This window comes from Amborella trichopoda, chromosome 13 (genome assembly GCF_054954075.1).
Source record: "Amborella trichopoda isolate Santa Cruz 75 chromosome 13, AtrichopodaSantaCruz75HAP2 v2.0, whole genome shotgun sequence".
Lineage (NCBI taxonomy): Eukaryota > Viridiplantae > Streptophyta > Magnoliopsida > Amborellales > Amborellaceae > Amborella > Amborella trichopoda.
In genome coordinates, this window is record NC_142348.1 from 13405929 (window position 1) to 13541892 (window position 135964).

At 37.0% G+C, this 135964-nt stretch overlaps 1 protein-coding gene across 19 annotated transcripts; it reads right to left on the bottom strand.

The window, feature by feature from the left end:
* Positions 1 to 7908: 7908 nt before the first annotated feature.
* Positions 7909 to 101868, bottom strand: LOC18435176 (AAR2 protein family). Of its 19 annotated transcripts, XM_020667671.2 has the most exons (16): positions 101569 to 101660; positions 97842 to 97957; positions 95577 to 95659; positions 85854 to 85911; positions 81830 to 81889; positions 59346 to 59475; positions 50577 to 50800; positions 48653 to 48745; positions 48471 to 48542; positions 29860 to 29892; positions 26494 to 26542; positions 26283 to 26401; positions 21945 to 22085; positions 21802 to 21858; positions 8292 to 8381; positions 7909 to 8206 (listed from the first exon to the last, which is right to left on the bottom strand). In XM_020667671.2, exons 3-16 carry the CDS (start codon positions 95621 to 95623, stop codon positions 8147 to 8149), a joined length of 1233 nt encoding a protein of 410 aa, XP_020523330.1. In that variant the 5' UTR covers positions 95624 to 95659; positions 97842 to 97957; positions 101569 to 101660; the 3' UTR covers positions 7909 to 8146. The 19 variants fall into 19 exon arrangements, 17 of the variants coding, with proteins under 17 accessions (XP_020523330.1, XP_020523327.1, XP_088711165.1 ...); XM_020667668.2 differs by lacking the exon at positions 97842 to 97957 and having other exon boundaries at positions 101569 to 101862; XM_088855039.1 differs by lacking the exon at positions 95577 to 95659 and having other exon boundaries at positions 101569 to 101810.
* Positions 101869 to 135964: the final 34096 nt, after the last annotated feature.

Genomic DNA, 135964 nt, shown 5'->3' on the forward strand with positions numbered 1-135964 from the left:
CAATTTTAATAATTTTTTAAAATTATATTAAAAAAAACCATATAAAATCATTCTTCTATAGAATCATTCTTCTTTAATGTATGTCTGAAAAGTGTCAATATTACAGTAAGATCTCCTATCAATCGGCCAAGGATGTGCGATTGACCATAACATTACGTGCATATTGTAGTAATATTTGACATATAAATGCACTCATGGATTGTTTAATTTACGAATTTAGGAAAAAGTTTATATAAGGTTGCATGCGCCTCAAAAATCTAATGAAAAAATATTGCCTTATATATAAAAAAAGTTTATATAAGGGTATTGAAAGACCTTTTAATTGATCATCTCGATATATATATATATATATATATATATATATATATATATATATATATATATATATATATATATATATATATATATATATATATATATATATCAAAGAAAATGATTTTGAGTCTCGAAAATAGTACATCTTACAATACATTATCTAGATTGTCCATTTTTGAGATTTTCATATGTTTATAGATATACTTGATTTTAACTATTTTTGGAGTTTAAAATAGATTTTGAGATAATCCTAAGAATTTTTTACACCAACATTACATGTTATGATAAAATTTAAAGGCGCATCTTATTTGGATTGTTTAAGGTTGCAACCCTATAAAAACCATCCCTTTTTATTTATGGTGCATTTTCTTATGGACAAGGTTTCTATGAGTTGGCGAACTCATTTATTTAAAGGAAAAAGTTTATATAAGGATGCTACCTTATAATGTAGAACTACAGATGCCCCTCAAAAATCCATCGGAAAAGGTAGTTTAATGTTGAAAAACCCTTTGATTTTGAGATATATGACTATGAAAATTTAAAAGAATTTAAGTCTAAAAAATCTTGTATTTTACAACAAATTATCTACACTGTCAATTTTCAAGATTTTCATATGTTTATAGATCTACTTGATTTTAACCATTTTGAAATTTAAAATTTTATAATTAGATATAAAAGTAGATTTTGAGATAATCGTAAGAACGTTTTACATCAAAATTATATACCATGATAAAATTTGAAGGTGCACCTTACCTTTACACCGATGGATACATCCGTATGCAAACTGCACCCTAATTTAAATGACTCTTCTCTCCTAAATCTATTTAGAGATGGATTTTAAATTCAAAATATTTAAGAAATAAAAATTTCAACCATCAAGAACATAAACCTTTGAAAAAAAAATATATTAAAATATAAATCAAAACTTTTGACATAATTTGTACACCATCGATTTAAAAATATCCATCATTTTCTAAAAATATAAATAAAAACTTTTAACATAACTTGTACACCGTCGATTTTAAAATACCCATCATTTTCTATCATCCATCTTACATACGTTAGGGGATGCTATTTTAGAAGTGTGTCTCCTAACACATACTACTTTTCTTTTTCTAATTTTTGAATGTTAACTAGGACTTGGCGAAATGAGGATTATAAATGCAATATGCAATCCTCGTTTCTAACCACGTCTAATTGAGCCAATTTTCTATTTACAGTGTAATAACTGCATCTTGGTGTGGTACTTATTATACTAAAATTTTCACAAATATTTGGAAGGCTTATATTTACTCCTTAATTTTTGGATGCATTTTTTAATGGAAAAAGCTCATGTAGGCCCACTAGCCTATAACTATATATGAGCTCATTGATTCAGATTCAATCTGAGCCGATTTGACGGATACGACCTCATTTCGTATTTTAATTTTTAATTATTTCTACATATCTAAATCACGTGAAATTTTTGACGTCTATTCTTCTTATCAAAACACACCTGATAAAAACATTTAAAAAGTAATTCGTAAAATATAAATTAATCAAAATATCCTAAAAATTTTCGGGGGTATTTTGATCAATTTATTTTTTATGAAATAGTTTTTTGATATTTTTATTAAATTATTTTATTTTTAAAGGACACACGTCCAAAATTTCAAGTGATTTGGATTATAAAAAAAAATTAAAATTCAAATGCGAAATGCAATCGTGATTATTGCATCGGCTCAGATTGGATCTCGACCGTTAGGCTCATATGTAACTGTTGGCTAGTGAGCCTAATCCAACTTTTTCCTTTTTAAATATGAACATAAAAGCTTTGCATTACTTAATGCTTTTTGTACATGTCTTTCATTGTGAGAGACCTATGGGCCTAATAAGAAAAAAAAGAAGACAAAGATCTTATGAAAATGTTTTACCAATCGAACTTGGTGAATATCAAATATGAATGGATGGTTCCATGTAGCAATGATTGATTTGGATATCTCCTTCCACGAAACTGTCTCTTATCTCATCTATTGTCGAAGATAATTTACAAGGGAAATTAGCTTCTTCTTTGCACCAACTGATTACAGTTTTTTATACCCATTTTGTTCCCTCTGGTGCGGGAAACATCAACCCTTTTCCGGCGGTCAACTTTAAACCCACATCCCGGTGATTGGCTTGCTAATTGGCCTGTTTTGGTCACAAAGAAGCTGAAGGCAGCAAGCTTTCATTTCATAAGATCAGTCCTTTTCATTGTTGTGAGTCCATATGGGACTAACACGGTGTTGCCCACGAAAAATTAAACGTGCAAAGCCATGGAGGACACTTTGACTACCTGTGTGAATAACCCAAGGGACTGAACGTCAAGTTAAAGAAAGAGAGTTGTGAAGCCCAAAACAAGAAAGAGAATATGGTCTATCTTCTTGGACTTTACCCAAGATGAAGGGTAAATTCCATTCTAATGGAGTCGCTTGTCTGCTCCAAACTTGTGTGCAAAATATATTATCATGCAGTAACTAGAGAACTAACAGATAGAGGGAGAAATTCGCCATTAAATTTCGTATAATGGATAAATTCGGGTTGGTGTAGAGTTCTAGGGACTTTCAACCCTACATTTTACATCATACCTTTATATGGGGTCCGACCAACCTTGATTTGATTTAGGCCTTGAAATATGTAAAAATCTACAAAGAAAAAAAAGAAAATTACAAATAACCCCCAAGCATAGACTTCCTATGCAACTTAACCCAAATTTGTTTTTTTCATTTTTTACCTCCAAAATATATTTTTCTTAGAAAATACCCCCAAGTAAAGAAAAGAATATTTTTTTGACGAAAATATCATTTTTTGTACATAAAAAAAAAATATTTCCCCGACATTCATGTGGGCTTACGTACAGTACCAAAAGCTACATAGGCTGTCGGACCATCATGTACCAATTGCCGAACCCAATTAAACTAAAAAAATGTGCCAGACCACTCTTTGATATTGCCAGACCGCACTTTGGACCTGTTGCTGGACCGCATGGGCCTGTTGCCAGACCGCATGGGTCTATTGCCGGACTGCTCTTTGGCAATGCTGAACTGCAGGGGCCTATTGCCGGGCCGTTCTTTGTCAGTGCCAGACTGCTTTGGGATATTGCCAGACTGCTTGTGTATACTAGTGGACCACCTTTTTGTATGTTATGGGGAAAGTTAAGTAGTATGTGTTAGAAAACAGTGAGGGTATTTTAGTCTTCAAAATTATAACTTTTTGATTAAGGGGTATTTGTTAGAAAAGTTTGTTTTGGGGTAAATGTTGTAATAAAAAAATTAATTGGGGGTAAGTTATAACGAAAGTTGAATCTTATAAAAATGATCAGTACCAAGAGGTGTGTAAATGCCTGCCTGGAAATATACAAGGGCATTGCCTACACTCTGCTTCTCAAGACCTGGGCTTCAAATAAGTCTCGAATATCATGGTTCCCTCTTTGTATTTGTTTTTACATGCAGGAGGTCGGCACTACTAGGGGCTTGTCTCCTTACTGAGGCGTGATAGAACTAGCAAAATGTCACTCTGATTCTCTCTCAATCACGTGAGGGTATCTTCGTATAACACAATATTAATTTAATCAGTCCCCCTTCCTTCTACATTAATCGAGTTTTATAGAGTTTTGCAAATCATAAGCATGGAGCACCATCACGTTTATCCTGATGCTTGCAACCAACTCTCTCACAATTGGTTGGATGAGAGAACCTTCCATTTTGAATGTAAATCGAAAATACCTCAAGGAATTTATAGTGATCATATTTAATCCCATTTGAATTTTAAGCATTCGTCTGTCATCGGTCGAACCGGTGTGCAGCTCTGCCATTTCTCAATCCAACTGGGGCTGCTCTCTGATGGTCAAATCTTTTCGCTTGAAAATCTTCATAGTCAAATCTTTTCGCTTGAAAATCTTCATAGTGTAACATGACTCAAAGGAAAATGCAAAGGTCCAAGTCTCACTTCCAAGTCTCACTTCAAATATAGATAAGTAGCAAGGGAGATATGACCCATTTTCTGCTGTAGATTTTGATGGCAGAGTTGCTCATTGTGGGTTCAACCACTTTCATCTCAGGGGCTCATTATAATCTTATAGAGGGATCATTGTGGGTCCTAAGAATTTGATAATCATATAGAGGGGTTATTGTGGGTACTAAGAATTTGATAATCTCATATTTTGTGCCAAAACTTTCCATTCTTGGGAGATATTTAGATCTGGTGGTTAAGCTTTTGCACATTTTTATGGCTTATGTTCCAGCTTCAAATGCTTTCATATATGAGATCCATAGAGTGCCACCCTCTTATGCTAGTAAGATATTGAGTCAAATTCTAATAGTCTAAGTTTCATCAGAAAATTTCTTATAGATTGGGAGATACATTAATTTTAGAGACCATAGGTCATCTTGGCTGTTGAGTATGTGCCTGGAAGACGATAGACATGAGCCTTGACTGCTGATGCATATAAATAAGGTGTCAAATAATTTCCAAAAGATCTAAAACTTTAGGAAGATGGTTATTATGCCTCACCTATAATTTTCAAAAAGTTTTGGATCAATCACCAAATATTACTAAGGGACTGGTTAGGGCATATCCTGGCAACCGACGAACTTGAATGATGAGCCAAATAATTTTTGTTTTGTAGGATTCTTTGATTAGAGGCAAATGAAATCTCGCTAAGAATATCTGTAAGGTTTCACCTTATTTTGATATAATATAATGAGGTTTTATAGAGTCCAGGCATCAAACCCCTCTTTGACGAATGATGGATCTAAAGACATCAAATTGTACCCAAACTCCTCCAATATCATGTGGAGAGGCATATAGAGGCCATGGGGACAAAACTCCTCAAGTTTGATCTCATATTAAACTTAGTTGGCATTCTTCTATGATTCATCGGTGGGTAAAGCATATCGAGGCCTTGTATGAAAAGCCTTTGAAGCGTACTTTGCAGATATATTTTGAGAGTATATCCATTGCTCTTGTATCATGGCCCATTGTCTTTCAGCGTATATAGGCTTGAGGGCTGCTCGGCTGTTATATTTTAAGATTATCCCTAATCTTGGCTTGTAGATCTTCTGGTGTGTTTGGACTTGTATTATACCTCTAAAAGCACACTCAACCGTCAAAGATCTTGTTCTCTAACTTTACCGAAAACATAAAAATAAGGAAAACATAGATAAATCTGAGAATCTAGTAAACCTCATTTATCAACATGCAGTTCTAAAATTTTATTTATTCATATCCCTTATTTCAAACTGGAAATTATTTCAAACAACTAAAATCAAATTAATACATAAAAGTCTAGAAAGAATGATATTTTGAGTTTTAAAAAATGTAAATAAAATATAAAAGTTGAAAATGTCCTATACTTTGTACATAAACCTTATGTGAACTCTACAAGGTGAGACAAACTTTTCTACACAACTAAAATATCATGAAAAATTAAGGTGTCATATTTACTTTTTTTTTTGTCAAATAAAAAATAAATAAGTAAAAAAAATTAAAATTTATAAAAACCTCATGTTCTAGAACTCAACCACTTGTCCTTTGACAAACAAATATATAGTCCAAATCTTTATATTTTATTCGTTAGGATTCTAAAATAGCGATAAATCGATTGGCATTAATTTGTCTCTAAAAAGTGACAAAATATTCTTTCTTTTTTCCTTCAGGGGGCTGTGATCCTGTCAATTGAAATAAACGGCTATGGTTGCATGAGTCGTCTCAAATTCGATGTGCAATTCAGGTAGATAGTTATATTGATGTGATCATCAATTTTCATGTGAGGAAACACGGATCGAGTGAGGCATTCGCGCGTCAAATGTTTCAAAAACACTTTGATGTACAGGTAAAATTCAAGGGATTGTTTATAAAGAGACCATCTATCTTTTGTACAAAAAGGTCATAACTCTTCCCATTCAATAGATGTTAAATTGGATGGTTTAGGATGAATCATCAAGTTTGAGAATTTGTTTTTGAAATTTTGTATCTATTCGATGACCCTTACAACCACCCATTTTGAAATGTAATGGACAAGAGTACAAAAGATAAATAGCCTCTTCCTAGAAAATATATAAATTTAAATGATGAGCATGTATATTATGTTCCCTCAAGAGCATAGTTTACTTTTAACTCCCTCGGCTAGAAGATCTACTTGGGGGGATTTTTTCTACCTGCAAATTTTGGGAACTACTTGAGAATTACTAGATGATTATTCTTTAAAAAAAAAAATTTGAAATTTGAGTTTCCTAATACGTAGATTGCATCATCTAAAAATTGAATGGTCTCTATTCAATCTCGATACATCATCCTTTTCATGTGCATAGAGGGTACACTTATGTTTAGGTTTTATTTACTTATATATTTATTGAGCTAAATCTATAATTTGAAGAGGTCACATCTCCAAAATTTGTAGTTCTAACAACTTGTAAAAGCATGTCACTGTTAGCGGTTTATTTCAGAATTTCAGTACTATACACTGAACTCTTAATTGACCAAGTGATGCTTAAACAACTTCGATTTTCTCTTTGATTAAAGGATATACATATCCATATCAAGTTGATAATTGAAATTGAGTTGAAATCCCTCAAGAATTGGATGCTATGCCTCATTTCGCATATGCTTATTACCGATGGGAATGATAATGAATCCCAAATTGTTATGCAAACTATGCACACGTTATTCACTAATATTTTTTAATATAGCTTGATTTCTTTATAAGGAGATTGAAATTATCTGTCATAATTTACTAAAAATACATGCTTATGCTACTATGAATAACCCTGAACCCTTGAAAATAGCAAAGCATGAGCACATGAATGCTTAGGCATGCATGTACATAGTGCAATTAAATGTGACATGACCACTACGCAATGGGTCCTCTATTGGTAGTTGGATATTGTGATCCTGTTATCTATATGTGATACTAACCACTACGCAATGGATCCTCTATTGATAATTGGATAGATTGTGCCTCGACTTCAGCAATAGGAATGAAGTCGGAAGGTGACTGTAAATAATGAGGGTTGCGCCCCCCATATTGTTATGGACAATACGCATTGAGTCCTCCAATGGTAATGTAACGGCTTCTCGCCTGAAAGCATAAGGAGAGAGTCGTATCTTGTAAAGCCACCGCCTATCAAAAAACCCGAAGCGCACTGGAGATTGTATGTGTGAGTGAAGACATTACGAAATGAAGTATCCATTTGTCATTGTCCTTCCTCCTGAATGAGGGTAGAAATCCCAAGTTACAGGATTGACTCAATCTAATTGATGTGACTTCTACTTCGAGAGTACGCAGATCTAGTTTTTACTTGTGTGAATTGTGTGTTCTGATTGAGTGTCTGACTGTGGTTGTAATAAGTATCTATGTAATTGCTAGCTCAGGGAATATCTGATGCCCTGATATCTGAATTTTATCCTTACATTGGCAGTGTATCATGATGCACGACTTTACTATGTGATACCAGTTTAACCTATGATGAACTGTGAGCCATATTACCATGTATATCTACATGAAAGCAGGAATGCAAGGGTAATGATCTACTTACTGGGCCTTTAGCTCATTCCTCCATTTTTCCCCTCTGTGTAGAGTGAAACCGACAACTCTTGAGTGGGCATGTTTTTTAGAAAGTTTTCATGTTTTCTACAAACCTCTTGTTACGTTTTCTACAAATCAAAACTAACCAATAGAAATTCAAAATGGCTCATCACGTATAAATATTGAAAATCTGAAATGCCCAATGACTTTAAATCTTTTCGTCATTGCAAAACACGATGGTTAGCTTTGATGTTAGTTTACTAAATGGAGCAATGATAGCCGGTGTATCTAAGAAGCCATCTCCTCACAACCTCTTGTTTCCTCAGGCATAACAACGACAGGAGCAAACTGCAGATATAGAAAAACTTTCAGTAGCACCAATGGCATAATGTCACTATACAAAGACTAAACTGAAATTACTTTCTATACACACCTCATCATCCTCTCCGAAGATGCCATCCTCCGGACTCCTGTCAAAGTTCCACCCGAGAGAGGTCTCAAGAAGTTCCTTAAGTTTCTTCACCTGAACCAGAAAGTAAGTAGAATATGAGTTCAAAACCACAACAAAACTTGCACGATTTCTGCATGTTTTGCTTTACCAGTCTCTTTGGAATAAAAATTTGGTATTGTCTAAGCCATTAGAAAAGCAAAGAGAGGCTCTAAATGCAGGGATCCAAGACTATTAAATAACAGTAATCCGTGAAGCATGATTTACGTTAAACTCAATCACAGGACTGAAACAAGGTCATAAAACCTGGTTTGAAAGGCATGCATTATGCAACAACATTTAAATGTATAGAAAGACAAGCAACGTAAGCATATACACGTTCTTCATAAACAAGCATCTTTCTACATTAACTGGTTCTCTACAAGCCAAGTGGAGATCCTGTATGTGGTGATGATGTTTGTACATGGCTACCATACACCATAACAATTATCAATATTGCTCTCCAGCCGTCATTGACATTTAGGATAAAAAGCTGCCCTCATTACTTCTATGCTGATGAAGGTGATGGATGAATTTTAAGCAATATGTATACAAATCATCAGTAAGCAGACACAATGGGGAAACGTGTGGAATCTTGATTAGAAACATCTGCAGTAATGCATCTTCCAGTTCCCAAACTTCTCTGTCTTGCGTACTGAAATTGAAGGTGTTCTCCCTAGGTTTCTTTGGGAGATAAGTGGATGACCCAGGTGTTCATGGCAATTTGCAACTCTTCCAGGCTGAGAGTTAATTCAGTCTCTTTAGAAAGGGCAACACATTCTCCTGAAAATGATTGCTATTTGCAATCTTCTCGGATATAAATACAGAGAAGAATGGCAGAATTTCCACTGGATAAATTAGTGATGGGTTAAGAATAGGAATTAAAGAAGCAGCTTTGTGGATTTAAAGACAGACCCAATTTGGTGGAAGATTCAATCCAAAGATTCAATCCATAAGTACTATCACGAACCACCAGAAGAGAGTTTGAAGAACTTTGGCAACTCATTGTTTCCTTCCTTAATGTCCCTAGGGATGCCAAAGATGTCATTGATTAACTGGCCAGACATACAACGATAAGGACATCTTCTCAATGCTTTGTTACATGGCTCTGATATATGGCTCTATTTATACGACAAATGCATGTGAGACAGGTGTTTACTCCCAATTCTTAGCATTGCTCTCTCCACCACTCTCTATTCAAGAAACAGCAACCATGCTTGCATCCCTATGGATATTAAGGGTACAACCATTAAATAACTAATATCACATGTTTTCTACAATAAATCAGCTATCAACCATGAGTATGTTGTCTCTCATCTTACCACCTGATCATGCTTAGTAAGTAGCCAACTTCTACCCAATGTTCCAATAAGTTCTGGGGGAAAAAGTCCGATGAGTAGATCGCTGGTTTTCAAGTGGCTTCAGAAGTATTTGAAACCAGTTCTTCTCCATCCCAAAACAATACCCCACTTTTGAAGTTCTAGGGTCCTAAGGGAAGTCCTATAACTTTGAGCTTCACGGTTCCCATGAACAGTTTACACTGCCTAAATAAAACACAATATCCCCCACTCTTGAATAAGGTTCTGCATAAATACTTCCCAAAACTTTGGGATGGTTGGATCCCAAATACATTATGGAAGCCCTTATCTGTACTTAGTATTGTTGAAACCAGTCCTTTACCATCCCCAAACAATACCCCTCTCTTGAAGTTCTAGGGTCCTAAGGGAAGTTCCTTAACTTTGAGCTTCAAGGTTCGGATGGATAGTAAAACACTATCCTCCACCCTTGAATAAGGTTCTCCAAAAATGCTTCCCAAAACTTTGGGATGATTGGGCCCAAAATAAATGATGAAAGCCCTTATCTGCTCTTAGTTTACATCATTGACAGTTGTATACCTCCAAGGATTATCGTTTTCTTATCCTCTCTCAATAGTCTCCAAAAAGAAATGAGCAAGGGAAATATACACTTTTGGATGCTAAACCATCAAGGCATCCCATAAATGCTTACTTTCCAAACAAACAATGATTAGAACCCAAGCCCGATAAATCCTGCCCTCTAAAACCCAAAACAAAGGACTTGATGATTTCTCCCACATCATACCATACAACAAATATGCTATAGTCTAATCCAGTATTCAGCACATGGACTACATAAATTAAAATAAAAGATCCTTTACTGTCCTTTTCTTGTTAGGAAAATAAATTATGATTTTATCCCTGAAAGGATTTTAGAATAGGAGTGGAAGTACTAGTTTATTTTCTTAGAAGAGTAATTAAGACCATATTTGCTTGGAGCGGGAGCAATGGATCACCATATGAAGGAAGCCCTCCAAGTCGGGAGCAAATTCGTTACAATTCTTTAATTAATAAATCAATACTTAGAAAATGAAAATTTTTCTTAAAAACAAAATCCAATAATCTCACAATATACAATAAAAATGTTCACACAAAAGAAGGGGTAATAAAAATGTAACTGTATATTAATTAAATTTTATTTAATTAATATTTATATTCCTTATATGTGTCATTTATGTAACAATAATATATATATATATATATATATATATATATATATATATATATATATATATATATATATATATATATATATATATATATATATATATATATATATGGGATTTTCTATGCTTAACAAACCCCAAAAAACAAGAGTTCAAGTTAGAAACACATGTGAATCATCTTTTTACCTCTATTGCCCGTATATTATTAGAACCTAAAGCCTATATACAAGGGCATTTTGGACTTTTGTTTTAAAATTTAAAAGCATGATAGTAAAGAAGAGGGTAGTTTGAATTTTCAGGGTCATTCCCTCCCCATCGTCTCTCTCTCCTCTCTCTCACCTACCCTTCTCTCTCTTTCTCTGTTGTACAGATCACTGCTCCAAAGCAACGGTCTTCTTCTACATATCTATCAACAGTAGTCCTTCATCCACTATTTCCCCCATTGCAACCGTGGCTCTTATCAACCCTGAGATCCCTTCCATTGTAACACTTACTACCTACCACCTACGAATTTTGCATACACCTCTGCAACCTAAAAGACTACTCTTGTAAAACCCTTAAACCATTGCCATGATTCCATGGTCATCAAGCTTTGATAGTTTCCAATTTTAGTAAATTTGGAGCATATGTACTCCCCAAAAACTAATCTTTTATAATAACCCCAAATTATGTAAAAATATAACAGGATACAAAACTTGAAACTTAACCCTAGGATCTTTGAGAGCTCCTAGCTGGTTTGCAAATGAGCTATTGAGAGGTTTTCCAACTGATTTTTGGGCGATTTTGTTGGAGATGTTCTCTTTGAAAGCAGTTTCAATCACTCGGTTTCAGCGGTTTTGAGCATCAAATTGAAGGAGCAGGAAGAACCCGCCATTACTTTTCCACCATTGCCTCCTCTCTCTTTGACCCTCTAAATAGAAGTCATTTTGTAGAATTACGATTGTTTTGAAAAACCAGTCTTTTAGATCCGAGAGATACAAAAAAATTGGGCTTGTTCTTTGTAAGGGTTTGGAAAAAGGGGTAAGGCTATGAGGCAGGGAAGTGAACAGAGAGAGAGAGGGAGGGCAAGATGTTGAGAGAGAGGGGGGAGAGAGGATGGGAGGGAAAGACCTTGAAAATTGAAATTCCCTCTTTTTGAGTATTGTTTTTCAATTTTTGAGGCAAATGTCTAAAATGCCCTTGTACAGAGGCTTTGAGTTCTAATAATATGTGGGCAATAGAAGTAAAAAAGTGGTTCACAAGTGATTCTAACTTGAACTCATGCTTTTTAGAGGGTTGTTAAGCATAGAAAATCCCTATATATATATATAAATATATAGGCGAAGGATCATATCAGCCCACAGGCTGACAGCTACAGTGTCAGCCAACGGCCCATGTTAAATCTGGGCTCGATCCAATGGTCACAACCTCATTTCGTATTCGAAAAAACATAAATTGACTAAAATACCCTCAAAAAGTTTCATGGGGTACTTTGTTAATTTATTTTTTATGAAGTATTTTATTTTATATTTTTATTACGTGCACCTAAAATTTCAAGTGATTTGGATTTGTAGAAAAAAAATGAAAATTCAAATACAAAATGAGGTTGTGGCCATTAGATTGATCCAGATTCAATCTGGGCCGTTGGCTGACACTGTAGCAGTTAGCCCATGGGCTGACAAGATCCTTTTCCATATATATATATATATATATATATACATATATATATATATATATCGCGAGAGAGAGAGAGAGAGAGAGAGAGAGAGAGAGAGAGAGAGAGAGAGAGACTAAGATGAAATGTATCTTCTGGCCTCTTGTTGCCCCTTCGAATCACTAGGAGTGATACCTAAAATGTGGGGTTTGAGATCCCATGGAGATCCCTATTTAAGAGAGCTGGAGCGAGATCATGGAGCTGGGTCAATATCTAGGTTCGGTGATCTTGGAAATTATGGTCAAGACATTGACATCCTAACTATAGGACTTTCAAGGATCATATAATCTTCTGGTAAGTTGAGCGAGGATCATATGATATTTTGGTATGTTGAACAATTATTATATACTACTAAAAACAAGGAGCCCCAAGATCACCCAAACAAGTTTAGCCCTGCAAGCAGGGCTCACACCTCGACCATATTCGAAGTAGCATTGCCAACTGCCCCAAAGAAGACAATAGCATAGTTGCAGTGATATCCCTAAATACACCGCCAATGCCTACCAGAAGATCCCTATTTAAGAGAGCTGGAGCGAGATCATGGAGCAGGGTCAATATCTAGGTTCGGTGATCTTGGAAATTATGGTCAAGACATTGACATCCTAACTATAGGACTTTCAAGGATCATATAATCTTCTGGTAAGTTGAGCGAGGATCATATGATATTTTGGTATGTTGAACAATTATTATATACTACTAAAAACAAGGAGCCCCAAGATCACCCAAACAAGTTTAGCCCTGCAAGTAGGGCTCACACCTCGACCATATTCGAAGTAGCATTGCCAACTGCCCCAAAGAAGACAATAGCATAGTTGCAGTGATATCCCTAAATACACCGCCAATGCCTACCAGCCATGGGTTGCCGTATGAACAGCAACCAAAGTGCAGTTCGATGTTGCTGGGTTTGGAGAAATCAGCACCTTGTTGTTTGAAGCTGGGTTGCTAACTCAACGGTAAGTACTTGGCTTTTAAGTGCGACTATGATCTTTTACACATTTGGATGAAGCAATGGATTCATCCATACCATTGGTACGGTTTGTAAGACCACAACTGATCCTGAAAGGGAATGAATGAAAAAAAGAGCATGTCATATCCATGGATAACTCTACGAATATTCAGTCTCATTTATTCATACCGGATCCGTACAAAATCTTGTTTTCATTCTTTTAACAAAACCAAGGGGGGGTGGGGTAGATCTTCCAATAGACATAGGAGTGGATGTAGAGATAGCAACCGGTTTGGAAGAAAATATGAGGTTTAAGTAGTCCTGAAATTCTTTTCGAACTCAAGTCCCCTCTATCGTGCCAATTTTATTTGTCCTTCAGTGCTTGAGAACTAGACACCCTTCCATCAAAGATTGTGCACTGTATTCCAGTCACACTGACCACAGCAAGGCCAGAGTGGAGGTTTGTCACAAGAATAGCCCCATGACTGGGAAGGGGAGAGAGTTGCAGGCCAAGAACAACTGCTGTTCAGTACAGGGGAACACTAACACTTCCTCTAAACAAGTTTGTAAGAAAGCATCAGATTTTGGTAGCAACTTTGCAATGGACGAATAAATGGCCGATCAATTCCTCACAAGCTTTGCACATTATCCATCTACTTGTGCAATGAATGTGAGATGCTATAACCAGATGCTAGGGTGTAATATTTAAAACTTTTCCAGCAGACAGCATTGAGCACCTTTAATAAAACTCCTTAACTCCCTGGTCTTTTACACATGTGTCTAGTAAAAGTTACAAATGAAACTAGATTAAAAAAAGCACCAAAAACAAGGTTTTCCCAACGAAAAGTTGCTGCCACATTGCTACCTTGGTATTCTGAAAATCAGGAAAAACCAGCAAAGATCATGTAGCTGCAAAATTGACCGAGAGTAACCTTCTAAGGCCCCATACACTCCATACAAACTCTGAATCGCTGGCACAGTTTGTAGGAGACTAATTCACCTCTTTTCTTCTCAGTTTAGGGTAGGTTTGAGAGAATTGGAGGTTTTGGTTGCAGGGTTTTCCTCACAAGAATTTAAAAAACCCAGCCCAAACCTATTCTTTTTTGTTTTGATGTATTCTTGCCACATTTCTTTTCTCTTACAAAACCTTAAAACCCTCCTTTTTGGCACACCCCTCTCTCCCTGATCTCTCTCTAGCTCCCACGTGGTGCCTTAAAACTCAAGGCAAGATAAGTTCTTATTCGAATAACGGGGTGGGGTATCTTAATATAGAGGTCTAGAGGGATGGAATTGAAATTTGGTGAATCGATCTCCACTAGAATTAGGAGATCCATGGTGTGAGAGGTTGCTCTCATCCATTCCTCCCTTGACCAGCCATCATGGATCAAGGGTGGATCTACCAACCAGTATCCCTTAAGGTTTGTAGATTCCAACTCTTTTCCAATTTTCTTGTCCAATTGGATCTCCTCAGTCCTTCCAGATTCCCTGTGATTGATCCAATATTCTCCTAACCAACTTGAACTTGACTTTTCATAAAACAAGTCTCATCCAAAATAACCACCCATAATGTTCTTGGTGTCTTCAATTTACATGGGAGACCTGCGTGTTTCATGCACCTCCTAGGGAAATAGTGGGCACCAAGCCAAACCTCATTTGATTATTTGACCTTCGCATGGCACCCATGGCCAGAGGACTCCACGTGGGTCAAAAGGTCAAACATGCATAGGCACATATAGATGCTACACATGTCCTTCAATGGGCCCCCACAAAAGCCACTAAATCTCACATATGTGTGTCCCATAATAAAGTAAATATACCAAAAGTGCCCCTGATTTAAAAGAATCATTTTATTCCAAAAACAACCTTCTTTTTGATACAAGAAAAACTACACAATATTTGGGGGGTTAAATGGAGAAAAATAAAACAATTTCCTTTCCTTGAAAGAGCATTTGGAAAGTCACTTTAAAAAAATTGGAAGAGAATGCTAGAAATAGAACTAGAATACCAAACTCAGCATTTCTTAACTACCCTTACACCTTATCTATACCTCAAACAAACCCACTAAACATATGCACTACAAGTTTCCTATGCACTCATGATTAGTTAATCAAAGTCAAGACGTAGAAGAATCAGAACGTAACAACATATTCCAAGTACTTCCCTAAGGACAAGTGCATAAGCCATGTAGATCTAGCAAAAAACTGGAGCATCTAAGTTTCCGCCTTCAATGCAAGTGGAGTTTTCTCTCAATCACATGCATGCTATCGATCCATTACCGGACAAAAGATCACGACTAACAACAAACATGCCGAGTAGGATGCCATGTTGAGGCTTCTAGACACTCGTCCTCACAATCTCCCACCCTGACACATAAGAGCCTGTTTTATCTCTTGGCAAATATTTACCACCGCGCTAATACCGATCTCTAGAGAGTTCCCATAATCCCTCTTCAGTGATGCACATCTTAGGGGTCTATCCAGCCTAGGGAGAGGTTCAACTCTTCCAGCCAAGGCCTAGTTCACCAAGGCAAGAGTGTCAGAGCCTACCATATCCCAGATAGAGACAACTCCAACTAGCTCTAGTGGCCTGTTTCATCCAAATAGAGCCAGCCATCTATTTGACTCTAACATTCCCACTCAAAACTAGAAATGTTCTCAAATATCAAAGCATGAGAACAAAGACATGGTGAACACAAAAACAGCTTTATCAAAAGAACCAAGTTTCAAGACCTTTGAAGGCCACAAAACCCCAACTACAAATTCACTTTCATTTAATTAGTCCTATTGCGCTACAGCCGAGCACAGGCTAAATTAATTTAAGACTATCAGGTTAGGAATAGGTTATGGATTTGCAAGATGATCAAGCGAGTTGGGAGGAAAATGAGTCAATGATTATTTTAACAAATATGACAAGCCTTTAGGGTCTAGGAGGTTGACTTCTTATAGAACTAAGGGCTGCGGCCACTAGGTGTAAGTTATTGTCATGAATGGCAGGGCTTATTGATGGGCTCGATTGCCAGGGTTTATTTGAAAAATAGAAATAAAAACAATTCCCTAGGATCTGGTTACTATCACGTTCCCACGAACAACTTTGAAAAACAAGACAATATAGAAAAATACATGTACCAATTGCTGGAATGACCGTGGGGACGTGGTTCAACCTACACTGGCTCTAATGTCTTCCATTCAAGCTCAACATCAGCCCAAGAACCTTCGGGGATGCGGTTTATAGGATATCTCATCCTCCATATAGTTTCTCTTCATCTCTAGGGTTTTTCTTTCCTTGTACACAAACAGCTCATCCAAGAACTCAATTACCTCCAACATGTGCATCTCTAGGAACTTTGGACCTTCCTCCAAAAAAGCAGCAGCCATAAACGATCTTCTTTTGTTAATCTCGGAGTCATAGAGGATGCCTTCTTCTATTGCACATGCGCAACAACCTGTTAAGAATCTCTCTCTTCACGTTACTCAAACAGCCCATAAAGAATGCCTTTCTTTACTCTGTTTCTGCAGCGACCAATGTTTAAAAAGTCGGCTAGTCGAACCGGACTCGCCCGGTTTGACTCTGGAATCGGCACATCCGTGCCGGTTCTAGCGAAACACGGGGAATCGCCCGTGTCCAGAGAGAACCAGGCGATTCCCAACAGTAAATCGCCCGAGTCACTGTTCAAACACGGGTGAACAGTGTTTTGAGATGGGAGTCATCAAATTTTGGCATTTTTTTGATAATTGTCGTGCTTTTTCAACATGTGAATTGAATATTTCAGCTTTTTTATCTAGCTTTTCAGCCTTATCATTCGATAAATTGGAGTTGAAATCTTCAATTTCGATCACAAATTGTGGATTTGTGAAGAACAACGCATTTATTTTAGGTTTCCGCCATTTATTTGATTTCAAGCAAAAGAGGGTATCATTTTTTGTAAAATCTGAGGGTTATTGATCTTAAGAGTGTTATTTAGAAGAAATTAATCATACCTTGCAAGTATTTTGGTCCATTACAACTCAGATTTGGATTTGAAGCCACAGTTGCAGAAAAACAAGTAAGAAGTTTAGTTTTCCGCCATTCAATCGATTGTATTCAAGTTTTTGCAAATAATTTGTTAATATTATAGGGTTTTGATTCCTTATAATGTTATTTATCATAAAATGTATTCAATTAGATCTAATTTGTTCGATTTGAGGTGGATTATAGACTTCAAATGACTAATGTCTACGTTTTTTCTGCATTTTTTTTTCTTCTGCCATTCTTTGAATTACAGATGAAATACATCACTATTTTATATGAAATAAGAGCGAAATTAGTCGTGAATGTGTTATTCATTAGAAATTGTACACATTTTGTGTTGATTTTGGTGGATTTGTAGTGGATTTTCGATTTTGAGTCACAGTTTTGTGAAGAACAGTTAGGGTTTTTTTTTTTCCCCTACCAAACTACAATATTAGACGAATTAAAGTACTATTGTGAATTATTTTAAAGGGTTTTTGAAGGTAATATTGTTATTCAATTAATTTTGGGCATAATTTGTTGAATTAAGCAATTTTTATTGCTTGATTTCGGATGAAGAGGAGTTGTGGTTGCGTTTTTTGAATTGTGTTTCTTTGATGATCTATTTTTTTGAAAAACCGTGATTTTTTTAAAAATTGTGAAAGTCGTGACCAGGTTTTGATTATAATGAGGAATTAAACTTTAATTTTAAATTTTATTGTTAAATTTTTAGTGCAAAAAATTGCATGTTGATAGATTATTAATGCAAAAAAATACATGTTGTTAAATTTTTAATGCAAAACTGTATTTTTTAATTTGAATGCATAAAATGTACGTATATGATTGATAAATATTTTATCCTTATATTATCTTGAATGACTATATCATTGTAAATATTATTTGTGGCACGTACGCATATTCTTGGTATTAACTGTATGAATATCATTGTAAAAAAATCGTGGCATGTATGATAATTATATTATCCTGTATTTTTCAATTTTATTATTAAATTTTTAATGCAAAAAAATGTATGTTGATACATTAATTGTATATATATTCTTGATAATTGAGTTGTAGGCATGTTTGGAGCTTGCATTTTTTATTATATTATCTTGCATTTTTGTAATTGAGATGTACCACTATTTGTGATCATTTTAATTGAGTTGGGATTGTGCCCACTATATCATTGTAAATATTATTTGTGGCATTGTGAATATCATTGTAAATATTTTTTGCGCCAAATGTACGTGTAGTGGCATTATGGATGACTATATTATTGTAAATTTTTTGTTGAATTGTATGCTTTATTGTGCTCCATGTATGATGATGTACTTAATCCATGATAATTCTATGCTTATCATTTTGTGATGTAAATTAGATGCTAAACAGTAGTTCATGCAGGGAAAGAGCATATCAATATTCGCATATTCATGCAAAAAAATGAAAATTCTTAATGGAGTACCCCCATTTCTTATTGGATTCCTAAAAGACAACATTAATAATGAATTTTAATAACTTTTTCGGATTTCTTTTAGGGCTTAATCCGACCGATTCGGCCGATTCCTGATCCGGATCGGCGATTCACCGATCCAGATGGGTTTTTGAGGTGCTCGATTCAGGGCACCGATCCGTTTTTTAAACCATTGGCAGCGACATAAGGGGAACCTTTCCCCCTTCTTGAACGTGGAAAGACCTTTGAGAAGGACTGCTATGCCTTCTCAAATTGGGATTGAGTGAAGAATACATTACCTTGGCTACTGAATCCCAAGGTGACCCGTTTGGGGTGCCACGAGCAAACCTCATAGACAACATATCTTCCTCTCATGCTCCAACCTATTTGGCATGGCTGTTCTTCATCATTTTGGTAAGACTTGCCGCAACTATGACAGACCCTTTTTGCCACGTGGTTGCTTTGGATCTGTCTTTAGACTGCTTCCAATGTGGTAGTCCTGGAGGTTGACTTTTACCATGGAATTTCAGGCATGAAAAATCTTGTCCTTCTTCTTCCTTCCATGCTTTATGATCACCATCCTTTGAGCCCTCCACCATGTGCTCCCTGTTACTGCTAATGAATCAGAACTTCACATGATTTTGTAATGGCCTTGGATGTGTCAACTTGTGGCTTCAACATTCAGCCCATGGAGGATTGTTTCTTCCTCATTTCTTTCCATCACTCACCAGCCATGGAGAAATCTCTTCTCCCTCTGCTTACCACAACAAACCCCCTTAATTTCTCACAAACAGAAACATATAAGGTGTTACATGGGAGAATATGGGTTACCCCTTACATGGCCTTTATAGAGTCATAGTTTGAGTTGAGTGTGGAGATAAACCCCTAAAAGGATATTTGTGGGGTGAGAGGCTTATAATCTCAGCCCTGCACCGATTTGTCAGCAATCATAAACCAATGGTAAATATTTAATTTCTTTTAAGAATAAATTTATTCCTAAATAGAATTCTATCCACCACATGAACTTTTTTGAGAATCTTGAGTTAAGAAAATAAAATAAATCCAAGTGAATCTAGAAGTACATGATCACATCCTAACTAGAATTAGGATATCATTGTGCCTAATGACATGGAGGCCCCACGGCCAGTGGGCCAGACCACATAAAAGCCCTTGTGTGTCAATATTGAGTTCAAGGTCAGTGGGCCCATGTGATGCACTTGGTTGTGTGGACACATGTATGGCAAATATGTGGTCCATGTGTCTAAATTTCCCAAGATCATATGGTTTAGTCCTTGGAGTAAACCAAAACATAATTCCGAAATACCCTACATCCATTTAATAAAATAAAATCACATTTGGGTTGCTCTTTCAAGAAAATAAAAACCAATTTATTATTCTTAAACAAAGGCACTTCAAAACATTGGAAGATCTCTGGAAAGAGTGGGCATACAGTTGGATATGGCATAAAAACTTATAAGTGGGAGACCGCAATCACTCTATATTGCTCAAACTAAACCAACAAAAAAATGAGTCATATGTCTCTTTGCAAGGGGCTCATGATGGGCCTATAAAAGGTAGCCAGGTGTAGATGGACGACATAGTAGGATGTGGATTGAAGGTGTTCCCCCATAAGACAAGTTAGGTCCATCCCAAACATGTGCACCAGCCTAGTGTGAAGGTTCTCTCATAGCAATGCACAGGCAGACATATCCTGGGTCCCCACCAGCCCCATATTAAAGCAGCTATCATGTTTGCATAACATGAAGAATGATGTATTGAGGATTCATCCCCTGCCCCAAAAACCCTACATCCTTCACACAGGAGACCCATCCTTGGTCCTTCTAAGCTCCGCTGGCTCACGGTCAAGCCCACCTGTACTACCAACCCTACCACTTGACTTCCTATATCGATCTTGACAACGATTAACCCAAAATCTCCACAGTTGATGCATTCAGCATTAAGCCAAAGTCGAGTGAAGCGTTGCGGTTTTTCAACTCATTCGAGCCAAGGCCAAGATGGCACACCTAGGGGGAGAGTGATAGAACTCCCTCTATCTCCCATTAAGCCTGCTCACAATCGCACTCATGCCACACCATTCTAAATCACATTGATCTACTCATAGAACCTTCTCTTATGACATATTTTATCCACATAGCTTGTCCATAGCGCCCAACGCCTCCATGTGATTAGGAGTGTTCATTATCTTAGAACTCAAAATGAGTGCTCGACATGGGGAAAGACAGAAGCCAAGGCCTTTAAAGACGAAAATATGGAATAGATGTAAAGGGGGAGAGTAACAGGGGTATGATGGAAAAGGTAGAGAGGGAGTTGTCATGGGTGCTTCTTGATACATTAAAGAAAAAAGTGGCGGATAAAGTGCTTTGACATTATCTCGCATTGCACTTATCATAGAGGTAGAACCTTTTTCTGGTCCACAAACAATAGATTCTGTGCTGCTTCCTCAAAATTATGGAATGCAACCAAAGAATTCAGGTGATGGTGATGGTGATGGTGTGATGCCCTTTCAAGTGGAAATCAAAATGTCAATGTTAATTTGTGTTATGACTAAAACTTGAAACACATAATCAGATTAAAAGATAATTTTCTGCCAAACAACACAAATGAATGTTTTTGCAATCTTAATTACCTTCCGCATCGATCAATTATTAACAATTCATATTCAATTTCTTTTATTCGTGTGGTCAAGGTGGAATTGAAACTAGCATTATTATCCCAATGTGTTGACTCTCATTTACCAACACCCCCCCCCACCCCAAAAACACCCCCAAAAAAAAAAGAAGGAAGAAGAATGAGAAGAAAGGAAGAACTATAACAAAAGGGCAAGGTAGTTCTACAAACCCATAAAAGAAGGTTCCCATCAATAGTGGTAGCTTCTTGTGTTAAGGAAAAGAATTCCTGCAGCCACATCTTTAACATTAGAGACTAAAGATCCTTTAGATTCAAAGTAGTACACAATTGAATGCCTGCCTTAAATGGAGTACCTTGCAAAGATGATGCAAAAAGTTGTCCCCATTGAGCCAAGAATCTTCCATGAAAATAAATACTCCTTTGTCTCGATTACTTGTGTTCCCATGGGTTTGTTGCAAACCATGATTTAGTTGGAAGTAGATCACCTTAATGAACTACAAGAGATACATCCATAATTAGCCACTAGAGAATAAATATGCAACCAGGAAAATAAACTTAGGAAAAGTTAAAATAGTGATACTACATATGCAAGTCAGAACTTCCAATGGTTTCCCAATGCAGAAAAGAATTGCACAATAATGAGATCCATTTATTTGTAAGAATAAATAATTAGAAAACTTCGCAGCCTATATAAACTGTGTGGATCACCTGGATCACACTTTCTAGGCATATTGCTTTGTTTCAAACAATATTGTTTTAAAAGGCGAGGGCAGTCCAACAACTTGTTGTAATAGACAGACTTGATTCTAAATGGCTTTTAGAAGATGAGGTTGGTCCGGCACTCCATGAACAGGATAGACCTCAATTGTAAAACTAAATCCTGTTTGGCATTAAGTGCTAGATCGGCTTCTAATGCAAAACTTAAGTCGTTCCTGGCAAATGGAGTGCTGGACCCGCTTCAATTATAAACTAAAAGTTCGTCTGGCACTCCATGTACCTGACCGGCTTCTGATGTAATGCCTCGTTTGACTAACAGGGGCATCTTAGTCCCAAATGAGTTAAAAACTCCAATCAGCGGGGTATAAGGTAAAAAACAGTATTAACGAAGTTGGTGCAAAGAAAAAACTGTCCTGCATGGTGGGGGAGGGGGGGGGTGGGGGCAAGGGGGCTATGCATAGAATCTTATTTGGGTGGGAGGGTTTATATAATTTTCCATAAAAAAATAACTTAATTGTTCGTAGTGAATAAGCTGAACATGAGATATTAGCTAATGATATGGTCCAACTGATGGTTATCTTCTCTTGAGGCTTAATTCTGGCACCATTTCAATGGTGTTCAGGAAATTGTGGCCTTCAAGGAATTTGTCTGTCTTTTTCTCATACTCGGTACTTTTGGCTTCTGGCATTAGTTGCATCGCTTTCATGGTTCTTCATGTGATTTTATGCATATGTAGTTAGATCATGTCTCTTGGCACTCTGTCTTAGGTGAGCCAAGCAATTCAATGCTAAACTTCAATTACACAAGTACCAATACTAACGTGCTTCTCACATGTACTGAGTGTAACCGATTCCAACAGTATGCCACAAGAAATTGAAGCGACCCATGCAATGGGTGTTGATCAGGAACAGTGAACCACTGGATTTGATTCAATGCGCAATGTGTCACCAAAGCAGTAACCACTTTGGTGGTGGGGAGCCAGGCAATGATGCATGCTAGGTTTTGATTGGAGGAACTCATGAGGACACCTTCTTAAAGAAAAGAATGGGTGTGTTCTGCTGCAGGCCAGTAAAATTACTATAAATATGCATATATACATCATTTCGTTGGGTCCTATTTCTGAGAACAGTTCTGCACTAATTGTAATCCATTTATTTATTAGAAAGCATAAGATTATTTTATACATATATATTTCTCACTTGTGGCACTTTGATAATGTCATGCCAAGTTACAATGTTGATAGCCTTAGTAAAATAATTTTGGAAATCCTATCATGATTTTTGATAAGTTATGTTAGGACATTGTCATTCTCTATGACTGAGGGTGCTAGAAATGTTGGACATAAGGGTTAGATGCAGATTTTTCAGTTTGCTTGCTGAACTTGCAATTGGCTTCTTTTTCCAAAATAATTTCCGGGAAAGTATTTCACAGCAATAAGCCGAGTACCGCGTTTCGCACCTTTTCTAAATCATACATGTCTGGTGCAAAATCTAGGAAAAAGGGTGTGTTGCTTGCAGGGTTTAATAGGTAGCAGGTTTCACCATGACTGGCTGCCAGGATGTTGCTTTTCAAATCACAAAGCTCTGAGGATGATGACCAGTCCTGGGAATAGTGCAATCTAATGCTTAAGGACATAATTATTTGCACCAGACTGTTGTTTCTTTTCATATCTAGTGAGGAGCACTTTTATCCTTAACTCTCACTCGAAACTCTTTATGTAACTCTCCTTCTTTGGGAGACTGAGCTATTGGAGAGAGGGAAAGGGCTAAGGAATAGATGAATCTCTAGAGTCGAGAGTCCACCAAGCTGAGCGGGATCATGTTTTCCTGTTGATCAAACTTGTACGAGCTAACAAAGGAGTGTGCAACTAAAGAATACATCTCTCTAAATTTATTTATAATATTAAGTTTCACATATCCCTTGGACTGAATTTGAAAATCAAAACCATGGGTTTGATCTTGAAAAAGATGCGTGAGTCAGTTTAAAAGGGCCACATGAGCAGATGGGGTCTATGTTGCCCTGCCCTAGCATGATGACTCTTTGGGAGTATGGCCTTGTACAGTGATCTTTATGGGGACCACGGGATAAGTTGTAAAACCTATGAGGTTGTAAAACCTATGCAACCATGACACCTAGCACCTAAGATTGTAATGTCATAGGTGGCCGCATCCAGGGCCATAAGCCCCAGCAAACCCAGGTCTAGTGTTGACAGCCATATGTGGCTTACAGCTAACGTTTTGTGGCTTTTTGGTGGCCCACTTCCTATGGTACCATGGCCGAGATCATGAGACCTATGATGCACTTCCACACCGTGCAGTGAAGACCCACATCCCCCTATTCTGTTATATTCCGTTTCCATGACTTATTCATATACAACTCATAGATGCTAATAAAGGGTAATCTATTAAGAATACAATTCCTAGGGTGGGATACATAAGGGCTAATTTGAACAATTCTCAATAGAATAAAATTCAACTCTAGGGAGAAGAATGGGTAAGTAGCAATCATAGAAATGATGTGAAGCCATGAAGGATATGATTCTTTTTTTTTTGGGTAAGTCAGTGGGGGAGAAGGCCCCTACCCGTTTTTTATTAATAAAAGAGCAAAGAAAAATAATTAAGATACAACCCTATGGTAGGGCAATTGTGCCAGATCCTGTAATAAACGAGAGGAAAGAAAATCTTGTGGTCTATGGCGCCACACAGTAGCACCGAAGCCAGCAGCTGCCCTCTTAGCTAGGGTATCAGCAACCACGTTTGCCTCACGAAAGACATGTGTAATGGACCATCGATGAGAAGACAGTCTGGTGCAACAATTGCCTACAATCATCTTTAGCCTCTATGGAGCATTGCATCAATTCTGAATGACATTCACAAGCAAGGCCGAGTCACTTTCAATTTGAATTGAAAAGCAATTACTTTGAATGACCAATTGAACTCCTTCCTCAAATGTCAAGAATTCTGTATGGTTCAATGTTTCAAAAAGCACTAGGCGGGTCCTGGGTTGCCTGGGGGGTCCAGACTGCCCAGTGCCTAGGCGAGAGCCCAAAACCTGGACGGCCCAGTTGAATCCAAATAAGGATTCTGGCATTCTGCAGTTCTGCAGTTATGGCATTCTGACATAATTCAAATTATACAACATATTATTTAGCATTTAGCACACACTCCATAAGCATAACCATAATCCATAAGTTGGTTCATACTCCATATCCAATTAAAACTTAAAATTTTCCGACCAACCAAATTATCAAAGCAAGTTATCAAATAGTATCACACCAGTACTGCAGTACACCACCTGACCACCATGAGGAAGAAAACAAAATTGAATTACGAAAATGAAACTATCAAACTATGAAAGTAATACTTGAAGACTCAAATGAATCTTCAATAGTTCAATAATCAATACACAATACTTCAATCAAAGTTCAAACTTCAAAGTTTAATAATTAATCAACAATCAACATTCATCAATCATCATTCATTCATCATCAGAAAATCTTGGGTCAGCTGCATTGGCATCATATTCATCGGAGTCGAAAGCGTCGTCACTCTCCTCGACATATTGGTCGTCCCTGTCCTCCTCCGTCTCTTCTGAATCAACCTCTTCTTCCTCCTCTTCCTCCATCCTCGTTCTCTGTGCAGAAGATCTAGTGGCCCTAGGAGAGTCAGCTGATGTCCCTGAAGCACCCATGACCATGTCCCATGTCAATCCTTCATGCCCCTCGACCTCATCATCATCAACTAACCATAGTACATATTTTTTGATCTGATGGGGTCTATCTTATCTCTCTTAGCAAACCTATCCTTCAAGAATTCATTGTACTTGACATAGACTAGGTCATTGAGCCTCTTTGATTCAAGCCTGTTCCTTTTTTTTGTATGAATCTAACAAAATCAAATGAAACTAATTAAAATCTAATATTTATGGTTCGTATATTATTTATAAAATTATACAAGTTACCCTTACAGCCTTACCCCTTCAAAAGTACTCCAATTGCGCTCACAACCAGAGGAAGAATTGGTTAGGTTTAACATCTGAATGGCCAACTTTTGTAAATTTGGAAAACTACACCCATGTTGGCTCCACCAATGGACTGCAAAGATATAGAAAAAAATCATAAATAAATAATAGAATTATTTGATTACTTGAACTTGATAAAGATGAACTTAAGAATATTATGAATACCTGGTCCAATTTTGGTTGTTTGCCTCATCGCCATTGGAGCCCCAAAAGACTTTAATGAACACTTGTAATTTATCAACTCATCAGCGCATATAATATCCTAGATTTCAAGATAAGGGACTAACATCTCTACACACTCATTAAATCCATTCATAATTGTGTCATTTGTTTGTATATCCTTGTCAAAATAAAACAAAGTTGAATTTAAAAAATAACCAACTGCATGCAATGCCCGATATAGCTGCCTATCCCACTTCTCATCAATAATATCCCAAACAGGCTTGTAGTGGGTTTCTTCATCATTGAAATTTTGGGCTATCTCTCTTTTACATTTCTCAATAGCATATATGTAGCCCATAGAAGGCTTGTCACAATCAACCATGCGAAGGACTTTAACAAGAGGAAAAAATACCTTAAGAGCACCTTCACCCCTCACCAAAAAGCCTTAGAAAGAATAATATCTCTCACCTTCTTCCCAACTTGATCCTTAGACCATTTGCATGCGCTCCACTCATCTGAGATAAACATTTGCCTCAACTGCACTCACCTCGAATGTATGATATCAAGGCAAAATCAGGTCACAAATCTCGTGACCCCAGGCCTCACAATCTTTTTCTTTTTTGTAAAGGTACGCATCATGTTGAGGGTGAAATGGTGGCTATAAATAAAATTCGTAACATACTTGGCCTTCTTCATTGTACCTGATAACTTGGTTAAACCGCCAAGGGCCTCAAGCATGAGGTCTATACAATGTGCTGCATGTGATGTCCAAAAGATTCTAGGATAAGCTATGCGCAACAAATTAGATGCAGCAACATTAGGAGCAGCATTGTCTATGACAACCTGTACAACAAGATGCTCCCCAACCTCCTTGATTCCTTTCTCTATCACTTGAAATATATAATGGGCATCATGGATATGATCAGAGGCATCAATAGACCTAAAAAAAACAGCCCCTACAGGACAATTCGCAAGCAAATTCATCTGACTTCTGCTCTTCCTATCACTCCAATCATCAGCCATAATAGAAACCCCATACTGAGCCCATGCATCCTTCTTAAGTTCTACAGCTTCGTTCGTGCCATGCACTGCCTTTTTTAAAAAATGCTCTGAAAGCTCATATGGGGTTGAGGGTTTTATCCCAAGGCCAAATAGGCCAACTGCCTCTATCGCAGCATAGAAGCTGCGCAAGTGAACGGAATTGAAAGGAATGCCCGCCTCATAAAACCATGTAGCCAAATAATACGCAGCTCTAACTCTCTCTTCCTTCTTGATTCCATTTTCAATGGTGGTTTGCTTTTTTATTTTCTCTCCTGACCTCAGGGTCAGGCCGAGGTAAAAAACTATCCATAGGGCCTCTAACCCGAGGCTTCTTAGTCCCAGAACCAGAAGCAACGACAACTCCCTTCCCCTTTCCCCTAATAATGAATTGCTCAACCTCTTGACATCCCTCCCTAATCTTTTCCTCATCACTATCATCATCATCATAATTGACCTGAACCTCAGACCTAATATCTGCTATTGCGGCAATTTCAGCCTCTTTTTTCATTTTCACCATGTCTAAAAACTTCTTTATTTCCTCTGTAACAACATCAGGAGTCTTTTTATATGGGGTAACATCCCTCCTGATATCGGCAAGATGTTTCTTGAACCGGTTTACGCCCCCTTTTGTATCTTTTTCACGAAACTTGCATCTTATGCAATTTTTATCATTAGGATCTGGGTTATAGCCATATTTTCAACCGGGGTCACCACTCCTATTAGATCCCGAAGAAGACATCTAAAAAATAATGCAAATTACTAAAGCAATAAAAAAACATCAATTACTTTGATTTTGATTGCTCAATCTTCAAACTTCTACGTCAAAGATGCTTCTAAATACTCAAAATCTTCTAAAACACCAACTAATAACTTTGTAAAACATCAAAAAGTAAATATAATACCAATGGGTGATATTTTGATCAATTCTGGTTGACTTTGAGTAACCCTTCGATCTTAAAAAATTCACAACAATCTAGCTTTTTGGTGGTTTCCTCTCTCTAAATTTGGCTCAAACAAGGTTTAGGTTTCAAATGAACCTAAAACCCTAATTTTTGGGGCTTTAAAAAAAAACAAAAGACTCAAAATACCCTCACGGTTTTTTTTTTCCGCCCCTTGGTGAGGTGCAGGCCCTGGGCGGCCGCCCAGGGACAAACCACCCAGTTTGGCCGCCTAGACTTGGGCAATGAGCCCAGGCCTTCTGGACCGCTTAAGTGCTGGACGGTCCGCTTTTTGAATCTATGGCATGGTTATTAAAAGCAAAACCAAAATGCTTTGTGAAAGCAACAATAGAGCCGCCCGCACTGTTCCTGATAAGTCCACCACCACCTGTTAAACCTAGATTTCTCAAGGAAGAACCATCAATATTGAGTATGTAATTATGAGTCTCAGGAAAAGACCACGCTACCGAAGTAAAGGACTCAGCCTTCTGCTGCTGCCAAGTTATCCGAAGGTTATCAATGATGGCCCTTTCTGATAAATGAGAAAACCACTTCTTAACTTCTGCTAGTGCCTGAACGTCTAGGGTAATCCTTTTCACAATAAGCTCTCTCCTGGGTTTTAACTAAAAAACTCTTCTACTCTTCCCATAGAAACCAAATAGCAGTAAAAAAGATGGAAGACCAAATATTTCGAAGTCTATGATTCTCATTTGAGTTACTACATTATAGAGCTAGGTCAAGAACAAACTAGATATATGGGCATGGTCAAGAATAGATGCCCATGATTCTGACATGCAAACTTCTATTACACTACACAGCCCCTGCAATCAAGAAGTAAATTTGACCAGTTTCTACGTGAAGATAGCCCATATTTATACCAGTTGATTTATGATAAGTAGCCCCAAATCAGTATGAAGTTCCAAATGATTCTCTTTGTCACTTAGAAAACTACGTGGTAAACATTAGTAGGTGTATACAGCCTCTATCCTTCCAAAGTACCACAAAGGTAAAACTGACACCGCAGATAAAGAATATCATTTTTCTTTTTTGAATGGCAGGTAAAACACATCATTCTCGTTTATAATCATATCATTAGAAGCCACATATCTAGTTACTGTTGCATTTATGATATTCTATTTCTAGCCAACAAGGCTTCAAAATCAAGGAGAACATTCCCTAGCAGCAATCAACCTTCCAATGTGCCTTTATTTTTTAGGTTCTCTACCTTCCAACATGCCTTACCAAAACAGAATGTCACAAAATCTGCTAAAAATGACAAGAGAGACACTAGCAAAATAGCTATACAAAGAGTTTGTATGATATTGTTTTCCTATACAAGACATGGCACATGAATAAGTGAAAGAAATATGGTAGACGTATTGAACCATACCTTTGAGAATAACTGACTCCTAGAGTGGAAAGGCTGCAAGAAGAGAGCACGAAATATATAAATGTAAACTTTTATGAGCATAAAGTTAATTTCATTATAGACCAGTGTTGTAAATTATTCCAGCCTGGATGCATGATAAAATATATTTTAATTCTGTGGTTAGTGGATAGATCGAAATAGTTAAACTGTTTCATTAAATGGCAAGAAATCAATCACGTAGTTGCCAAACCTCTCTCTCTCTACACAAGAGTGTGCGAGTCATGATATTTCAGTTAGTGGAATGGGTGGAATGAGTTCAACTACTGGTGCTTCTAGCTCCTATCAATCCCCAAAGAATGACTCCTCGGATAGTGATTTGACAAAGAATGACTCACTCAATTCTCTTGAGATTATATGTGAAGAGAGAGTTTCAGAAAAAACCCTGCCAAGGGTACTGATGATTGTCATGAGCTTAGTGTTTCAGTCAGTATTGTTGCTCAGGGCTGCTTGGTTGGGGAAATTAATGCTGACCGGGAAGATAAATTTGAAGAAGCTTTGGAAGGTAATAAGGAAAATGGTTGTAATGGGAACATGAGTGCACACACACACATGCACGCATGCGTGTGTGCGCGCACACACACATATATATATTGTTTCCTAATGCTCGAGTTGGATAGTTTGATTTATCTTGGAAGCTTGTGAAACTAAATATTTATAACTATTCAAATTTTAACAAAGTCCTCTGATGCCATCATGTCACTGTGTCTATAATTAACGTCAACATATCTCTAGTATTAAAGTTTTGACCAAAATATTGAAAATGTTGACTATGTGGCCTTTCAAGGCCTTAAAGACACGAGTCTTACTCTCAGTGGGAGTTAGAGAGGGAGACTGAATCTGGGTGCTTGGCGCACTGGGGCTCAGATTCAAATAGCCCGAGTTTTATGAGGCATTGAGAGCTTGCGTTTTGAGAGAGTGATCTCTCAAGGAGGTGTGAGGGTCACCTCCGAGTCAGGACTATATTGATTAGAATGCCTCATAGTTGATGCGATAAGCCAGGGCTTGGAGAAACCAACTAAGTATAATAGAACCTGAGTATTTAAAAGAGCATTTGCTTGCATGGAATGGTCGGCTTATGGGACATGAGCCCGTAATCTTGACACGACTGTCACATGGCATGTGCACCCACAGTCGTATGGGAAGCCACTCTTCTACAGGATTATCTAACTTAGAAGAGCTAGTGCACATGTGCTTTGAGAGGACCCCTGTATTAGAGTAACAACATGTCCCACAAGGGTGCGCCAGTAATCCATTGAACCCTTGGTGACGGGAGGCTCTGACTCAACGACTTTAATGTGACCAATTATGTATCCCTTCCATAGATTGTGGAGCACAAGTCCATTGGATCGGCTTGAGACACTGATGGAACGTCATTAAGGTTAGCCTCAATGGAAGACTCCGACTAGTGTTATAAGTCTAGAGATCTCAGTTACCTTTGACCCAAAATCTAAAATTGATGAGAAAAAGTTTTATATTAATGAGAAATTGTGTAGTATTATTGAAAAATCATTTGGAGAATTTTTGAGATTTTGGAGCATTTTTTAAAATTTTTAAATAATAAAAAATGTGATTTTCAAATTTGGTTGACATAAATACCAAACAAGGACATCCTATGGGGATGCCACATGGATCCCATGTGGTCATAGGAATGCCACGTGGTAACCCCACCTCCCCACTCGTAGATGACATCATATCTATGTGGGGACCAATTTGTCATTAGTTCTTCTGGTGGTAATGTGTTATAAAATGTTATCTTGTTATTTAAAGTGTTATATATTGTTATGACTTAAATTTAATTTAGGTCATGTCTTTTTTTGCTCACATGTGCCATTTTTTTTGGCATGTATGAAGTCATGTGATTTTGAGAATTAATTTGTTTTATATGATTGTCCACATATGATTTTGTGGCTTGTGGGTATATCTTATGTGGAACAACCTTATGGCCTTGAGCCATGTGAAACTTCAGTGTTGTTGAAATCCTATTGGTGGTGTCATAAGATATCCTATTCACATGTGTGGATGTCCTATACTACCATTATGTCCATGTCCTTGTCCTTTATTGACTCTCACAAATTATTCAAAAACCAAGGGCAAAAGTGTAAACATAAATTTGGACTAATGAGAAATAAAACATGGAGCTAAAGACTTTAAGGTAAAATGACTATAAACCTAAGTTACAAGGAGTGAAATATGTCAAAATCTCATCCATTGATCATGGTGATAAGATATGGATGAGTGGCTTGGATAAAAGCCTCTCATGTGCCATTGATCTAAGGCATCAAGGATCAAGATCAAATCCATCTTTATGATCTAAGTATAAAAGTAACTTATGAGATCAATTGTAACCCTAATTTTGAATTTCACTTCAAAGAGAGAGAAAGAGAGCCCCCTCGACAAAAACATGGCCACCATGGCCCTCTTGAGATCAACACCCCCATTCAAGTGATCCTCATTTTTTAGCCTTGAGTTGAAACCTTTTGATGGAGTAGTCCCTCATATGTGAGATCAAGCCCATAATATTGCTTCACCAAAGTATTGATTTTTCTTCATATATTTCAATTTCTACCTCATTTCCATTATCAAAGCTTGCTATAATTCTTAATTTACAGTAGTTTTTTTCATCTTTTGGTCATGAAAATTTAATATTTGAAGAGCTTCAAAGCAATAGTGTAGTCCATACACATGGTACGTGTAGACTAGCGTACGTACTCCGTGATCTTGAGTAGGTTCACCTTGATCTTATTTCTCTGGAATTTTTACTGAAAATGTGCAACTGATGAGAGGTTTATTTCATCTTATTTGAGCATATGAAATAGTCCCTTGAGTTCCTTTTTGAATATTAAAAAGTTCGTGTGGTCCCTTATGGACCACATGGTTTAGTTTTACCATAATTCCCTTATTTTGTGTAGTATTTCTCTCAAACTTTGAAGGGCTATTTTGATACATGTCTCTTTCATGATTTGATCCCCATTAAGTGAAATAAAAGTGATCATTTGCTTCCCATTGGATTGATCTTTTTGAGTTATTATTATCACTCGTACCTTAAACAATGGGACAAAATTAAGTCCTTAAAAGGCCATTTCGTGGCTCGGGCACAAGGGGTTCGAACCATGACTTCCCTCATGTATGTTTCATGTTAATTTGATGCATTTACAGTTATTAAGTGGTTCATGATTGGTTAAATTGAGTATGTGTGAATATTGAGATTGTTCTTTAATCTTGCGTTATGAACTTTAATGATATGCTTTATTGTTTATTTGAATTGACATCTCATTGGAATATTATGAGCAAGTTTATGATGAGTATGAGACATTGTGATATATGATGAGGATGATGAATGAAGATGGAATTATCATATAATGTTGATAGAATGAGGAATTGTGAGTGCAAGTCATGTAATATTTTGTAGAGATGTACATTGTGAGTATTTGAATATATTTTTGAGTAAGGGATTTGTAAGCGACCTATTAGGGTTGAATTTTTATTATTTAAATGTGCATAAACCATGTTTGTAGGCTGGAATATATGTATTATGGTTTTGTATTAAGATATTTATGCATTTAAACCCTTGAGTTTTAATACAATGGGAAATTTTTGAAAGATTGCATTTCTAGCCCAATGGTCTTATACCACCAACAGGAAAGTCCTTAAGTGACGCCATGCCCATGACAGCCTAGCAACAGACCAGATCCTACCAACACTGTGTAACATACTCCCTATCTCCACAAGAGACCACTACACTCTTGAAAGCATCATTAACTTATTTTTCAAATAGTTTGTATTTGATCTCATGAAATAGCACAATATCATAACATCATCACTAATCACCACTACACTCTTGAAAGCATCACTATGTTATTCTTCAATAGTTAGTTGATCCCATGAAAAAACACAATATCATAAATTCATCACTAATCACCTTTGCACATGCCATTCACTTAGGTCTTTTGGAATCCCTCATGTTTTTTGATGTTGCCATTAAAGACTTGAGAAAGTGTTGGAACACAAGACATATCACCCTACTCAATCTCTCCTAACTGCCTTCGTCAAGACCAATCAAAGCAGGTATTTTGAGCAATGGGGGAGAAATGGAAGAAATCTGATATGCAATTGATATGTTTCCTTTCACATTCCTCTTCTTGCCATGTTCTCACAAAGCTTTTTGTTGTCATAATGAAAGATGGGTTCTCTGCCCCTCACCATCAAATGACGATGGCCTTTGGAATCATTACCAGTTCATTTTATTTTTCCATGATCCTTTTCCAAAGATTCTGCACTCTCTCAACAGCATCCAGAGGGTCATGCAATCAAGGATCCTTCTCCAAAAGGCCTCTCTCTTGAACCTAAATAGGCGATGCAGAAATTCAATGTCAAAGTATACATGCCAAGGTTTGAAACCTCACCTCTTCTTGGCAAAGACAGCAATCAAATTATTTGTTAGGTACTACAAGAACTTTATACACATGCTTGCTCAGTCAACTGAGTAACCAAGTAAATTTGCAAAAAGGCTTTTTGCGGTACTAAAAAAACAAAAGTGAATATGATTATCAGAACCAGGCCCCCGCTTTCTTGTCGAAAATACACTTTAAGAACCCAAGAAGCAAATCCAATTGCATGGGTCTGAATAGGTAGCATCAGGACATGTATAACCCATAGTTACTTGGATTGGGATCAGGATCAAGAGCACGGGATCATCACAAGCAGGAAGCTCCCTATTATAGTGGTTGCGTTCTGTACATTGTGTAATCCAGGGATCTTGATACCACTATGTTGGGAAGCTCAATCCGAACTTAAGCAGGACCAAATGTTAATTATACTAGACTGAGCTTTGTCTTGTAAAAAATATGAGGCCTCAGAGAGCACTTAACTATACCACATTGGTATACAATGATATGTAGCTATAGTACAAAACAATGCTATGCTATATTATATTATGTTGGGAACCGAGACTTTCTCGATTACCCCTTGTTTGCGGTGAACCCCCCCACCCCCACCCATGGCAAACCAACTCATCTATCACCGGTAAATAGATTTCAACACCCAAGAATCGTACATGGTGTCATAAACTTGGGGAAAAAAAGGAAATGAAGAGAACCAACAATAGGAAAGTTAAAACCACAACATACTATAAGCTACAATCCAAGCACCATCAACACCCAAATAAACGTGGTTCACCCTATTTGGGCTATATCCACGAGCAACCGGCATGGAAACGATTTCATTATCATGAAAGAATTACAAGATTTGAGTAAATACATAGGTTACCTCACAATAGGTAAAGTACCACTGATTTCCCTTTCCACTTCAAAAAAAAAAAATCGATTCAACCTCCATTGTCAATACCATCTCCATGGATCCGCCTACAATAGAAAATAGCGACGAAACCAACCAAATAGGGCACAATGGTAGGTAGGGTATTGCCCAAAATCCCCAATTTCTACTCCACAAGAGCTCTCCCTCATAAGCCCTCCACTTTCTTATGTTTTTTCTCTCTACAATGAGCTTTTATGGGCCTCCATAAAAGGTCATTTGCTTGTGATGAAAATACCCCTAATAAAAAAAGAAATATCAACTGAGGGTAATTTGCATCACTGTGCCAACAATCTCCACTTTGATGCAAAATCACACACTTTCCTTACCAAACCATATTCGGTTATTCTTTTGTTCTTGAATCTAGAGAACTTACCCAACACCGTAAGCTCACTAGCCAAATAACCTCCAGGAGCATGCCTAACTTATCTTCCTCCATGCTTCTTCCTCTTATGCAAAACCCATCTTCTTCAGCTCTCTCATCCGAGAGTTCTTGATGTCATGCCACATCCTCTACGTGAAACATTTTCCACACACCTACAAGCACAACCTGTGCTTGATCTCATATCATCAAGAGCCTTTGCATAAGTCTCTCCTATGATGCCTTGCATATGCTCAAAACTATGGCAATACTTGCCTATACTTCTTAAATCCCGAAATACCTATTTCACTCCATTCCAAATATTCACTCCATAGCTAGTCACAAGCCAATAAAGAAAACAACAAACAAGTGAAATGAAATCATGACAATGATCAAAATTAACTAGAATTGTATACAACACTTTTCCTTCCTTCACCAAATTGTGAGCATTGGTTTGAGGAAAATTCATGAGGTGCTTCCGGCTTTACATCTTGTGAAAGCTCAAAATCCTTATATTTTCCAACTTGCCGAATATCCTTGTCGAGACCTTGCTTTGTACCATCAAGACCTTCTAATGCCAAACCATGTACCCCTTATATAGCTTCTTCTTCCTTTACAACCAAGATAACTTTTTCATTTACAATTGTGCTCCTTAACAATTTATACAAGTTTCCTTCTTGAACTCCTTTCATCATGACTAGAGCCCCCTTTGAAACTTTGAGTGCCCAGTAAATTATCCTTATATATCTAGAGAAGAAAATGAAATCAAGTTTTTCTTCAAATCAGGCACATGACACACATTTTCAAGTGTCTGAACCATTTTATTACATATTTTTATAGGAACCACGCCCATTCCAATCGTCTTATTTATCGAATTGTTTCCCATTGATGCCAAACCACCCTCACATGACGCATATGGATCCAAGCACGGGCTGGATCCAAGCACGGGCCACAAATGATGGTGGCTTCACTATCAAGAACCCTACATTGATAATAAATAGGATTACATCCCACCATCAACACCTCATCTTCAACAAGAACGGATGTTAATTCTTCAACTTGGTATGCCTCATTCTTGGCATCACGTTGCCTTTCCATTCACGAACTGGAACCCTTTCTTTATGTGGCCATGGTTGCCACAAAACCAACAACCATAAGACCCTCTCGACTTTGATCAGCTACTTGAGGAATCTCTTGATGAAGCACCTCATTTATCTAACAGGCCTCTTGCAACAAGGACATCCATCTTGGAAACCATCGAACTATCAATCGACACCTTCTTTCGAAATTCATTGGCAAGAAATGCATTCTTAACCAAATCCAATTTGAGGGATTCTTCATTGTTACAACTCAAGGTAGTAACAAAATTTTCATAAGACTCTGGTAATGAACACAGCAACGTCACCGCCTGATCTATCTCATCCATCTTCACCTTGATACTCTGGAGTTAAAAATTATGTTGTTGTATTTGTTCAAGTGTTCCAACACTTTCATACCTTCACGCATCCTCAAAGAATACAAATTTTTTTCAAGAAATTTAATTTGTGAGGGATTTTGTTTGATACAAGCTTTCTAGCTTTGCCTATAATTCTGAAGCCATCTTTTCTCCTATTATATTAAATAGTATTTCATTCACTAAATACAAACGAATTATGACGAGCACAAACCTATCCAACTCTTCCCAATCACCATCCTTCATACTTTTCGGTTTCTTAGATTTTCTTTGTAGTGCTTTATAAAGACCTTGTTGTATTAATATGCCATGAACTTTTATTTTCTAAAGTTCAAAATCTTTCCTTCTATCGAACTTCTTTACTTCAAATTTTTCACTAGCCATTTTTCCAAATTACTAGACACTTCGCTTGAGCTCTAATCTGCTTGTTGGGAACTAAGACTTTCTCAATTAACCCTTGTTGAGGTCAAACCCCCACTGCAATAAATCTAACATCTTGAAAGCAACTCACCTATCATCGACACATTGATTTCAAGAAATCCAAATACCCAAGAACCGCATATGTGTAATAAATTTGAGAAAAATATAATAAAATAAAAAAATGAAAATGGGAAAGTTAAAACCAAAACAACATACTACAAGCTACAATCCAAGCACCATCAACACACAAATATACATGGTTCGCCTTACCTGCGCTACATCACCAGGCAACCGGAAAAGAAACTATTTCACTATCATGGAATAATTACAAGGTTTGGGTAAATATATCGGTTACCTCACAATCGATAAAGTACCACTGATTTCCATTTCCACTACACAAAAAAACCATCGAACCAACCTTCATTGTTGACACCATCTCTACGAATCCACCTACAATAGAAAATGCCGATGAAACCACCCAAAATATGGCACAATGGTAGCTAGGGTTCTCCCCAAAATGCCTAATTTACCTCACAAGAGCTCTCCCTCATAAGCTCCTCATTTTCTTGTATTTTCAATCTACAATGAGCTTTTATAAGCCTCCCATTAATATTCATTCTCTTGTGATGAAAATAACCCCAATAAAAGAAGAATACCAAATGGGGGTAATTTGCATCATACCAAATGGGGGTAATTTCACCATCCCAACAATCTCCACCTAAATGCAAAATCACCTCCCATTTGGCATTTCCCTCCTTTTGTGATGGTGTTTTGGTCAAATAAAAATAACCTTTATGGGAGTAAATAAAAATTATTTTGTAAACAGAGAAAGAGAGATCTTATGAGGTAGAGCTCATGTGAGGTGGAGATAGGGGCCTTTTTTGTGCCTTTGTATTGGGCTGGATTTATCGACGCTTCTTTGGGGCAATAAAGTCGGTTGATGATAACAAAGAGAGGAATTGATTGACAATATTTTTGTCGTAGGGAAAGCTCAATTTGAGTCTTTCTTTGCCATTTGTAAAGTAACCTCTACCAACCCATAAAACTTGTAATTTCCTCCATTGAGGGTAAATTCATCATTGTAAGTTGCTTGTGAATGTAGCCTATTTTGGGTGAACCATGTATATTTGTGTGTTGAAAAAGTCTTAAACATGCCTATAGGCAAATTGCTACCGTTTTTTGCGCCTGTCACGAACATGTCATGTCCATGATGGTTTTGCCTAAAAACCGCCATGGACTTACGGGGCCGTGGCGATCCCCAAATATTGTTTGCATCAAATTTGAGTGAAAAAAATCCTGTAAGGGACATGCTATATCTGTGACGAACTGCCATGGACATGCTATGTCCGTGACGATTTTTAATCCATGCCATCCAAAAAAATTGGACAGCACAGCCTATGGGCGACAATATTATTCATTTTTGCCCATAGGCCTTTTGTAATCTCTTCATTGTGTGTTTGATGGTGATTGGATTATCGTATATGGTCTATTTTTGTAGTTGTGAGTTTTCCTATTTTTGCTTCTCTTGATTTATTTTTATTTTTCCCCAAATTTACTTCACCATATATAGTTCTTGGGTGTTTTAATTTTCTGAAATTGATTTGCCAGTGATAGGCGAATTGATTTCGAGGTATTGGATTTCTAGTAATGGGGGATGCACCGCATCAAGGGGTAATTGAGCAAATCTCAATTCCCAACGTATTCTAAAATATTATACTATATCTAAATTTAGGGCCGGTTGTTCAGTATATTCCTCATATTATATATAATATTATATAATTATTTAACTAATATGGCGATTAATAACTATTTCTAGATATTTTTAGCTAAAAACACATGATTTTAGCAAATTACTTTGAAAAAAGTAAAATAGTTTTTAAAAAGGTAAACTACTACATAAAACTGCCTATAGACTTATCTCATATAATTTTATAAGGGATGCTCCCAAACAACAGATAACTCATTATCAATATTAATTTTATTGAAAAGGCAAATTTTCAGTGATTAACGAATACATCCAAACAAGCTCTTACAACATACAACTATGCAATAGGAACGAGGATCTCCTATAATTTAGATTCTTGATCCTCACTAGAATCGAAATTCCGAAGTTTAAAAATCAGAGAGGAGAGAGATTCCCTTCTCTAGTGTGCAAGAGCGAGATTTTGGAGTAGAATCGACCTCTTGGTTGGAAGATCCCAGTAACTATGGCATGGGTTCCATTGGTTTGGTTGGTGAAGATAAATTGTGGACTATAGAAGTCAGTAAATGGTGGAATTACTCAGTGTATTTTATTCCTAACCCATAGTGCTAATTCTCTTTTAATTGTTTTCATTTTAGAAATTTGGTTTTGATAAAATTGTTTTTAACCATTTATAAGACTCTAAGAAGAGATTATCTACTTTTAATAAAACTAGGACAGGTGGTTATGCAAAAATCTTGTTCTTTTTTTCTTTCTATTTAAAACAGAATGGGTTATAGAAACTAAGGGATAAGGGTGCTAGGTCATTCCCTTCATCGTGATGACTGATCTAAGAAATGGAAGGTTGACAGTAAGGTTCCTCTTCATCCACAGATCACCATAGATCGATAGCCCAAATTGCTCCTCCCTCGAGATGATAAAACCTTGCTTTTAGCGCATTATAAATGTGTTTTTAAGTAGCTCATAAACACCATTCTGCCTCTAGCTTCACATCTCTCTCTTTCTCTCTCTCTCTCTCTCACTCACTCTCACTCTCACTCTCACTCTCACTCACAGAGGCTTACATGCCCAGCGTGTTTTCCTGTCCTAGACCCCAATGTGAGCTCGAAAAGTCTCTCTTTCTCTCTCTCTCTCTCTCTCTCTCTCTCTCTCTCTCTCTCTCTCTCATTCGCGCAGAATAGATTCCCCAACTTCCATTTTGCATTACAAATGCCAAACTTCATGTTGCCATCTTTCGGTTCCCTTTAGAGGAAATTTATAGTAAGGGCCTCGATCGATGTGCCATTCATCACAGTGATCCCAATTGTGCATATCAAGTCCTTTAGAGGTGACTAGATGCTATGTTTTGTGGTCATGGCTTTCCATTGCTCTTGACATAGTTTTTCTTTATTAAACGTCATCATAATTTTTTTTAGAATAAAGTGACAAATTATATTTGTTGCAACAAGTGTAGATTGCTGTTTTTGTTGTGGCCTGATTTGTTTTTTGTTAGAGAATACTAAGCAGCACATAAGTAGACTTGTTGGTGTACTTATAACACTGCACAAGATCTATAGCTCTATCTCTCTCTATGTGGCTTCAACCAGGTTGGTAGAGTATCGTAGTGCACTTTCTGACTCTTGTTTTCATCATGCGGTCAAGAGACCTAGGGTTATAGCATAGTTGTTGGGTGCAGGTACGTTCCCGGAAGCGAGAGCGGGTCCGCAGAATCATGGATTGTTGGAAGCTCCTTGGGTTTGGGATCGTCATCCATACGATCGTATATCAAGGGAGCACCATCCTTGTCACACGGAAGCACGATTCCATGGGGAAGGAATCGCAATAGTATGTTTTAAGGGATCAAGAATGATGCATGGGTTCACAATACCCTTGGGCACAAAATTGTTGGTGGTACAAGACCAATGGGCTAAAAAGATAATCTTTTAAAAATTTTCCTTTGTATAAAAACTCAAGGGTTTAAATACATGAATATCTCAATACAAAACTATAATACATATATTTTAGCCTACAAACATGGTTTATACACATTTGAATAAGAAAATTCAACCCTAATAAGTCCCTTACAAATCTCTTACTCAAAAATACAATTAAACTCAATACAATAGTCAAATCTTCACAATGTACATCTATACAACATATTGCATGACTTGCACTCGCAATTCCTCATTATATCGAAATTATATGATAATTGCATCTTCATTCTTCATCCTCATCATATATCACAGTGTCTCATACACATCATACACTTCATCATAATAATCCAATAGGATTTCAATTCGTATAAACAATAATACATAACATCAAAGCTCATACCGCAAAATTAAAGAACAATCTCAATATTCACACAACATACTCAATTTAAGCAATCATGAATCCATTTAATAACTGTAAATACATCAAATTAACATGCAAACATACATGGAGAAACCATGGTTCGAACCCTTGTGCCCGGGCCATGAAAAGGCCTTTTGAAGACTTAATTTTGTCTCATTGTCTAAGGCACGGCTGATAATAATAACTCAAGGAGAACAATACAATGGGAAGCAAATGATTACTTTTATTTCACTTAATGGGAATCAAATCATGTGAGAGACATATATCAAAATAGCCCTTCAAAGTTTAAAAGAGATACTACACAAAATCAGGAAGTTATGGTAAAACTATACCATGTGGTCCATAAGGGATCACACGAACTTTTTAACATTCAAAAAGGAATTCAAGGGACTATTTCATATGCTCAAATATGATGAAATAAACCTCTCATTAGTTGCATATTCTTAGTAAAAATTCCAGAAAAATAAGATCAAGAAAATCAAGTTGAAACTACTCAAGATCATGGAGTAAGCAAGCTAGTCTACACATACTATGTGTATGGACTACACTATTGCTTTGGGACTCTTCAAATATCAAGTTTTCATGATAAAAAATGAAGAAAGCTACAGTAAATTAAGAATTACAGCAAACTTTGATAATGGAAATGAGGTAGGAATTAAAGATATAAGAAAAAAAATCAATACCTTAATGAAGCAATAGTATGGGCTTGATCACATAATTGAGGGACTACTCCATGAAAGGGCTTCAAATGAAAGCTCAAGGAAGAAGATAGTCTTGTGGGTGGCTACCTTTTTGCCAAGGGGGCTCTCTCTCTGTCTCTCTCTTTAAAGTGAATACACAAGTTAGGGTTATAATTGATCCCATAAGTTACTTTATACTTAGATCATAAAGATGGATTTGATCTTGATCCTTGATGCCTTAGATCAATGGCACATGAGAGACTTTTATCCAAATCACTCATCCATATCTTATCACCAAGATCAATGGATGAGCTTTTAACACCCTTCAATCCTTAAAACCTAGGTTTATAGTCATTTCACCTTAAAGCCCATAACTCCATATTTTATTTCCCATTAAATCCAAATTTATGTTTACACTTATGCCCATGGTTTTCGTAATAATTTGTGAGAGTCAATAAAAGATAAGGACATAGACATAAATGTAATAAGAGACATCCACACATGTGAACAAAATATCTTATGACACCACCAATAGGATTTTAAAATACTAAAATTTTACATGGGTCAAGCCCATAAGGTGGTGCCACATAAGATATACAGATGCCACAAAATCATATGTGGATAATAATATAAATCAAATTAATTCTCAAAATCCCATAACTTCACACATGCCAAAAATGGCACGAGTAAAATAAACAGGTGACTTAAATAAAACTTAAGTCAACAATATATAACACTTTAAATAACAAGATAACATATTATAACATAATACCAACAAAAGAATTTATGACAAATAGGTCCCCACGTGGATATGACATCAGCATGACGTCATCCACGAGTGGGGAGCTGAGGGTGCAACATGATATCTTTATGGCCACTTGGGATCATGTGGCATCCCAATAGGATGTCCTTATTTGGTATTTATGTCAAACAAATTTGAATATCACATTTTTTATTGTTTAAAAAATATGAAAAATTCTCCAAAAATCCCAAAAATTCTCTAAATGGTTTCGCGACATTATTAAACAATTTCTCATCAATATAAAATCTTTTCTCATTAATTTTAGATTAATTTGAGCCAAAGGTAAATGAGAGCTCTAGACTCATAACACTAGTCGAAGTCTTCTATTGAGTTAACCCGAATGACGTTCCACCGGTATCTCAAGCCGACCCAATAGACCTATGCTCCACAGTCTATGTCAAAGACACATAATTAGTCACATCAAAGTCACTAAGCCAGAGCTTCCCGTCACTAGAGGTTCAATGGATTACTAATGCACCCCTGTGGGATGTGTTCCTACTCAAATACAAGGGTCCTCTCAAAGCACATGTGCACCAGCTCTTCTAAGTCGGATAATACTATAGAAGAATGGCTTTCCCATATGACTGTGGGTGCACATGCCATGAAACAATCCCGTGTCAGGATACGGGCTCATGTTCCATGAGCCGACCATTCCATACAAGGCGAATACTCTTTTAAATACTCAGGTTCTATTATTCTCGATTGGATTCTCTAAGCCCTGGCTTATCACATCAACTATAAGGCATTTTAATCAATATAGTCCTGACTGGGACATGACCCTCACACCTCCCCAAGAGTTCACACTCTCAAATGTATACTCTCAATGCCTCGAATACTCGAGGTATAGGAATCTGGGCCCCAGTGTGCCAAGCACCGAGATTCAGTCTCTCTCTAACCCCCACTGCGCAGAAGACCCTTGGCTTTAAGGCCTTGAAAGGCCACATAGCCAAATAGAGAAAGGCTTAAAACTGAATCATTGCATATGAATCAGTGCCAAATAGAGAAAAAATCATATGCAGTGTCATAAACTTGAGAACCACGATTCGAACCTGCTAGGAACGCGGATCACAATATAGGGATCCGCATTCCATCCAAGATTCCTAGCTGGAACTGCACAATCGAGGTTCCAGAGTGGGTCCATGACCTTTCCTATAGGGTTCCAGCAACTATGGATTATAGTGTCGGCACAGGATTGGTTGGGTTTTGGTTCCCAAAGATGCGTCTGCAGAGTTTGCTCCAAGATAGCTCAAAGAGGCCAGTTGAATGCAATGGGTCCAAAATAGCTCATTGAGGCCAGTTGAATGCAATGTTGGTTAAGGTTTATTAGCTATGGAATGTATAGGCCTCAGCCTGAAGAATGAGGCTTATAAGGATAAGGGCCTTAACCTCAACACTATCATTCTTCACGGCATGCAGACATGAATTCCAAATTGACCTGATATTGGTTGGGGTCCTGAATTCTGGGATCAATTTATGTATGTGCCGAAGAGAGCCACCTCACTACCTCTAGTAGTACTTGAGGCTGTTAGAAAAAAGTCACCGCCTGATTTTGGATGGATATCACTTATCCACGAGAGGAGCACCTACAATCCGATATAATTATATCTTATCTACTTCTTGGCTGATTTTGATGGGCAATCATGAGCCCCTCACTTGAGATGACTAGTAGTCATGGGACCATTGGGTTAGTTTATAAATAGGTAATGTTTACCATAATTACTTGTGAATGCCTCGTTGAATAGCAACTTTTCTTCCCATGACATGCTCAAACTTCCAATGGAATATTTCTAGGCTTTCTAAAGGGCATTTAAGGAGAATAAAATAGCTTTTACTTTTTGAATTTATTTACATGTGTCGTGTTCAATAATTCTGATAAAACAAATGGGAGCGTATCATGAATTAATATTTTATTTTAATGCAGAAGGGTTATGAGTTTTAATGGGTTTCATGTTGATCACAAGTGGGCCAATCCTTTGGCACATGTCGGCCACATGATAACCTAAAGACCATGTGGGCCCATTTGAAATGGTGTCCCACGTGGCAGCAACTCCTAAGCCTAGTTGAAATAGGGAGGTATGCAATGAAAATTCAAATGAAGGAGGTACCTGACCTCCAGTTGGACTTTTGCATACTATTTGATTTTCTAATTCAAAAGGATTGAGGTGAGTAGAATCTAGTCAGTAAGGATGCAATCTCATAAAAATATTTTCTAAATATAGTGAAAGATTTAGTTATGAAAATCTTTAGATCATTATGGAAATCTAGCTCTAGTACTACTAGAGTAGGTCTGTAATGGAATTTGGAAGATTAATGGGAAGACTCCTATGAGACATATGGGTGGCTTTTCAATCCTCAGATCAGGATGACTGATCAAAGGCTCGATGACTTAGAATGAGCCTCTTTCACCTCTTAAGTTTACCAATTGTAAAGGAAAAATAAATCTACAATTCCAAACTAGTGCCTACACAAGTATATACAAACGGACATCCACCTTTATTGTCTATCATGAATTAAGACCTTGACAGAGTGAGAGAGAGGAGCGTGGAAAGAGGGGAGCCTTAAGAAGAGTTTTTCTTGTGAAGTTCTATGAAGAATAAATTTAAAAGAGAGAGGGTGGGGTTTGAAAGGTGGACTCGTGACCGGGCAAGTCAATACCGATTAAAATTTTTTTACCTTTTTATACGTATTGCCACCTCGATCACTTACAAGTGTCAAAAATACAATTTTAACTTAATGAAATAGCCAAGACCTCTCACTTGCATGCCATTAAAAGAAAACTACATTGATCATGTAGAACTGAAAATTACATAAGGAAGCGATAGAAACACGAAATGTCAAATACTGTGTACCTTGCCTCAGGTTACCCCCAAGGACTTAATACATCCCTAACTAGGTCTCCTCCACCGATGGCGCACGGAATCTTGGTTCAAGAACACAACTCACAACTAGGGAAGCCTAGGCAAAAACCTTAGAGAGCATCGCATGGGATTTCCTTGACCAAGGCTCAACGCATGAGCATGAGGCAAGGACCTAGGGCTTGTCGCTTGGGCGTGCCACCCAGGGTTAACTCTTTCATAAACCCTAATTTGGATGAGAGAAGAAGAGAGAGAAGGCTTGAGTGGGGCATGCCCCCTTTGGTTGCTTAGAGAGAGAGAGAGAGAGATCGAGAGATGTGAAATAGAACCCCCATAGCTAGTATTTATAAACAAAAGGCTAGGGTTTCTAGGGTTAGGGTTTTGCCATCATCGTGAGTTTTAATCTTCACCTTTGACCTTGGAGACCTATGGGGTGAAGAGATCTCAACCATTCATTCCCTAAATCAGCAATCATGATTAAAGGAAAGATGTTGAACCTTATCCCTTAGTTTCCATAACTCCATTCCCATCAAATATTTTGTGTAGTAATTCTAGAGAAAGTAATCAAAATTAATTTCTTACACATTCCTATTTTGAAATCAATCACAATAAATTTCTTACATCATCCTTTTTTGAAATCAATCACAATTAATTTCTTACACCTTCCTATTTTGAAATCAATCAAAATCTTTGCACAAAAAGGTCTCCTAAAATATCAAGTCAACATATGGCATAATTGTCATCTTTCAATTTAGGAAAGTATAGAGGAGGTGGGTGGCCATGTGGGCCTCACACCCCCCCAAAATGGTGGGACCAATGAGCCAATTAGATAATAAAATAATTTTTATAAAACCTCTGAATATTTTATTTTTCTTTCTGATTAAAAAGAAATCCAGGAAATTGATTTTTCTCTATTTAAAAATTATTTTCCAATAAAATAAAATGCCTAGAGGGGCTTAAAAATTCATTTTAATATCTGAAAAATAATTAAAACATATTAAAACATATCTAAGAAAGTTTGATGGGAATTGGATCCATAGAGTTAGGATTACGACAAAAACACTGAGAACTCCATCCTCTCTAGAGTCCACATCTCACTACCCCGTCTCAAACTGACCCAACCGATCTCATGACGCACAACCCATCATAAGGGTTCATGATTGGACCATCAAAGTCATCCAATAAATGGAGAAGATACGATCCTAGACCATGGATTACAGGTCCCTACCTGAGGACAAGTCCGGGGCCCATTTCAACAATATACTCCATGGGTCCTTCTAACACAGTCCAGTGTTGCAGAGAGTCATCTCTTCTGCACATGTACACGTCACACACCCTTATCCAAACAGTTGCTTCTCAGACGACTATCTAGTGCACATATCGTGTGATGGTATGATGAGGATTTAGGCCCTTGTCCTCTCATGCCATCCATCACACACAGGGGTCAAATCCATGTCCCCTAGCCAACTTTCCTGGGCATATCTCCGACCTCATCTAAGAATAACCCCACATCGAAACCCTTATCGGTTGTGCTTACACAATGCTCAGGATTATGGGTTTTAAACTTCACATTAAGTCATAGCCAGTCAAAACTCATATGAGTCTAAGGCATTGTTAATGCCCTATAGCCCAAGCTGGACCATACTCCCATTGGAGTCAATAATTCATTATATATTTTCGGTACATGCTTTCATAAGGCCTTTAAATGGCCACAAAACCCCAATAGTGTTTGGAGAGAAAAAAGAGTTTCATGAGGTTAGAATTTTCGAGATAAGATTGAAACCTATGTAGCCTTCAACCTCCATCTCTTGCTCTGCAAACTAGCCACTAAACCACCTTAGAATAAGGATTTTGTCTTCTCTTTGGGTGTGGAACCAGTCTCCTGAAACAAAGGGGTGTAAGAAATCCTAAGAGTCACTCTAGGCACAAAACCAGATTTGTATTTTTAAACAAAATTTAACTGTTTTGGATTATGGGGGTTCAGAATGTGGAAGCAATCTTTCCAGGTCCAAGGTAGTTTTCTTCATTTTTTTTCTTCTAGTAAAATTTCACATTAAGCACATACAACGCTAGGGAGATATAGGTATTTTATTGGAAGGTGCCCCGCCTGATTCTCTGCAAAGATTGCTGGAGAAAAATTTAGAATACCAAGCAATTGATGTTTTTTCAGTCCATAGATTGCTTGTTTTAGTCCATATATTACCGTGTCTATCAAATAACGCCTACCCTGAATGCAATAACCCCCACATCATTAAATATGGATCTATCTTCTTAAGTCAGCTGACCCGAAATAATTGGGATAATGCTTGGATGATGATGAAGATCTGTCTTCTCAACACCTTTTGAAGGTTTTAAGCAATCCAGGGACTTGAAAAAAAAAAAAAAAAATGGGCTATGATCTTTGTAATGGTTGTAAACGTTAGATTGTATCAATATTTTTATAAATAATGCCACAATTGTTACCTCATTTTGTTTTATAAGAGAAGACTACGTGAGGTGGTTTTCGCCTAATCTAAAACATACATGACAGCCTTATCAATTTATGAAGTTTCTTGAAGTAAAAGACAATTTGAAGAATGACGATAAATTATTGATCCGGTTCTTGCACTTCAAATGTACTTCACAGATAATAACTGCAAACAAATACACACTTACAGCCTCTTGACAGCCAAGTAGAAGGCTAAGGATTGCTTTCCACTGAAAAAAAGCTCCAAGAGACTGTCCCATCTGTTTTTCATTCACAGACATCAGAAAGACTTAGGAGACAGTCTGCTCTGTAGGAGTGGCAAGTGAATAAGTAATAAAAAAAAACAGGAGCGGAATGTTGAATAAAATACCAGAAAAGCAATAAAACAGAATTGAAGCTCCCCCAGCAGTAGATCTTCTTCTCCTGCAAAATTTTGCATCAGAATGCTTTCCAGTTGGTGTGTCTGGAGAAGGAAATGAGGTTCAAAGAACTGTTAGATATACAACAAAATATATTTATAGAAATGAAACAAAGGTAAGAATATGAACATCCGCAGATAAGACTATGAAACATAGATCATCCACCACCAAAAAATTTTCATCCTCTATCAGCATAAGAAAATGAACAATGACCACCATCAGAACATTAAAGGCAAGGCACTGATATTTGTGGCTTTGCAAAATCATGTTAAAAATAATCCTGATTGTACTCTATTATACAAAGTTTCCAGTATTGAAAAAAAACAAAAATCCAGTATATTCCTTAAGAAATTGCTCACCATCAGAAATTACTTACAGTATTAAACATGGCGGAAATCCTTTCTATGATATTAAAGATTAAATAACCTGACTCTTAGAAGCAAGCCAAAGGAGAAACAGGATAAACCTGATTTTATAGTGTAATTGAAGCAGATGAACTGCACCAATTGAGAAAGTAAGTAGAGATAAGATCAAAGTAGTAAATTGGACTACAACATTCAACCCCATGGCGAAATTGAGGACAAGAACAACCATTCTTCAAGTACACGCACTGCAGCAGTCAATCAATCAAATGGATGCAAAAATTCCTTTCCATGCGGTTCCATTAAAATATATACTGCAAGGATTTAAGACCGGCAATCTCTAGCCAAGGCATGTGTCAACTAGAAATCCATGTGTTCAATCAAGCAAGTATTGATCTACCAATCAAGTGAATTCTTAGCATACATGGACATAAAAGATGTGCAACAGCTCATTATCTCTTCACATATGGTCTCTTTTGGGAGCCCTTCAACACATACTAGAAATGTGTTATAGCCTATTCTAGAAGTGTGTTCAAAAGAATCTAGAGACTGGCCCCAAATATAATAAACCTGTTCCAACCAATAATATTCAATATTGCGAGAATTTGACCTTTTACTTTTTAGATAATGAATGTTGAATTCTATTGCATCACAATATAGGTTGCAGACATTTTATGAATTTATAAATTTACACTTCTTTATAACTTTAAACAGGTTCATAGAAATAATTATATAATCATAACATAACTATTCTAAAATTGTTAAAATGATAGAACCATTTTATTTTTTATATTTCTTATTTTATTATTTTTATCTTTTAAGAATGTTATTCTATCTTATTTATAACTTTAAACAGGTTCATGGACGTAATTATATAGTCATAACATAACTATTCTAAAATCGTTAGAATGATAGAACCATTTTACTTTTTATTTTTTTATTTCTTTATTACTATTTTTTAAGAATGTTATATCTCTGATGGTAGCATTTTAATAAAAAATCCATACTATAAACCAATGATTGCCTCAAAGATAGCAGCAAACTACCCATATAATCCCTTTTAGAAAATGCACCAGCATATTTTTCAAATAGAATGTATCCGAACCTTTTAGACCATCAAGTACAGTACAGTTTTCTGGCAACTATTAACTCCTCTAAAGCAACAACAGCTTTTACAGTGAAACTACAGTGAGTGAAACTTTTACTAAACAGTGACAATGCAGTAACAGCAGCCATTAAAATCTTAAATGGAAACGAGATATATGAATACTTAAGGAACTCATTATTGTCACAAGTTAGAAGTATTACTGATTGTAGTCCAATCGAGGCAAATGAATTACACAAAGGAGCAAAGAAGTCAATACTCAACATTGAAAAATAAGCTACTGGAATATTTTACAGATCTCCAGTTGAATTAGTTTGTGTGACGTTCCACATGATGAGAGCAGCTCACAAGCAATGGTTAATGCAAAATAAATCTCATGCAGTGAGGTATAAGAATCATATTACATACCTTGTCAAGATTTAAAGAGGTAAGCTCTTCTTTGGGAACTCCCTTGACCTTAAAAACATGAGGAATTGTGGTATAGTAACATCTTGGGCTGCATGCTCTCTTTGTGGTATCCAAAAGTCTCTTGTTCTTCAATTGCTCTGCCAACTGCTTCTCCATAGCTGTTTTTGGAACTGTTTCAGCTAGTTCAGCCTCATTTGTGACAGTAATTTCTCCCCCAATTGGCTCTATTGTGCATAGAGGCAAATGAAAATTATTGAATAAAGTTCTTTCTCAAATAATGATACAAGAAAATATTGGTCAGAGCACTTGTAGCATTACTTTATGAAAATTATCAAATCACAGATTAGATATTGACACTAAAAATTGAGATGAATATTTTGGCAAACCCAAAAATAAAGGAAACAACTATTACAGGTCATGGGCATGAAATACGTGGAAGTGTACGAACAAGGGGATGGCTAACATGAAGGACAGCATGATGTTTGGTCGAGATAACAAAAGCCATAGGAGAAATTCTCAATTTTCTCTGGTCAGTCTGCAGTTTAGAACAGCAGAATCTCAATCGTCCCATGGGTTTTATTGTGTGGTTAGATAAAATGCAATAATTCACGGATGTTAATATGTTAACAGCATCATTCATTGATCTAAAATATCATGGACGTATGTATGGGCAAGGAGCACATTGTCGGATATCCAACAATCCTAGAGAAGTCAATAAATCTTCCAGTACACTATCTAGGATTTTGCTCAGCATTTAAAACAACCATTTGTTAAACACAAATGGCTAATTGTATGTAACAGCTCTTATCAGAGGAAAAAATTTTGTCGCAGTGAGCCACACTATGCACATCGCACATGGACACAGTAGCCCTGTCACATTGACCAGGAAAGGGTGTGAATGCAGCATTCCATAGGAAAGTATGAGAAGGTAACAAGTCTACCACTTCATCCATTGCAATCAGCCCCTAGCCTATCCAACCACCCACAGCAATCAGATTGTGGCTGACTGGCCACCAAGGGCACTATACGTGTCTCTAACAGAGAGCGACATGTAGAATGTCCAACTGTGGCAATCGGCCTGAAGGCTGCCAACTCCGCTGCATATCACCTCGCGGATGGTCGGTTCACCAGCATGTTCTATGCAACATCATGAAGTTAAGGAGTCATTTCAAGGGGTCTTTAACTCCTAAGGGATACACGTAAGCACAGGGTAAGTCGTTCCTTCAGTTGCTATGATGCTTCACCAGAAGAGCCTGCTGTGAGCCTATAGTTCCCCTATAAATAGAGGATCAATGTTATGTCCCTACTCCAATCATCATGTGATTACACTTTTGCTTGAAATCTCGGGTCCATTTTACATCCTGGTTCCAAAATTCTCAAGTGATCTACAAGTCAATGAGATTTGGCTCCTAAGCCCGCAAGTCCCCAGCACCTCTAGCCTTCAGCTTTCAAGCTCAAACCTAATAAAAGCTTTTAGACTTGCTTCTTAAGGCACTAGGCCCCTAGTGCACCAGAAAAGTACTCAATATTGGTCAGATATAAGGAATTAAGTCTTAGTTTTATGCAAGCCTCTTAACACCCTATTGACCCAAAAAAACAAAAAGTGTCTTAACACTCTTGATCAGAAGGAGCATGCTTCTATCCTCTTAGGGCTCGTGCTTTCAACAATACTTCAGGATCCGTACCCTATCCTATAATTAATCTTCACAAAATACATTAACAACGAGATAGACTTTATACAAACAAAATAAACACCTAATTATAGTATTATTTAGTGAGAATATACACTCGTCTTGAGTCGGCCGCTCTTGATGTCAAAAACAGCTCAGTTTAGTACTTTGTCATAAACCTTGGTATAACTTTTCTTTTTTTTTTCTTTCGTGTTTGGTAGGTCAGAAAGGGAAAGGGTTCACCATAGCCATCTTCATTGATTGTTGAAATGTTTAAATTAAATATAAATGATCGATCTTTGGAAAATATAGTTTGATACATCAGCAAGCAAGAAACAGCAAGATAAAATCAAGGAAACAAACACTCCAAACTGCAGCTGCTGATACCCTATCATCAAGCTTAGCAAGTGCACCACCACCTCATTTGCCTCTCCATATATACAACTAATATTCCATGTAAGCCTGATGTTTGCTGATGCAATTTTTAGTTATAGTGCAAAAGGGAAAAGGAGAGGAAACCCTGCTGACTAGGCAACCAACCAGAAGCATAGAATCGCCTTTTTTATATTAGTGAAGAATGCCCATTTCTTGTGCACTTATCTCCAGAAACTTTTTGGTATTGATGCCCAAGGGAATGGAAAATGCCACAATATTATAGCCAACATGATTATGAATCGTGCCTCCATAACCCGTATTTCCCAGATTACAACGAGATGCATAGTCAATGTCAAGCATTAGGAGCGTGGGTAAAATGCCAAGAAAGTAGGAGGTTTTGCACAACGTAAAGAACTCACTCAGATGAAACACTACCTCTGACCATCTGCGAAATCTAAAACAAAAGGAAAGGATCCTTCGAAGAATATACTCTTTTAAACCCCTATTCCTTCCATGTGTCCAATTGTGCTATTCCAGACAAATGTCCAGTAAAGTCGCCCTAAACAAAGAAGTCAAACATTTGACATGCCTTTTGATTAAAACAAGATTCACTCCATCAGAGAGAGTTTTACATAGCAACACCAAGTGTAGGCAGACGATTATGCAAGGAAAGCAACATGAACCACTTAACCCTAGGGTGTTTTGAGTTAAAAGAAAGCGTTTTAAAACCATAATAAACCTGCACTCTCATGTTCCCACAAATGTTCTAAAAAATGCTGGGCAGTGCCTAGGCCACCTAGGCACCCTGTTTCAAGGCACCCCAGATACACTTATATGCGTATATGTGTGCTCCAAATGCATAGAGCTGCAGATATTCTATCATTTATTCATATTCATGCATTTAAATGAATACCAACGAAGTATATATGCAAATACATTGTCCTAAATGCTGAAACAAATTTAAATAATTGAAATGATTTGAGTTACATTTGACATTACAGAATTGTGATCAATCAGTAGCAACAATGTTTGCATTAAATCGAAGTTAATTAACTCATCATCATCATCATAGCATTTCTCCAATTAATTGGGATGGGCTACATGAATCCTGGTCAACCATTCTGCTCTATTAAAAGCCATAGCCTCAACGAAGCCAAAAGTCCCCCCTATCTTTTTGGACTATTTTCAACCACATCATTTTGGGCCTATCCCGTGCCCTTTTCAGTCATTCCACATAAACTAACTCGCACTGCCTAACAGGTGTTGTACTTGATCAGTGCCACACATGGCCAGCCCACCTAAATCTACTTTCTCTCATCTTATCGTCTATTGGTGCCACACCTAAATTCCTCCGAATGGATTCATTTCAAATTCTATTCTCGTCTTGCCACTCATTCATCTCACATCCACATCTCCGTTGTACTCATTCTAAGGATATATTGCTTTTTGTCCACCTAACACACCGCCCTAAGAGCAGAGCGAGTCTCACAGCTGTCCTATAGAACTTGCCCTTCAGCTTCATTGGTTGCATTGGTCACATAAAATTCTAGTTGCACATCTCCAGTTCGCCCATCCAGCTCTAATTCTGTGTGCAACATCTTCCTCAATCTCTCAATTTTCTTGGATCATCGACCCACGATATCAAAAGTGCGGTCTTTTTTGTACTTCCTGGCGGTCAATATTAACTGCTTCCTCGTCTCTACTGCTATTATTACTAAACTTGTATTCCATATACTCTGTCTTAGTTCGGCTAATTTTAAAACTTTTGGATTCTAGAGCATCCCTCCAAAGTTCCAACTTTGTGTAGACATTCTTTCAAGTCTCATCGATCACAACTATGTCATATGTGAATAACATACATCATGGTACCTCATCTTGTAGATACCTAATTACGTCATCCAGAACTAAGAAAAAGAGGTATGGGCTCAATGCTGACCCTTGATGTTAACTTATTGTCCGTAAAAACTCACTCATCTCCCCATTAGTTGTTCGTACACTAGTTAGTGCTCTATCGTACTTATCTCTCACCAAGTCGATAAGGGTCTGGAGCCTCCTTTCTTTTCCAATACGCACCAAATCAAACTTCGAGGTACTCTATCACAAGCTTTTTTTGGATCAATAAAGACCATGCAGAGGTCTTTTTCCCTTCGCCCTAAATTTTGCAATGAGTTGCCTAAGTAAGAAAATAGCCTCAGTTGTTGACCTTCCTGGCATAAAACCAAATTAGTTTTCATGTAAGATAATCAATTAACAACCACAATATAATGAAAGACTGAAAGTCTTAAAAGTAAAATGAAACAAAAGAATTTTAAAATAATTGAGTCTTCCATCCTCATTGCCTTTGGAATCATTGGTTTTGTCCATATGACCTCCATCAGAGTCAAGGCCATCATCATCAGAATCAGCACCCTCTTCAACATAATGGCCATCCTCCTTAGTTTCTTCTAAATCAACCTTCTCCTCCACATACTATCACCCTCGTCCTCCTCTATGACCCAAAAGGATGGTTGTCGATCTAGTGGCCCTCCTAGGGTAGGAAGCTTGTCCTAAAGCCTCCTCAAACATATCCCAAGCCAACCTCTCACCGAGAAAGATCTCATCAGTCTCAAGGTCTTCAACTAACACTCAATGACATCATACATGTCTTTGGATGCAATGGGATCCTTCTTCTCACGCTCACTAAAACACTCATTCAGCCTCTGATTGACCTTAATGAAGGCCAAATCAGTGAGCCTTATTGCTCTAGCCTCTGCCGTTTCTTTGTACCTGTTGGAAAATGCACGAGCTAGAATTTAGACTTAGGGAGAACTAAAGTAATATTGTAAACCAATTTACTAATATTGTTTTTTAATGACTAAAGCAATATTGTAAACTTACCATCTCAAATGAACTCCAATTGTGCTAACAAACAGATGAGCCATATGTTAAGCTCAATACTTAGATGGCCATCTTTTGTCAGTTTAGAGCACTACTCCCATATTGGCTCTACCATTGGGCTGCACTATATAACATCAAATATAATATACATTATGAAAGTTGAAACTACTAACTTGAAAGAAAATTTTCAAACAAGATATAGGTAATTACCTAGATCAAATTTGGTCCTTTATCTCATCACCATTCCTTCCCAAATGATGTTAATGCACAGTTCTATAAAATCAACTCCTGAACAGATATCCGTTGCAGGGTATCATTATCGGGAACAAGCCTCTCAAGACACTCATTAAAGCACTCCATAACTGCATGCTTCCTCTTAATATCCAGGCAAACATTTGTGGATTTTGGAGATGGTGTTCTAAGAAGAACAAATCCTGACAGGGGGAAGCAATATATCGACCATAACTTGAAGGCGAGTTCTTCTAACCAAGGGGATTGATGCAATCCTGCTGATGTCATTCTGACATCATCTGAGAGGTTCATTTCTTTTTATTTATTATTAGTTTTTACTGTTCATGGGTATTGTTCATGAGTTACCTTTCACAGCAGCATTTCTGAAAATTTTTAGTATTTTGTAGGGGCAGGTGGTGTGGATTTCTCAAGAATTATTTGGAATTTATTAGCTAATAGGGGTAGTTTGGTGCTTTATTATAATTTAGGGTTTCGAAGGGTGGCTTTTTGCAAAGAGGTTAGAGAGTAGTTTTTCTGTACTTTTCACTGAAGAAGGATTTCTCTCCATTACAGCAACTCTAGCTTCAATTTTACTAAATCTATTAAATTTCAGCGCTATTTTATTTTCGATCTGTTTTCATCTACACTTTGTCTTGCATCATAAAGTGTTGTATTCGCATCGCTGGTCTCTATTTGTGGTCATACCTGCTCATGAATTGACTTGATGTGCTCAGCCACGTCTTCACCCTTCCCACTAACCTTTCCTAAATTTGGTATAGGTACCAAATCTAGAACACTTAAAGCATTCTGTCCATACACAACGTCCAATGGACTATGCTGAGTGATGTGATTCTTTGACCTGTTGACAGCAAATTCTGCTTGTGGTAGTATATCAAATCCCATTGCCAACCAACCGTCGTAGTAAGTTGCCAAACTTCAATTAACCAATTTGTTTGGCCATCCCTTTGAGGATGATAGGCACTGCTAAAACATAATTCAGTACTTGTTTTCTTACATAAAGACCTCCAAAAACAGCTAATAAACTTCAGGCCAGGATCGGAAGTGATGCACTTTGTCATGCCATGCAAAGGAACAATTTCCTTGAAATAAAGACCAGTCACATGTGACGCATCCATAATTTTCCTACGAGGAATGAAGTACGCCATCTTTGAAAACCTATCCCCTATAACCATAATCAAGTCCATGCCACTAAGAGTCTGCGGCAGGCCAACACAAAATCCACACTCACGTCCAACCAAGGTGCTTTAGGAACTGGGAGTGGGGTGTATATTCCTGCTTTTTGAATAGTCCCCTTAGAAACCTAGCAAAGATGGCACCTCTCCACATGCCTAGTGGCATAGCAAGTACTGATGCTTCAGACATCTTCCATTTTACCATTTTGAAGCTATTCTCCGCATATCCTAAGTCTACTGGAAAACCCTTTTCTTCAATATGTGATAGAGGCAATCGGCATTCTGAAATTGCAGTTTCTGATCTTTAAAAACAAGTTATCCAAATCATCTAGCATAAAAAACCTCAAGAACATAAGATAATTTACGGGAATTCAAGCCAAGATCTCATGGAGTTGTTTTAATTCAATGGAATTCTATGTATATCAATTGTTTTATAGATAGTCAGCATATACAAGTTGTACCCATCAGGTTACAAGCAAACAGAATTGTATACATCAAAAGCATAGCACGGGATAAATAGCTAGTGAGATGTAGAGAGGATGGGGGAGGATCCATAATAGAGGTTGGGCTGACTATGGGTCCTTGAAGTATGTAGCATGTCGGCATGCAAAGCGGCAAAATTACTCTTCAAACCAACCAGACAATATGAACAGAAGTGGGAGCATCCTGAAGATCCTGGACCATATTTACACCTCATCAGTAAAGATTGATATAATTGATAGTGACCAGACATCACCTCACCTAAGGGATCACCTTCACCTCAAGGATTTTCAGTACACTAATTGAACCATACATTGTCATCTCAAAGTTGTGCATCATGTTTCTAAATACTCAAAGGGAATTATAGTGCATGTAATTATCTTATTGCTGCATTTAAGAGCAACAAAACTCACCAGATTAAAACCCTCCATAATAGGTTTTACACTTTAATGAATCTTTTTCTCTCCAGCATGAGAAGCACGGCCATATGCCATGTAATATGTTTCACATTCCCTTTTTAAAGGAAAATTAATGTTATTGGCACCTTTGTTGTTGACATGTATTACAAAGATTGTGGATTGAATTGACATCCATATAATAGGGAAAAATGAGTCTTTATAACCCTCACTGTCTCCAAGGTTCTATTCTATAATGTATGCATGAGAATGTCAAAGAATTTAGCTGAATACTCGACGTTTTGATAATATAACTCTTGATATCAAGAAACATTGAAGGATGGAAGATATTCAATAGAATAATAACCACCAAAATTCACATATTCTACTGGTTATTTGCAGTCTAAAGGATTCCAATTGCCGGAGGGGCATACCTCTTGTAATAGCATCATCCTCATATAACAAAACAACTTATTTTGGGTACTGCTACCATTCCAGAAACTCAAGATACTTGCAAGCTTGCCACCTAATCTGTTCACTCTCTTTTTAAAAACGCTCCATAACAAAAATATACCACATACTCCATATTGGTTCATTCATTTCAAAGAATAACAATTTTGCATACTCCATAAAATAAAATTTGAAAAGAAATGTTTTAGACTCCATGATAGTTAGAGATATTATTTTTGTCACGCTAGGAAATGGATGCAAGAGCCAATGCATCAGGAAATGTTTTATCCAAAAAAAAAAAGAAAAAAAAAAAGAAAAAGAAAAAGGAATATAGGAGATGCTGGCATAAGCTACCACTTCCCCTAGTTAATTGTTTTAGGACAAAATTTCTAGCACATCTCACACCACTTCCCTCATAAAATTACAACAGTATGGAAAAGAATGTGCTAAATTAGATAGAGGAAATGTTAGTATTCATGTGGGTTGCCTATTAACTAGGGTCAAATAGAGAAATCACAAGAACAATTAGGTTCATGGGAAGACTCAGCAGATCTCTAAGTTAAATGAGACAATTTGATGCATTGACATTGATGCCTAATATGACAAACAGAATTTCCTAAGGAAGCTCAATAGAAAGAACAATTTCCACTATAGCCTGAAAAGGCATTCTTATGGAAATTAATTACATCCTAAGAGCTCATAGATAGACAAAGGGAAAGCCTACTATAATAAGGATTATAAAAGATGATCATAATTTCAGTGGAAAGTTGATGCCCCAAGGACTACGATCATTCCATAGTCCTAACAAGTATATTTAGTTTCCCAAAAAGTAATATGTAATACTGTCTATAGAAGAAATTTGAAGATAACTCATTCTATCATTACAAACTTATAACATGCTTCGAATTCTCAACACCTTTTTATTTTTTTGATTCACACAGGCATAACTAAAAACAGATGCATTTCCAGACAAAACACTATCCATTAACAATATATAATTTATATCAAATGAAGAGAGTCATGTACTGATGTCCGACTATTTTCAAATCTTTGATTCTGAGCATGCAGAAATAAGTACAACAAAAATTATGGACATACCAATTCGTTTAATCACGTCTTTAGTGACATAGTTAGATATATGTATCCAATCCCAGAACTGGATTAAACCATAAGGGCCAAGTTGGTGGTCAAACTCTAAATTCTTGACAGCCATACTGTAGCACTCCTCCTGGAGACGGTCACAAAATTAGTAACAAACCAACAACACAGGGCGGATTTCTAGATGTTAGACAGTGTTTACACTAATAAATAGATATAAATATTAGAAAAAAATCCTCATCTCTGAATAATTTTAGAAATCCTCATATTGCTCAAGTCAAAGTCACAAATTAACTGCAAATATCACATCTGCCACTGTTATTTCCCAACTAGGGAGACGGGTAAGGACTATAGATGAAATCAGCAGAACTGAGAGCAAGAGATAGAACATAATCAAGAGCATAGGAACATCAATACAGCAATGAGATCGTTACTGTAAGTACCAGGTTCCTGCAATGAAATATTGAATGGTCTAAAGAGGAACATTTGATTCCTTTTCTAGAAAGTTTAAAAAGGGGAAAGGCAAACGTGTATCTGCTTTTATAATTTTTTAAATGTCTTGGTTTTGAGGAGGATGCAGTGCAAATAGTGACTGCCTCAAGGAAATTTGGGAACTAAGCTTGAATTTGAGGTTTTCTTTTGAGTCTTGGGGTTGTGCTTGGATGGCAGCATAACCATAAACATTATATGCTAGATAAGTATTTTAAGGTTTTTATGAAATATGGGCTTTGGTTTTGTAGCTGTACAAGATGCAGTTCTTATCGGAGTTATGGCCTTTCAATGCCTTGACTCAGCCATTTCATGATAGTGATTGGTCACTGTGAGAGTAAACCGAGACGGTGCACTTACTAGACTTTAAAAACTAGGATCCGGAAATTTGAAATACCCCGAGTCATGAGGCATGTCCAGAGGGCCTTATTCGGAACCAAAAGGTTTGAGAGTCTCCTCTAGTCAAGGCCGGTATGAGAACGCCTGATGTGTGTGAGCTAGGGCATGAGAGATAGCATCAGAGAATCTAATTTGATAGAGCACACGTGTGAGAAGAAGCCCTGTGTGAGTAGACTAGGCGTTGAGAGGGCATAAGCATAAATCCCTGACAATTCAATTTACACACAGCATGTGCATAGGACAGTCGCAAATGGGAAGCCGCTCTGATAAGTTGATCCGCTTAATCAGAGCTATGAATATGTACTAGAGAGAGGACCCCCGCATCCACAAGCCTAAATCCCTAACAATTTAATTTACTCACAGCATGTGCATAGGACAGTCGCAAATGGGAAGCCACTCTGATAAGTTGATCCGCTTAATCAGAGCTATGAATATGTGCTAGAGAGAGGACCCCGCATCCACAAGAGTACATGTCCTTGGGGTGCACCTATAATTCACTGAAAATCCAGAAACCAAAGCCATCTATTAGCTCATGTTTGATAAACCAAGCATGTGTCGCTGCTTAAGACGATGAGACATGGGTTTGTCGTGTTAACTTGAGAAAATGGCCAAAGGTTCTAAAGCTAGCGCAATGGAGTATCATACAACTCAACCTCCTAAAGGATCCTAATTTCCCAGTTTGGATTTTTCTTGGACACCAAACTGAGTAAATTTGATGGAGAATGATGAGTTATGGTGATTTTTTAGAATTTTGAGGAATTTTTATTTTGAGTAAAAATGGCCTAGAAAAATTGTTGGCACATAATTCCACCTAAAGACACCCCCCACATATGGAGTGTAGCACACTAATGGCCAGTATGTGCCATGCATGCTCCATAGGGTGCCACCTCACTCCCATATAGAGGTGACATGGACTATCCCCCTTGGGGTGTGGGCCCGTGTTTGGTTAGACCACATATTATGGTTATGTGCCATATTGAAATTAGGGTTTTTACTACATTTGTGTGTATGTACATGTATGAATGAGGGAAATTATTTTTTTCTTAATATTATTTATCTTATAGAAATGTGTTTACATGTGTTGAATTTATATTGGTTAAGTACTAAGGTTCATGAACCTCATTAGTGTGGTGAGAGAACTTATGACATAATGTGTAAGGAGTGGTCTTCCAAGTGAAAGTGACATTTCAAACCATTTGAATTTTGAATTTCAAAAATTGAAAAGGGAGACAAAAAGGAGTGTGATGCCCAACTCATGGAAGATTTATAATGTGTGGTCATGATTAAATATTGAAAAATGAGTGCTAATAAAAGGCCATCCAAAATAATTAGGGTTTTTCAATAACAAAGAGCTCATGGGAAATTTGGAGGGCATTTTGGTATTTGGTGATAATGGTGATTAAATCTCACCTGTCGTATGACAGCCAAGGACGGTGATGAGCAAGGCTAGGATCAATGCCTCTCCATAACCTTGGATAACTCATTTGAAGGCCAAGAGTCAATCTAGCTTTAAACCCACACTTAGACTACCTATACAAACTTATTTATCCTGATCTCTCTCATTCACTTAGAACTTTTAGAGAGTTAGGGAGAGCTCCAAGAGAGGCACGCCCCATTCAAACCTTCTTGCCTTCTTTCTTTACCCAATTGTGAGTGAATAAAGAAGAGAATAGTGCCTTGCAATGAGAGTCCCTTCCATAGATGCCTATACGTCCATTAGGATGCAACTTTCGTGAGAAGCTCTCTACACCTTCAAGGTCCCTTTGGCTTGCTGTAAATACATATTAACAGCAAGGTAAGCTTGTTCTTTTGATTCTTTTTTGCTCAAATTATAAGTTTCGTGCTCACTAGTCTATCATTGTTTCGTTTGTATGCAATCACTATACCATCTAGCAACTCTTCAAATCATTTTGATTGCCACTTCTTTGTTGTAACTTCCTGAGTTTTTGAGCCTAAAAGTATGCTTTTATGAGCTCTCACTATGTCCATTCGGTGCAAGGCACTAATAAAGTTCTATTGCATGTGCATCCATTACTCTTTAAACTACACCTTTCCTTTGTCTCTATCTCCCACACGTTGTGCTCTCTAGCTCTCCCACATGTATCCCACACATGGTTCATTTTAGGCCCTCTTCTTATTGAATTCACATAGAGTATTAAGCATCCTTTAGTCTGGACAGGTTCCATTATGGTGCATGCTTCACTTTTGATTTAATCGAAGCCTCATTATCATGTGCTATCAAGAAGAGTTATAATAAAGGTTGTGTATGAGTCCGTGGAGGCCATCCCGATAATTTGAGAAAATTTCATCGGGTTCCCATGCCATTAGACTAGCTGCATATATTTGTTTTTGGAGATTGAATTCATATAAGTGTTTGCATTCTAAGTGTTTGTGTCATTTCAGGAGTAATATGTAAGTGGATGAATTTTGATCAAGAGATATTGTATCGTACTTCCTTGATTTTGTATAGTATCCCTCTGAATGAAAATTGTATTAGGGACTAATTGAACTGATCCTCATAAATTTTGGCGAGATCGTATGTGAGGATTGATTATCATGGTACCATCTACACAGCTGTAAATCGTATACACCAAGTGTAATATAAGTTGTATTAAATAAACTTAGATGGTCCTATATCTTGGACTCATCCTCTATACACTTGGACAGTTATGTGGAATGTTTCACAAATTTGGAGAAAGACTGTAATGTATTGGCAGAGGTAGAAATTGTTGGATATATGGGCCTGTCAAGTATGCAATGCCAGCACTGTTCAAAGTAACAGTGGGAGTGACCAGGAACATAGTGGCTACCAGTATCTTTGCGTACTAGAATATGGATAAGCCAAAAATAATCACGCTTGATTGACTGAGGTGAAGTTCTTAGAACGATATTGTGAACCGAGAGGTTTTGGGGTTTTCCTCTAGTCAAGGTCGGTATGCCTGTGTTAGCCTTATGTCCTGAGAGCCGAGGCTTGGGGATCAGTGGTTCCCAATTTGTTTGAGAAATGTTGTGTATAAGCCCTGAGTGAGCATAGCTGAGCTTTAACAGGACATAGGCTCAAATCCCTTATATATTTAGCTTGCTCATAGCGTGTGAACAGACAGTTGCACTTTGAGAAGCCGTTCTGATGAGGTAAGATTTTTTTTTAGAATTGTTAACATTGTATTACTAAAACAGTAAAAGTTTACAAGAGGTGTGGGACTGAAGGCACCCTCGAAGGGTGACATTCAGTAAAAAAATACATTTAGTGATCCATGGTCAGATAGGCTTATAAGACCGCCTAAATTACAAAGTATACAGTTAGATTTACAAAAAATTAAGAACAGAGCTGTGGCTTGCTCGTGTGAAGCAGGCTAAGTAGTGCAGCTATAGTCCTGAACAAAAAAGGAGTTGGACCTGGCCTGGTTATCGATTACGAAGCTAGCTCCCTCCTTCGCCAAAAGATCTGCAAGATCGTTGGACGTCCTCTAAGTATGTCTCCATGAGACACTCGTACCCCTGCAGATGTGGGTAATTTCGTCAAAAATAGATGAGCATTGCCATGGTGGAGAGGAGAGGCCTCTTGCTCAAGAGATGGTGTTAAGAGAGTCTCTTTCCACAATCAGAATTGTGCCCCAGGAAGGATTGAGGTGTCTCAAGCCCAAAAGTAGAGCCATAGCTTCTACGTATTGGGAATCATGGGTCCCGAGGTACACAGAGAAGGTGAAAAGGACATTTCACTGGCAATCTCTGAAAACACCCCCTGCGCCTAAAGGGCCGGGATTACCAAGGGAGCAGCCATCAAAATTAAGCTTGATGCTGCCCTCTGGTGGTGGTTGTCAATTGCTAGCTCTTGAGGGTTTTGAAGGCCTGTGGTTGAGGACATTTTTCCATTGAGAGAGGAGGGTATTTCTAGATATACTCGAGAAAGTCTTGTGGTTTGCAGCCCAAAAGGTGGTCAGCGAGATAAACTTGTCGAAGAGAGCTGGTGGTTGTAGCTGAACACCATTGAAAATTTTGTTGTTCCTTTCTAGCCATAAAGTCCAAATAGTAGCAGCGACTGTAGCCTTTCCATAAGGATTTTCCAGCCAAGGGCCACTGTGCATCGAAGTTGAAAGAGATCAGTGCCCTGACCGTGGGTGGAAGAACCCATTGGATGCGGAAAAGTTGAAGCACTTGGGACCAAAGTTTATGGGAAAAAACACAATGAAGGAAAAGGTGGGGGTTGGATTCCTCCTCGCATAGACAAAGAGCACATCTGTTGGGGGTGGAGAGGCCTCTTTTTTGTAGTTGGTCTAATGTGAGAGCTCTCTGAGAGTAGACGATCCAATTAAAGAACTAGATCTTTGGTGGGGCGATGGTGGACCAAACTTTTGACAAGATGGAGGTGGGATTGAGAGGAAAGGTTGGGGGTTGGGTAAGACTTTTGTAGAAAGAAGTTACTGTAAAGAGGCTAGAGGGGGAGAGGCTCCAGACAATAGTATCACTCTCAAAAGGAGGGAGGAAATGAGAGGAAAGAGCATACGAAAGTTGTTTGAACAGAACACTTTCGTCATCCTAGAAATTTCTACAAAAAAAAGGGATACCAGATTCTCTGTCCACCAGAGAGAGGCATCTCCTCGGTGATGGTAGAGTTAATGTTAGAGGTGAGTGAGAAGAGGGTTGGGAAGGCCTTGCACAGAGGAGATGTGACCAGCCAGAGATCAGTCCAAAAATTTGACCCTAAGTCCTTCTCTGGCATGGAATCTACTGTGCCTTCTGAACTGTGGCAGTGAAGAGACTAGAGACAACCACACCCTGACGCCATGTGTTTTCGTATCCTCTCTGGTACCCACGTTTCGTCCAGTATTTTGTACTTGGTACGTAACACCTGAGCCCAGAGAGAGCCTGGTTGAGAGGCTAGGCGCCACCACCATTTGCCTAAGAGGGCAATATTTTGTTTTCTAAGTGTCTGAATACCTAGACCCCCTTGCTTTATTGGTAGACAGATATTTTCCCAAGCTACGAGGTGGAATTTGATCTTCTCTGCCTAGCCCGACGAAAGGAAGTTCCGCATAAGTTGTTTTATGTTGTTAGCCACTTGTGCTGGCATCTGGAAAAGGGACATGAAGTATACCAGGGTGTTAGCCAGAGTAGCTTTGATCAGAGTTCACTTTGAATCCTGTAGCTTTCTAAAAGCACAGGAGAAAGAGCTTTCTGATGAGGTAAGAACAACCCATCAAAACTGTGCAAGCGTGCTAAGAGAGGACCCCCGCATCCGCAAGAGTGCATGTCCTTGGAGGAAACTTGTAATCCACTGAACACCTTGGGGTTCATCCAACAATCGATTAGCTTTGATAGGTCCACTCATGTCCAGATTGAAATCTGTGACTCATAGGCGCCTGCTAGGTTGGTCTGAGAAATTGGATTGAATTACCGAGTGTAGCCCAGTAGAGTACCATGCAGCCCAACGTCCTATGGGACCATATTTTACCACCAAATTTATGAGAAGTGCCAGACCTTTTTTATGAGAAATGATAAAAAATAATTTATCACATTTTTAGATAATTCTTTGAGAAATTTAATTCAAAGGAAAAATGCTTTGTTAAAATTGTTGTGAGCTAACTCCTATTAAGGACATTTACACATGTGACATGTGGCATGTGGCACACAAATAGCCAATGTGCGCCACACATGCATCTCACAAGGCTGCCACGTTCTTACCTAACATGGAAACCCTAACCCTAAACGTGTGACCTTGTTTGGATATGACATATAACATTGATAAGTATAAAGTGCATTATGGCACATGTGCGAAGCACGTGTGTGGCATGTGTGTATTCACATGTCGGAGTGTCGAGATTTTCTATTTTCCATTTTCCATTGAATATTTAAAACTCCTAATTTTGTGATTTGATATCCCTTAGATATTTGAAATGGAGGGATTTGATTGGTGTGAAGAGGATAAGGGAGACACACCATGATATAAGGTAATGTAATGTCCCCCCTTTGATAATGGCATCACATAAGTTTTAAATGTGATGCAAGTTTTTACAACACTATTATTGAATGGGGTGGCATCCGACCCTCATTAAGGTTTCATAAAGATCATATATATCAATGGTGGTGATTTACGATGAATGGTTGAGATGAGTTGATTTTGAAAACTAGGGTTTTAAGGGCACTTCAGATATATGTGGGCACATGAGATATATGAATGTTGGAATTTTGAAGGTGTTATGTGGGCATTATGATAGGGGTGTACTCAATCATCACCATCCATGTGATAGCTATTAATGGTGATTGATAAGGCTAGGTCTTTAGCCTTTTTCAACCCCTGGATCACTCAATGGGTGGTTAAAATCTAGCGTTTATACCCCACATGAAAAATTTATATAAGGACCACTTCCCACTTCATTCATGTATTCTTGTCTTCACTTTGAATCACCATCTCTTCTTCCCAAATAGGCTCACGCCCAACTCATGGCTCTCTTCTTTCTTCCATCTAAAACATCATAAATTAATTTTGCTAGCTCCTTTATGGATGCATGCCTTTAACCCCATGATGAAAGTATGATACCCTTGAGGCCTCATCATGCACTCTTTATTGATTCAAGGCTGCTGTTATGTCAATGATATGCTGCTAGAAATTCATGATAACAGTAAGCAATCATGCTCATAGTTTCTTCTTAAAGTCCTTTAATGTTTGAATTGAAGAGCATTTATTTTGTGCACTTTTGGCAGTGAAGTTTTGAGCCTATTGCATGCTTTCCATTCCATATTGGAAGCATGACTTCTTGAGGCCCATCACGCAGTTTTCCATGTGATCAACCCCCCGTTATGAAAGTGTAAGCTGCTGGAATTAGTCACAACAGCAAGCTTACTTGCTTCATCTTTCATTTTTAATGTGCTTTAATCCTACATTGAAGAACCTTGGTTATATGCCCCTTTTTTATGATGTAGTTTCGAACCTCTTATATGCAAACTGATTTGGTATTAATGTTACTGGAAATACAACTATATCATATATAACAGTGAGGTCTCAATGTGCTCCACGCACCAAGTCTAGTCCATTTGTTCCCATAGGTGTTTGGTGGTTTCAACCAAACCCTAGTGCATAAACTACTCCATTTTGAGTGCGTTTTGTCTCCGATTTCTCCTGCTTTGGCTCTTGTGGTCCAATGTCCCATTTGAAGTCACTTTGGACTTCTTTGTATGAATGAGAATTTTATAATGTGGTGGTAATGTTTTTGCTTCCTGAGATTAGATCGAAACTAGCCATTGTGCTCTCAGTTGTGGGTTATAGAAAGGGTTGTAATTATATGTTGTAGTTTTCGCACAATGGTTGTTTGGAATCGACTTCCCAGAAGAAATATTAAACTCATGCACATTACTTTTAGTCTTTGCTTTTGTTTTATTTATTACAGTTGAATTGTAAAAGAGTTGTACTCAACTTGTAAGGTTATTGTTGTTGATCAAAGACCATTATATTTTTTATTTTGAGGTCTGTAGTAAATAGGGGTTTTCTCAAGGTTCAATGAAAGTTTATGTAAAGAGTTTTTAAAATTTTTGTTTTGCATACCTTATGTGATTCCCCCGATATTACTTCAGAAATAGTGTGCATCCTAAAATAAATTTAGAAATTCTAAAAGCATTTGGTATTCGTTTACTCAACCAACATGAAGTCTGTACAAGGGATGCTTCGTCGGATATTGCAAAACTTTGATAGTTGAATTGGATAGTGAACATAAAAGGTAAACAATGTGATCTAGCCAAGTATATACAGTTAAATTTTTTTCGTTCTTTCTTTATTTATACCAGCTAGAACACTTACAGGAGTCCAAAAAATTACAACTTTAATTATGAAAAATGAATTCTAATACAACGTAGGATCATCTCTTGCAAGCCATAGCAATTCTTTACAATCAAACACAAAAACAAATGTATGAAGAATAAAAACAATGGAGCCATTACAGTTACCAAATACCTTGCCTCACGTTACCTCCAAGGACTTCGCATACCCCACGGGTCTCCTCTACCGATGGCTCACGAGATCATGGTCCACCAAAGTGAATCTCACTATATTGGAAGCCCAGGCAAAACCCTTCATCAATATGAGCGCATATGGGTAAGCAAGGAATATGGGACCTCTCAACTATGTGATGACCTAGGGTTTTACCCTCCAACTAGCTAGGCTTGGGGCGCAGCTCTTTTTCTTTATTCTATGGCTTATGAGAGAGAGAGAGAGAGAGCTAAAAGGAGAGAGAGTTGTGCGCCACCCTAGGTGAGAGAGAGAGACCAACCATTTCCCAAGTGTGTAGAGAATGATCCCCATAAAGAATATTTATAGAGTAGAGGCTAGGGTGTTGGGGTATACGGTTTTCCATCCTTATGGAGACCACCATTATGATTAAAAGGAATGTGCTAGAACCTTATCCCTCATCTTCCTTAACATAATCTCATCAAAATCTCTTTTATAGAAAAGTGTCATATAAAGCAAATTTCACACTTTCCCTTTTAAAAACAATTTACCTTATCTTTCTAAATCTTATACATAGCTTCTTCCACAAACCACAGCGTGAGAGAGAAATGAAAGAGGAAGGAGTAATGTGTCACACTAATATGTGCATTTAGTGGGCCCCATGCCCATATCCAAGTGGGCTCTATGTGGTGGGCCCCAATCAATTTTGGGCCCCCACAACCTAAAGTGAATTTTAAAAATTAATAAAATGATTTTTAGAAAAATATAGGTATTTTATTTTTTTCTCCGAATATATAAATTCCTGAAAATACAATATTAGCTCCTTTAAAAATCTTTTTGATAAAATAAAATATCCATAGCTATCTAAAAATTCATATTAATATTTTAAAAATCATTTAACATAATATTAATCATTTTACAATTATTTTGATGGGAATTGGATCCAAACTATGTTAATGAAAATGCGAATATACTGAGGCACTCCATCTCTACTAGTGACCATGTCCCACGCTTACTTTCTCAAACTAATTCATAATTCCCATGACCCACAGCCCATCGCAGGGGTTCATGATTGAACTATATTAGTCAATCAATAGGTGATGAGAATATTGTTCTAGTCCATGGATTACAGGTTCACCCCTAGGGACAATCCTAAGTCACACAGACCTACGCACACTCATCACAATTGGTGCATAAGGGTCATCTGTTGCACATGTACATGTTACACTATCAATAGTGTCTGCTTCCTAATACAACTATCATATGTAAATATTGTGGGATGGTCATGATGAGGATTTGGCCCTTATCCTTTCATGCCTTCCAATTACATACAAGAGTCACAGAGTCCATTGGCATCTCTCCGACCTCATCAAAGGCTAACCCACAACCCTCCAAGGTTATGCCTCACTCCCAAAGATAAAAGGTTTTAAACTCAACCCTCCAAGGTTATGCCTCAGTCCCTTTGGACCATAATCCTTTAGTCCCTCCGGACTATACTCCCATTGGAGTTAACATATCACTATAATCATAATTTTACATGTTCTTGTAAAGACTTTAAATGACTACATCTCCCACTTGGTTTTTGAAGGCCTTACAATCTCTCCCTCACATTCTCATCCACCCATGACAATATCTCATGCATTTCCCACTAGTTCTCTCTCAAGCTCATTACACAACCTAGCGAATTCCTTCGCCATCAATCTTTTCATTAAGGATGGATGTAGCCTCTATGGGAGTGATGAAGCCTCTCTCTCTCTCTGCTACCCGAATCGCGTCCCGAACGTGACCGTAGTCCATCTTTACGTCCTCAGTCTTAGCATTACGAATCATGGACTCGTTGTCGCAAAAGATCTTCACGCACCCTCATCACATCGGGGGGCATAACTCAAAAGCTTAAGGAAGTTCTTCAATGATGCTGCTTGCTTTTGTAGTCAAACAACCAATACCCTATATCCGGTTCCATGGTGGAAGACATTACAATATGTTGTTCCAACTGCTCCACCAAGTATAAGCAAGTACTCCCACTGGAATGTTAAGTTATATGGATCCTTTCGATATTTATAACCAAATATCAATATATCTGAATATCCGAGCATGCTAAAATAACCATGGCACTATAGCAACTCCCACTTAGACAAAAAATACATGCAACATGAACTCTCTCAACATGCTCATGCTTATGCCATGAGATAGTATAGCAAGTCTCAAGCCAAAATAACGCAATGTCCATGGTCTCGCAATATGCAATTCCTTTCCGAACCACCAAGGCTCAACCACACTAGTCTATTGGTTATAAATCCATACAAACCAAGTGATCTTATCCAAACAACATGCGTTGGGCAAGCCTAACAAGATTGGCATCTTTAGACATTCCCTATGGTTCTTGGTCCTAGGTAATCGAGGATTCTAATTAATTGACTATCAAGTCACATAAAACATGAGTCAAGACTTATGGGTACCCAAAACAGGTTCAATGATGAACGACACATCTTCCAATAAAATATTTCCAAAACTCGGTGTTTGTCCCCTTTATCAAAACTCTTGTTGGTATATTTTTTTTTTCAAGGATTGGTTTTAAAATATATCGGCAGTTTTGGGACTTACAAAATATGTGGACCTTAGGAGACCTTTTCAACAAACATATCCTATCGATCTAGTCCTTTTCAACACCAAAGGTCCTTTGTTTATTCAATTCATTGTTCAAAACAAATATTTAATCTTCGAAAATTACTTTACCGCATTCACCTTTAATTTTCTTACCAAGTCATGCCATAGCCATAAAAACAAGTCAAAACGTGTATGATTAATCCAAAAACAAAGGGCATGACTAAAATTAATGGTTATAAAAAACCCGACAAATATCCAAAAATACTCATTTTCTTAGCAATTTGGAGAGCCCAAGATGAGATCCGCTTCTCTTGCTACATCATATCACTGGACATCCCCAGGACGATAAATGACAAAAAAAAAAAAGGATCTTCGAAGGATACAAAATGGGTACCACACTCCCAATGTGCTACATATTTAAATGAGCTTATACCAATCTCTAGTGTTTGATACTTAGGGCATAGGCCCTGATCAAAACACCAAAACCTGTGTTTACTACTTTAAGTAGCTCACACAAGTACAAGAAGGCACATGCACACACATATACATAAGGGTACTCAAAGGCTAGCTCTTTCAAACTTGTAGCACCTATCAATTATATATATATATATATATATATGTAGATAAAAAAAACAATAAGCCAAGATAAAATAAAATGAAGTATATGGCTATAAATTATGGAATCCTATTTCCCTATATGACCTAACCATGCATGTGGGATAGATATCATATCTTTTGACCACTCAAGCCGTATATTATTTTATGGTCTTGGAAGAGAACACAACTGATTGAGAATCACTTGGTCATCATTTGCATATGTCAAAGAAACCCCAATCAATTTTGGGCCCCACAACCTAAAGTGAATTTCAAAATTAATAAAATGATTTTTTGAAAAGAAAAAAGTTTATGTAGAGCCGAGTGTCACGCCCTTGTGCTAGCATTGCCTTATAAATAGGCATACAGACACATTATTTATGTCACTTGGGCTTGTAAGGTTCTAGAGAACTCTAGGACATTCAAGGGCATTCTAGTGGGCTTCTAGATATATCTTGAGGGCTGGATTGTGTAGAAGGCTCTAGAGTCATGTAAGGCTAGAAGGTTCCTAGCCAATGAAGGTGTGACATGTGGGTGCATCTAAAATATAGGTGGTAAGGCCTTGAGCCTATAAAAGGGGAGGACCCCTCATTTGTAACACAGCCTTGGACGGGTTGAGGAGTGCTATTGTAAGGATTTTTGGTATAGTAGATTGGATAAGGCCTTTGACCAAACTCTTATGTCCCTTACTTGGTTGGCTTGGTTGGCTATCTATTTTGTGTGTGTGCTTGGCTATCTGTGTGTGTGCTTGGCTATCTGTGTGCGGGGTGCATACCTTGTGCTGTGGCAGGTGTGGTTGTGAGCCTTAGTGCTTGACTAGCCTAACCAGTGGGACAAGGGCATAGTTGTGCTTGTTGAGAAGGCTGACTCGTCCTTGACGGACTAAGGAACGAGTGCCGCATGGTCAGAAGTGCAGGGCTTCCAAGTAAAGCCGTGACACGAGGCTCTAAGCAATCAAATTAGAGCTGACCTCAAAATTTCACGAGAAGAGGTTGTTTTGATGCTCAAATATCCTTAAATTGATCATCTCAACATCAAGATGCATGGACATGAGAAAAAAATGGATTTCAAGTTTTGGAAATAGTGCATCTTGTAGAGCATTTTTGGACCATCAATTTCCAAGATTTTCATAGATATGCTCAATCTATACTATTTTTTAAGCTTTAAATTTTCTAATTAAAGACGAAAATATATTTTAAGACTATCACAAAGATTTCCAGTATTAAAACCACATTTCTCGACACTATTTTGAAGGTGCACTCTACTTGGATTGTTTAGAGCCTTAGCTCTATGCAAACCGCACCCTTTAGAAAACATAGGTATTTTAGTTTTCTCTCTAAATACATAAATTCTTCAAAATACAATATTAGCTCCTTCAAAAATCTTTTTAATAAAATAAATTATCCAGATGAATTAAGCTCCTTCAACAATATTTTTAATAAAATAAAATACCCAGAGATACCTAAAAATTCATATTGATATTCTAAACTCATTTAACATAAAATTAATCATTTTAGAATTATTTTGATGGGAATTGGATCCAACTATGTCAAGGAAAATGCGAATATATTAAGGCACTCCATCTCTACTAGTGACTATGTCCTACACTTACTTTCTCAAATTGACCCAACAGTTCCCATGACCCATAGCCAATCGCAGGGGTTCATGATTGTTCTCAAACTAACCCAACAGTTCCCATGACTCATAGCCCATCGCAGGGGTACTATCAAAATCAGCCAATAGTCAATGAGAACATAGTCCTAGTTCATGGATTACAGGTTCCCCCTATAGACATGGTCACACAGAACTATGCACACTTATCATAATTAGTGCATGGGGGCTATCTCTCGCACATGTACATGTCACACCCTCAATATTGTCTACTTCCCAATACAACTATCACATGTACATGTTGCACAATGGTCATGATGCGGATTTGGACCTTGTCCCTTCAAGCCCTCTAATCGCACACAAGGGTCACACATCCCCTTGACCAACCACTCTAGGCATCTCTCATACCACATCAAGGGCTAATCCAAAACCCTCTACAATTGTGCCTCATGCCCCCAGATAAAAGATTTTAAACTCAACTCGACCTAACTCGTTAAGCCTAGTTTGAGTTTCGACATCAATATTGTCATTTGCCCTGAACCATAATCCTTTGGTCCTTGTGGATTGTATCCCCATTGGAGTTATCATATCACTATACTCATTGTTTTACATGCTCTCGTAAGGCCTTTATCTGGCCACATAATCCCAACAAAACCTACTGGATTCGAAGAAAACGGATCGTGCGTACCATAGTAAAAACGTTGGGCTCCTAAGCAGCTTCACCACCCCGCACTAGGGCCTCTACGGCCCAGTGCGGGGCAGTAACCCTGGGTGGCCAACTAGTCGCACAAGGCACCACCATCTGGGTGCCCAGCGCCCTTTTGGTGACGGAAATTGCCCTCATCGAAAGGAAAAGAAAAAAGTAATTTCCAACCTTTTAAACTGGGGGAAATAGTATTTGTGAGGCATTTTTGCCCCCTAAAACCATAGAAAACTTTATTATGACATACAAACTATTTTAACAAAAAATTGAATTCCTTTTAAGGATTGTATTTGAAATTGAATTTTAATATCTTGAGAAATAGAAAGGCATTCAACCCGTAACATTTTGGCAATTAGAGTAGTTGCAAAAGAGAGCTTTCAGAAACTGAAAGTAACCGACTCAAGCCTACTTCAATTGGTTTTCAAAAGGTTAGAAAATTTAATTGTTTATTTTTAGGGTTTCATAGTTTTTGTGAGTATTGTGTTATGCAATGCTTTTTCATCATTTTCTAGTGTTTTTGAAGTTCAGATTTATATTTGATGAAACGTCATAAGTCGCTTTTCTTTCCTCTTTTTTAGGATTTTGGTATTTTTGTGATTATAGTATATTTTTTGCTATGTTTGGCTACGTTTCTAATTTATAAAGCAAATTTGAACATTTATAGTGTACTTTTGGCTAGGCCTGGCTTCATCTCTCATTTATAATGCAATTTTGAAAATATTACTCTATGTATGAATGTGTTTCTTATATTTTAATGCAAAATTTAAAATTTTATAATCTACATTTCGCTATGTTTGGCTATGTTTCTAAGTTATAATGCAAATTTATAAATACTACTCAATGTTTGGTTGTCTCTGATTAATAATGCAAATTTCAAGAGGTGGTCTTAGCTTTTACTCTTGAGTAAGTTACAAATTCACAATGTCTTCATTTGATTCCACTAGGAACAAGTTGATCCGGGATGGAAGCATGGGACATACCCAAATCTATTGGACAAACAGAATATCCAATACAATTATTGTAAAATAATTTATTCGTGTGGAATGAATAGAATTACAAAGCATTTGGCTGGGATAAAGGGGGATGTTGCACCTTGCAATCAAGTCCCAGTAGAGGTTAAGAATGCGGTGATGGGGCTTCTTGAAGGTTTCAAAAAGAAGAAAGAAGAGGATAAAAAGAATTGATGAGCCCAGGTGAATAGTAGATATTTGGGGTCAAAGAGAAGTGGAAGAGGAATATGAAAGTAGGGTGAAGCCAATGGTGAAAGTGGAGATTGGGCAGACTAGGCCACAAACTGAAGGGCCTATAGATTCTTTCTATGTCCCCTGCCCCCCAATAGGGCGACCCTGCCGTTGTGGCTCAAGGAAAGCACCAAATAACATTGAAAACCACTTAAAAAATGATAGAGAAAAAGAGCATATCAATATGTGGCTAGTTGAATTTTTCAAGTAGATCTCTTTAAATGCCACTTCCTTAAAGAGCTTCCAAGCCATGACAAAAGCAATGGGGCAATTTGGGCCTGAATGTACAGTTCCTACTCCATATGAGCTCAAAGCACCTCTACTTCAAAAAGAGGTGGAACTAAGCAATGACTATTTCAAGACTCGTAGGGATGCATGGGGTCGGTTTGTGGTTACCATAATGACTGATGGGTGGACTGACCAGAGGGATAGGCGCATCATGAATCTAATGATGAATTGTCCATTAGGGACAATGTTTTTGAGGTCAATTGATGCATCTGATAAAGCACTGCTTAATTCATTTAAGAGTTGGTTAAAATATGCATAGAGGTGTGGAAGCATCATGTAGTTCAGGCAGTTGCTGACATGGCTGCTCATAATATGGCAGCTGGTAGGCAGCTTGAGGAAAACAAGCCACACCTTTTTTTTTTCTTTTGAAAGTCACAAGCCACACATATTTTGCACCCCATGCATGACACATTGCATCCGTGACATGCTTGAGGCCCTTAACAAGAAGGTAGTGTTGGAGTCAGCTATGAATAAGGCCAAAGTGAGCTCAAGTTTCATTTACAACTACAATCGTGTCCTAGCCTTGATGAGGTAGTTATGTAAGAATGAGCTGGTGAGACTTGGGGTAACTAGATTTGCCACTTCTTATTTGTGTTAAAAACCTCTTTAGGGCTAAAGAGAGAACTTAAGAAAAACATTTGTTTCAAAGTGGGTCTCCTCATCCAAAGGGGAGGAACGATGTTGATATTATCCTATCAAGCAGCTTTTGGAAGAAAGTTGATTGCTCCATTAAAACCTTCGAGCCACAAGTTAGGGTTTTGTGCTTAGTGGATAGCAAGAAGGAGTCACCTGTGTGTCATATTTATAAGGCTATGGATGTTGCCAAGGAGGAAATTAGGCACAATTTTGATTACAATGAAAAGCTTTATAAGGCTATTTTTTATATTGTAGAGAGCAGGTGGGATTCAAAGCTTGAGAGGGCCCCACACTTGGAAAGCTACCATTTGTACCCTACTTATATTTTATGATAATCCATAGACTGCTCAAGGTTCTCTTATGGATGCAATAAATAATGCTTAGTCAAACTCATTCCCTGCTCAAGGTTCTCTTATGGATGCAATAAATAATGCTTAGTCAAACTCATTCCCGGTGTAATATAGCAAAACAAGGTGTCGATAGATCTCGAGAAGTACAGAATGGCAATAGCGTCACTTGGCACTAATCTTGCCCTAAAACAAAGCAAAACTGTCAAGTCTGGTAAGTTAAATTTGGCTTCTTTTTTAAGACAAATTTATTTTATGATTTATTTGTCATGTAGATACATGGTGGACCAATCATGGGGCAAGTACTAAGTACGTGCAACTAACGGCTATATACAAATCGAATCGAATGTGAGGCAATTTTAGTACTTTCGAAGCGGTAATTTCTCATTCTAACCTAATTTTTAACTCTTTGAGTTGATAATTTTATTTAAATCGTAATATGCTAAAGGATTATGATTTATGAAACTGAGACCACAAAGAGAAATAGACTTGAGCAAAGAGATTAAATGATCTTGTATTCATTCGACACAATAAAAAATTGGATCCAATGATCCTATTTTGCTGAAGAGTTGGATGATACAATTGAGTGGCTTGATCGAGTCTGATGATGATGATACAGTACACACTAGACAGGACTTGACATAGAATAAAGTGAGGCAAGCTATGAGAACCCAGTGGGACCCCGTTGGGACCACAACTTCTCAATCTCAAAGGAAGGGGTATCAAACATCAAAGAAAGGGGTCTAAGGGGAACAAAACACTACAGAGAGTGAGGGACGAAAGAAAAAAAGCCAAAGCTAGAAGAGTCATAACAGACTGACGAATAAGAATGATATGTATCAGAAAGGGATGATTCTGATGATGATGAAATGGCATCATCATCATCATCTGATACAGTTTTGGTAGGAGAGACAAGAGACAACAATGTTGGAAGTGATGGTGAAACCAATTAGGCCCTTTATGAATTCTTATGATAATTAATTTTTATGTAATCTTTGGAACTTTGGATTTTAGAATGTGTTAAACCTTAACTTTTGAACTTTGAAGAAACGTTTGAAATGCTAATGGATGTAAAACTTTTGACTTTTTATTTAGGCTTCAATGGCTAACGCCTAATGGATGTAAATTTATGTTATGTGATTTCTTAGTTTGGCCTAAATGGTTAATGGATGTAACATTTATGGCAATTTCAAAGTTTTAGTCTTTTAGACGTAATTTTTAGTATAGGTTAAATAGGTTTGAAATTTGAAATCCCTAGCCCCCTCCCCCACCCCCTCTCTTTTTCTTCCTTGTCCCCCCATACAATGGCCACTTACATCACCAGGCGGCTGCCCCCGTCGTCTTGAACATGGGTGTATGCTATTTTATTTAGGAAATATTGAAACATAATGGATCTCATTAGATGCAATTGTGCATTGCCATTTGAAGTTTTCAGAACTAGAACTTGGTTGGGTACCACAAACACCATGTGTCACATTTTTCCTTGTCTTTTTTTTCTTTTTTAAGTGTATGTATGAGATCAAGTGTGCAACTATCATTTAATTAATACTAAAAGCAACACAAAGGCATAATGCTCATCGTAACAAGGTGATATCTCCATCATCCAACATCAAGATTAGGTGAAAATGCACAATATGGCTTATGGCTGACTCAGTGTAGTAAATTCAACATCGATATAGGTCATCACATGTTTTTTTATTATTTGTTTAAAGAATGGCTTTATTGACCAACACAAACAGGGTTCAAGGGCAAGTTTGGGGGATTTTGGTGCAGGAAAAAGTGCCTAGGAAAAGGTCTGGCGCCTTACAAAAAGCATACATGTTTAGATAGCAAAATATACTAGGGTTTTGCAGCCTTTAAAGGCCCTGTGAGCATATAAATATAAATTATAGTGGATTATACACTTCGATGGGAGAATGTCCATTTGTTGACTAACCTAGGGTTAGGTGGTCTATAAATGGGGTCATTTCCACAATCCCTAACCCTGAGCATATGGCACTATCAAAAAGGGTTTTTAGAGGGTCATCACTTATTGAGGTTGGACAAATGCCTAGGGATGCTTTGTAGGCCAGGAGAGCTTCGTAGACACATGATAGCCATATTACCGGGAAGCAACCTTAAAAAGGGATACGTGTACACGTGCAAGAGAGCCTCCCTTGCAATATAGTGATCTATGTGTGTGACTAGCTCTTGAGGGGAACCAGCACTCAATGTTTCAAAGGCGCTAGGCAGCCAGTGGGCTCCAGGCAGCCTAGCACCTAGGCGGGCGCCCAGAACCTAGGCAGGCGCCCAATACCTGGGCGGCCCAGTAGAAAGAAAAATATCTCTATAATCTAATAGTATAAGTATAATTGTATAACACATAAGAATTAGTGATTTAGGGCACATCAAATGTATAGTACACATAGCACACACTCCTCCATACTCAATTAGATCCCAAAGAAGACATCTCACAATAATTCAAGCAATCAAAAAAACAAATCACTAACTTTGATTGCTCGATCTCCAAACTTCCAGCTCTAAGATGTTTCTAAGGACTGAAAATCTTCTAAAACATCCTCTAATAGATTCATAAAACATCCAAAACTAAATCTAATATCAATGGGTGATGCTTAGATCAATTTCTCGTAACTTTGGGAAACCCTTTGATCTTATGAAAATCATTAAAAACTAGTTTTTTGAGGTTTTTCTCTCTAAAATAGGTTCTAATGGTTTTAGGTTTCAAATGAACCTAAAACGTACAATTTTGTCCCTTTAATATTACAAAACTGACCAAAAAATTCCCTCAATGAGGGCCATTTCCGCCCCTGAGCAAGGCGTAGACCCTGAGCAGCCACCCAAGGCTGTGTGTTGGGTGCCCCCTTAGGTGGGTTCCCAGACGCCTAGGGATATCCCACCTAATTTGGCCGCCTAGGCTGGGGAGATGCGCTCAGGCCTCCCCCAGGCCTTCTGGACCGCTTAGGCGGCCGCCCAAGTGCTAGGCGGTCCGCTTTTTAAATCACTGCCAATACTCCACATTATGGGACTATAATTCCACTATTTATGGGCCAACTTTGACAAACCAATCATGAGCCCCTACATGAGACTGTGGGTCATGGGTCCCACTGGGTCAGTCTGAGAAGATAGTTGAGGATCACAGTCACTGAGTTGCGTGGAGTGTCTTGACTGTCACTTATCGTGACTAATTGGTACCACTCCAATTCTAGATATTTTATTTCTAGCGAAAGAAACAATTCAATCAATTTTGAAAAATTTCATAATTTTAAAAATTAATTTCTGCTCGGAGTTCCTTGAAAAGGGTATATCTGAAATCATGGTCAATGGAGGGCTGTGAGCGATGGCCTTGGATCTAGCCCCTCATGTGTCCCATGCCACATGGGTGCAGTGTGGAGCCCATGGGGCCCCACCCATGTGACCCACAACTCACTCATGGAGGTGGCACACCCCCCTTCTTATTTATTTTAGCTTTGTTTTTTATAACATTATAAGGCATCTTTTAAGTTAAGGAAATCTTTTTAAAAAATATTATATCCTTATTTTGAGGGAGTTAGTTTTAGATAATATCTTTTGACCATATCTTTATCTTTTTGAATTCCTAATATCTTGAGAGATATGGGAATTCTAGAAGATTAAGTTTAGATAGGACTTATCCTAGTTTGACTAAGATATAGGTTAAAGACTCGAGGATGAGGCTCCAAATATTCTTCCCCAAATCATGATGGCTGATTCATGAAATAGATGCCTCAGATTTAATTCCCACCTCACAGATTTCCCGAAATTCTATTGGTCATGATAATTCATAATTTGATAGGCATACCTCGAGGCCTATATGAGGGCTTCCTCCCTCATTCTCTGCACCTTTTATTTTCTAATCCCTCTCTCTCTCTCTACTTTCCCTCTCCTTCATGCCACGCTCTCCTCTCTCTTGTTTTATCTTCTATCTCGCTCGCTCTTTATGGCATGCCACCCCCCATACATCTCTAGGGGCGGCACACGCACCACCCATAATAAGGAGAAAATGGAGCATACCCAGCACATGGTTTGGTTAGAGAGGTGTCACACAATGGCATGCCCCATAGGATTGAAGGGGTCTTGAAAACCCTAATTGTCTCGTGCTCTCAAAAGCCCCAGTTTGTGAGGTGCCAAGAAATCCTACGGAAGCTTCCCGGGAAATTTAGCAAGGCCAATAGGATCAGAGTTTGCCATCGGTCAGGAAATTGGGTATGGGGTGTACTAAATCCTCTTGAGGTGAGCCTAGGCAAATTTGAGTGAGTCTTCCTGGCTGTTTGCTTTTATTTTTTCAGTCGTATTTGTATACTTTCTTGAATTTTCAGGAACATTATTTGTATTAAAATTGTTAGTGAAAATTTGTTTTTTATTCTTGGGTTGTGTCTACTCAATCTGCCAGTAAAAGAAAAGACCCTAGGTTGTATTTAAAGTTTCACTTCTTACTTACAGGAGTGTATTGTGGCACTTGTTAGTGGAATTCAGATTGATTAATAAAAGAAAAAGAGAAATTTTTTTATTTTATTCCCTTGAATTCCATGTAGCCACTTCCTTCAAAATAGGTATGGTTAAACAAAATAAATCAATTATAGCAATAATTAGTAAAACATACATTATCTTAACCCACACGTACTAATGGTAGGTTAAACATCAAAAAGTTTTCTGAGTGTGAGGTTGAACATTAAAATTGACTTATATTACCTTGTCAAGTGTCAAAATAAAAAGAGAAAATAGAAATATCATTATTGAGGTCAAAACTACTAAAGAGATAAAATTGATCTTGGTGACAATCTTCCATTAGGCCACGAATAGGAAGAGAGATATCTTAATAGGGAAATGTACTAAGATTGTCTTAAAACTGTATTTCTGTCTCCTAAGGGCAACTTTTCAATCCCATTCCCCTTACCTAAGCTAGGCGATTGGGGATTGGGATGTAACCAGTAGAAGTATATATTTGAAGGAGAGAAAGTCCTTTCAGAAGCCAAATAGGGCACTTTGTGACTTGGGGCAACAATGGAAAACATTGAAGCATGATGTTTGCAATTTTAGAAAAGCAAAACAAGCTTTAAGTGTGACACCAATGGGTTGAAGGCATTCTACACCCAAGGACAAGATTCAAGCATGATAAATGCAACAATGGAACCGTAATGAAATCATATGCAACACAATCGTGCATAATTAGAGATCCATGAGTAGAGCCCAATAGGTTTCATGCAGGGTTTGTCGCATCTTGTCAGATCAATGATCCTTGTAGCTCAACAGGCACAATAAGAATAAGGAGTCCAATCAGATGGCCTTCTTGGGGTCAGCTGCAAGTTATCTACCTTGGATGAAGTTGATGAAATGAACCAGGGTTGATGCCCTCCGTTTTAATAATAGCATTTTGTTTCCAAATTAGCGAACATGAGAGAGAGAGAGAGAGAGAGATCCACCTAAAATATTTGCATCCAAGATCGCACAAACATGAAATACTTTACAACATTTATGAACTTCTACTCTCAAACAACCATCCAAATTATCTTAGTCTTCTTACATAAGGATATATTTAATAGATGCAAAAAAGAATCAACCAATTTTAGGCAATAGAAGAACGTAGTTAACAAAAAATCGATAGGAGAAGGAACCTCATCCTCTGAGAGCATAACCAACCGTTCCTCTTGTTGAATCCATTTCCGAACAATGACCTAAGAACGCAATCAAATGCACTTTAAACATAATAGCACAAGAGCCATTTGTAACGAAAAAGCAGCACACATTATAAGAAAGGCGAATGGTCCAAATAAGATCATTACATTGTTAAAGTGAATGCAGAAAACATAAAATGAGTGACTAAGTTGTGTGCCAGCATACCAAATTAATGCATATGTAACTTGAACCATGATGAATCATGGTGCCTAATATGTTATGTAATATATGTTTTCCACTACTGTGGGAGTTGCTATGAAAAAGCATTCACTGAGAATCAATTGGTTACATATTTTAAAATCATAAAACCAGTAAATAGCTGAGAGTAATGAAACTTTGTTTTGGAAAAGATCCTCCAGGCGGATGCATTGATAACAGATTAGGCCAAGTTAGTCTTATGAATCTCAAGGTGGAGCTTTAGGAAAGATTGAAGTTTTCAAATGGGTACTAATAGGTTGTACAGAGAATGCCTTTCACACAGCCCAAATATTCACATTGTCCAATTGAAGAGTTAGGAGGTTCTACAACCAAGATGCCAGGTGCATGTATTATGGATGAATTAATGTCAAGGATACAGGAAATAAGAGCCTTGTAAGAATGGACCAGTAGCAAAGTTATCGTTTTCAAGTTTAGGCTTATTGAAGGATAAAGATGGTGCAAAAAGGTATAAAGATATGAATTTCTTCAGTGCATAAGGTATCATACAGGAGAAATTACCCAGATTCAATATGAAATGTACACTTAAGCAGGTATTGTAATCAGAGAGATGGTCTGGTATAATCAATATCAAGCCATTAGCCAGTACTTGTGTGCGTAGTTTTGGGAAACACCGCTTAAGGTGGAGTTTCCACTTAAGTACTGTGGTGTTCCACTCCTATCCTGAAGATTCTATGTTTCTCATTTGAAGCGTGTTTCCCACATGTTAGTATCACATATTGCATTTTGATTGCACTTATCACATATGATGAGCACTTCGATAGGAGTGGAAAGAAGATACTTGATGTGGTAACTAAAAAACAGAAGATAAATAATGTAGAAGAAAGATTCTAGATGCAGGATGCTAAGCCCCAGAAAAGCGAACGTTTAGAAAAACATATGGCAATATGTGCATTTCTTAAAAACTATAATTTCATAGACTCTTGAAGTTCTGTAGGCAAATGTAACGGGCACGAGACTTCCATCAAGGGTTTGAGGAAGCCTCTCCTTTGACAGATTCCCAAGGAAGGAAGCATATGCTGAACCGCATTTAAAGGGGAGTGGCTAGAAGATACATGATGTGTTAAACTTGGAAGAAGGATGGTCAATAATGTGGAAATAGTATTCTAGATGTGGGAGCCTAAGCTCTAGGAAAACAAATACTTAAGACACACAAAAGGAACCATGAGAGCTCTTAAGGCCCCCAATTTCATTGGCTCTTGAGATTCTGCAGTTCAATGCATAGTGCATAAGACTTCCATCAAGGGTTTGAGGAAGCCTCTCCTTTGAGAAATGACCAAGGAAGGAAGGCTCGAATGCCCGCAACATACATAGAAGGGGGTAAGAAGAGAAAATATTCTTATCATGGAGAAGGCGATCACATAATATGGCCCTCTAGTGAGTTTGACGCCCTATTCTTGTTCAAACAAGTAGCGGTGGATCATTTTTTGTAACTCCTAAAAGCGGCAACAATTAAACTTTCAAATTCTACATCGCATGAGCTAGTGTTTTTAGGATGCAGAAGACTCATCCAAGCGAATGTATAACTCTTTCGAGGCCTGTTTGGATGTACTCATTATCACTGATAACTCACTATTGCACTAAAGTTCAGGAAAGGTAGTGCGTGCATTAGGGGGACACACTTCTACAATAGTGTTCCCTGATGCATGTATCATCCTAGAGATGGTTGTTAGAAAATGATGGCCTCCAATAATTTTAAAATCAATGATAAATGTTAAGATTTTTCACTTTCATTTTTTAAAAATTACTTCTTTTTTCAGAATTCCTACTCATCATGGTTGTGATTTTCATTCCTTAAAAATTTGAAATAGCATTAGGAGAGAGGAGACACACTTCTACAATAGTGTCCCCTAACTCATTTAACACCCATCTTCGAGACAGATTTCAAAAATGATAGCCTCCAAAAACTTCAAAATCAATGGTGTACAAATTATGTAAAATTTTTTATTTTGTTTTTAAATTTACTTATTTTCGTCGGAGTTCCTTCTCATCATGGTTGTGATATTCATTTCTTAAAATTTGGAATCCAAAGTCTATCTCTAAAATGGATTTAGAAGAGAGGACTCATTTAGATAGATGAGTCGGCTGACTAATAGAAAACTTGTCCTAAAGTTAATCCCGATAACAAGTTATTTGTTGTTTGGCTGCATCAATCATAAAGTTATATAGGACAAACTTATGAGCAGTTTTACGCATAGAAAAATATAGAATGAGACCATTTACCTTTGGTACAAGGTGGTCACAATCAATCTTGACCATTAGATATGAGATTGGGAGGCTGCATTAATTCCATTGACCAAGTTCAAACTTCAAAAGAAATTTTCTCAAACTTTGCAACACAACTAAGATATCAAATTTCACATCGGGTGGTTGTAAGTAATTGTGACCACCATGTACCAAAGATAAATGGTCTCATTTTATATAATTCCTTTACATATAAGTTTATCTTTTCGAAAAGTTGTGTTCACTCTATTCAAAATATTTTTCTAAAGAACACGTGTTCTTGGCCAGATAGAGCTAAAAATAGTTGGAAATCACTGAAAAGTTAAATATTTAAATTTCTGACAAGATATCCCAGATAAAATTATTTGTCAAAGAATTGTGCATGAAGGAATGTCAATGCCATTTGTCATCCTAAAAAGTCTCACCAAATCCATAGAAGAAATTTTTCCAAAAACAGAATCATGATATTTGCAGCTACCAGGTAATCCGACAAAAATGAGAACAAGCTAAAGACATGCAAAAAGTGGAGAAAACCACCACTTCAAGCACAATTGGAACAAAGTAAGGAGCAGAGAATACTATCAATATGCATAAATAATCAGTAAGGGTAACTACATTTTGGTAAACCTAAAACCATGTCCAAGTGACAATCAGAAAATATCTTTTTCTCTTTTCATAATTGATGAACTGAAGGGAAAGCCCCTACAGCATAGAAGATCTATGCTTCCCCTACCATCTATTCGTCCAATTTTGATCAAGAGAGCCACTCACCGTTTGATCTTAGATCCAACGTCTCAAAGTATTTTATTTTTAGTTTTTTTTTATACAAATTAAATGAATATGAAATTTGGTACGTGCCATCTTCTCATTGGGGCGCACCTATAAAAAATATTAAAAATAATTTTTCGATAACATATAATGACCAAAATGCCCCTTGAAACTTTAAGGGGTATTTTGGTCATTATCTTTTATTGGAAACATTTTTTTTATATTTTTCGCTAATGCGAGTTTAATAGAGGATTGGACATACAAATTTTGGTGTTAAAATAGTTTGTAGAAAAAAACTTAAAAATAAAATAGTGTAGGGAAATGACATTTTGATTGGCGCAATCTTAAGCCCTCCATTCAGAATTATATAAGGGGAAGTATACACGTTTTCTGTTGTAGGGGAAGCATAGAAAGCTTGCCCTTAACTGATTAAAAAAAGTCGGTAAAATAAAACAGCCATCACATGTCATAAAAGATTAATATTGCTTCCAAATTGAATGATCCAATACAGGGCCACATCAATTCATTGAAAACATAAAATCATTTGGCTTTTCAGTCATCCATCTAATTCCAAATTTCTTAGAAGATGCAGATGAGGATAAAATCTTAATTCCAAGAGCTGAAAGACAATAGCAATGCCTAGAATATGGGAAATCAACTTCAGATTAAATCAAATCTTTGTATGTAAGCAGAAGAGAATAAAATTCACTATGGCACCCAGAAACATATCACAACAATGAGGAAGTCAACAGGTACCTCTGAGGGCGATATATAAACAAAGAACCCAATTATTGGTGCATACTCACTCCCATCCCTGCAGAAAAATATAACATATAGCATGCCATAAGATAAAGTAAATAACATCATAACCTTATGGGATATATATGAAATAACATGGATAAAAGTCAAACAAGAAACAACATTTCAAAGTTCGTTCAATTTTCGTAAGTGTGGAAGAGCACATCAAAACGAAAAGTTGCTTTCTAAAGTACTAGCATATATTCTGCAAGAACCAGAGGGGTGTAAGACGCCTAGATGATCAGCTTTTCACAGCAGTGGCAAAACACAATTTTTACACCTAAACCATAATCACAGGAGCCAATATGAATTAATAAATAATTGAAGAAAATCCATTTCATGAGTAATTGTTATTAGTTAATTGCTTAAGGCCAATCTCAAACATACAAAGAAGCCATCTTTTTCCCAGGTCACAAAGGCACCAGGTTCATCTACAGATACCAGACGTAAGAAATACATCTTATTGGGTTCTAAACCAAATGGAATTAAGATCAAAAATAAATATCAAAGAGAGACTAAAAGAAAAATTAAATTAAATTGAGGGAAACTCATAACGGTTTCCAAACCGATGGGAAGAAGGTAATCATGTTCCAGTAAAGCAGGTGGAAAATCAAATCATACATGTTTCCTCCATAACCTACAATTAAACAAAGGACTTCCCAAATAGAGAATGAGAGGTTAACTCATCAGCATCCCAAACAAAAATGTTAAGAGCCAACGGACGCACACACGCAATTACACACAAAAAGGTAAGATCTGATTTTTCATAACGCCAAAAGAAAACCAAATTTCCCAAGATAAAATATAAGGATTTCACTTTGAACGGCAAAACATTCCCAAGAGAAATGATAAGGGATTTCACTTTAAACGGAAAAATATTCATCTATTTTTATATTTCCATCAAAATTGGAGTTAGTAATCAGGGAAACCTTGATATTACCCCTAATCATATCCCATGTCTTTAGTAGGACACCTCCTACTTGTTCTTTTCCCACCAACCTTTGTCACGTACTTTGTACAAATCCATTGATATTGCTACATGGTTTATATTTGTGTAGAATTCTATTTAAAATTTGTTGTTGCAAGCATGCATGCATGCATACATACATATATACACATTCATACCATCAATCACTTAATTGGCTGCGTCAGTCAAGAGACCACCTTCAAACCTTCCAAAGTTCTAATGTTTCAATTGCACAAGTGGTACACCACAAATTTTCCAGAGTGATTCAAAACTTTAAACTAATATTTAGGGCAGTACAACGTTTTCCACCACATTCCTCTTCGCACAACTTTCCCTTCTCCCCATGTTTCCACCACCATCTTCTACATTGCTTTCATCATCACTGCACAGTAGCCAATATTAATATTCAAAATCCAGCCAAAATACACCCCCGCCCAAACAAAAACTAATAAAGGTCTCCCCTTATTTTACTATCAAGCCCCGATATATTAAATGCTTCACAACCACAGGAAAGGTTCTTTAGGCACCCATAATCATACCTAAAGGGAAATGTTCTGTTTTCTTTCTTTTCATTTCTTTGTTTCCTTGTATAAAACTAGAGACAATTTCTCTCCCTCCCTTCCTCACTATGACCATGTTAAAGGAGTTTTAGCAACCTTATAGGAATCCCTTATTTCTTTAAAGTATAACTCCATTACTTGTATATGCAATCTTTTTAAAAAAAAAATAGGTTGGCTGCATTAATAAGGTAAAAAATTACATTTGAAGCTAATCCTAAAGACAGCAGCTCCACATGTTGGGTGCTCAGACAACATAAGTAAAGATGAGAAGAGAAGAGACGAGAGAATAGAGAAGAGCGAGGGGCAAATTTACATTAAAAAGGTTGGGCAGAGCCCAACATAAGCTCAAAAGGTACAACACCCTGGCGCGGAGGCTGTAGCAGAGGCCTTGAAGCATGTGACTTGGACCTCATATAGCGAGAGCAGGCCACAACAAAAGATCATCATCGGCATACTTAAGACAGTCGGTTAGGGTTCTCTGCTAGCAGGTGAAAGAGATACGGCGAACACCTGGCAGCGTACTGTGCAGAAAACCCCGCTTTACTATGTAAAGGAAACCTGATTTTGATCGCTGAGCATTGAGGACAGTCCAGAGGTTGAGTGCTTGATAGCGTAAAAAGTGAGATCAAGATGGAGATCAGCCTTTCTCCAAGTATGTTTGCGATCGTCTACCGATGGTGGTTGGCTTTGGCGAGGTAAAATGAGGGCCTGGGGGCTAAAAATGAGGTCAAAGCGTAGTTGAGAAGCCAACAACGGTTTTGCCCCCTAAGATCCCTTTGAATTTGAGCTTTCTGTCCTCCTTTTTTTTTTTCTTTCTTTGTTCCTTCCTCTTTCTTTAACCCCTTTTATAAACTACTAACACCTATAAAGCATCCATCCTAAAGATGGATGCAAATAGGTGGTCCACCTAAAAACAATTGTAACTAACGGTCCAAATATGCAATCTTCATTAGTATTTTGGTACAAAGCAATGATCCCCTTGCAAACACATATTAAATAAGGATTTGGATTACAGGGAACAAGCCCATCAAAGGAAAATAAAATACTACAATTTACCCCCTTCATATGAGCCTAATATTAGGTAGAGGTATTGGTTGTACAACAAAATTCCATGTTTCTTTGTGCATTTATTGACCATCAAAGAACTGGTTTCTAAGTTGTTCTACTTGGACTTGTTATTACCATCTAAGACATTTCTTTTGTAGCTAAAGGTGGTGAAGAAAGCAATGTAAATTTTCTATTTGAATTTCACTTGTAAAGCAGAGGAATTGACATAAGAAAGAAGTCATTCACAAATCAATAAATAAAAACAACTTCCTATTCCCTATGGATGCTACAATGCATGGCCTAGCACTAAGAGAAATGAAAGAAGATATGAGAAGCCAGAAGGAAAGTTATAGTTTCACATTTCCTGCTAGACATAGCATGAGTTCCAGAAGGCTTGAAATTAGGAGAAGCACAAAGTAGGAACAACAAATAAAAAAAATTGTTCACAAATAAAAGTCAATTTTTCTTGACAGATAAATAAAACTTGCAGTATTTTGGAAATAAGAATATGGAGGGGACAGACAAATTGATTCCAATGGAAGGTTGAGTCAATAGAGCATCCTAGAACACGGCTCTTGTTCTGTTGACAACACGTTCCTCGTCTATCTAGGAATGATACACTAATTTTGGAAAGGTAGAACCCTCTCTCTAGTTTGGCAGGTTTCATAGTGGGACCAACAAAAAGCATCACAAGATAAATTATGGGTTCTAAGGAAAGGATAATATTTTCATTTTAGACCAAGATTGAAAGAGAGCATCAAAATCCTTACGTTATTTTCATATGTTCACCATAATCTTTTAAATATTTATTGTATGACTGCCCCCTAACTAGGGAGGCCTCTGGCAAGGAAGGAAGTCCCCCTCCTCTGCTCACACTCCTAATAACTACAGACTATCGCCCTAAGATCTCTTTGAGGTCTATGCTTTCTATAATATTCAACTTCAGTATATCTTTTTTTTTTTTTTGTTGGAAAATGTTAATTGTCCTTACTATCTATTTTTAAAAGACTAAACTGGATAGATGTGCCAATACGTCATTATGTGGTGTGAACCACATATGATGTGACACATGCACCGAACATATATTAATAGCATAGACTGGCAAAACTGAATTGATCAATTGCACAAATATATGAAGGATAATATGACTTATTCTATCGTAATAAGCATTTGTAGTCCAACAATGAAGATGATCGCTTTGCTAATACTAAATATGGGTTCAACTCTGAGCAAATTCATTAGTAAACACCAAAATAACTGCATTTGAATACACACAAAAGATTCATATTTGTTTCATCACATGCATTCATATTTGTTTCATCACATGCATGGCAATATCCTATCTCACTTTTTTTTAAAAATGAATAGGAAGAACGCTTATCACAAAAACTTTTTCTTTGACATTATAACAGTGGGATTGGAGGGTGGGACATTATGTCGAGACTTCCATCCCCTAACCACCGAGTCCTCAACCCCCATCCCTATCTCACATTTATTATAGGTTGGAAGATCACCAACTATAATATCAAATGTTTTTTAAATCCCCACAAAACACTTTCCTCCATATCTAAAAACCAAAGCATGAAAAGAAGTAATAAAACAAGTAACCTTGACAATATCAAGTAATGGCATCTTGCATTGTCTATCTTGTATCTTGTAACTTGTAAGCGGCTAATAGTGTTTAAAAAGGCAGACCCCTAGCACCCAAACGGGCCAGGGCAGCCTGGGCGCATTACCCAAACCTAGGCAGCCCTTCTGGGCGAGGGTCCCTAGGTGCACGCCTAGGGACCCCGAGCTCTCAAAGATTGCACATTGCCCAGGGGCAAAAATGCCGTGGAGGGAATTTTTCATATTTTTAACCCCTAAATAAGGGGGAAACGGGGGTTTTAGGTTATTGTGTGACCTAAACCCCTTTGTTTACCTTTAGAGTAGAAAAGCATTTCAAAATAATCACTTTTTTACATTTCTAAGAGATCAATTGGGTATGTCTTGAAAAATTGATTCAAACATCGTTATTTTGGTTTAGATTTGATTTTGATTTTTAAGTTTATTAGAGAGTTTTTGGGAAGTAATTGATATTAGAAAACATTCCAAACATTGAAGATTGAAGATCGAGTAAAAAGGTTAGTTAAAGATCTTCATATTTGAGATTTTATTTGTTATTTCAATGTCTTCTTCTGGTTCTTCTAGAAGTAATTCTCCTTCTTGAGGCTACCAGGGAGGAGATTAACTAATATTTGAGTTCAGTAAAACACAACACTAGGTAGAGCGGCCAAGACTCCTATGGCCTATGGTTGTATCATTGTATGAAACTGTAGATTATGAAATGGTATGAATTTGGGGCATGGAGTATGGTCTATGGAGTATGGATTACGGATTGTGCCTATATTACCAATCTACTAATTACTATTATATTTTATTTTTAGTTGTGTTAGTAGTCTATCTATTACAAATTTACAATGCTTTGGAACTTTGAATCACGAAATTTATAACATTCTATAATGTATACTCATATTCCCCCTACCCCAGTACAGCACCTATTAGGAGGTGTGAGTTAGTTCAACTGGAAGGCTCAAAAAGAACAAGGGATAGGTCCAAAAGGATATGCTTGTAAGTAGTAAGAAAATATATGGGGGACTTATGGCCTCACTTAGGGTATGGCCCTTAATAGAGCAGAATTGCAGACCAAGATTCGTGCAGCCGACCCTAATTAATTGGGAAGAGATTTTGATGATGATGATGACTCATATTCCCCTCCCCCCTACCCCTCTTCTTCAACCTAGGCCCTAGGCAGACAAAAAATCTGGGCACCCACCTAGGGGCTATGGAGTCCTATGATCGTCTAGGCACTAGCTAGCATTTTCTGAAACACTGACCGTTAAGCATAATACTTAAAAAGAAGTACTAAAACTTGTAATCCTGACAATACCAAGTAAAGGCCTCTTGTAATGTCTATTTTGTAATTTGTAAGTGGCTAAGCATAATCCTTTACAAATACATTCAAGCAACACAAAAATAGGGAGATCAAACAAGAAATGTACGAAATGGTGCTCATCAATCATCATTACATTTAAAACAATATCGGAGAAGAGCATAAGCAAGGTTACCTAATAAATCCCGAATTGAAGGACAACATATAATATAAAGAACATGTTTTCTTCACTATGAATTTTTTTTACAATTCCATGCCTACCATATTGTAGCTAAATGTTCATCATAGGAGGGGACAATATAAATTCTTATTGTGTAAATATACATATTCAAAGTCATGATGAGTTCCTTGAGTGCAATAAAATGCTTTCACCACTGATAGAGTGCTTTCAAAGCAATGTTTTAAAATGCGGGATGCAACCCTAATGCGGTGGAGGGCCAATGCGGCGATGCGGCCCGGATGCGGGTGCATAGCGATGATGCGGTCAATAAATATAAAACAATTCTAAAAATTTTAAAAAAATAAGTTAATGCATAGAAAAAAATATGAAGGTGATATATGTGATAGTAGGTATTTCAGTTTAATGATTAACTTCAAAACTATTAGTTGTCAGAGATTTTATATCCAGTTATCCACCCATATAAGTATTTCCACAGAGCAAGCATATCACACAATTTCTATCTTTGGGATTTTTTAGTTTAGCATATTTCCAAGCCAGATCCTTATTACTAAAAGATTGGGAAGAAGACATTGCCCCCAAAAATATGTATAATAGTAATATTGTACAAGAAGGAAAAAAAATTTACCGACTCTATGAAGTACTGCTCGATTTCTGTACGACCTCTGAAAGCCTCGAGTTTTTATTACAAATTCACCCTAACATCTCCAAATCAACAATCAAAGGCATCCAATGAACATCCAAGTGTCAAACAACTACCAAATCAAAGATTTCGATGAAAAAAAATATTCCACCTAAATTTTTTTTTACCTCGATTTGATGCAAAAAAAGCCACAAAAGTGGCTGAAAATCTTTGTTTAGGACCCCTAATACCCCCCAAACAGTTTCCCTAACATTTGGATGGCCAAAAAGACCATTTTGCCCGTCCCCGAGGGGCAAAACAGAAAAAAATTCGGCGGACACTGTAGCAGTGGGATGCGATGCGATGCAGCCTATGCGGGATGAGGCTACAATGCGGCCTGATGTGGCGCATATGTGGCCGCAACTGTCAAAAGCGCATATGCGCCTGTTTCTGATGTGGATGCGAGCGCATCCCGCATGATGCGGCCGCATATGCGGCAATACGGCCGCATTTTAAAACACTGTTTCAAAGCATAGAAGAACTTTTAAACCAACGGTAAATATTTTTGTTAGAAAGTCAAATAAGGATAAGAGAGTATTCCTTAGTTGTGACGGAGGAGGTACTTATTGAGGCAGGCTTGACATTGTGGTGAAAAGAAAACATGTTTTTGCCTTACTTGTTGTCTATTCAAAGCATAATAAAGACCACAATCGTGCTCCTTCATAATATATTTCTGGCATGTCATCATTTTTCAGAGGATGAGGTCTTGCAAATTAAGGAGTGAATGTTGCTAGCATGGATGCTTTTCGTATGCAACCACATCAAACACTTACTGTACTGAGGAAAGTATTCCAAGACTTCTATCAGAATCAATGGATCTCTAAAAAAATTAAAGGCAATATTTTTCGAGAGAGAGCTTCTAGAAATATCAAGGTATAAGAAAGAATGACAGTTAATGAACTCTCAGGATTAAAAAAGGTTGAACACAATCATGATTCTTCACCATATATTTCCCGCCATCCTACGTTTAATCATTTTCAAATGACGAGGACTTGCAAGTAAAACGAAAGCACTTCATTGCACTCGAGAAGTTCTTCAGGACTTGAGAATACATGTATATTTGAAGAACCGTTATTATAAAAAATGCCCCCCTTAGGTCGCCTAAGCAGGGCCTCATGGTGAGGTGGCCACCTTGCGACTTGCCTAGGAGTAGGCAAGCTGCCTTAGGTAAGTGCTGAGGGCCTTAGCCAAGGCAGCCACCTCAGGTGCACACTAGCCCAAGGGCGAAAAATGTCTTGGAGTAGAAGCAATTTTCATCATTTTCCCTACTATAAAAGGAGCGAAAATACATTAAGGGGGTACTTTTAACCCCATAATGTGCACCTAAGACCTAGAACCCATTAAAAAACAAATCAAAAACCAAAAGCTGATTTGTGTTTTAGATTGAGAAAGACTTCCACTTTTTGAAAAATCAAATTCAATTGATTGTTTTTTTTTTCTTTTGGATGTGGGGGTAGAGGGTGAATTTGATACATATTGGAGGTTACAAGAGGAGTACTCGGGGAATTTGGAATCCAAGAACACTAAGGATTGAAGATCAAGTAACAAACGGGATATGGGCTTAGCCTTATTGCCGTCAATTCATTTCATTTTGTTTGGGCCATGTTTATAACGTTTTAATGTTTTATTTGGAACTGCTTGTGTGAATCAACATTTACCTTCAAGTTTCAATTCTTTTTCTCTACAATATGTCAATGCTCATCAAACATAACATACCACCTATAAAACGATGCATGTATAATATAGCTGCCATATATATGGAACAAAAGTGGACACCCACATATTGATGAAATAGGAGGCTGAAGAGGCACCCAGGTGGCCAGATCCCTGGTCACCTAGGCAGTACCAGGTTTTTCCGATACACTAAGAAGAACCATCCACCAAAACGACAATCTTTTTACTTTAAAATGCCTGGAAATGGATGAAATCGGACGAGGTCCTCATCACGTGGTCAAATGCTTACATGGGCACATAATATCTCAACACGATCCCCCTCCAAGCTCAAGTACTTCTTTCCCTTTTCCAGCTTGACCATCTTCTTCATGCATTGACCTGCCTAGCCAAGTGCATAATAAACACTCATTATGCATCTTCAACGTTGAAGTTTTTTCATACTGAAAAAGGCTACCTGGTGGGACCTCATAGGAAATGAACTTATGACCGCTGCCCACATGACCTAGCACATCCAATGCCTCCAAAACAAACAATTTTCATTGACGATGTTTTTTTCCCCTCATTCTTGCTTTCCGTGCTACTTAGTAAAGCAATAGACGCTCGCTAATGCTTTGCAAGATTTGTGTAGGATTTGAACCAGAAATAATTGTTTGCTGACCAATGTCTCCATTTGACATGTTGATTAGATGATAGTAGTTAAAGTGAAATGAAGAGTATGACACCTTTGGTGGAGATTTGTCTTGAATTTGGTTCACAGGTTTGATGCTACATGGATCTCTTTAGTTGAGAACCAACTTTGAAATTATCAAGTGATGTTGTTCTTCGTAAAACTCTTTGCCAGCATAAAGTGGATGGTGTTGGATGAGAGAAAATTGTGGTTCCCTTAAAGAGTATGATGAGAGTATTGAGAAAGAAGCCTAGCATGTAAGGTTGAATGACAAATTAGGGAATACCTTTAAAGCTAAATGCAGAGGGTCGTTTGAAAGGAGACCTGTATAGAATTGGCTTTCATAAAGTCAATAGGGATGAGAGCAAGGCCATTATTAGGTGCCACAATGAAAAAGTGCATTATATCCATCAAAAAGGGGGTTAAAAGACATTCCTCCTTTAAGAAAGCCATGTAATAATATCAACCTTCCTTAGAATGCCTTGGTTGTTTGTACGTTGCCTTGTCTTATTGGAAAGGTCAATAAGCAGTATGAAGCCCCACTAAAGCTAGATAGCGTTCTCACAAGGATTTCTCATTTGTTGGCTTTCATTGTCATTCTTAGAACAATCTACAACTACAAAAAGCCAAAATCAATAGCCCATACAGCAAATCAAGGTGTATATTAGGTTGGATGAAGTTTTGAATAAAATTTTGGAATTTATATCTCTACACATTTTTATTATTCTTACCACTGCAATACCAAGGCAACCCTTTAATGCATTAAAATCCTATAAGTAATTGTTTTCAAGAATAAGAATATGTCCTATAACTTGAATCCATGAACAACTTGATCAAGAGACTGAAATAAAATGTCAGTCAAAAGTACACAAAAGATTACACACATGAGATAATATATGAAATGCAAATCCAAAAATGAAAGAATAAAACACTTAAGAAAGTACAACAAAAATTCTAAGTTTAAGAGTACAAACTTGTTTGAAGAACTATAATATACAAAGTGAGGACCAGGTGGAATCATCTTTATTCCTTTAAAATTGGGCCCAGCAGAAAAAACCTAAAAACATGCAAGTGAAAATACGAGTGAGAAAATATAGAGAGAAGAGGTGTAAAAATAAAAGAAAATGGACCTTTAGGTCACATATATTCAACATCCATATTTCTACTACTGCACAACTCCGAAAAAAGCAAAAGCAAATATGCTTGCACTGCATAAAGAAATATTTCTTGGAGAAATGAAACAAATTATGATTGTGGAGTAGTTTTTACCAATGATTAAGCACACGCCTTGGGTGCCTAGGCAGTGCCTTGAGGCAAGAGGCACCGCGCCTAAGGTTAAGCAGCCCCCCTGGGCAGCCCAACCTTAGGCTTGTGCCTTGTTGCCCAAGGTAGTGTCTAGGTTAAAATCTCATGCCACAACTGAGGCGCCAGCCATAGTTGTTGGAAATGATTCCGAATCCGAATCATTTGAGGAATCGGAATCACTGTATCACACCCAGCTAGAAGATTCGTGTTTTTGGAATCGACGTCTGTACAAAGGAATCGTGGGAAGAAAGATTTCTATTCAGCTCTACATCACGACACTACACCAAGTAGGTATTCCAATTCACAAGTTGGGCAATCTCTCTCTTTCTCAAACCCAAGTAGGAGGAAATTTGCAATTTCATTAATTAAAATATCAAAAATGCCATCCAACTCTTACAACAATGTTTAGTATATAAGAACCCATTCAATGGACCTAGACAATGACCAAAATACCCTTAACAAAATGTGAAAATGACTAGACTACCCCTATGTCCTATTTCCCATACATTAAACTTGCTTGGATGCAACCTCCATGCACCCAAGTTCCCATGCATGAAGCCAAATTCACATGCATTGAAGCTACACATCTTTGACCTTTGGACTCATGAAAACTTTCAAACATTAAATTACTTCTCTCTACACCAAACTCTTTAGCCCTTTAATTCTAAAACCAGGAAAGTCCCTCAATTAAAAATTACAAAAGGCATTAACAAATCCCAAAACGACCAATTTAACAAAGGAAAATGCAAAACATGTTCCTAGTCCAGCAAGCTTCTAGACGCAATTTTCATCAATATGCCTTGCTCTTGAGGAAGAACCTGTAATCCACACACTAGGTTCATAATTCCTACATTTATTGGCCAGCTTTGATGGACCAACCATAAGCCCTTGTGATTGACAACGGTCATGGGTTCTATGGGATGGTTTGAGAAAATGGTCATGGATCACAAATTCTGGCATAGGTGGAGTGCCTCAAAGATGTCACTTCTTCCTGACCCATTGGCACTAATCCACTTCTAATTTTGTATTATTTGCATTTCAAAATTCTTAAAATATCAAAAATATAGTTTTCAAACCTTATTTATGATTTTGTGATTTTTAAATTATTTTTTGAATTTTAATAAAAAAAAATTAGGAAACTTTTAATAAATATATTTAACACAAAAAAACCCTTAAAAGGGTAGTTTTGATATCCAAAAATGAGAGGGATGATGTAGGACCCGTGTTGGGTGTAGGGCCTAGGCCCACACATTAGGAGCCCCACATGGGTGTGGGATGTTAGGCCATGAAGCCCACATGACCCACACATCCAACCACATAGAGGTGGGACGCCCATGTCCTTTCTTACTTTGTTATGAATATTTCCTTTAAAGAAATCCTTATTATAAGATCTAGCTGGTTATGGAAATATTTGATTTTGAAATTTGTTGAACTTAGTTCTTCTACTGTGACTTTGAATTTCTAAAGAAATGAGATGTAGGTGAAAGAAAGAGACCTAGCTATGTGGGACTATGGAAGATTTAATTCTAGTGAAAGTAGAAATGGATATGGGGCAAGCAACCGAGGAATAATAATTCTAGGATTCCTCCTTGATCATGACAGCTGCACTAAGAAATGGATGGTTCGGATTTAACTATGTTCAACTCACAGATTACCTAGAACTCCTTGGCCAAATTTGAGTCCCATTAAAAGTTGGCATACCCTAAACATGAGGCCCTATATAGAGGGGAAACCCCCTTCTTTCCCACCATGTGTTCTTGTAGAGACCTCTCTCTCATTCTCTCTCTCAAGCCTCTTGTCCCTTGGGATACATGATGCCCCACCTGGTTAGCAAGGCCATAAGAAGGCGGCACTCCACCTTAACTAGCCTGAGAGGAGGCAACCCCATCCCAATTTGTTTATGGTGGTTTCAGTTTCAAGGTTGAAAAGAATACCTAGTTTGTTCATGGTCACAGACCCAATTTTGTGAGAGGATATTGCCATATGTGCTTCCCAAATTTGAAAGACTCAATGTGTCATAGATCACCACTCCGGATTTGGCCGTGTGTACCTGTCGAACAAAAAGTCAAAAGCCCTAGACCATTTAAAGGAGTACAAAGCTAAGGTACAAACCCAATTACCTAGAAAATTAAAGTCCTTAGAACAGGTAGAGGAATTGAGTATTCCTCACAATGTTTTACGGATTTTTGTGCTGAGCATGGTATCATACATCAATATACCATGCCATACACTACTCAAAAAAACGGGATAGACAAGAGACATAATAGGACTTTGGTGGAAATGGTAAGAAGCATGATAGGACACCAGCAAATTACATTCTTAACTGGACTCCCACAAAAGCTATCCCACTAACTCATAAGATTTTTATTGTTCGTCTTTTCTCACAATTTCTAGTTCTTGGTCTTGGCCACCATCTCATGGGTTCCCATGGGTATATTCTACTTCAACAATTTTTGCATTTGACCCTCCCTTTTTTCTACATGGAATTTCATTAAGAATAACATTTCATCTAAAAACAATCTTATGGTGAGGATCCCACAATCTTTACCCTTTGCACTATTCCTATAGCAAAGAAAAATACACTTCTTAGATTTCATATCCAGCTTAGTTCTATTATTCTTTGGAAACAAAGCATAAGCATCACAACCAAAAACACAAAGGAAATAATAATCAATTCGTTTACCTGTTAGACCTTTTCTAGCATCTTGCAATCAAGAGCATGCTACGTGACATGTTAAAATTAGAAAATAAGGTCTGTGTAGTACTGCTTTTGCCCCAGAAGAACAGTTTCAATCCAGCAGTACTCAACATACACCTAACATGCTCAATGTTAGTGTGATTCATTCTTTCATCAACCCCATTATGCCGAGGTGTACTTTCATCTGCCTCGCAATGTCATGCACATTACAAAAATTATTAAATTCACCAAAACCACATTATTAGTTATTAAACACTTGATGCAAGAGAATTTTTTATTTTCTACAAAGGCTTTAAATTTCTAAAACAGATGAAGGCATCTAGATCTCTTTTTAGCATTTTTTCCAAAAATCATTAATAAAGGTGAAGGCATGCAACAACCCAATAAAGACAAGTGATTTCCATGTGTCTAAGTGAGAATGAACTATCGTAAGCCTTACTCTTAGTGTTCAATAGCAACTGTAATTTATTTTATTCACCAAACAAGTATAACTCACAAAAATTTAAATTAGGAGGTTTTTAAACCGTGGATTTATCGGAAAGGATCTAAACATTTGATTTGGGCTCGAGATTTGATTTGGTGGGTGTTGGAAAAGAAAGGAGTCTCCAGACACTACATCGACTTGGTGAGAGATATGTGCAATGGGACACTAACTAGTGTAACAAAGACTATGTAGAGAGACGAATGAATTTTTAGTGAAAATAGATCTATATCAGTGGTCAGCATTGAACCCATACCCCTTTTTCTTAGTTATGGATGGCTTAACTAGGCACCTACAAGATGAGGTACCATGGAGCATGTTGTTCGCATATGACAGTTTTGATCGATGAGACCCAAAAAGGTGCCAACACAAAGTTAGAAATTTGGAGGGATGCTCTAAAATCTAAAAGTTTTAAAATTAGTCACACTAAGACAGAGGATATGGAATACAAGTTAAGTAATAATAGGATTAGAGACGAGGAAGTAAGTAAGATTGACGGCTAGGAAATACCAAAAAGAGCGCACTTTTGATATCTTGGGTTGATAATCCAGGAAAATGGAGAGATTGGGGAACATGTCACACATAGAATTACAGTTGGGTACGCGAAGCGGAGATGCGCAACCGAAATTTTATGTGATCGCCATATACCAATGAAGCTGAAGAGCAAGTTTTATAGGATAGTTGTGTGACCACCTCAATGGAGTTGGAATGTTGGGTGATCAAAAATCAATATTACCCATAAAATGAGTGTAGCGAAGATGAGGATATTGAGATGGATGAATGGCAAGACGAGAAGGGATAGCATTCGAAATAAATATATTTGGGAAAATTTAGATGTAGCACTCATAGGCGATACGATGAGAGAGAGTAAACTTAGGTGGGTTGGCCATGTGTGTCACAGACTCAGTACAACACCTGTTAATAGGTGCGAGTTAGTTCAAGTGGAAGGCTCAAAAAGGGCAAGGGGTAGACCCAAAAGGACATGGTTAAAAATAGTGAGAAAATATATGGGGACTTATGACTTCACTAAGGGTATGGCCCTTAATAAAGCAAAATGGCGGAACAGGATTCATGTCAATCCCAATTAGTTGGGAAAAAGCTTTGACGACAATGATGATTCATGTGAAACGATTCTCCCAAATCAAGTATCACATACTGTAAACTTTCATCTAACTTTTACCTTCATCCAAAGACAAAATTTCCTCATCTTCAAAAAAAACCAGTATTTACTACTAAATTTCCTTAAGACTCACATGAATTAGGCTTCTCATTCGAGTCAAATTTAAGGGCTTCCTAATTTCTATTTTGTACCTTGCCATCTTTATTCAGATCGCCTGTGTTTACAAAACCCCAACACCTCACTTTAGAAATGTTCGAACCATCAACCTTTGGGATTTCAATTTGGTTGAACTTTTCCATTTCAAAGATTTGCAATCTACCACAAAAGCTCTCACCCACAAGGATTTCCAACCCTAAGGCTATAATACCAATTGTAGAGGATAACAACCAAGTTTTGGTAGAATAAAAGCAAAATATAAATTGTGTAGAAAATAGAAAAAGCAAAACACAGAGACTAACATGGTTCGGCATTTTCTACATTCATGCAACAACAAACTTTTCTATTAAACTAATAAAAAAAACATCATATGAGAATGAAGAATACAAGGATTTACAAACTCTAGCTCACAAGCCCTAAAACAAAGTCTCTCCCTATAAATCCCATGCAAAGGCTACCAAAAAACCTCACTATATTCCCACACATGTATCCTCTCTACATCCATATATTTTTCAGTATTATCACAGTATAACAAACTTTATCTAAAGAAACAAGGCGCCCACCTGAAGTCCTCTCTATCCCAAATACATAAGAGTTCAACCCCACATAATAGGAACTCCTGAAGATATTACTCCAGAGAAAATAAGCACTCTCCTAAAAGCATGGGATCACATATATCATAATTAATTCATGGCTGTTACGTACTTGAGTATAGAAGGGGGGGATTGTTGCATGAGTTTATGTTGAGGAAGTATGAGGGCAGAGCAAAGAGAGTTTGAGACACTTAGTAGTGCAAGAGAAGCCATAACTGTTTTGAGGCCTCTTAGACTACTAGGGTTTATGGTTGCGGATTTAAGGTCAATGAAAAGTAATGCGAAATCCATTTTATAACCGGTTTTACCCATGAAGCGTGAACTTCCATGGCAATAACTTTTCTGTGATTCAATGATTGAAAACATTTAAGATAAAGTTGGTCACGGATTATTCAAAAAAAAAAAGAAACGAGGAGAAACATGACAAAGAAGATTCAACAATGAACTACCTATACTTAAAATCAACCACAAACTCATACAGATTAACCCAATAAACCAGAGCCTTCTAAATTCAACCGCATATGCAAACCCTAAATTGCAGCAGGGACATCGAAACGGAACAAAAAAGAAAAGGAATAAACAACAAGAGAAGAAAAAGAGAAACCAGCGAGACCTGAGTGTCGATCCCAATGAGAGTGAACCGAGGGACATCAAGCATGAGTATGGTTCCACCATTTTTAACAAGGCGTAAAGCAGTCTCTGAGTTCATTGGAAGCTTCGAAGAGGTAGGCTCTGAGGCTGCTGGTTCCATTATTTTCTCTCGAGCTCAATTTACCAGAACTTTTCACTAGGCTCGCAGAGGTTTAAAAAACGGATCAGTGACTTCGGCACCCCAAAAACGGAACGATGAAGAGGTGATCCATATCGAAAATCAACCGAATCGGAAGGTTTAAGCTTTAAAAAACCTAAAAAATTTATTAAAATTTATTATAGATATTGGTTTTTAAAAATTTAATAAGAAATAAAGGTATTACATTATTAACTTTCATTTTTTTCATAAATATGTGAATATTAGAATGTTATTTCCCTGTATGAACTTATGTTAACCATTAAATTTACATCACACAAAAGAAAAAATTATAGAATTATTATGGATAAAGTATATAATCATACATGGACTACAATAAGAATGGATTAAAACGATGAAAAAATGGCCACCAAAATTTCGAATTGATCGAATTCAGCCTTAAAAAATTTTAAAAAGATTATTAAAAATCATTATAAATATTGTTTTATAAGAATCCAATAAGAAATGAGAGTACTACATTAATAACTTTTTATTTTGTCGCATCAATATACGAATATTGAGATGTTCTTTTCTTGTATGAAGATTCTTATCAAATATTTATTAAAACTAAATAAATACAATATTATACATTGAAATTAGAATTATTGATTTGTATTTTATTATTTTATCATCATTTTATTATACAAATAATAATAAATTTCAAATTCATCTTATAATATCATCTAATTTAAAAATCTAATTTACAACTACAACAAAAAAATATATATTACATAATTTCTAATGTAAATAAATTGATGTATTAAATACAAGATTTGATTATCATTGTAATTAGTATAATTATTAGTTGCAATATTATAATAAATATGATTAAAAAACAAGGGTATGACCCTCACAAATAAATAAATATAATGTATAATAATTAGTGTTAATATAAATATAGAATTTAGTAACATAAATTTACAATCGTCTTTTAATAAAATTAGGAAAATAAATAAAGAAATTTATATTTGTAATGTGAGATAATTAATAAAGTAACTTGAAATAAATTTTAGGCGGTTTGAGCTAATGTTATTTTTCGTTCTTAAAATATATCATAAACTAGTATTTTTTTAATGATATATAAACCAGTATTAGTATTATTTTTTGTTTCTTTTAATATCCTATGATCTAGTAAAATAATTTCATATAATTATGTTAATTTTTGTAAATTATTATATGAAATTTTATTTTTGTAATTATATACAATTAAAGATTAATTAAATGTACTTTATGTATGTATATTATAAAAATAAAAATAAAATAATTAATCTTAAAAAGATTAAATATTAAAAATAAATAAATATAATATTAAAAAGATTAAATATTAAAAATAAATAAATATAATTAATCTTAAAAAGATTGAATATTAAAAATAAATAAATATAATATTAAAAAGATTAAATATTAAAAATAAATAAATATAATTAATCTTAAAAATAACTATAGACCATTTCATTTGTCCTTATAAGAGAGAGAAAGATTTATTTATAGACCCACGTATCCTTACTTAATACAAACACTATATATAATTTGGAACAAATTTTAACCATTGTTTAAAATAAAGTGCATGCTTTTGCAGCAACGTTGGGCTATAGAAATAGTCCCACATCGAAGTGATGTGGTACAAAGTGAACGTATATAAGCAATTGCAAAGCACAACATAGCAAACAGGTTGATGCTAGGGCCACATGCATGGACGTGTGTTGCTGACATAAACTTATCAATTATGGTTCCCAAATTGGGCCACATGCATGGACGTGTGTTGCTGACATAAACTTATCAATTATGGTTCCCAAATTGGGCCACATGCATGGACGTGTGTTGCTGACATAAACTTATCAATTATGGTTCCCAAATTGGGCCACATGCATGGACGTGTGTTGCTGACATAAACTTATCAATTATGGTTCCCAAATTGGGCCACATGCATGGACGTGTGTTGCTGACATAAACTTATCAATTATGGTTCCCAACGTCAATTTGGGGATGATGGTGTACAGATGGGTCGAATCTTGTCATCTTGTTTTTTTTATTTTAACAGGAACGGCATAGCTTATATCTGATTTGAATTGCCCAATTTCGGATCGGATTGACGATTTTTAAACAACTGATCAAGAGTCATCTCAAACGATTTTTAAACAACTGATCAAGAGTCATCTCAAACCTTCATGCGTCAAATCGAGCATTTGGAACGTTTGTGCGTCATACGTCAAATCGGGCATTTGGAGAGCACAACATAGCAAGCAGGTTGATGCTAGGGTTGACGATTTTTAAACAACTGATCAAGAGTCATCTCAAACGATTTTTAAACAACTGATCAAGAGTCATCTCAAACCTTCATGCGTCAAATCGAGCATTTGGAACGTTTGTGCGTCATACGTCAAATCGGGCATTTGGAGAGCACAACATAGCAAGCAGGTTGATGCTAGGGCCACATGCATGGACGTGTGTTGCTGACATAAACTTATCAATCATGGTTCCCAACGTCAATTTGGGGATGATGGTGTACAGATGGGTCGGATCTCGTTTTTTTTATTTGAACAGGAACGGCATAGCTTATATCTGATTTGAATTGCCCAATTTCGGATCGGATTGACGATTTTTAAACAACTGATCAAGAGTCATCTCAAACCTTCATGCGTCAAATCGAGCATTTGGAACGTTTGTGCGTCATACGTCAAATCGGGCATTTGGAAAGCACAACATAGCAAGCAGGTTGATGCTAGGGCCACATGCATGGACGTGTGTTGCTGACATAAACTTATCAATCATGGTTCCCAACGTCAATTTGGGGATGATGGTGTACAGATGGGTCGGATCTCGTTTTTTTTATTTGAACAGGAACGGCATAGCTTATATCTGATTTGAATTGCCCAATTTCGGATCGGATTGACGATTTTTAAACAACTGATCAAGAGTCATCTCAAACCTTCATGCGTCAAATCGAGCATTTGGAACGTTTGTGCGTCATACGTCAAATCGGGCATTTGGAACGTTTGTGCGTCAAGAGGTAACAGTCTTCTTTTACAAAAGAAAAGAAAGATGGCGCCAAGGGATTTTCTTTTTGAAAAACGTTTATATAGTGTCAAGGTTCTAAACGATCAAATAGAGCCCATACCAAAATTTTCACTAGAAGAGGTTATTTTAATGCTCAAATATATCAAATTGATCATCTCGACATCAAGATACATGGACATGAGAAAAATAATGGATTTCAAGTTTTGAAAATAGTACATCTTGTAACACATTTTTGGACCGTCAATTTTCAAGATTATTAAGTTTTCATAGATCAACTCGATCTACACTATTTTTAAAGCTTTAAATTTTATAATTAAATATGAAAATATATTTGAAGGCTATGGCAAAGTTTTCCAGTATTGAAACTACATTTCTCAACATTATTTAAAGGTACGCTTTACTTTGATTGTTTAGAGCCTCGGCTTTATACAAACTGCACCCTTTCTTTTTTGTTAGGAATATTAATTTGTATATTATAAGACCATTTATTTGTTCATGAGGTCATAATTCTTACTCATTGGATGTCAAATTGGATAGTTTGGGTGTATCAAGTTCAAAAAAAATTAATTGAATGTCGAGTATTGTTTGCCGTGCAAATGGGGGAGACCTTTAGAGGAAGATCCCTCAGATCTGATCACCACAAACTGATTTTTAAAAGATGATAGAGAAAGTAGGAAAAATCGAATTTTGATCTGAGACCAAATCTGCTCAGAGACAAGCAGACCTGCTCTCAAATCAGTAGCAGCGCCAGCATGATCCGAACTTTAAAACACTATAAAGAAGCAATAAAGTTAGCCTAATTTAATTAAAATGAAATAAAGCAAAAAAAGGAAGCAAATAAGAGTAAAGAATTATAACAAATCGGGCCAAGTGCCCCGAGGCTCCCGAGCCTTCGAGGGCTCGCCTGTATCGAAACCGGTGTCCTCTTTGCCTCTCTTTCTCCATATGTTGACCAAGAGTTAGCCTAGTTGAATGGATGTGTTGACCAGACCTTAGTTTGATTGAAAAGGGTTTCTTCCCTAAGGAGAGCTGAAGAATTAGGGTTTCTTAGGTTTAGGCTTCTCAGGTTTAGGGTTTTAGTCAGGATCTCCAAGCTAGAGTTTTTCTGAACAAATTCTTTTCTGACCTCCCTCACAAAAGCACGAAAATTCGATTATATAGATAGGGGATCAACTGAAAAGAGCAACTTACCATCACCAGCAAAATGCCACCCCCAAACTGCTATTCCGGGAGTCCCGAGTCTGGGCGACACTGTCAAACTAGGCCAAATTTCGAGTAACTTGGCCCACACAGCTACAGAACCTCTAGAAGGCAGAAACTGCCGTTTTTGAGCAGTCTGGTCTGAGCTACACTAGTCAGGACTACTCAAAAACAGAAATTTCATGTTCATGGCAAACTTTAGGGTTGTCAAGGTGTTGTCTACCAAAAATCGTCCAATTTGGACTTGTCTAGGTCGGGCGACACTGGAAATCACCCACCTAGAACTACTCAAAATGGCAGATTCTTGTTCAGCACTGATCCCTGGGCAGACCTGCCAAAACTTGACGATTTCGTGTCAAAATGGATTGGGTGACACTGGTGGCATCGCCCACACTAACTGGGTTGGGCGACACTGCCAGTGTCGCACAGACCAAAAGTGTTTGAAACTAAATTTTCTTTGGTCAAGTTTGTAGTTCAGGTTGTTGTGAAGCTCTCAAAGAGTTATTTTACTATTTTTGGTGATTTGTTTGGTAAAACAAGGCGCCTACCAGATTCTGGGTGAAAACAGGGTATCTGCAGGATTCTTGATTACAGGATAGGCAGAATGGTTCTAGATCATTGTGTAGGCAGTGTGGATTATAGTTTGGGAGATTTACTAGGATCATGTAGTTCTAAAGGTTCAGGAAAACCACAGAACTTGTCAGATTTTAAATGGGGTGTCTACAGTTGCCCCTCTTTGGCACTCCCTATCCTTTGAGAGACAGGTGAGTGGCAAAGAAGTAGACAATTTGGCGTTCCCTATCTTTCGAGGGGCAGGTAAGCGACAAGATGGTGGTGTTATCTGTCCTTCGAGGTGCATGTGAACGACAAAATAATGTAGACATGTTAAATTTCGTCCTGACATCACGTGGTCAGAGGACGTACTAACTAATCCATTCAATTCATTGCGCTCTCGAGCTCACCCACCTAGGGAATTTTCATCCTAGGGTTTTTGGCGTGAGATGTCTGTGAGTTACACAAACTTGAAACTCGAGTTGGATTTTCTGGCCATGCCACTTAACTTCAGGGGTTTTCATAATTTCAAATTCTTAAACTTGACATTTTCTTTGATTTTCTTAGGGTTTCCCAAGGATTTCTATAGGTGTTTCCTATTTAGGAAAAAGGCTTGTCTAGCCAATTATGAAGAGAGAGGGATGAAGAGATGAGAGGACAACGTGATAAATTATCATTTACTGGTGTCCAAGCTCCTTTGTTTTAGAAGTTGTTTTAGATATTTTGAAAAGAGGGGGAGATTCGAAATATAACCCAGAGGAATGACATGTTACGATTTTAACAAAGAAATTAAAGTTTTTTAAAACACAAGACACATTGAAAATTTTGAAAATATTTTGTAAAACAAATTTTGGTTAGCAGTTTTAACTCCTGTAAGCATAGAGCCCTCTAAGCAGTTTAACGTCATGCAGCGATGGACGATGTAGTTGGCAGTTATACTCATATGATCATGAAGTTATTATTATTATTATTATTATTATTATTATTATTATTATTATTATTATTATTATTATTATTATTATTATTATTATTATTACTATTATTATTATTATTATTATTATTATTATTATTATTATTATTAGTATTGTTATTATTATTATTATTTTGCTGCCTCTGTGGGGGGGGTGGTTTTCTTTTAATGTAGGTCTTACAGTTTAACCACTTGTGACCCCTTTGGTGGACCCTATGTGAGCATATCAGGTCCTTGCTTGAATCTTCAGGACAAAGAATCATCAAGTATTTCTTTATCTTCCAACATCAGCTCTTGTGTTGCAATTCAATGAGAGTTCTTTGGAGTTTCAAGTGAAACAGAGTCTTGAAAATACAGGATACTGCCCCTGGGTGTTCAGAATCTCTTTGGATAATCAATTTCGTTCCTCCACCACTACCTTTCGAAGTTTTAGACGATCTAGGTCCTTAATAATGTTCCGTCAAGCTAATGCTTATTGATTTTCTTTTAACACCACTTTGACTCAGGGGGAGGAAGAGAAGATGTTTAGAGAGAAAAGACTTTGGAGAGTATAAGGAAGGAAAAAACTTTCTTCTTTTATCTCATCGCCCAAGGGTTCCTTTCGGATTTTCATCCCGTTGATATTTTTCCAACGCTAGGGAATCCTTTCGTATTTTCAGACCAGTGGATGAGATTTTTTATTTATTTTCTCATTGCCCCAGGGTTCCTTTCAGATTTTCACCCCGGTGACATTTTTTCCTACGCTTGAGAATCCATTCGGATTTTAGCCCAGCGAATGAGATTTTCTTCTTCTTTTTTTATTTTTTTTTATTTTTTATTTAAGAAGAAAAGAACGAAAAAGGAAAAAAAGTGGGAAGAAGAAGAGTCAAAGGTGCCCCCTTTTTTTTTATAGCAATTCACCTTAAAATCATGTAAGAATTCGATCATATTTCCCTCCTCCAAGTGGCAGGGAGGTTCTAATATCGATCTTCCTTTGATTTCCCTTGACCCAAGTTGGTATCCAAAATCTCTTTGACAATGATTGTCGAATCTTCGTTGAACTTTTCCTTTAAATTGCTTCACTTGAACCTTGATTTTGGGACTAAAAATCACTCCCAGTTTCCTAATCTCTCAGCCTTCTGTATGGATGGATAGGCTCATCAGGGTTTTCACGTTAATGAAGTACTTGAATTGTGAGGCATGACTGCCTCATTTGGATATTTGCAAAAGGGCGAGTGATCACCCAACTCCTTTTCGGTATCTTTTTCATTGCAAATTTCGAATTGCGTTTCGGATGTGAACTCCGTGGTAGGCTCGTTTTCAGTGCTCGAGCTTAGGTGAGACTCTCGCACAAGATAAGTGATTGAGTTAATATTAGATGGCCTTACAGCATGTTGGGAGTCAACGAAGAAGGGTTCAATCTTATTAGTTGCCTCTGTTGTATTAAATGGCCTTATGACGTGTTGGGAATCAACAAACAAGGGTTCAATCTCATTAGTTGCCCCTATTGTATCCTCTTCATAAGAGGAGTTTGCCCCTATTGAATATTCCCTGCAAGGCTTTCTGTTCCATTGGGAACTTATTCTTCGTAGGAAGAATTCTTTTGATATGGTGGTGCTCCGGTTATCGAAGTTGCGCTCATATCGTTAATGACTTTTAGAGAGCCTATCTCTTGAGGCGGTAACATGGTTGGATTTTCAATATCCAATTCTTGATCCTAGATTGGTGGATCATTCAAGAAATCTTGTGAAGGTGGCCTAAGTGGGCCCTTTAGAATTTTCAAAGGTTTGAGCTCTATCAACTCTAGTGAAGATGCCAAATCTTTGGGAATATTCAAATTTGGGCTCTTTGCTTCTCCATCATCCATAACTGGGTTCACCTCGAGAGGTGACTCGGTTAAATCTTCTAAGCTTGGCTCCTCATGCCATAAAAGTGGGTTGGTAAAAAAGTATGGTGAGGGTGGCCCAAGTGCCCTTAGAATTTCCAAAGGTTCAACTTCTTTTGATATTTGAGGTGTTGGCCCCTTGTTTGGAAGTGTAATGAGAGACTTTGGGGTGTTGACCCCTTATTTGGAAGATGTTCCCTTCTCGTTGATCTGGATCACATCAATTTCTAATACGTCGTCCTCATCATATTGATCCCACTTAGGTGGGTCGTCAAGGTTTTGAGGTGAATGACTTCCTTTTAGCACTTGCTCATTTGCCCCCTCACATGTTATTGTCCCAGAATTAAGGTTTTTCTTGTCGTCATGGGCATGAAAATGCATAACTACAAAACCTTGGTTGAGCTTATGCTCAAGTTCATATTGCTCTTGTGAGTTTGATTCGTTGTCACACACGTATGAACCATTTATTATGTTAACTTGGAAGTACGGGTTGAAAGGTTCATATGCCCTAGTGTAACTCTTGATGATGAGGATTTCTTGTGCCACTTTTGGAAATGTATCTTGGAGTGGAATTTCACATGTGATGACCCTTTCTTTCACCCTTTTTTGAGTTATGGGCTTGGAGTTAAGTTTATCCTCATTGCTTTGATCTTGAGTGTCTTTAGTCGTTAACTCCTAGATGAGCTTATGCTCGTTTTGTTCTTCATCGATTGGACTTTTCAATTGATTTCTTCTTATGCTCCAAGGCCATTGTGGATGTTCTTCGGGTTCGGGCACAGTTTGTGATCCTTCTAAGTTAATCAGGTTGACATTAGAATTGTTTGTCGAAGCATTTAGAGTTTCTGGTTTTTCTATGTCATCAGCATCTTTCTTTCTGACAATTATCATGTCATTATCAATGAGGTCTTGAACTTTATGACTGACAGCTCGGCATTTTCAGTGTTATGGCATAATTTTGATGCCAATCACACCATCAAATGTATCGCTTCCATGGAAAGGAGGAATCTTGGCTTCTATCCGTATTCTATAAGCCTTGCCTTAAGCAACTTCTTAATGACATCGGTCATAGGCTCATCAATGGGAATAAATGTTTTTGGTGTGGAAGTCTGCATTCTCCATGTGGTAGAATAAATTTTAGTCTTTTCTTGTGAATAGTTTGCAGAAAGGTTGCTTCTCTTGATCATGTTCACAGAGGACTCTCCATCAGTCGAGTTATCAAAGACTATGGTCTCATCCTCCTTGCCTCGCTCATATTGCGATACTCTTCAAGCATAACATCAAACGAGTAAGAGACTGCCCCCATACTGAAGAACGTGACATATTTTGGAGTCATGTTCTCTAATGCTATGTTTACCTTAACGACTTTATGGAGTGGAGTTTCAATGACTCACATAGCTGCGTCTCTAAATTTGGTTATAAATAGGGAAGGAGACTCACTTGACATTTGTTTTGTGGAAGTTAACTCACCAAGGGTGACGAGTCTTGGCCTTGTTCGGCGATAGCAAGAGGAAAATTGCACGAACATTTCATTAGGAGTTACTTGAGGGTTATCTTTTATGAATATTCGGTGCCACATTAAGGGATCTTTTGATAATCTATGCGAGAACATGACTTTAAGTTGGGTGGGTAGGTCTCGCAATGTGTGGACCATCAATAAGTAGGCGTTGGTATATGCCTCAGGATCCTCTTTCCTTGAAAATTTGTTTCTGAATTATGGCATCACAAACCCCATTGGTAGATCTTCTAGGTATCATAGAATTTCTTGTACATAAGCTTTAGGAGTTGAGAAATCTCATATTCCCATTTTCTCTAAAGAGTATTGGAAGCGCTTCATGTAAGCGAGTTGAGCCGTTGTTATGACAGTGGCCTGGCTCGGTTGCATGGTCTGTTGAACCTGAGTTTATGGTATGTGGCTCCTATAGACTGGCTGTAAGGCTTATGTAGCGGGTTGCCCTAAGGATTGAGCCTGGGGAGTTTGTTGAACTTGGCGTGCCAGTTGTCGGCCTATAAACTCACTTGAGTTGAATTGAGTCAGAACATACCCATTACTCAGAGGTTGCACAACTTGACCAGGCAAGAAGGTCTGCATGATAGGATCATCACTTGACAGGGATGGACGGCTCGAACTTCTATGATGACTAGTCCTCTGACCTTGGGAGGCTAGGTTTACCTGACCTTGATTGGATGATCTATCCCTAGGGTTAGGGTATTTTCTTGCCCTAACACTAGACTGAAAGAGTGAAGGAATGCCATAACTACTGCCAGATGGAGTCTACCCTCTATGTAGTCTTGGGCTCGAGTGATTATTAGAACTAGACCCCTGGCCCATAGTGGGTTGGATTGGCAGGCTAACAACCCTAGGATTTGTCTTGGTTTGAGCCAAAATGTTGGACTTGACCCATGGCTTGAGCTTATGACCTGACTTTCCTGGATTGACTACACTAGATGGTGTACCCTCTATTCAACAGGTCTTAAAAGTATGCCTGCACTTTAAGATTGTCTTGATACGAGTTAGGTCAAAACCTTAACCTTTATTGGTGTTGGGTTTCTTAGGTAGACTTTCCCTAGTTGTGTGTGAACCCACTTTCCCACTAATTGGCTGATTGTTAAGACTGGAATGCTGGGCTGCTAATTGGACAACGGCGTTAACTTGGTTGAGATTGGTTGACTCAGAGACCTGGGCAGGGGCCTTACTCTTGGTGTACCGACTAGATTTGAGGCTAAACTCCATGTCTTGGAGGATTACTGTAACAATCCTAAACCTAAAAAAAAAAAACATTTTACCTTTGATGGTCCATACAAATAATTTGGTTCTTTGGGACCATCATTTTTGTTTCCTCTTTTACCTTCACCTTTTTTTTCTTGTGCCACGTCCTCTAGGGACGTGGGCTTTAAGTGTTAATGTAACACCTTCTAAACACCTCATGTATGAGGTGGGTTAATAATATATTATAATAATATTTTTTTTGTGTTTAAAAAGAGGAGAACGAGTTGGATTCTCTCTCTGCAAAAACACTCTCTCTTATGCCCCTTCCACTCAGTAACGTTGAGCTCTCTTTGTGAATTAAAGAACGCAGTGAACTCCTTCTCTCTAGCTGAATTTTACCGAAAGTTCCCTCTCAATTGTTATAAGTAAATGATCTCATTATCCTGAAAAATAGTCTGTTCACCATTTTTATACTGTAATTTTATACGCATATGATATCATTTTCTGTTAAAATTATTATTATTAGAAATTTAGACATTGTAAATTATTAAAAGTAAAATTTTTGCTTATTATTATGACTTTTAGACACTGTAAAATTTATGCGAAAGTGATGTCAGTTCTGGTAAACTCATTATGTGAAAATTTGATATTTCTGCAATTAATTATAATACTGCCAATACAGTGAGATTTACACATTTCTGCATTTAATTGTATTTTTGTTTGTCTATGAATTTTAGATACTTTAAGTTTTACCTATTCCTGTAAAATTATTAATTAAGAAATTACATTCCATAAAATTGTGATATTTATGTGTTTAACCTTGGATTTCTATAAACACTCTTAAATTGATAATCGACTGCCTATTAGATTCCAATTCAAATATACCCATTCGATATGCTAACCTTCTGCAATTTTTATCCAAATTGTTTGATTGGTTAATTACAAATATTTCAATGAAAGTAATTGTTTAAATTGCTTCAAGTGAATTCCTATTAATGATTTCAATGATACTTTGAATATACGATATTGATGCTTTCTAATGTTAAAGAGTTTCTGAGATAATTTAAATATATGTGGACCTATCCGGGACTCCGCTAGGGACTATTTGGACTCATCGGGACGCCGGTGAGGTATGTTTGGACATGCAGCGATTGTTTAGACCTATCTGGTTACGCCGGTAAGGACTATTTGGACTCATCTGGGACCCCAGTGAGGTATGTTTGGACCTGCAGGGATTGTTTGCACCCGTCCAGGATGATGTTGGGGTATATAGGTGACCTACTTGGGATGCCAGTAGGGTATTTTGTGAAATCCTTTGAGTTATGCATTGTTGTTAAAATATTTATATGCATTTCAATCATTTTGATTATGTTTAATTGTGCATTTCTAAAAGTGAAATTGTTATCCATAAATGTTTTTTGGCTTGAATTGTTTCTAATAGACCTCCCTTTTTTAAAATGCTTACATCTTTCGACTATAATTATTTTTGAGGACTATGATGATCAATTACTAAGTGGCCAAACTCATCAAACTATGGTGAAAATTTTTCAGGGTAATTGCAGCCTCCCTAGTTGGAGCCATAGAGTTGGACCTTGCTCTGCTTTGATCTTGAGTCATGACTCCTAGACTTAAGGTGAGATCTAGACTCGACGACTTAGGAAAAACCTAGGCAAATCCCTAACTAAGATTCAGGCTAGGACTAGACTTGATGAAACCTACTAGACTTGATGGGTTTTGGTTTAGACCCTAAACTAGGGTAAGCCTAGTCTGGCTCTATAGGCAACTCTATGCTAGAACCTAGACTACGACCTAGACAGATGGGTACGAGTCTCGGCTCGGACCAAGAGTGGGTCTAGGGTAGGACTTGGGTGTGAACCTGGTTCGGACCTGAACGTAGCTAGGTGCAAGCCTGAGCTTGAGCCAAGAAGGTTTTGAATATCAGACTGAGTGTGGATCTGAACTAGATCAAACTTGAGCTAAGCACGAGCCCAAAGGGGGCCTAGGTTCAGACCTAGGTGTGAACCTAGTTCAGACCTAGGCTGGGCTAGGTACAAGCCTGGACTTAGATCCAAAGGGTTTTAGCTCGGACTAGAAGGGGGTCTGAACTGAGAGCTAAGATTAAACAACTGAGATAAGCAAACACAACACTCGAAAACTTTTGCCCCAAATTATGGGTAGGCTCGGTTTGAGTGGGTTCCTGACTATGGAAATGCGGCTAGGCCTAGTAGGTCCCTACGTAGGTCCTGACTTCTTATTATAGGATTTTCACCAAGTCCTACTATGTGTGGAGTTGCTTTGAGGTAAAGGATTATAGAGGGGCGCTCACAGTTAAAGTTACGTGAATCCCAACTGCATCGGCTCTCAATGCTAGGTTCCCCTCATGGAGTTATTGCAGGTTTTGTGGGTTTTCAAAAATATTTGTTGGCTTCCCGAGCATTCTCGGCCCGGTGTGTGCAAGAGTGTGTAAAGAAGCATGCAAGAAAAAATAAAGTGGCAAGCAAGCAGGCACACAATGCAAGAAAGAAATAAAGTGAGCGCTTGACACCAATCGTGTCAGGTGATGCGTGCTTCAAGGCGGAGCTCGCTCGATAGCACAGTAAAGATGGAGGCGTAAGCAACTCCTAAGAAGATATTCAGTAAAATCAATGAAACCAAGCACAGTCCTTGCCTAGTCGAGCGTGGCTTGAACGGGACGTAGTTCAAAGAGGGTGCAAGCAACCCTCAAAATTAAATTTTATTTATTATTTAGTTTTTATTTATTTTTAATCTTGATGAAGCAGGGTTAAACTAAGCATGATAAAGCAGGGAAATTATGATTTCTAACAAAATAAATTAAACTAAAATAAAATTAGAAAGCACAAGTAGAACAAACCTATCTTAAGTAAAATATTTTTTTGTATTTTTTTAAAAATTGTTTTTGACCCAGAAATTGGTGAACAGTAACAAAAAAATTCCTGGAACAGGATTGTGGGATCTTAGGAATTTTCTTGGACTTCTAAAACTAGATGACACGGGTGGTGTTGCTCGGGCAGCACAGGTGGTGTTGTCCGCATCTGGGTGGCACTGGTGGTGTCGCCCAAGGCAGACATCACTATTCACAAGTTTTAAGAAATATATTTTTTTATATTTTTAAAAATTTTATTTTGACTTAAAACTTGGTGAGTAGCAAGAATCAAGGCACTGAAATAGGATTGTGGGGTCCCAAAAAGTTTTCGGGACCTCTAAAACAAGGCAGCACGGGTGGTGTCGCCCAAAAAAAAAAATTATTATTATTAGTATTATTATTTTACTACTTTTGTTGAAACAAAGTTAAACTAAACACGAAAAGCAGGAAAATCATGATTTCTAACAAAATTAATTAAACTAAAATAAAATCAGAAAAGCATGAATAGAAGAGACTTGTATTAAGAAAGATATTTTTTTATTATTTTAAACAAAAAATTATTTGGACCTAAAACTTTGTGAGAAGTAACAACAAAGGTTCTGAAACAAGGATGTGGGGTCCTAGAATATTTCTGGGACTTATGTCTCTAGGCTACAAGGGGGAGTGTCGCCCTAGACTTGGACGGCGCTAGTGGTATCGTCTGGGCAGAATTGCTAGTGTTGCCCAGGACAAACAGGGTTTCGTAGCACAAAAACCCTGGGTCATGGTCATAGCTGGATTTGGGATATTTTTTGTGACTGAAGACAGTAAAAATAGTGAACAAAAGATTCGTGTTTTAGATCAAGCTCGAAATGCCCCACGATAGACACCAAACTGTTTACAGTGCAAATCATGGAGACATTCAGTGGAAGATCCCTTATATCTGAACACCACAAACTAATTTTAAAAATATGATAGAGAAAGTGGGGAAAATCGAATTATGATCTGAGGCCAGATTTGCTGAGAGACAAGCAGACCTGCTCTCAAATCAGTGGCAATGCCAGCATGATCCGGACTTTGAAACACTATAAAGAAGCAATAAAGTTAGCCTAATTTAATTAAAATGAAATAAAGCAAATAAAAGAAGCATGGAAGAGTACAGAAGTATACCAAAGCGAGCTAGATGCCCCAAGACTCCAGAGCCTTTGAGGGCTTGCCCGTATCAGATCCGGTGTCCTCTTTGCCTCTATTTCTCTAGATGTTGACTAGGCCTTAGCCTAGTTGAATGGGCCTGTTGACCAAACCTTAGTCCGGTTGAAAAGGGTTTTTGCCCTAAGGATAGCTGAAGAACTAGGGTTTCTTAGGTTTAGGCTTCTCAGGTTTAGGGTTTTAATCAGGATCTCAAAGCTAGGGTTTTTCTGACTACTTCTTTTCTGACCTCCCTCATAAAAGTCACGAAAATTCGATTATATAGACATGGGATCAACTGAAAAGAGCAACTTACCATCACCAGCGAAATGCCTCCCCTAAACTGCTATTTTGGGAGTCCTGGGTCTGGGCGACACTAGCAAACTGGGCCAAATTTCGGGAAACTTGGCCCACACAGCTGGGGAACCTTTGGAATGCAGAAACTGCCGTTTTTAGGAAGTCTAGTCTGGGCGACACTGGTCAGGTTACGACTGCTCAAAAAGGAAAATTTCCTATTCAGGGCAAACTTTGGGGTTGTTAAGGTGTTGCCTGCTAAAAATCATCCAATTTGGACCTGTCTAGGTCGGGCAACACTTCCACCTAGGATTGCCCAAAATGGCAGATTCCTATTTAGCATTGATACTTAGGCAAACCTTCCAAAACCTGATGATTTCGGGCCAAAATTGGTTGGGCGACATTGGTGCGACGTCCACATTGATGGGCGACACCAGTCTGGGCTGGGCGACATTGCCAGTGTCGCCCTGGCCAAAGGGTCTGAAACTAAAGTTTCTTTGTTCAAGCTTGTAGTTCAGGCTGTTGTAAAGCTCCCATAGAAAATTTGGGTAAAAAATAGTTATTTTACTATTATTGGTGATTTGTTTGGTAAAATAGGGCGTTTGCAGGATTCTGGGTGAAAACAATGTATCTGCAGGATTCTAGGTTAGGGTAGGCAGAATGGCTCTAGATCATTAGGTAGGCAGTGTGGACTATAGTTTGGGGATTTACTAGAATAATATGGTTCTAAAGGTTCAGGAAACCACAAAATTTGCCTAATTTAAAATGGGGTGTCTACAAGTATAGTAAATGATATTCTTATAACCATCTGATTCGAAATCTATCTGACAAGATTGATTCTCTTTATACTAAAAGTAAATAATATTTTTATATATTTTTTCAGTTAGTTTTAAGATCTTCCCGCCTTTGTCATTTTTGTGTTAGTTTCGGAAAAATCTTTCGATTGGATAGGTAGTTTAGGAAAAAAAATTTATAGGCACACATTAGAAAGCTCAAGGTTATTCTAGTCTTGAAAAACCCTCAAATTGATCATCTTTACCTTGAGATGTATTGATATTTAAATAACTAAGATTTCGAATCACACAAATACGGCATCATGTAATGCATTATCTTGATAATTCATTTTCAAACTTTTTAATTATTTATCGATCTACTGGTTCTGCACTAACTTTAAATTTCATAATAATTAATTGTCTTTTGCGAGCATACCTACATATAAACCACTTGTTCATTCATAATTGGAACTGGCAATAGATTGCCATCACAAGGCTTTTCGGCACCAAAACCATATCTTTCAACATAATTTTGAGGTGCGCCTTATTTTGATTGTTTATTGTTGATGTCTTATATAAACCGCACCTAAAGTTTATTATCTACTTTACCAAAATCATCTTTTATTCTACAAACCCTTTTCTTTATGACTCACCTGTTGGGTGAACGTGGCCATTAAAGGAATGATGAGTGCTTGTAAAATGAAATGATATAGTGTAACATGAACTCAGTGGGAGTGTGGTCATTCGTGGACTTACTAAGCAAACGATGTTTGCTGATACCAGACTATGTTTGAGGGTCTAGGCCAGTCGGTTGGAAAAAACCCATGTTACATTGGCATAGAGTATAAACCCATAAGGGTTCCAATAGGTCATCCATTGATGAGGTTGGAGTATGCTCGGATGAGTGAGCTGAGGGATTGTGTGACCCTTTTGTGTGATGGTGCCTCAGAGACGGGGGCCAAAGCCTCATCCATGTACCATCACACGGAATACATCTTGATATCGTTTCGGGAAAGCAAGCCACAATTTCAGGGTGAAGCGTATGCATGTGCGAGAGATACCCCTATGCGTTATAGGAGCTGTGGTCGCATTAGGTGTAGGTGACATTTGGTCCGTCTCTAGGGGAGAACCTGAAATCCACAGAATGAGATTGTAACCCCTTGGCTCATCAATCAGACTTTGGTGACCCACTATTGAGCCCTTGGATGGACTGTGGGTCATGAAAAACATTGGGTCAGTTTGATAAAGCAAGTGTGGTCCGCAGTCCACAGTTGAAGGTAAAGTGCCCCAGATTATTTAATCTTATACCATATGAATCTTTATCTCATCTAATGAATTTAATTGTATTTATTTTAGGATGATATGATTTAGAATTATTATTTGAATTTTTCAAGATCTCTGGATATTTTTTTTATAAAATTTGGATTTATAAAAACAAAGATATTGACTTTTAATGTTTTAAATATTCAAGTTAATTCTAAAATAATTTATTGATTTTTAAATATTTAAAAATAGCATTGGGGGCACATGGGCCCACCTGCCCTAAATTGGTGGGGGCAACAAAAGCCACCACATGGGTGGCACGCCCCAATTTTTGGGGCTTCCTATTCCCATGGAGTAGCACGCCCCACTTTTAGGGGGTTTCTTTTCTTTTATGGGATAAGTCGTTAAAGAAGATTTGAGTGAATATTTTAAAATGCTTAATAAGGCTTGTGCATATTTTTGGATAAAACACAATATTATGATTAGTATTATTTTATTTGATTTATATTGATGGGATAATGGTCAAAGGAAAGATGGGGATAAAGGTCTAACACCTTCAATAATGTTGATGACCATCTATGGAATGGATGGCTCAAATCTATCACCTCACAAATCTCTCAAGATCAATGGTTCACATTCATTCTCACAAAAAGAGGCAAGCCAAGGAAAACCTTAAAAAACCCTAATATTGTTTAAAGCCGATAAAAAATAATTGTCTCTACCCAAAATCTCTACACCTTATCTTTTTATCTCTCTCCTAAGAAAGTTTTTCTCCCTCATGAAAGCCCAAAGGGGGTATGCCCCACTCTCTCATCTTTGATCTCTCTCTCTCTCTCTCTCTCTCTCTCTCTCTCCCATGTTGGAAAAATGGGCTAAGGGATTAGGCTGTGGGGTTCTTCTCTCTCCCATGTCTCATGGCTAAGGGTTTGAGGGTGTAGCAAAAAGAAAATCAATATCTCTCAAACTAGGTTGCTAAGGGAATTCACTAAGGGTTTGATTTTGTGATCAACAGGGTTCATGTTCTATTGGTGTGGCTTGGTCTAAATTTGCTTTTCTGGTTTACATTGAAGGTTGATCATTGATCCCGCACCATCAGATAATGGTGATTCAGTGTGGGGTGTAATAAGCCCGATTGAGGTAATCTTCGGCACTTTCTTTTGTTTCCCAAGCATAAGAATTGTCATATTTAATTATATTACCTTTATATTCCCAAGCATAAGAATTGTCGATATTTTTTTTGTTTAAAAAAAAATTGGTTTACTGGGATCGAGGTCTTTAAGATCTTGGATTTGTTAGTTTTATTTATTTGAAGCAAGAGTTATTGTAATAAGACTATTTGTAAGTGACATTTGTAAAAAAAAAAAAAAAGGGTGAAAAGAAGAAAAAAAAAAAAAAAATTTCCCCGACAAGATTGCATTAGTCTTTCTTTCATTGGTATCAGAGCTATTAATACTTGATATCATTAGTTATCTTTTGATCAAGCTTGAGAATGAAATATAAGAAAGCTAATGACCTTTGTGGTCAAGTAATACACCCACGGTTAAGAATTGTTGGAATATTCAAACACAAAAAAAAATACTATGCAGAATGAAAGATCCAAAGGGAATATTGGAATGTATTTTTTTATTGCATGCTTCAGTGATATTGTGTGTCTTTGAAAGTAGGATCTACCAACAAAATTTTAGTGGCAGATCCAAAGGGAATTGCAAGTTATAGATTCATCATTGAAGGGTGTCAGTTCTGACCCTGCAAAATTCATGAACTGTCTATTGAGTTCCGTGATTTTTCTCACTAACCATATGATTTTATTTCTTACTGAAATTGGATAGAAACTCTATAATTTCAAACAAAAATAGTTTCATCAAGAAATTCCTTGTGGTTTGAAAGATATGATCTATTTTATTAAAAGGTGTGCAAGTGATGTTTTCTGCAATGAAAACTATTTCAATGACTTGAAAGTCATGATTTTATTTTCTTTCTTAACAGAATGTTTTATGGTCCACACTAAGTTTTTAGTCTTCTATTATGAGTCTATTTTCTAATAAAATTTATTTGCTAGAGAAATATCTATGGGAAGAGAGGAATAAAAATTTTGGATTCAAAGAGAGGTTATCTTGAATTTTCTACAATTTGGTATGTTTTTCATTGAGACATGAATAATTATATTTATCAAGCCTATTTAATAGAGTGATATGAGGTTTGTGGAAACATATGTGTTGTTATTATCTGTATACTTTCAAACAAAATTGGTTTGAAATGGAAACTCCACGAGAGTAGAGAGAAAATATAATTTTATTAGATAGTATCCATCTTAGAATTCTGCAGTATGATTTATTTTGTAATGTGAATGTCACATATTTATTTTTCTGAAGAAGAATATTATTTGGGTTTCACACTATGATGTTATGATTTGGTTTTGTGTCTAGTTTTTCAACACAAGATTTTAGGAAGAAATTCTTTGAGGATTGAGAGAAATTTTTTTTTATTGAGAGGTGCTCAACCATATTTTCTGTTGAGAAAATTGCATTGTGACGTAAATGTCACTAAAATGAAGACTCACTAAATGGTATGGTTTAGGGATGGAACTGACTATTATTTTATATTTTTTGATCTATTTCAAAACTCAAAAGGATTCGGACATAAACTCTTTATGAGTTAAGAGATATCATATTTTTATCATGAGATACTCATGATCGATTCTGCAATAAATTAAAAGATGTTGCTTGTTAAGACACATCTTTAGATTCCTCATAATGAAGACCTTTTTAATATTCATTTAAAAGGTTTTATAGTGCGCTATGAGTATGATTTATTATATCAAAACTTTAGAGAGAGGTAATACAAAGTTGGCAAGATATGACACTCTATGTGAAGAGTATACGATCTGGGAATAACAAAAAGAAGAAGAAACACAATACCTATAAAAACATATTTGTTTCTTCGAAATAAAGGGATATATAGAGAGACTTGGTGGTAGCATAGAAATGCTAAAGATCAGTGGAAGAATCAAAATTGTGATATTTGAAATAATAAGATAAAGAAGATTATTTCTTCATGGTGTGAGACAGGGAGAATCCAAGTACCAAAAAGATGGACAATTCATGACATGTGAACCTGATGACCAATATCTTCTCCATCAATTGCGTGATCTTTCAAGATCACAAAAGCTTGTCAAACAAGTAAAAACAATGAATCAAAAAAGCCCAAGTACCACACTACAAGGTTTTGATGTATGAAATCTTTCACACTACAAGGTTTTGAGGTATGAAATCTTTCCCATATTATATAGTAAGGTCATATAGGGAAAGATGATTCAATAACTTTTTATTTTATGTTTAATATGCTTTAGTTATATTTTGGCTAATTGTTTTATGAATATGTGTGGAGTGTATGAACATTTAGTGATTGGTGTTAACAGATTTGAAAGAGTCGATTTATGAATACCCTATGTTTTAGTGCCTCATTGTGCTTAAGTATGAACTACTTAAGGTAGTAATACATATGAAGATGTGATTTGATTAGGGGCTTTTAGCCTTAAGGATGAAACATGAGAGATGGGTGTGGCTTATTCAAATATGTAAGCACGAAAGGAGTGTTCTGATGGAACTCAGTCTTAGTGACCATCCTCCCAATATTGTCAGTAATAATATGATGTGTTGCATGTGATGATGATCTTTTGATAGTCTCTATATTTATCAAAAATGAAATATTTTGTCAAGGCTTTTAATAGACATTCTTTAGTCATGCTTTATTTTGGATAAAATTATAAGATGATATTTATGATTTGTTTTTGTGGCCATAAATTTGACTTGGTAGAAAATTAAAAGTGAATCTGGTAAAATGATTTATGAAGGCTAAACATGTATTTTAAAATTAAAATTGGATGATTTGAGAAAAACATAAGTCTATGAATATGATTTTGAAAAACCACATAGTCTTGTAAGGCCCACTAAGTCTTTATGAAAATCATTTTAAACTGTTATACTATCATATAACTATTGCTTGTGAATGCATATATATATATATACCAAGCCATTTTTTTTTTATTAAAGAGAAAAATATTGTGTCTTGGACCTATTTATAAAAGTGGGAGAAAAACTATCATGCATTGTTGTTTTAAATACCTACATACATTGACCCATGTTTCTAGTTATTTAAAATTCTCGATTACCTAAGACCTTGAACCATATGAAATGTTGTAAAAAAGCCATAATGCTAAGCTTCCTTGACACATGTTGTGTTGATTAGATAACTTGGTTTATATGAATTTACTACCAAGGTGACTAGTGTAGTTGAACCTTTGTGGTTCGTGAGGTTTTGCATATTATGAAATCAATGGGCATTGAATTACATATTGCATGAGACTTGCTATGCTACCTCATGATATAAGCATAAGTATATTGATAATGTAAATGTTACATGTGCAATAATTGAGTGGGACTGTTACAGTCCCATGTTTCTTTTAGCTGCTGGGATATTTAGATATACAAACTCAAGCTATCTCACGGATCCAGATGATGCGAAATCTACATCTAGATATGTGCTCATGCTTGGAAGGGGTACAGTTTCTTGAAAATCAAAAGAACAGGATGCGGTGGAAATGTCCACCATAGAGGTAGAGTATGTGACATGCCGTTTGGCAGCCAAGGAGGCCGTATAGATTAAGAAATTTCTTAATCGAATTGATTTTTACCCCGTGCGTTGTGAGGTAGTAAGGATTTTATGGGACAACACGACAGCGATATGCGTGTTAAAGGAGCCACGATTTCAAAAGAACTCCAAACATATAATACCATATTTCTATCATCTAAGGAATGAGGTGAGATTGAGAAAGATCCAGATAAACTAAATATTCCAGTGGGAGCACCTGCTAATATTTGACAAACCAGTTGGAACAACAGACTATAATGTTGTTCACCCATGGAACCCAGATGTGTGGCTCTGGTTGTATGTTTATAACTGGGGGATGCTTATTTGAAGAACTCTTTTGAGCCCATGAACATACGACTTCATGTGATGAGGGTACATAATGATCTTCTTCAACAACAGGTTCATGATTTGCGATGCGATATGAAAGATAGACTACGACCACTTTTGGGATGAGATCAGAGTAATAAAGAGAAAAAGTTGTTGTTTCTATAAGTCCTTTTGTGAAAGCATTGATGGCGATCACCATGATTAATGTATTGAGCGAGAATATGTAAAAAATGCTTGAGAGAAAGATTGTAACTGGGAGAGAGAGATGGGGATGAGAGAAAGTGAGGAAGAGAGAATGTAAGGCCTTCAAAAGCCAAGTGGGAGATGTTGGGTGAGTGTGGCCATTAAAGGCCTTATGACTACTTGTAAAATGAAATGATATAGTGGAACATGAACTTAGTGAAAGTGTCGTCCCTCGTGAACCATACTAAGTAAATGATATTTGCTAATACCGGACTGTGTTTGACGGTCTAGGTTAGTAGGTTGGGAAAAATCCATATTACTTGGGTATAGAGTATAAATCTATAAGGGTTTTAATGGATCATCCCTTGATGAGGTCAGAGTATGCCCGAATGAGTGAGCCGAGAGACTGTGTGACCCTTGTATGTGATGGTGGCCCTTAAAGACGGGGACCAAAACCTCATCCATGTACCATCACACGACATGTATATTGATAGACCATTTCGAGAATGCAAACCACCTTTTAGGGTGAAGCGTATGCATGTGCAAAGATATTCCCATGCGTCATAGGAGCTGTGGTCGCATCAGGTCTAGGTGACATTGGCCTGTCTCTAGGGGAGAACCTGAATTCCACATACTGGGATTGTGATGCCTTGGCTCATCGGCTATAGTTTGGTAACCCACTAATGAGCCCCTACATGGACTGTGGGTCATGAAAAACACTAGGTCGGTTTGATAGGGCAAATGTGGTTCGTAGTCCATAGTTGAAGGTGGAGTGCCCCAAATTATTTATTCCTAGACCATGTAAATCCTTATACCATCTAATGAATTTAATTGTGTTTATTTTATGATGATATGATTTTAGAATTATTATTTGAATTTTTTTAGATCTCTGGATATATTTTTCATAAAATTTGGATTTATATAAACAGAGATATTGATTTTTAATGTTCTAAATATTCAAGTTAATTCTAAATTTTTTTAAATATTTATGTATACATAGGAGAATAATTTCATACAATGGTTGTATAGTAGTGTAATGCAACCACACATCTAGAAAACCATGTTTTTGGTATTTGTATAACTCCAAATTTTGCACACACATTCTCTTTATCCTCATAATTAGTCCTAAAAAAAAACAAAAGATTCAATTTGCACTCTAGATAGAGTCAAAATTAATACCCTAAAATAATGAATTTCAACCTTTCATTTGGAGAATTTCAAGATTAAGGACTTAAAAAATTCAAAATCAGGTTTTTCCTTTTTAACACTGTTAATCTAATGACGATAACACTATATAAAATTTTTGAGAATATAAATAATACATAAATATCTTTATTATAGACATAATATATAAATATCTTATATTATATTATATATTATCTATAATAAATAAATATCTTATAATATATATTATATAATAGAGTAATGATCCTATGAGACCCTCCCACACCCATGTGTGTAGGACCTCAAAGGATCACCATTAAATATGAAACAAATCTCTAGAAAAGTTATCACATGGGTATGGGACTTGACTTTTTTAGAGATATGTGCCATATTTAATGGTGATCCTACATACATGGGTGTAGGAGGGTCTCATAGGATCATTACTCTTTATAACTAATATATTTATTATATTATATATATCCTATATATAATATAATAAATAATATATATATATATATATATATATATATATTCATATTCAAGAGTCCTAATCTTTTGGATTTCTATTTCCTTTAGGGAAGATATCAATATCGATCTCAATCCCACATATGAGCTTTCCTTATGTGGGCGATTTTGGAAAGCATCAAATCCACTATGGGAATGCCCTCGTAAGATAATTTTGGCCTTCTAATTTCACATATCTAGATTTGAACTATCAATTTTGAGCCCCAAGGTCCCAGCCTTCAACCAATAAGTCCTAGAATGTATCTTTAGACTCAGAGAAAACAACCTCAGACCTAAGAGATCTATGGCTTTTCTTGAGAAAGAACCCAACCTTTTGGATTAAAAAATCCTTGAGCACCCTAGGTTTAACCCCAATCCTAACCCTCAACATCGACCCCTGGTTAGATCTAATATTAGGATCCCATAAACCCTAGGAACCCTACCCAAAACACCCTGGATGTCTTCCCAAGTAACTGTAGATATGATATCCTCAACCCTATATTTACCCCAAAAGCCTCAGATCTGCCTATTCTAGTCCTGTATATCAATTCACATATGTTCTAGGTGCTCTACCTGCCACACTGTCTACGACATATATTCATCATATGTTAGATTCATTTGCCTCCACCCTATGTATTTTTTTTGTTCCTTTTCTTTCTTTTTTCCTATTATTCGTTCCTTATTGTTTATTTTGTTCCTTTTATTCGTTACTAATGTTTTCTTCCTTCATTTTGTTTGAGTCATCGTTTGACACATTTTAAGAAAACTTAGGATCGTGGCCTAAGTGGTGCGCTCAAGTTTGTACTATTGTAGCATACTTTTAGTGAGACCCTTTCTTACCCTTCGAGTCCTTTTATCTTTGTTGTTTTTCCCTTACATTTCGTTTTTCTTCCGTAAAAGAGGTCGTGTCACGCCTCAAGAATTTACAATGCTGATATTCCTGAGATGTGACAGTCAAAATATATATACATCTCTTTTTAGGACAAATTTACAATGGCGAAATCTTACAAAGTAACAAAAGAAAGTTTAAGCACAACTACAATATCTTTCAAGGTTGATCCTGACGAGCACTCAAAATGAAACCGCAGTTATCCTGAAAAAATGTTTACCATAAATTGATGAGTTTGGCTACTCAGTAAGTGAACATCATAATCTTAAAAATAATCATGATTGAAAGATATCAATATTTTCAAAAAGGAGATCTATTAACAGAAATGCATCAACAGTTTCACTTTCAAAAATGCATAATTACGTATAATTCGAATAATTGAAATGCATATAAGATTTTAACGTCAGTGCATAATTCAAAAGATTTCACAAAATACCCTACTGGCGTCCCAAGTAGGTCACCTATATACCCGATCAGCGTCCTGATGGGTCCACTTAATCCCTATCGACGTCCCAGATAGGTCCACTTAATCCCTGCAGGTTCACTTATACCTCACCGGCGTACCGGATAAGTCCATTTAATCCCTACCGGCATACCGGATAGGTCCACTTATACCTTACCGTTGAACCAGATGAGTCCACTTGCATACTTAAAGTATTTCTAAATCTCTTTAAACATTCGAAAGCAGCAATATCATGTACTCAACATATCACTGAAATTATTAATATGAATTTCACTGAAACCATTAATAACAGTCACTTTCAATAACATTTCAAAAATAACCAGTCAAATATTTTGGGCTCAAATTTAGAAAGGTAGCAGTTCGTAAAGACATTTTAGCATAATTGCCAATCTAATATGTATAGAAATATTTTTATAGAAATTCAAGAACACGGAATTATCACAATTTATGGGATGTTAATTCGCAAATAAACATTTCATAGACAATGCTCTAATCAAATGCAAAAATATCAGTTTTCAAATAATAATGCAGTCATTTGCATATAAAATTTACAATGTCTAAATATTAAAAAACAGTAGAAAGAAATCTCACAATTTTACTAAAAGCAGAAATATCACATTTATTTCTAATAATTTTACTATATCTAACATTTTCTAACAATAGACAAGAAAAATAAATAAATTTATTTCTAAGAATTTACAGCATTTAAAATTTCTAACATAGATAAAATATCGCAATTTTATTAAAAAGATTATTTTTTAAAATAATGAGGTCGCACGCGCATAAAATTTATCGCGCCTAAAATTCATGATAATAAGCAGAAGTAATTATTTCATTTCATTTTTAAAAAGAACGGATTATTTTTCAAGATAATGAAGTCACTTACCTAAAATATTTGAGAATGAGCTTCCGATAAAAATTCGACTAGAGAGAGAAAGAGCTCACTGCGTTTCGACTAGAGAGAGAAAGTTCTCAAATTTTCGAAGGTGGGAGTCCTCGCCTCTCCTATTTAAATTCTTAAGATACCTTATTATATTATTTTATTAATTTACACCTCATACATGAGGTGTAACAATTATATTACACCTAAACGTTTAAAGCCCACGTCCACTAAAGGACGTGGCAAGGCAGTAAAAACTTAAACTAAAAGCTTTTGAAAGTAGTGATGGTCCCTAAGGACCATTATGCTCATATGGACCATCATATATTAAAAGTTTATTTTCTTCTCTTTTTTTTTTTTTTTGAAAGTTAAGGATTGTTACATTCTTTCCCCCTTAACGAAATGTAGTCTTCTAAATTTGTGTACCTGATAACTGAAAAAGATAGGGATATTTTTCTCTGATATCGTCTTCTCGTTCCCAAGTCGACTCCTCTCTTGAATGGTACTGCCATAATATATGGACCAAAGGAATCTCTTTTTTACGCAACACTTGTACCCTTCTATCCAGTATCAAAATTGGTTGCTCAATGAAGGATAGGTCCTTCCTGATCGGTAAAGGTTTATATTTCAAGATATGGGATGGGTCGGGCTGATATTTTCGTAGTGATGATACATGGAAGACATTATGGACGTTTGCCAGTTGGGGTGGTAAGGCAAGCCTATAAGCGACGCCTCCGATTCTTTCTAATATTTCAAATGGTCCGATGTAATGTGGGCTCAACGTTCTTTTCTTGCCGAATCTCGTAATGCCTTTTATTGGTGAGATTTTTAGGAAAATTCGATCACCTTCCTCAAATTCAAGATCTCTCTGTCGGTTATCGGCATAACTCTTTTGTCGACTCTGAGCTGTCCTGAGCCTTTCTCGAATTGATGTTATCTTATCTGTGGTTATCTGGACAATTTCTAGTCCCAAAAGCTGTCCTTCACCATCCTCGTCCCAATAGATGGGTGACCTACATTTTCTTCCATGCAGGGCTTCATATGGTGCCATCTGAATACTGGCTTGGAAGCTACTATTATAAGCAAACTCAATCAGGGGTAAATGGTCATCCTAGCTTCCTGTAAAGTCAATGACACAGGCCCTAAGCATATCTTCCAAAGTTTGGATGGGCCTCTACGATTGTCCATCAGTTTGGGGGTCAAGGCAGTGCTAAAGGTGAGTCTCGTCCTCATGGCTGACTGTAGCTTAGCCCAAAATTTAGAAGTAAACCGAGTATCCCTGTCCTATACAATACTGACCGAAACTCCATGCAACCGCTCTATTTTCTTAATGTACAACTGGGCTAGTCGATCCAAAGTGTACGTCGCCCGAATCGACAGAAAATGGGCAGCTTTGGTCAGCCGGTCCACAATGACCCAAATGCTATCATGTCCTGAATTTGTTCTAGGTAAGCCAGAGACAAAATCCATAGAGATGTGCTCCCACTTCCATTCTAGTGCGGATGAAGGCTACAACAACCCAACGGGCCTTTGATGCTCAGCTTTTACTTGCTGGCATGTTAGGCACTTAGACATAAATAGTGCTACCTCTTTTTTCATATTATTCCACCAAAAGGTTTTCTTCAGGTCCTGATACATTTTAATACTTCCGGGATGTATCGTATAACGAGAGTGATGTGCTTCTTCCAAGATACCTTTCTTCACACTCTCATCATTTGGGACATAAACCTGACCTTTGAATCTTAGCAAATCCTCACTACATATTGAGAATTCTTCTCTCTTTCCCATCTCCACCTCTTCCACAATTGTTATAAGTTGAGGGTATTTTTTTTGTGCTGATCGAATCTGTTGGATTAATTGGGGTTCTACCTTAATGTTGGCAATCATACTTACCACACCATTAATGGACGGAGTCAGATGCTAATCTACTATTTCCTCTAACAATCTCATTTCTTGGATCATTAGATGAGCTAAGACTCCCGTAGATTTTCTACTTAGAGTGTCGGCTATAAAGTTAGCTTTTCCTGAATGATAATGGATTGTACAATCATAATCTTTTAAGAAATCCATCCATCTTATCTGCCGCATATTTAAATCTTGTGGAGAAAAGAGGTATTTCAAGCTCTTATGATCCGTGTATATTTCGAATTGCTCACCATATGATAATGCCTTCACATTTTCAAAGCGAATACTATTGCAGCCAGCTCCAAGTCATGAATTGGATATTTTTCTCATATTCTTTCAACTGTCTGGATGCATATGCCACTACCTTCCCATATTGCATTAATACACAGCCCAAGCCTTAATGTGAATTATCACTATAAATCACAAATCCCCCACTCCCCTCAGGAATAGTTAAAATAGATGCTGAAGTTAATCGAACTTTTAGTTCTTGAAAACTCTCATCACATTCACTTATCCACTCAAATTTGACATTTTTCTGTGTCAATCGAGTTAATGGGGTTGCAATTCGAGAAAATCCTTCTACAAATTTTCTGTAATATCCTGCCAATCCCAAAAAGCTTCGAACTTCAGTCACATTACTTGGTTGTTTCCAATTATCAATGGCTTCAACCTTTGAAGGATCAACTGATAGACCTTCTTTTGGTATGACACGTCCTAAAAATGTCACTTGTTCAAGCCAAAATTCACATTTACTAAGTTTGGCATACAATTTCTTTTCTTTTAATATTTGTAATACTATTCTTACTAACTGCTCATGTTCCTTCTCATTCTTGGAACAAATTAAAATATCATCGATGAATACCACAATAAATTTATCCAAAAAGGGCTTAAAGACCCGATTCATCAAATCCATAAATGCAGCTGTGTGCATTGGTTAATTCAAAAGGCATGACTAAAAATTCATAATGGTCATACCTTGTTCTGAAAGCTTTCTCGGGAACATCTTCACTTTTAATCTTAAGCTGATGGTATCCAGATTTAAGATCAATTTTTTAAAACACTTGTGATCCTTGTAATTGATCAAATAAATCATCAATTTTAGGTAATGGATACTTATTTTTCACTGTCACTTGGTTCAACTATCTTTAATCGATACACAATCTCTTTCTTTTTAACAAACAATACCGGAGCACCCCAAGGTGACACACTTGACCTGATAAAACCTTTATCTAATAATTCTTCCAATTGTTGTGTATGTTCCTTAAGTTCTGCAAGTGCTATTCTGTAAGGTGCCTTAGAAATTGGTGCTACCCTGGCAATAATTCATTAGAGAATTTAATTTCCCCGTTAGGCGGTAATCCTGGCAATTCTTCAGGGAAAACGTCGGGAAATTCTCGGATAACCGGAGTGGTATCCAAATTTGTCTCTTCCTTCTTATCTTCTTTGATATAGGCAAGAAAGCCTTGACACCCTTTTCGAAGGAGGCGATTAGCTCTAATACAGGAGATTAAATATGATGGAGAGTCTTCTTTGATACCATTGAAGTAAAATACTAATTGATTCGGAATACTAAAGATAACCATTTTCTTGTAACAATCAATACTTGCATGGTATGCAGAAAGCCAATCCATGCCTAAGATTACATCAAAATCTTGAATTTTTAGGAGTATTAAATCAACCAACAGTTCATTTTCTTCTATCTTTATTACACATGATTTGTACACTATATTGGTGTCACTTGAATTTCCCATCGGTGTGGCTACCTCTAGAATGTATTCTAATTGTTCTGGTTCTACCTTTAATTGGTATGCAAAGTGTGGTGACACAAATGAATAGGTAGATCCAGGATGAATAAAAACATGAGCTACTTTTTGAAAGATAATAAAAGTACCTTGGATCATTGATTTTGAAATCTGAGCGTCTTGCTGGGTGATCGCAAATACTTTTCCCTTCGTCTGAGGCTTTTGAGCTATCTCTCCCTGTTTTGGAAGTTGTTGTATCTGTAAGCTAAGACATTCTCTAATCTGGTGCCCCAATTTTCCACATTTAAAACAGGCTCTAGTATTTTAATAACAAGGGCTCGATCCATGGTTTTTCCCACATTTTTTACATGGTTCTATTGAGCTTGAAGTGGCAAGAGCCTTGGCCTCTTGTTTGGCGTTTCAAACTGTTGTCGATTAGATAGTGTGGGTCTAACCTGACTTTTTTAATTTTTCATCTTTTGGTAATCTTCGCAATCTTTTTCGACAATTTGAGATCGATCCACTATTTCAGCATAAGTTCTCAATTTTAAGACTGATATTCTACTTCTAATAGCTGGTCTGAAACCCCTTTCAAATTTTTTCACCTTTCTTGCCTCATTGTTAATCATATGTGGTGCAAACCTAGTCAATTCAGTAAACTTGGCCTCGTATTGTGCTACTGTTAGGTTTTCTTGGATTAATTCTAAAAATTCCATTTCTTTTTGGTCTCGAATAAAATCTGGGAAATACTTTTTATTAAATGCCTCTAAAAATACTTCTCAAGTCAAGGGTTTATTTTCTTTGACCAATACTCCTTTTGCCATTCGCCACCAATGTTGTGCTTCACCTTCTAACATAAAAACTGCCAAGGCCACCTTCCTATCATCTGTACATTCCATTACCTCGAATATTTTCTCCAATTGCATAATCCATCCCTCAGCTTCCAGTGGGTTTACAACACCCTTAAAAGAAGGTGGGTTCAATTTATTAAATTGTTCGATATTACTCCCACCATTTCCCGTAATTGACTGCGTGGGTGAATTGTTGTTTTCCTTTTGATGTTGCATTAGAGCAACCATACTTTCCAAGGCTTGTGAATTCCTTCCATATTAGCCTCAGCTAATCTGGATCTTGACTTCGTCCCAGTCTGTATACGCAATAAATGTGATTTTAAGTACATTCTTTTTAAATTTCTTAAGAATCTTAAACCTATTGCTCTGATACCATAATTGTCACGCCCCAAGAATTTACAATGCTGATATTCTTGAGATGTGACAGTCAAAACATATATTCATCTCTTTTTAGGACAAATGTAGAATGACGAAATCTTAATAAGTAACAAAAGAAAGTTTAAGCACAACTACAATATCTTCCAAGGTTGATCCTGACGAGCACTCAAAATGAAACCACAGTTATCCTGAAAAAATGTTTACCATAAATTGATGAGTTTGGCTACTCAGTAAGTGAACTTCATAACCCTAATGGTTGAAAGATATCAATATTTTCAAAAAGGAGATCTATTAACAAAAATGCATCAACAGTTTCACTTTCAAAAATGCATAATTACGTATAATCCGAATAATTGAAATGCATATAACATTTTAACGTCAGTGCACAATTCAAAAGATTTCACAAAATACTCTACTGGCGTCCCAAGTAGGTCACCTATATACCCATCAGCGTCTTGATGGGTCCTATCGGCGTCCCAGATAGGTCCACTTAATCCCTGCAGGTCCACTTATACCTCACCGGCGTACCGGATGAGTCCACTTAATCCTTACCGGCGTACCGGATAGGTCCACTTATACGTCACCGGCGAACCGGATGAGTCCACTTGCATACTTGAAGTATTTCTAAATCTCTTTAAACATTCGAAAGCAGCAATATCCTGTACTCAACATATCACTAGAATTTTTAATATGAATTTCATTGAAACCATTAATAACAGTCACTTTCAATAACATTTCAAAAATAACCAGTCAAATATTTTGGGCTCAAATTTAGAAAGGTAGCAGTTCGTAAAGACATTTTAGCATAATTGCCAATCTAATATGTATAGAAAAATTCTTATAGAAATTCAAGAACATGGAATTATCACAATTTATGGGATGTTAATTCGTAAATAAACATTTAACAGACAATGCTATAATCAAATACAAAAATATCAATTTTCAAATAATAATGCAGTCATTTGCATATAAAATTTACAATGTCTAAATATTAAAAAACAGTAGAAAGAAATCACACAATTTTACTAAAAGTAGAAATATCACATTTATTTCTAATAATTTTACAGTATCTAACATTTTCTAACAATAGACAAGAAAAATAAATAAATTTATTTCTAAGAATTTACAGCATTTAAAATTTCTAACATAGATAAAATATCACAATTTTATTAAAAAGATTATTTTTCAAAATAATGAGGTCGCTTACGCATAAAATTTATCGCACCTAAAATTCATGATAATAAGCAGAAGTAATTATTTCATTTCATTTTAGAAAGAACTGATTATTTTTCAAGATAATGAAGTCACTTACCTAAAATATTTGAGAATGAGCTTCCGATAAAAATTCGGCTAGAGAAAGAAAGAGCTCACTGCGTTTCGACTAGAGAGAGAAAGATCTTAAAAATTTTCTAGGGTGGGAGTCCTCGCCTCTCCTATTTAAGATACCTTCCTCGCCTCTCCTATTTAAGATACCTTATTATATTATTTTATTAAGTTACACCTCATACATGAGGTGTAACAATTATATTATACCTAAACGTTTAAAGTCCACGTCCACTAAGACGTGGCAAGGCAGTAAAAACTTAAACCAAAAGCTTTTGAAAGTAGTGATGGTCTCTAAAGACCATCATGCTCATATGGACCATCACTTATTAAAAGTTTTTTTTTTTTTTTTGAAAGTTAATGATTGTTACAAGTCGCCCCTCTCTCCTATCGTACCTACAACCTTGGATGGAAATGGAGGATAAATAGTTTGTCACTCACTGTGAGACCTATCAAGTCTTTAAGTTTTCGAGAGCCTTAACTGGGGCTCGAGCAAAAGAAATGTCCATGTGTAGGCCTGATATGGCAATCACATGTGGCCATCAACCTAATCTCAAAGTCCCTTGCTCTTGCCAAAAACAGTTCAGAGCATATTGTGGTCCGGTCAGATATCCTTGCATACATATCAGGATTAGCTTGTAAAACGGCCACAACAAGGCCCGTATAAGGCCATGAAGTGGCCTCCTAAAGCTAGGATGTGGCCTCATGGGGCCTGATTTTAGGCCACATGCGCCCACCTTAGGGTGTTGATGACCAATTAGTATTCACATGTAATCGCCTCCTCGACGACATGCTAATAGGCCCCCCCCGCAAGGATTTGCATATAACCTTCACCAAGTCCCGGCTGCACTTGCACGTGCATCCTCAGTTTCTGCTCGAGCGTCAGTCAGGTCCCAATCAGGTTAGCTTTACGGTGGGTTCGGACGGTCCAATCCGGACCATTAGACCATCACCACAAAGTCACACCTCTAGTATAACTAGATTAGTTTGTTCCTTGCATGACGTGCGTGAGACCCCTGCTCTATATTAATATTGTTTTCTGCTATCCTCTACCTGTCATTAGAATGTCATTGTCAAGCTTTCGTGCTTCTGAGCATCATCCCCCCACCATCAACACTGATCAGGGATATATCACATGTACCTAAGAACTAATCTAGAAGTAATAATCCTCTCTTCCAAAGGGTGCCTGTATAGGTTGGAACAACTTAACCTGGTCTGTGTTGACACATATTACTGAGGGAGAATAAATATGAGCATGAATTGTGAGTTGCACTCTTTCTCTCTGAAATTTTATTAAAAACCTCTCTCTGGAATGATGAGTAACTTTACAATTCTTTCTTATGTTACATTCACATTCCTCATCTCTGAGCACATGGAATAAATCTATCTTTATCTCTAACTTCAAAGATTCCCATAACTTCTCTTTACATTCACATTCCTCATCTCTGAGCACATGGAATAAATCTATCTCTATCTCTAACTTCAAAGATTCCCATAACTTCTCTTTCAAAGAGTGTAAATAAGTTGGAAAAGAGCCCAGGCTTAATGGATTAGCGCTTGATGATTTGGTAGGCTATGTCCTACATTTTTCCCCACTGGCCGACCAGAAAAAAAAAGTGTAGATAAGTTAAATCCTATTTCATCTGTTTCCTAAATTTCCAAACCTCTTGGCAGTAATTAATTAAAAAATAGTATATATGACTTTATGATGTATAGATGTTATGAATAGCTAAATTTTTAAACAGTTAAAAAGTCCAATTATATTACCACAACATAAAATAGTTGAAAATAAAAACTTTAAACTAAAAACAACGTAATAATAAAGAAAAAATATATGAAAATAGGATACAGCAGTTGATGTTTTCGAGGAAAAACAGAAAAAAAAGTTTTATCTTTTCGAAACAAAGCTCTTGTCTGAGAATGCTTTTCGCTTTTCATTTTCAATAAATAAATATATGAGAAAACTTTTGTACTCCGATTTCTAACCATTCCACAATTTGTGTACTCCGATATTTCAGCTTCGATTTTATTTAGTTTTGTTTTATTTTATTTTTCTTGTTTGGGTTTGTATGCTATCATAACATATCATTGGCCGTACTAGATGTGAAATGGTCTCATGGTCTACTCCCCACCTTTTTCTTGACCCTTTCAACCCTCCTACTGACAACAATAATCCAAGTATTCTAAAATCCTGAAAAAGAAAAAAAGCATCAAGAAACAAACAAGCAATCAAAAAGGAAAAGTAGCATCAAAAGCCCAAGTAAAGTGGGC

Excerpts from the sequence above, each read along its gene's own strand:
- LOC18435176 (XM_088855039.1), bottom strand. The coding sequence starts at position 101,706 with ATGGAACCAGCAGCCTCAGAGCCTACCTCTTCGAAGCTTCCAATGAAC. Across the intron at positions 48,543-48,652 it reads TCTGTTTTATTGCTTTTCTG|ATGGGACAGTCTCTTGGAGC; the intron begins GTATTTTATTCA and ends AATGAAAAACAG. Across the intron at positions 8,207-8,291 it reads TCTTCGGAGAGGATGATGAG|TTTGCTCCTGTCGTTGTTAT; the intron begins GTGTGTATAGAA and ends CTATATCTGCAG.